General features: G+C 37.4%; 7 protein-coding genes and 1 non-coding gene across 8 annotated transcripts; 5 read left to right on the forward strand and 3 right to left on the reverse strand.

Annotated features, from left to right (window-relative positions):
• Nucleotides 1–897: 897 nt before the first annotated feature.
• On the forward strand, nt 898–13,744 carry LOC132550523 (fibrous sheath-interacting protein 1-like). The gene is made up of 12 exons (XM_060214606.1): nt 898–919; nt 1,298–1,520; nt 2,468–2,780; nt 2,930–3,042; nt 5,549–5,668; nt 6,695–6,846; nt 7,266–7,382; nt 7,785–7,958; nt 8,763–8,912; nt 10,918–11,096; nt 11,961–12,109; nt 12,371–13,744. Exons 1-12 carry the CDS (start codon nt 899–901, stop codon nt 12,877–12,879), a joined length of 2,220 nt encoding a protein of 739 aa, XP_060070589.1. The 5' UTR covers nt 898; the 3' UTR covers nt 12,880–13,744.
• Nucleotides 13,745–17,660: 3,916 nt separating this feature from the next.
• On the forward strand, nt 17,661–44,272 carry LOC132550514 (uncharacterized). Its single transcript, XM_060214585.1, has 5 exons — nt 17,661–17,685; nt 25,028–25,439; nt 38,516–39,181; nt 40,522–40,574; nt 42,323–44,272. Exons 2-5 carry the CDS (start codon nt 25,088–25,090, stop codon nt 42,950–42,952), a joined length of 1,701 nt encoding a protein of 566 aa, XP_060070568.1. The 5' UTR covers nt 17,661–17,685; nt 25,028–25,087; the 3' UTR covers nt 42,953–44,272.
• Nucleotides 44,273–49,412: 5,140 nt separating this feature from the next.
• Nucleotides 49,413–58,103, forward strand: LOC132550478 (uncharacterized). Its single transcript, XM_060214547.1, has 4 exons — nt 49,413–49,445; nt 51,719–51,759; nt 56,550–57,430; nt 58,003–58,103. Exons 1-4 carry the CDS (start codon nt 49,413–49,415, stop codon nt 58,101–58,103), a joined length of 1,056 nt encoding a protein of 351 aa, XP_060070530.1.
• An 8,457-nt stretch (nt 58,104–66,560) lies between these two features.
• On the reverse strand, nt 66,561–83,644 carry LOC132550479 (inversin-A-like). The gene is made up of 3 exons (XM_060214548.1): nt 83,366–83,644; nt 77,590–77,767; nt 66,561–67,615 (listed from the first exon to the last, which is right to left on the reverse strand). The coding sequence occupies exons 1-3, from the start codon at nt 83,642–83,644 to the stop codon at nt 66,561–66,563; spliced, it is 1,512 nt and encodes a 503-aa protein (XP_060070531.1).
• An 8,288-nt stretch (nt 83,645–91,932) lies between these two features.
• Nucleotides 91,933–92,003, reverse strand: Trnag-gcc (transfer RNA glycine (anticodon GCC)). Its single transcript has one exon. It is a non-coding gene; the product is annotated as a tRNA-Gly (tRNA).
• A 432-nt stretch (nt 92,004–92,435) lies between these two features.
• LOC132550500 (centromere/kinetochore protein zw10 homolog) lies at nt 92,436–103,793 on the forward strand. The gene is made up of 7 exons (XM_060214569.1): nt 92,436–92,585; nt 93,938–94,140; nt 94,687–95,810; nt 96,051–96,226; nt 96,756–96,956; nt 97,195–97,329; nt 102,817–103,793. The coding sequence occupies exons 1-7, from the start codon at nt 92,549–92,551 to the stop codon at nt 103,188–103,190; spliced, it is 2,250 nt and encodes a 749-aa protein (XP_060070552.1). The 5' UTR covers nt 92,436–92,548; the 3' UTR covers nt 103,191–103,793.
• Nucleotides 103,794–108,102: 4,309 nt separating this feature from the next.
• Nucleotides 108,103–127,987, reverse strand: LOC132550508 (actin-histidine N-methyltransferase-like). The gene is made up of 16 exons (XM_060214578.1): nt 127,966–127,987; nt 127,377–127,519; nt 127,005–127,097; nt 124,951–125,096; nt 124,394–124,466; nt 123,422–123,532; nt 123,098–123,178; nt 121,851–121,915; nt 120,121–120,179; nt 118,810–118,924; nt 117,970–118,044; nt 117,328–117,427; nt 114,100–114,166; nt 113,615–113,700; nt 113,061–113,221; nt 108,103–112,329 (listed from the first exon to the last, which is right to left on the reverse strand). The coding sequence occupies exons 2-16, from the start codon at nt 127,501–127,503 to the stop codon at nt 112,177–112,179; spliced, it is 1,512 nt and encodes a 503-aa protein (XP_060070561.1). The 5' UTR covers nt 127,504–127,519; nt 127,966–127,987; the 3' UTR covers nt 108,103–112,176.
• A 214-nt stretch (nt 127,988–128,201) lies between these two features.
• LOC132550468 (cyclin-K-like) lies at nt 128,202–141,637 on the forward strand. The gene is made up of 9 exons (XM_060214536.1): nt 128,202–128,264; nt 129,678–129,816; nt 130,165–130,246; nt 131,183–131,314; nt 132,744–132,849; nt 133,401–133,458; nt 134,135–134,310; nt 137,774–137,919; nt 138,772–141,637. The coding sequence occupies exons 2-9, from the start codon at nt 129,680–129,682 to the stop codon at nt 139,624–139,626; spliced, it is 1,692 nt and encodes a 563-aa protein (XP_060070519.1). The 5' UTR covers nt 128,202–128,264; nt 129,678–129,679; the 3' UTR covers nt 139,627–141,637.
• The last annotated feature ends 2,542 nt before the right edge of the window (nt 141,638–144,179 follow it).

Genomic DNA, 144,179 nt, shown 5'->3' on the forward strand with positions numbered 1-144,179 from the left:
TCATAGTATATAGTAAGTGCGATACTATACACATGATATAGTAATTTATTAGTATTATCGATACTGGTACTGTCCATATTACATATTTATATATAATTCATTGTACTCTGTCACATTCACAGTATTAAGTATACTACCACGAATTTGCTTGTTCAAATTTCACATTATCACACATATTTACCAAACCATAGATTGTCAGAAATGAAATATCATAACTGATAAAACACTCATACCTATTCTTTATGTGCAAATTTTCACAAAAATCATGTCAACTTTCTGGATAGCACTTTATGATCAAAGACAAGATGTACAGAAATTCAGATTTCATATTAAGACTAGGTATACAGTTCAATGTTCTTGCTTTGAAATTTACCTTTGGCAGTTTATGACAATAAAAGACTGTGTGTCAGAAATCTGGCAATAGCGAACACCCGATATTTCTCCTGTAGGTTGTAGTTATGTGATATGACCCACAACCTATCCTATTCCTATAGGTTGCAGTTATGTGATATGACCCACATCCTATCCTATTCCTATAGGTTGTAGTTATGTGACCCTATCCTATTACTGTAGGTTGTAGGTATGTGATATAACCCACATCCTATCCTATTCCTATAGGTTGTAGTTATGTGATATGACCCACATCCTATCCTATTCCTGTAGGTTGTAGTTCTGTAATGTGACCCACACTCTATTAATAGTTTTTTGTGTTGTACAAAAATCCTTTAACTGCATTTCTTTTAGTTTCCTTTATTTAGTGTCACACAGAACTTGTTCGGCATTTTAATAATGGAAGATTTAATTAAGCATAAGAATATACCTTCCAAGAGATATACAATCTGCTTTATTGTTATAATGTTGTGGTTTTTTTATTGAAGAATTTGATCTGGTATCAGAAATGGAGGACAGAAAAATGAAGGTTTGTATGCTAAATCAATTGAAACAAAATTAATTCTGAAATCTTATAGCTGGTTGGAATACCCAAGTTTTAGTCCAAGTCTCTTTTACTATATATTGGAAACATTTCCTTCAGTCCAACATGCATTTGTTTAGCCTTTTTCTAAAACGAGCAGAAATAAAAGGCGAGGTAAAGTTTCATGTTAAAGCTGGAGCGTGTGTTTTTACATATTTTAGGGGGAAATTAACACTGGATGAAAGCAAAATGTTGTATACGAGGGGAAAAACACCAAGATGTTTCCTCATATACATTAGATATAGTAGTAATTGTTTGACACCCAGTATTTGACATATGAAAGGTAATTTTAATTGATGGAAGAGTATTAATTTTTCAACATAGGAACTCGATCTGCATCTGGATCTTGAGTACCTTGAAGAAAGTAACACAGATGCTGATAAATATGAAAATGAGGAGTGGCCAAGTTACAGCAGTGGGTCAGAGGAAGAGCTGGGAAACCTGCAAGAGGAATGGGACCAAAATGTCAACCACCCAGTGCTCAAAAATGGAGGTGCTGCAGGGGACACCAACCCTCTCTATAATGGTGGTGGTCTGTTGCCTTATGGTATGTTGTTCAGTTGTAAGCAGGTTTTTTTAACTTTGTGTTTATAATCCATATAAATCTCCAGTTCTGTAAAAGCAAGATGTGAAATATCTTATATGATAATTTAATTGACATCTGGAGATGAAGTAACTATTTTTATAACTGTTAAACAATGTGCTAGTATTAGTATGGCAGCATAAAGGTATATTACATTGACTAAGAATGACAATACATTGTCAAGACATCAACGGAACATTGGTGACAGAGTTAGTAATAGTAGGTGACAGTAGAGATTTTTTAACATGCTTAAACATTTCTCTTGTTGTGCTGCCAGAGTGAGCAACAGGACCATTGTGGTAGAACAAAGGCAGTACTACAGTAAAGTTTCATTAGTGTTGATAGAGTACCAGTAGCACCCCATGATAGATCAATGGTTCTCTGGTGACCTCAGTGTGTACTGGAACCTATGTGGTACCATATTACTGTTGTTGTAATGACAATGTACTACTATTCTTAACAATTTAATATCTTATTACTACCATGCTACTCGGTGTAACATCAATAGTACATTGGTAATACTTAGACAACAGAAAATGTGGTATTTGATAGCATAATGGCCCTTACATTGGCAGTAAATTGAGAATGTGGGTTCTAAAATAATGATTCACAAATGCTGTCTCAATGGATCTCAGCCACTTCACTTGGCTTTGCTAATTTTGTGCTCAGGTTTAGTGCTGTAAGGTACATTGGAATATGTGACAAGGCATAACAACACTCATAATATGAGAGTTTAGATTTTCTTAAGTAAGATTTCTTAGTATAGCCATGAAAAAAAAAATCAAGCTAGAAAAATCTTCTCGCACATTAACTGTGGTGATTAGATTATATTGTACATCTGTTTGCTGAATTCTCTGTAATGTTGATGGATATTTTATTCTTAAATATTGTTCTCATTTGCATTTCTTTAGAGGATGGAATTGATGTTGACAGTGAAGAGGAGAGAGACATTATGAAGGAAATCAAAGATGAAATCACCAACCAAGTACGCAGTGAAATGAAATCTGAAATAGGTGTATATAGAAAAAAATTAGAAGCTTTAGAATTCAAAGAAAATATTGACCACAAAGACAGTTCTCGTGCTAAAGCTGAGGAAATTCTTGATGAAGTTGATCCAAAACTGAAGGATGCCATTTTAAAGATGAGAAAACTTGATCGTATCCTCGCGAAAAAGGTTAAAAGGGAGCGTGAAGTCAAAAAGGATAGAATCATGCTTCAGAGAAGGTAGGAATTAAACATTACTGTTGTCTTGATTTTACTTTATACTTTAAATTATCTTGAAACTAAATGTGTGTCTCATTCTGTTCATGTATAAACATACACTGTTGACATGTTAACATTTTGGTGTCATAATGTCACTCACATGATTTCAGAATCAAGGATGAACTTACAGATCTGAAATCAGAAGGATCTAATGAGAGAAAGGAAGAAAAGATGAACACATCTAAATACCTAGCCTTGACTCTTCCACCTAGTCACAATGAAGGTATGTGTGTAATACATATCTCTAGTACTAGTACAATCTCAAATATTAGACTTATTTTGACCAAATTTAGTCTGGTGCTTAATTGGTAAATAGTAACAGTCTGTGCATGTGAGGAAGTAATGATGACATCTGTATGGAGGGTTTCAAGATCTGTTCTTCTAAATTACTGTTTTCTTTCTTATTTGATTCTATTTTTCTAATCACATATAACCTATGTGACTGTCTTATATCATTATAATAATAGATAACAATTTTTGCTCTTGATTTTACTCTTTGGAATTCCCATTTCTGAATTGAACTTTATAATTCCAATTTAGCATTTTATAAACCTTTTATTTTTTGTTTAAGTATAATGATTTCTTAACTGCTCTTTATTATATTTCTAAATTTGAAATTTAGCTTTGTTATTTTTTAGTTTTAATTGCAATATCACTTTTATTTCCCAAAATGTAAAAACTAAGATTGAAAAATACAAAATAGAAAAAAATGGAAAGTTAGTATGATGGCCCATATATCACTGTTGTAAATTTCAACCTTGAATTGTTATGCCAGATGGTGTTCAAAAATATCACCAACTGAAGTCAAGGACAACTCCCTATACATTCACACACTCAGATATACAGAGACATATATTTAACATTTGTTATGTGTTGTATTCATCACTAATATATCTAATTCCTACACTAATACATTTTTTTTCTGCCATAGTTGGTCTAAATTATCTGCATTAAGAAACAACATTTGTCTAATCTTTAGATGTGAAGTCTGGCAACTGTTATTAGATCATTCACATTTTTTTATGATATGAACCTGATATGAACCTGATCATCAAGTCATGCCAAATTGTTTCCTGCCAATAATTATCCTTTCACTTTAAACAAGACATAAATCTTCATTTCTTTGACAGAGTAGCAATGTTGTCCTTGTATAGCAGTATCTAATGTACTGGACCAAGCATGCCAAGAAATTTATGTAATAGTTTTTTAATTCTAAATAAACAAATCACAACATTTACAGACCATTTCCTCTATACATAATACTTTTTGTGTCTAATTTGTTACGTCTGGTCCCTTGTCAAAACATTTACAAAAGACTTGTCCTAACTGGACCTTGAGTTTCCAAATGGTACTTTATATTAGTTTTACATAGTATGGAATGTATTATCTGACTGCAACATACTAGCACATGTTAGAATTCAAGTACAAACTGTATAGACAGGTTAATATTTACTTATCAACCGTTATTGTGAGTGACAAACAGGTAATGTACATGTAATGTTCAATACCCAAACTAAACCTATCATGGTGGTAAAATGTAATAATAAAGCAACCAATGAAAATGCAAAACCATTAGTTTTAATTGATCACAGTTCAATTTCAATTGGAGGCATTTCATCTTTTCCGATTATCAGTTGTCCCAACGGAAAAACAGAAAGATAGATATATAAGTGTATCTGAATCAATGCCTTTTGTTTTTAAACATAACCTTCACAAAAAGCAAAATTTTAATTATTTTGTGATTGATAATGATATTTCTTAAAATATACATATTACCGGAATATAATTATGATATACCTAGCTGTATCATAGAGGTCAGCTCCAAGCTCTCAAGGACTTGCATGATAAATCTACTGAAAATTTACATAGTCAGTCAAAATTTCAAAGAAATGTCTTTAATTTGAATGAAAAAATTATATTGAAGTTCTTTTCACCAATTCGAACTCACTTGCCAACAGCACCATTTAAGAAAAGCAGATGCATAAACCGTTTGCGTATGCTGCAACCATCCCCAATGATGTGAATTATTACTACAATTTCTGTGGAATACCACTTCATAAAATGATATATCCAAATTGTTAAAAGTTAAATTCTACTATTGGTACCAAAACACTTAAATTAAATAACTATTATATTATTGTAGTTAAAACGTAAAAGTTGTTGTGATTATTAGGGAGCGCTCTGTAAAATTTGAGGTTGTATGGTAGATCAGAATTCCAACTTGTAAGGATTATCATTCGATATTAGAAAATAAATGTAAATTATGAAAATAGATACAAAATACAATAGTATGATAAGAAACAAACATTTTACAATTAAAGTGTTAAAACAAATCATAATATCAATATAAGGAAGGAAGTATAGATATATAAAAGGGCAATGATTTTAATAATTAAACTATCAAAAGTAAGAAAAATGTTAAATTGTAATTTGTGCCTTTTTACCCAGAAGCCTCCTTTTTGTGATAGGAATTCAGCAACATATTTACAAGGGGTGTGGTCCCCATGACAGGCCTAATAAGGGCATTGTTGACAGACATTGACAGAGAGTTTTCAATAAGGTTTTACTATGAATGCTATTTGGAACCAGGCAATCAGAAATACAGCATATTTGTGAAAGGAAACACGTGTTAGTGAGAATGTTGTGCCACTATTGTTGAGATGAGTGATACAGACTTTCTGGACATAAAATCGTTGAGTTCCATGTCTTTCTTTTAATTACTTTTTCAGGGGTTGAAGTGCCAAACTCCTTGAATGAACCAGTATTTACTACACAGCTTAATGAACAAGACTATCCTGATGTTCACAGACAGAATGGGGAGGTCGGCAGTGGTCATAGACAGAGAAAGGGTAAACTTTGTTCAATGTAATTAAGGTTTGTAAAGTGGCTTCAAACTTTACACCAGATTAGATCCTGAATAATCTATAGGAAGTCAATGAAGATTTTAAATGGAAAAGTCAGAGCGTATGATTGCCATGTTACCCCATCACAGAAGTGAAGATATATTAATACACCTTTTTAGCATTTACAAATTCAAGTATTTGTTCTTTAATTTGTGAATTCACTTGTAAAAGTTGCTGTTACCCAGCATATTAGTAGGTCAGTTTGTTCCTTTACTACTGAATAATATAGATTTCAAGGAGGCTACCAGATTAGGATAAGGCCTATTAGTAGGTCAGTTTGTTCCTTTACTACTGAGTACTATAGAACCTCAAGGAGACTACCAGATTAGAATAAGGCCTATTAGTAGGTCAGTTTGTTCCTTTACTACTGAGTACTATAGAACCTCAAGGAGACTACCAGATTAGAATAAGGCCTATTAGTAGGTCAGTTTGTTCCTTTACTACTGAGTACTATAGAACCTCAAGGAGACTACCAGATTAGAATAAGGCCTATTAGTAGGTCAGTTTGTTCCTTTACTACAGAGTAATATAGAACCTCAAGGAGACTACCAGATTAGAATAAGGCCTATTAGTAGGTCAGTTTGTTCCTTTACTACTGAGTACTATAGAACCTCAAGGAGACTACCAGTTTAGAGTAAGTACATCAAACTGTTTTAATTCACTTCCTTTTTATCATCATGTCATGTATAGTGTTATAAATCAGTTCATACATTTATCATGCTTCTGGATTGCTAATATCTGTGACAGTGGTTATAGGAAAAGTCTTCCTGAAACAAGTTCTTACAGGGTATTTCTGGGGTAACAACTTTCATGATTATTTAGATACTCAGAATAAGTTTGATTCAGGAAGATCACAGTCTAGGTTCTATGTTATATAAATTGTATCTCATCAACACTAACCGTTTTTCTTACTAGATAGGTGTAGCATTCTGCTCTTGAACTCATAGTTATAGTGTTGTTGATTTTTCATAGGCTCAAGTCACAGGTCCAATACTGCTTCAGAACGAAGTGACTGTCACTCTCAACAAGACTCAGAACTTGGTAGTGAGACTTCTTCACTTGCAGGCAGCAAGTCTGGAAAGAGAAAGAAACGTAAAAAAGACTTTATCAAAAGAAATAGAGAGGTAAAGCATTGTTTTATCAAAACTAAAATCAAATTTTTCTGTTTTATAATATATTTCATTGAACATTTCAAATCCAATGGGTATCCTTTGGAAAGAACTTTCATAAATGTTCTCTAGGCCTGCGGTAGTTGCTGCAGTTTTTGTAGAGTTTCATTGAAAGAGATTATTGTTACAATGAAGATAAACAAAATTACTTATTACTTAAGAATCAAGATTAAGTTCTTGAAAATATATGAACATAGGTTCTGCTTCACAAGATTCATCTTCATTAAATCTATAACGACATTATTTGTAGTCTTTAGTGTATGTCACTGAACATTTTTTGATGTAAGTCAGCGGTCAGAGAACATTGTATCTGTGGTAAATTGGTTTTATTTTTGTAATTGTTTATTGCTATTTGTATGTATCCAATTTTCAAGCTTGCATCTGAAGCTGAAAACCCTGTACCGATGACAGATGAGGAAAAGACACGTGTCAACCAACTGTTGGAAGGCCTGGATGCTTTACCTGAAGTACTAGAAGAAGATGAATCAGTAGTGTGTATAAGTTAGAGTTATCTCCCTTCTTGTCTATAACCGGATGCATTCTCTCACCATAGCTTTGGTATACAGTAGAACAATTGGGGCAGTAGTGCTTTAGATCCCTAAAATAAGGTTTTGATGATTTTGTTTTGGTTTGAAACGACATTTTAAGTTGAGAGTGACCCAACCTGTGAAATTGCTTAAGATCAAGTGTCACAAGTCTCAAGATATTTTTTCACTTCTTCACAAAGCTTAATTTGTTCCCAGTTCTTATCATTTTTAAAATTTGGATTTGAATATATGAAAATCTTGTCTGGGGAAAATTAAGACTTTCATTGCTAGGTATTAGAGTCAGTGAACAGAGCTTACATAACTTTGATGATTTGATTCCAACAATCAAATGCTTTTCTTTTCCAGTCTGACTTCTCTGTTTCTAACCCATTTCAAATTGCTGTCAGACCTGGTGAAGGATTTCAACCAGAGCCTGATGATCAACGGTCTCTGTCCAACATTGACAGTAGACTTAGGACAATCCTGCCTCCAGAGGACTATGAATCGGTCACTAGTGCCTCTATATGTAGTACGCCACAGGTAAGGTAGCATGTTTTTTTGTTTTTTTTTATGATATTTTAGTTCATGAATAACTTGATGATGTGATGTTACCAATGATTTTTGATCTTGGTGTTGTTGAATCAAATTATATATTGATAATTGATGTTGCATTTCCAGGTAGTATATAGTGTCACATGCATATGTCATTTGTCATCCTATTTGAGTCTCCCACTGTGCACAGACATATAACACTTAAATACTGCTTTTTACTTTTATCATCTGAACATTTTAGGAAATGAACAAAGTTAATTCAGTTTTAAGATGCAAATTTTTTGGCCACCATCTGATCATTTGTTAACCTAATACTTTATTGGCTTGAAATGTCATTTTTTCATGTGAGGTAATTTGATGTTATGCATAAATGTTCATAAGAAGAAATTTCTAATGTTGTATTAAGTTTGACAGAAATTGGGGGGAAAAAAAGTTTTAATCAATTATATATAGTGGCTGTTGTTTTTTGTTTTTATCATTATATATTAGAATTTATCAGTTTCTTATTCATTTGTGGTTTGCACTTGTTAAAAAATATATAAATATTGTCATAATCATGCAATGTTTGTGATATTCAATTAGAAACTCACCTCTTTGTTATATGTATGGACTCTTTGTATGTTTTATAAGATAGTAGATGCTTGTTTATATTTGTACATTTGACAAGGACTACGTGTTTGTATGATCATTGTCACCAGTTGCCTCCTGTGTGGATATTGACACAGTAAACCTATATGTTGTTGTGGTCACAAGCTTAACTTGCATATGTCTTGCACTTTTTATTTTGTCCAGTACAAATTGTTTAAGCCGGTGGTTGATGTTAGGTCTGAACGATTCGGAGAGAAAGCTCTCCTGGATAACAAAGATCAAAGAGAGCTGCGTGCCCGTCTCCAGGCTGTGGAGGAGGAGCTAGGCAAACTCCATATGTCACATGAGCTGGAGGTAAACTGTGTGCAGTGCCTATCCTAGTATCCTTACAAGCATTTAATAACCTTAGTAATGGTCATATTATTATCCCTCACATTCACCAAAACGGGGGATATTAATTTGGGTTCATCCATCCGTCTGTCAGTCCGTCTATCTGTCACACTTTCGTTTCCGTGTTCTAACTTCCCCACATATCATCCAATTTGGTGAAACTTGGTCAGCAGATGCATCTTTGGGTCATTAAGACTGAGTTTGACTATCAGTACCATCTGTTAATGATTATGCATACTAATGAGGTATCCTTTGATTTCATTGATCGGTTCATTTCCGTGCTCTAACTTCCCTAAATATAATCTGATTTAGATGAAACTTGGTCAACAGATGCATATTAGGGCACATAAGTCTGAGTTCAGCAATCAGCATCATCTGTTAATATCTATGTATACCAATTAGGTATCGTTTCATTTCATTGGTTGGTCAGTTTTTGTGCTCTAACTTTCCTAAATATAATAACCTCTAAAATATTGACTTACAATATGTTTGGAAAGCGGGGGATATAAATTCCATGAGTTTGATTGTTTACGTTGAATTAATTAATGCGTGAATTTTTATGAAAGGGTATTGCAAGTACATTGTGATATTGGTTATATTAGTTTAATGATAAATAACATTTAGAAATCATTTTCTGTTTTTACTTTCATTTCTAAATGATATGATTTGATGTTTTATTGATGTTTGGGTATATGGTTTTACCATTTTGTACCTAAAACCATTTGATTGCACCTATCCTATCTATACCAATATTTAACAACTTCTTATCTACACAACTTGATTCATTACTATCCTGTTGATGTTTTTCTGATTTGTGATGAATATGTGAGTAGTTGAAACTTTAACGTGACCACTGGAGCAAGACAGACTTTTGACCCTTTAGTCTCTCAGCAGGTTTGAAAATATGTCATCACAGATATGATAACAACCGTCTCCATTACAAGTTGTAATGATGAACAATAAATTTGGAAAATCAGAACAATCTGATGAAGATTTCATTTCAAATGTTGATTGTAGCTGAAGGCATTCCCTTTAAAATGGACACAAATTACAAAAAAAGGGAGATATATTGGTTTATTCCTAAATTTCATCAGTAATCCTAAACATTTAAATTAGTAATGTGAAAATGGCAAAGCTCTGAACAATAGTTTGTGCCAATTAACAATAAAGATAATAATAACATGGTAAGGAATTCAGCCATGAAGGTCCTGAATGACATACTCACAATAATTTTCTTGTTCATTATTTCATTGTGAATGTTGTGTAAATATGACATACATTGGATCCTGTTGCTGTTTGTTTCATCAAAAGACTACCCCTGTGCTATATCTTTATTCTAACTTTATTGTTTGTAATTCTCTGCTTGCTTCAACAACAAACTTTTTTTTTAAATGTCATTCACATCTAAGCATGATGCACAGTGATGGAAAAGTTGTGACACACATTTTTACATAATGTGTTTTTTTATCGGAATTGCAATGTTTTCACTTGTTGTAACTTGTGTATACATTTTTCATTGAAGTATCATTAGTATAGCTGTTTGAGGCAAAGCACTGAAAGGACGGAAAAGAAAGCTATCAGCCTTATTGTGAATTTTTGTCAATTTAAGACACAAGTATCAGGGAGGGGAGAAGGGGCAAGCAGACCCACAATAATCATGATCTTTTTCCTCGTGTCTACAATATCAATGATTCACAGATATTTTTTATCCCATCACCCGTGCATTATTCACTAAAGGTTTGTCAGTACCCTACCTCCCCTCATTATCCTTGGATTATAATTGTTTAAATAACCTCCTTCCATACTTGGTATATCTCTCCTTTACTACTTAGTTATGCAGGTTTTTACAAAAGATGCCAAATATATATGCGACTTATGCCCATTTTCCCCATCATAAAGCTCTGGTACAGGTAATGAGAAAACATATTTTTTGAGACATCTATCTGATTGAGTTATTCCACTGTTACAGATCTCTGAGACCCCCAAGTTAGAAGAGGATCAGTTACAAGACTTATTAGACCAATGTGCTCGATCTTTGTCTAGAACAACTTATACTGGTACAAATTCTAGAACAACATTTAACGATGCAGATTCAGATGCAGGTGTCTCTGTGTCGGAGGCAGGGCTGTCAACTGAGACCACACCCAGGTAGGGTAGCAGTGGTTAAAGATAACCAGATTACCATATAAAAATGTTTAAGTGGATGACATCAACCCACTAACAGTGGTAAAATCAATTTATCATGAAAGAAAACTAGTAGCTCTGAATTATTAAAAAGACTTGATCATGCAATTTACCTGGTACATTTTAAGGTCATAGGTTATGTGTAGAGATATCAGTGTTACTTTAAGGAATAATCTTTCAAGGTCACATGGATCCTTTTTTTCTAAATGAAATCTTTCATTAACTCATAAATAACCACGGTGTCTGTCTGGTGCTGTTTAGCCATTATCAAGCTTGATTGGGATATTTGAGATTTTTTCAGTTGGCTGATCTTGACCCACTTTAAACATCACAAGTTTCAAATATATTGTACATTTTGAATAATCTTTTCTGAATCACCTAGGTTTTTCATATCTGGCTGATGGAATGAATTTGTGTAAATCATGATTGGTAGTTTGGTAGGTAGTACGATGTAGCTTCAATATCTTTCCAACAAAGAATATTTATATTGCAGTATAATTTGATTTCACTGTGATGTAAACTTTTAGGTAAAGATTGAGCCTCTTATTCTATGACACCCTGGTAGTACATTTTTTTCTGACTTTTCACTTGGGTCTGTCTCTCTTCCATGACTGAGTTTATGATAATGAATTTTGTTTGTTAGACTTGAACTCTTGTTCCATTTTCTTAGAAGTAGAAGTAAGGATATATGGCTCACAAACATTCCTTAATTTATGTAAAGATTGATTTCTAAAAATTAAACAAAAACTCAAAGGCAATTTATCGTTCAGTTTCAGTTTCAAAAAGGAATACTGCTTGACATATTTTTATTTGTTTGTTTATTTTTAGGACACCAAAGTCTGCCCGGGAGGTTTTAATGGAAAATCCACCACACTTACCTAAGGCCACCCTTCAGAAGTTGTTATCTGAAGCTTACTGTCCTGCAGCCAGCAGGCTATCTACACTTCGGGAAGAAGAGGAGGAAGCTGAAGCTGGAGGTCAGTACTGTAGATAATTCCCGCTGAAATTTGCAGACAGTCACCTCAATATTGCTGCGGTTTTTCAAGTCTCTTTATTTTGATGAGGAGGCTGATACCTCTATCTTGATCTTGATCTCAAATATAAACCTGTAGGTATCACACATAAGGTAAAGGACAATGTGAAGTTCTATTTGTAAAAAAGTGATTTACAGTAATGAAAACCATTTCACCTGTATTAGATAATCAAAGATATAATGAACTGTTTTCTTTTCTTGATAGCTGAGGACAATGAAATTGTACCTATCAGTGCTGAAACATGGCAGCTTATTGCTCAAGAAAGACTTGAAAATGAGGATGAGTCAGAGTATGTGGACCATTTAAATACAATTCGGTCAAGCTTACAATCCAGTTTATCTGTGTCAAAAAGTAGGACCAACAGTCGTAACATATACCATGAACATGATTCTTTATCCGGGGAGGTTCCCAGACATAGCAGAGGAGAAAGTCGTGAGTCACGGACACCCTTTTTACCTGAAATCAATCGTTCAGGAAGTTTGGTAGCCCAGGAAATGAACAATCACATCAATAATCGTCCTTCTAGTAACCTTAGTAACAGAAGCTCTGTATTAACAGTGCGTAACAGTTTTACTGATGTGAGTTCTGACTTCCAGGATGGTACAGAATTATTGTCTGTTAATGGTGATACACCTGTGCCAAACCCACCAGCTAGTGATCGCAGGTCTGGTAGAAGTAACAGGTTGAGGGTGAAATCCCCTCCCATTACCTAAGAGTCACACTAATGGTATGTTTTGTAGAACAGTTCTGTTGTCCTGCATTGGTCTTTTGTGATAGCATTGTGTTACCACTAGATACTGAGAAAGCTAACTAGTCATTGTTGTAATCATTTGGCTATAAAAACTACATACATCTTTGTTAGAAAAATGCAGGTGTCAAGACCATTATGTGTAACCTAAGAATATATTCTCATTATCTCCTATTCAACCAAACTTATACATCTATACTATCCTAACTTACTTTTTTAGCCCACCATTATCAGATGGTTTGCTATTCAAATCACTCTGCGTCTGTGGTCAGTTGTCCGTCCATCCATAAACAATTTTTGTTATTGCTATTTCTTGAGAAGTACTCGATGGATCTCTCTTATGTAGGTTCCCCTTGGTCTCTAGTTGTGCCCATGTAATTTTGGGACTGATGAGAAAATAATATGGCTGAAAGGCAGCCATTTTGGATTTTGACTTTGAAAGTTTGTTGTTGCTATTTCTTGAGAAGTGCTTGATGGATCTTTCTAAAATTTCAGATGTAGGTTCCTCTAGATTCCTAGTTGTGCCAATGTGATTTTGGGACTGATCAGAAAAACAAAATGGCCGACAGATGAACATCTTTGATTTTGACTTCGAAAGTTTGTGATCACTATTTCTTGAGAACTACTCTATAGATCTTTCTCAAATTTCTTGTATAGGTTCCTTTAGGTCCCTTGTTGTGCCTGTTTGAGTTTAGGACTGGTCATATACAGATATCTATATGGATATCTCAAATTTCATACGTATGTTCCTTTTCGTCTTTCCACGTGCTCGTTTGATTTTGGGATTGATCAGCAGAAACAAAATAGCTTCCGGGTGGACAGTTTGGATTTGGCAGGTAAAGATTATCAATAATTATTATATTATTATCATTCTGCAAAGGAATATTCAAATGTCTCATCATTAAGAACAAAAACGGAGAAGAGAAGAGAAAAGAAGGGAAAAGATCCAGCTTTCAAAGAGCATATAAAGATCAAACAATGGTGGGTGCCAAGATCCCTCTGGGATTTCTTGTATGAAACTGCATGCTAGTTAATAGAAATTTTGGTTTTGAATTCATTTACCAAGGTTGCCATGGCACAAGAATTTAAAGATATTGATAATGTGAAGAATTTCACATGAAATTAAAAGTTCACAAGCAACGATGGAAAAAGGAAGATTGATTACATGCAAGGGCCAGTGAATACAAAATTGTAAAAGGAAGTACCCACAATTCTTTCCAGCTGTACTAACTGTCCTGGATATTTATGCAGGGTTTTCAATAATTTTGTTAGTAGTAGGCTGTGTTGTGAAAGTAGGAGGCTGGCCTGCCGTGTACATGTAGTCGTGTACGGAACATTATTACGGAACTGGATTGGTGTAGGCGGCCAAATGATCAAGGTAGCCGGTCAAATTGGTCGGCGACCGGCTCTTATGGAAAACTCTGATTATGTAATCATATAGGAACAAGGGAGAGCAGGAAGGTAGGAGGGGTGCTCTCCCTTCATTTACATCACATTTGTAAACAATAATTTTAGACCTAATCACTGACATTTATGTTATCAGTGTCAGTTTGTACCTTATGTTCATATCCATATTATATTCACAACAGGAAAAGTTTGTTGACAGATCTGTCAAATGGTAAAACATTATCTGTGATGGGCTATTCCAGTAATAGCCCACACCAGGACTCTGTTTAGAGTTATCACCCATAGATTGTTTTTTGTTATTGATAATCTGCTTGAAAGTAATAGACAGAATACTGAACCGAGGATAAAAGTGATTTATTTTGGAGTACTGGTGTCAAGTAGATATTTGACTGGAATAGTCCTAAAGTATTTGTACAAGCCAGAATCACTTCCAATTATAACTCAGTGAAAACACTAACCTGCAGTACCTATAACTATGATCATTCCTTATCTAAGTATCTGTGATATAACTGTGATATGTAAATTGCACTGTGGAATACTGACTGTGTGTATGCACTACTTGACATTTTGCTTTATCTCACAAAGATTGAGTATTCAGTCCTGTTTAAATTATGTGTTTAAGTCCTCAATTTTTCAATTACTTGTGAATTACACTGAAGGCAAAGGTGTGGTTACAGAATACATAAGATGTACATGTGCCTTGAAACTAATTTTTTCACTGAATACTTCCCTTTCCTAGAAGTGTGACAATTAAATTCCATATTGACATTTTAGATGATAGTGATAGAAACAAGGATTTCAATCTTAAAGAGGTTCATAAATTTTCCATTTTAGCTTGCTTGGCTAAAATGCAATATATTCATCTGTAGAGGATTTTACACGAGTTTCCATTCATGCAAGGTTTATGAAATAAGTCTGAGGATTTTTCATTTTACTGCACATCATGAAAGGTGAAATGAAAAAGTTAGGGCGAGTTTATCAATCTCATTTAAAATAAGAACAAAATGTATGATTCTGTTTATTACATAACTTAAATTCTTTTGCCAATATTTGTGAAAACAGTGTTTTTCTACATGGATATATATAGCAATGTTCTAACTCTGTATCTTTTTATCAGGTGAGGTTACAAGGTGATGTGACTTGTATTTTTTTCTCGGGTGAGGTTACAAGGTGATGTGACTGACAGCTTATTACACAAAACATACTTTATACTGCTGCATTGGAATGCAATGTTGTTATCTGAAAGCAGTTCATTGGTTACTGGTGTAATAATAATTTTTAAAGATGTGTATGATGAGAGAACTTGCTTTTGATACTGTAACTGGTTAATCTGGAAAGTTGTTAGAGACTGTTCTAGATGATGGGTATGAGGTATGAGAGATCTTTGGGAGAGATAAGTTTTTTAAAGTGAGAAACATTTCTGATTTTGTGAGACTACAAACTTGCTTGTTTGATATAAGTTAAAATATTTGTATAGGAATACTTTCAAACTGATTGACACCAAGAACACCAGCATTCCCCCCCCCCCCCCCCCCCCCCCCCCCCCCCCCCCCCCCCCCCCCCCCCCCCCCCCCCCCCCCCCCCCCCCCCCCCCCCCCCCCCCAACACAAATATTTCTTGTTTTAATATATCTAGAAGTCAAATCATCAAAGTAAAATGTATTCAAAGATCAGTAATATTTGAATTATATGTTTTATGATTCCAATTGATGGTCATTGATATTTGTCTTTGTCATTGGGTTCTGTGGTATATATCACAGAAAATTTCTTTTAGTATAAACATTTACTAAAAACTTAGATTCAATTGAATGTTTAAAATATTATTTATATGAAATAAAGTCCATATATGAACAAAAAACCAATTTAGAGATAAATAGATTTTTAAAGTTTGTGAGAGAATGTGATTAGAATATGTGTACAAGGAATGTTGTCACCAAAAGGTCTTATTTATGTATGATTGCATCTTTGCTTTGATCATATGTTGAACACTGTATGAAATGTATTATTAAATTATTCTTAAATTTGAGAAAAAAAGTTTCTTTTGTTTTATTACAGATATCATAATGTGCAGATATTTTACAGACACTGCAGGTTGTCCATGTAAAACACATTTTGATAAATTATATGTAAATGTTGAAATCTTGATTGACATATAAGTCAGTGTCAAACAATGTTACATTGACTCATCAGTTGGTGCCAAACATTCTATTGAACACAACCTCAATATAGACTTGTATTTCAGTGTCCAGATTGAATTGTTAGCTTACCTGCTGAAAGGACAAGTGAGTTTAAGCTGTAATGATGCATCTGTCATCAATTTGAACAAATTTTCAATAGCCAAGAGGTCCAGGACACTGATACATATGTAGCATACTGGAATGGAGGACTTTCAAATCTGTTCAAAGAAATTACCTTGACACACATCAGGAGTCAAATGTGTGAAGATCTTTAAACAACTTCATGTCAATATCCAAGAGCCCCAGGGTACTGTTATCTAGTGTGGTGCATGCTGGTTAGAACGATTGTGTTCTCATGAATGATGTGTGCCCACAAAATCTTAAAACAACAACTCAATATCTACAACTCAACTGGCATTTGTCCCATAGTAAGCTATAATGGGCTAAAAAATTTGTTCAAATGAGGAATGACCTTGACCCACATTCAAGGTTCTGGTTAAAAGATCAGGTATATGAAAAATGTTGGTGACTGAAAATGTAATTATCTCTTCCAAATTTGAAGACAACTTCATGCAACACCATGGCCATTTTTATAACCATGTAAAGCCGAATATTCAAGTAAAATGTTATATATTATAGGTATATTAGATTGTCCGTCACATTTCATCAAATGCCGGTCTCAACGGAGACTAAGACTTTTCCTATAGTTTATGTCAAAGAATTGTTAGGATCACATACAGCAGCTTTGGTTTCACTGGTAAATAATGACAAGAATCCTAACTGGAAGAGAGCATACAAGGCATATCGATATTTGATATTGAAAAAAGAGCTAGTCTCGTCAATACAAATCCATAAACATGGGCCGCGATCTAATCAACTGTGGAAATGAAAAGTACTAAAACGATTTGAACAAAATGCCCTTATTAAGTTGTAAATTCTTTGGTACGTATATCACAGTACCGTCTTTTTATTCTGCTTTTCATGTGAAGCAGTTTTCCTAAAAGTAACAATTACTTGGAGTAACTGGAAACCGCAATAAATGATCGAGAACGTACCCTTAACAGTCAGAGTATGACTCGTCCAATCAAAATCCAGCTTATATTCGATTTCGGAAGCTCTACTATTCCTCAGATACCGCAAAGGTGAAGGACGACCGATCCGTCAAAAGTGCGTCTGCAGTAGAATCTGGTATGTTGTTTGGAAGACCAATTACAATGAATTACATACTCTCTTCCGTTCCGTTCTCTTCTGTTCTGATAATTTCTTCTTTATAGAACCTCCTCTAAGAATGAAGCTAGTATTTCCTATGCAGAAGGATTTTTAGATGTGATAAATCTGGAGTGTATCAAATCACCACCTGACCATACGTTTTATAGGCATATAAATCAATAAAGGCATGGGCACCGTGTATCGTTCTTAAGGTATAAGTATTTATCACTAATTTCATGATAAGACATTGTGACCTGACACCCCATTACGTATATTCCGAAGGGTTCTGTCTAACTGGGTCCTGTATTCCCTAATTTCGGTATATTTTTCAATAGGGAAAACTTTATATCGTACGTTCATCGATTTTACTAAAGCATTCGATTCTGTGTGTAGAGTCGGTCTGTGGAAAAAACTTCGTAAAAGGAAAATCACGGGGAAAAGTTATTTTTAAGCTATACGGTAATACCAAACCACGTGTTAAAAATGGATGTGAACAGTCGGATATGTTCGATTGTGAGATGAAAGTAAAAGGGGCTAAAGGTTAGCGTCATTTTTGTTTGCAATTTATTTAAATGATTTAGAAACGTTTCTTGGTAAGAAAAATGTAGCATTAGACGAATTTGAACATGCATAAGAACTCCCATTTTCCTTGTGTATTTTATTTATTTAAACTGTAGCTTTTTTAAAGCAAGGAGAAAGGTTGTTGAACAAGCACAGAAATCGGTTTTTGCAGTCTTATAAGAAATTAAGAAACACATCACTACCAGTTGATTTACAGTTGAAAATATTTGATTCAGTAATCATGCCAGTTCTCCTGTATTCATCAAAAATTTGGGGGGTTTGAAAATATAAATATTATAGAAAAAATCCATGCGCAAATTTTTAAAAATATACTTAACATAAGTAAAAACACAGCTGATTTCTTTGTTCATGGTGAACTGGGATTACTGCCATTAAGTTATCAAGTATTATCTATAAGTTAATGTATACGTTACAAAAAATGGAACCATATCATGTAAATAGCTCACAAATTCTGTTCCTAACTGGCCTGAATTATGTCAGGTACTATCAATCTACATGTTCCTTTTCTATAAATGAAATTAAGATATTAGTGAAAAAATAGACTAAAGGATCAATATATACAGATATGGTTCGATGATGACCATATCTCATCTAAAGGGCAGTCACATTTCATTTTTTTAAGACAAAATTTGCACAAGAAAAGTATTTTAATAAGTTAAATACTTAAGATAGGGAAATTATGTGCAAGTTTCGTTTTTCAAATATGCATTTACCTGTAGAAACAGGGAAATGGTTAGGTATTCCTTGACAAGAGAGAACCTGTACTTTATGTAATTCCGACATTGGAGATGAATTTCACTATTTAATTGCCAAAATGAATCGGTAAAACGTTTAAGAGAGAAATATATACCAAAATATTCTTTCACTTATCAAGTCAAATTAAAATGCAACGTTTGTTTGATATATTCAATGTAAAAACCTTCACAAAATTTTTTAGATTTATAGAAAAAGTTGATGAATTATTGAGTTAATTTCTTTACCCGGTTGTGCTCTCTTCTCTTTGTAATTATGTAAAAGTGATTATCATTATTTACAGAAAATGTTGTAATTTTGTACTTATTATCACATGCCATGTATCATATTAATTATATGTATGTGACCTCTTGTTACACATATAAGTGTGTCAGAGTGATTGAATAAAACCTTGAAACCTTTAAGCTAAAACAGCGGATATATATAGTCAGAACCCCCATTGGGACTAAGAAATAGGTTAACATGCCAGATTAAGGCTGATAGTACAGAGATATAAAAGAGACCTTCCTGAGACAAGGATGTATATTAAAGATCAGCATTGATTATGCCTCCCTGTCTGAAATCGTCATGGTTGTTGATAGAGTGTTGGACAATATGAAATCAAACTAAATCAAATAAATCCACTAACACATGTTGATAGACTGACAGAGAAGTTTTTGATATCTCGATTCTGACTAATATATATGTGTTGGGGAAATGCTATAATGCTTAATGGATTTTCTAGCACACATAATCAAAAGGACCAACATGTGATCAGTTGATATGATTATACTGATGTGATGGCACAGCCACTGCATCCCTTGTTAATCTATCTGTCTGTACACTTCAGTTATAACTTGTCGAGAAAAATCTTTAAAACACTACTAAATTTTACATAGAGCATTCTTGACTAAAGATGGCTCATTTATATATGCCTGTAAAAAGATTTGAAAAGTAGTTTGATTACATTGCATATGGAAGAGTAACTTCCCCTGATGATTTTCAAATGTTGTTATTGACTGGAGAGCTCTCACTGGTTTCGTTTGATTTCTTTTAAATCAGGATGATTAATCACTTTGACAAGAAGTTGCGATGATCAATGTTCTACACACTACTAATCACTGGAACTTCTACACACTACTAATCACTGGAACACACTACTAATCACTGGAACTTCTACACACTACTAATCACTGGAACACACTATTAATCACTGGAACACACTACTAATCACTGGAACACACTACTAATCACTGGAACACACTACTAATCACTGGAACACACTATTAATCACTGGAACACACTACTAATCACTGGAACACACTACTAATCACTGGAACACACTACTAATCACTGGAACTTCTACACACTACTAATCACTGGAACACACTATTAATCACTGGAACACACTACTAATCACTGGAACACACTACTAATCACTGGAACACACTACTAATCACTGGAACACACTATTAATCACTGGAACACACTACTAATCACTGGAACACACTACTAATCACTGGAACACACTACTAATCACTGGAACTTCTACACACTACTAATCACTGGAACACACTATTAATCACTGGAACACACTATTAATCGCAGGAACACACTACTAATCACTGGAACACACTACTAATCACTGGAACACACTACTAATCACTAAAACACACTACTAATCACTGGAACTTCTACACCCTACTAATTGCAAATTTCATATGCAGTTTCCCCTTGGTCCCTAGTTGTGCATTGTACCTTTTTTGGACTGATTCAAATTCAAGATGGCCGACAGGTGGCCATCTTGGATTTTGGAAGTAAAAGTTTGTTACCGCTTATTCTTGGAAAGTACTGGATGGATCTTTCTCAAATTTCATATGCAGTTTCCCCTTGGTCCCTAGTTGTGCATTATACCTTTTTTGGACTGATCCGAATTCTGACTAATATATATGTGTTGGGGAAATGCTATAATGCTTAATGGATTTTCTAGCACACATAATCAAAAGGACCAACATGTGATCAGTTGATATGATTATACTGATGTGATGGCACAGCCACTGCATCCCTTGTTAATCTATCTGTCTGTACACTTCAGTTATAACTTGTCGAGAAAAATCTTTAAAACACTACTAAATTTTACATAGAGCATTCTTGACTAAAGATGGCTCATTTATATATGCCTGTAAAAAGATTTGAAAAGTAGTTTGATTACATTGCATATGGAAGAGTAACTTCCCCTGATGATTTTCAAATGTTGTTATTGACTGGAGAGCTCTCACTGGTTTCGTTTGATTTCTTTTAAATCAGGATGATTAATCACTTTGACAAGAAGTTGCGATGATCAATGTTCTACACACTACTAATCACTGGAACTTCTACACACTACTAATCACTGGAACACACTACTAATCACTAAAACACACTACTAATCACTGGAACTTCTACACCCTACTAATTGCAAATTTCATATGCAGTTTCCCCTTGGTCCCTAGTTGTGCATTGTACCTTTTTTGGACTGATTCAAATTCAAGATGGCCGACAGGTGGCCATCTTGGATTTTGGAAGTAAAAGTTTGTTACCGCTTATTCTTGGAAAGTACTGGATGGATCTTTCTCAAATTTCATATGCAGTTTCCCCTTGGTCCCTAGTTGTGCATTATACCTTTTTTGGACTGATCCGAATTCAAGATGGCCAACAGGTGGCCATCTTGGATTTTGGAAGTAAAAGTTTGTTACCGCTATTTCTTGGAAAGTACTGGATGGATCTTTCTCAAAGTTCATATGCAGGTTCCCCTTGGTGCCTAGTTGTGCATTGTATCTTTTTTGGACTGATTTGAATTCAAGATGGCTGATAGGTGGCCATCTTGGATTTTGGAAGTAAAAGTTTGTTACCACTATTTCTTGGAAAGTACTAGATGGATCTTTCTTAAATTTCATATGCAGGTTCCCTTTGGTTCCTAGTTGTGCATTATACCTTTTTTGGACTGATCCAAAATCAAGATGGCTGACAGGCAGCCATCTTGGATTTTGAGAGTAAAATCTTGTTACTGAAATATCTGAGGAAGTACTGGATTGATCCTTCTGATATTTCATAGATATTGGTTTCCCTTGGTCCCTAGTTGTGCATTGTACCTTTTTGGACTGATTCGAATTCAAGATGGCCGACAGGTGGCCATCTCGGAATTTGGATGTAAAAGTTTGTTACTGCTCTTTCTTGGAAAGTACTGGATGGATCTTTCTCAAATTTCATATGCAGGTTCCCTTTGGTTCCTAGTTGTGCATTATACCTTTTTGGACTGATCCGAATTCAAGATGGCTGACAGGCAGCCATCTTGGATTTTGAGAGTAAAATCTTGTTACTGCTATATCTGAGGAAGTACTGGATGGATCCTTCTGATATTTCATAGATATTGGTTTCTCTTGGTCCCTAGTTGTGCATTGTACCTTTTTTGGACTGATTTGAAATCAAGGTGGCCCACAGGCAGCCATCTTGGATGTCGACAGTAACTGACTGCTATCTAATAATACTTTGGGATCTTTTTCAAATGATATTTGCTAATAGGTGCTTAATAAAGATATCTTGTGCCATCATTGAGTACATTTACAACACCTGTAACAAATAAAAAAAAACCAAATCTTCAAGAACTGAAAACAGACCTCAAATGGTGGGTGCCAAGATCCCTCTGGGATCTCTTGTTTTTTAATTTTTTAATTTTTTTGTTTCATTTATTCATTTACTTTTGTAATTTTTTATTTGCTATATTTTGTACAATACAATGTACAAAAGGCAACCGAGATTGTTCATCCACTTAAGCTTACCACACATCCCTACATACCCATTTTACAGTTAGTTACAATTCCACCTGTGAATATGTTGTTTTCATAATTCCTCATGTACAAATTACCTCCTCTGCCTATACTTACTTCCACATGTGATGTACAAAATGTATGCATCAGTTTATGTTCATGCAACCATACACAAACCTATCCACATACCAGAAAAAAGAATGAAACCAACTTACAGTGAATTGTGTTCACATACTGATAATTAATGTGTCTCAAAAGATACAACACATATATCCATCTTCTTATAGGCGAGGTATTTATGATAGCATTAGAAAAATATACATGTATCACACAGACTTTCCTGTATGTGTAAACAGAAATTATCAACTAAACCCCTGTAAAAAGCACCTGCACAGTTGATAACATTTCAACACTTTCATGCTCACGTAGATTGTCCATGAACATACATATATCCATATGTATAGTACTTGATATAATGAGACATTCTTGTATATATACTGTATATTTGACTTTGTTATGTGTCAGGTTGTAGGGGTGTAGGATAGGGATATTCCACCTGAGATGTCACAAAATGTACCTGTGGCAATGTCGATAGTTTTAACACATTTTGTATCCTCCAGAGTGAAATGACCCATCCTTCACCCTCACATATGAAAGAGTATTTTTCTCTCATTCTGAAATATTGGATAAAATTTAATTCATATGTCAACAACATACTACAAAGGAAACAATATTACTTAAAAATCATACTTTATATTATGCAATGAATTGACAAATTGACACAAAATTAATTATCCGTACCTAGATTTGGCTAACAAAGTTTACCCTAGAAACTTAAGAAATAAACTATTTGTTCAAGTATCAGGTGATGACGTCAATTGGGAAGGAACACATCACATTTCTATTTGCATGTGCCTGTATTGTATGGATAGTGTGTAATACAAGGACAGTGGACCTGAGTGTATTGCCCTAGAAAGACCAGCACTACACTGGTAGTAATGAGAGGATAAATTAATCAGTCTCATGAGTAAAGACAAACAAAAATAAAAAGAAAGTAATTGTTAGGAAATTGTTCATTCTACATAGACCTAGCCTACATACCGTGTAGATTGTATGAATTTTACATGAGAGAATATCTGTAAGATACAGGGGGAAAACAAAGAGAAATAGAAAAGGCAGATGAAAGATGTCAGAGACAATTGCATATACTGAAGTATGTTTTATTCTAAATATTTCAATATATCGGCTTTGTGAAGGACTAGCAGATTCTATACAAATAACAAAAAGCGAATAAAAAATTGAGACTCATTTGTGTTAAAGTAAACCCTGTAATTTAATTAACCTGTCCCATTTGTTCTAGTCATTTTCATCTTAACCATTAGATTGTGTTTCTGAATCACATTGTCTTTAACTATGCTGACAAGAGCTTTTATATTTCATGACTTATGTAAGCATCTCATTCTGTAAATATATATTGCTTTAAGATAATGATATTTTGTTGTCTACTCGATCGCTGAGATGCAGGCCGAAGAGAAAAGATTTTTCATTTGCTGAATATGGAATTAACATGACTTAATTCTCATAAAGTACTGGAGAAAAAGCTTTCTTAGTTTTGATACACTTTGGTCTCTTGTTGTGTTCGTTTGAGTTTGGGACTGATCAGAAAAAACAAAATAAACAACAAGATTTGGCAGTTTGAGATTATTTTCGCTATTTCTTAGAGGAATTTTCAAATTTCATATAAGTGAGGATCAGTACATGATGTTCAATGTTGTGAAATGTTGACTGGTTATATATATGTGTGTTGGTAGTACAGGTGATAATTACTCGGTCACAACCTGCCGTCATGGTACATCAAACTCTATTTCACATACAATTCTGATCAACTACAGGTAAGTATGTTGTGGTCATGGAAAAGATCATTTTCTATTTGGTAGAGGCTCAAATATTTATGAGGACTGATGTCAAGCCATGTAATATTGTAAGACTGAAATGAAGATAGAAAATCAATCGCCTTAGATTAAACTTAAAATTCTTAGCAGTTATACTGATCTCTAATCAACTTGCCTGACAAAACCAGGTCCTGATGTATGTGTGACAGATATCACTGGAACTACCCAACACCTAATGTACAGGTAACCATTATAGATACATTCATAACTTTTCCTTCTGATTTCATATGGTTTCCTTTCATTTTGTAGTGTGAGCTGAAGCTGATGGGTCTACAAGGAAAAATATCTTGATCTTTAATATGAGAATTGATGATGAATCTGAACATGCAGTCATTATTCTCAGAAGAGATGGAAATCAGAACAGATGAAGAAAGCAGTTTTGTATGCAGATCCTCCTCTGCACATGTCTTGCAACCTTTGGTGAAAACTCCAGATGATAGTTTGTTAACTCGATCTACAGATTCAGTCATGAAAAATGATGGTTCTCAAACAACAGCAAATGGAAGGCAACAAAAGTTAAGTAACAGCAAAGGACTTGTGTTTAAACAGTTTGAAAACCAAGGACAGAATTTGAATTCTGGATCTACACATTCAGGGAGAAATGGTTCTCAGCCAGGAACAAGTGAAGATCAACAAAAAATTAGCAAGGTGGTGAAATCTGGTGAGTTTTTAGGTAATCTGATTCAAAGATAAACAAACATTCTGAATTATTTGGTCTTTACTCCCCAGGGGCCTGAGGGTTGGGACAAAAAGTCTCAAATTGACTCAAATTTCTAAAAACTTTTTAACACCTAGATATGATAGAATCAATGCTCTTCATGGATGGGAGTGTTTTAAGTTGCTTAACCAAATTTGTTAATTTCATGACCCTAGGGTCTCAAACTTCCTGCTAGGGAGGGTTTAAGTTTACTATAGTGTAAATAAAGGAAAATTATTATCTCACCTGGTTGGAATGGCTAAGTGAGCTATAAGGATACTCGGGCATCTGGCGTTTTTCCAGCGTGTCAACTTTTCCTATAAATTGCTACTAGTTATGAAAGACTGAGTGCATTTTAACCAAATTAGGTCTGAAGTGTCCAAGGGGGCAGGCAACTAATTTTGAATGATTGATGGGTGAAGCCTCCCTGGGGCCAGACGAGGGGGAGCCCAAAAGGGCAAATTTTGCAATTTCTTTTAAATGTTACTCCATCTGCAGGAATGATTGGATTTTATTTGTGTTGGGTATCAGTATACCTGCAAAAATGCTTGTCTAGCTCATTAAAGAAAGAAATAGGGAACATTTCAAGAAAAACATATATGCTCATCACAGACAGATATATAAGTCTATATGTAAATTTATCATGCATGTACTGGTATTTCTCACCTGAAAATCTCAAATTTTTCCTTACGCAATGATTAGGGTTAGCGAAGGGGAATCTTGTTTGTATAAACAGTGATATAAGCCCCCTGGGGCAGGAGGGGAGGGGCTCAATAGGGGAAATAGGGCAAAGTCTTTAGAATCCTACTCCTTGTGAAGGAACAGGTCTCATTATAATCTGTTCTACTATAGTACCTGTGTAGTACAGGTAAATTATTTATCTGTATTTACCTGTTCACCAATAGGCAATATTGTGTAAGTTAAGTAATATTTAACAAGTGTACTTTCCTAATTTAAAAAAAAAATAATTGGAATTATGAGTAAAAATATAATCAAGATTTCCATTGTCATCTTATTAAAAAAAACATGATGTATATTGATTAAAAATTTTATTTTTATTAACTAGATATTTTACAAATTTACTTCTGTTTTATTATACATTAATAAAGGTTAATAATCTAGGCTGATGAGAGTGAAGATTATGCATCCCAGTAATAATTGAGCATGTGCACCATCACAAGCAAAAATTTGACAGCCCTTTTCCCCGAAAATGAAATCTATATTATACTGTTATAGTTGCTAGTGTCTTGAAATTGAAGGCATAAGAAGTATGGGTATGGATTTAAAAACAAAAATGTATATATTCACTGGTTTTGGTGCATATATACACATTTGTGGTAGGAAGGAGTAAGTTAAAACACTCACATTCATACTGGAATCTCACTTACATCACCAGCATGACAGATAACTAGAGAACAAAATGCTACTACCATATTCCTTGTCATTGAACACTATTTCATTGATTAAAATAAGTAAAACCAAAGTGTCTGTGATGAATAGGGAGAATTTCAAAATGTGCATCTTACAGTTTTTTATTGCCTTTCCATGCTGTTAACACTTCCTTCATTCCCTGATATCAATCCATCAGACTAAGGGTCCATGCCTTTGGCGCTTAAATTTCTTTAAATTTTGTTATGTGTTACGTTTCATTGAAGCCTGGGAGTGTAGGAGGACTTGTATGGACAGATGGATGATTTCAGTATTCTCTACTTTGCTTTGTTGCTTGGGGTATGATTAAGTGTTAGGTTGGCCATTTTTTATTCTGAATCCCTGTTTTTTGAGAACTTAAGAATAAATCATTCTTAAATTTCATTGATAAATTCTCCTTGGTTTCTGGTTGTGCGTTGTCCATTTGGTACTGATGGATGAAACAAAATGAAACCTTGGATGATAACAGTGATATATATTTTGCTTGATCCTTGTGTGTGAGTTGTCTGTTTTTTAACCGATTAAAGTCAAGGTCATTATTATTAATTTGAGAAAATTTTTAATCATGGTTTAATTAAGTCCAAATTTCATTATCTCATAAATAATCATAACAACATGGATGGTGGAGTTTGAGTTTCAGTGTTAAAGGGTCAAGGTCAAGTAATTCTGGAGGAGTTTTAGTCCCCTATTAGTGAAACTCCGTTGTGGGATGAAGAGGGGGGAGGGATGTTATAGTTTTTTTCTCTATCCTGTTGATCTATCCATCCATCCTTCCATTCCTCCATCTGCCCTGTATCTGACAAAGTTTGCCAACTCACAACGGATCGTGTTTCAGGGTTGTTGGGTCAAGGTCCTATTTACAGAAAATCTTTAACAACACTGTAGTTTGATCCATTGATGGATGTGTTCGTAAATACTTTGTACATCATGCCTTACCAATTATACAGTAAACACAAATTGTATCATAAAAAGTTTATTTTTAGCCTGTCCTCTGATATTTGATTTTAAAAGGCGTATGCCTTCAACTGCATCACTCTTTGTTCATTCATCATCTGTCTCCCCGATCAATTTTGTTGTCATAGAAGATGGTAATTGTAACTGCTTTAAAAAGATTTGATAATGAAGGTTCTTCTTTTGTGATTTACCTTTGAAACAAACAAGGTATTTTTTGATGAATTAGAATTTCATGATTTATATGTAGAATCACATCTTATACAAGTATGTCTCATTATTTCATGAATTAAATTTGCATAATCACATCAATGTTACGCGAAATAGCAAAAAAATATCGTCCCCCATGACAACAATCAGCTATACAGTCAGCAAAATAAGGAACAAGTGGCCATCTTTCATGTTTTATTGAAAAATTTAAAATAACTCTTCCACGTTGGGATTTGAGAAAAATCTTCAAAATCATCACAGTGAAAAACGTTCATGATACGTTCTGGCTGTCACAAGTTCAGAGTGAAAGACTGGTAGTATAGGGACATAAAATTGGTGGAACTGATAAAGATAGTAAACCTTCTGGTCTATTTCATATACTGTTTTTCTATCTGTATGACCTAAATTAGTACTTCCACATCTCTATCCTGTAATACCCGGGGGGTAAGTCTATCACAAAAAGCCCATGTATTTGTGGTAACGTGTTCACCACAAGGCTTTTATTGGGGGATAAATATGGTAAATGGAATACATTTGCAATAAAAATGGTACATTTATCACAGTTTAAAGAATTGGTTGGTTGGTTGTTTCCAGGCTTTGCGTGACTCTCTCCGTTACTAGATGTCATCTTACCAAGGAACATCAGGTTATAGAAGTGATCGCCTTGTTTTATGGGGATATGTATCTAGTCCTTACTCCTGGTACCTCTTTCAGAAATAGTGATTTTGTATTCTTTTGATGCTGGAACAAACTTGACCTCAGGATGCAGTACCAAAGCATGTAACTGTGTGGGAGACTGTTTAAAGGCTGACCAGACTGGGAAGGAAGATTCTTATATGTTCATTCATTGTCTTCCTAAACCTGTAGGATTTTTTTTACCATGGTGACAAGATTTTCACCAGATGTTTCAGGTGGTCAATTACAGTTTGACAAATCTTAACTGGTATCATTTACATTGCCTTAACACATAAGCCTCTGCTTGGACTTAATAGAATAGACTTACAGTGTCCTTTTTTGTTTGGAATTCATTATGCTATCAATTGACAGTAGTTCAATTTCTTTTTCTGGAAGGTCTTCAAAAACATTTTTATCAAGAATGTTATAAGATGCAATTAATCTAAAAAAATGTTAAAAATAGGAGTTGATTAGTCTTCAAATTGGTGTTTAGGCATCTGTAAGTCTGCTGAGATTTTATCTCCGTGCCTGATGCTAGTGGTAACCATGGAGATGTAATGCTGTTGTGTAGGATATGATTTATCGTGATACTAGAATCAGATCAATGTTTATGTAATTACAAGTCGGACTTTTCTTTCTACAAGTCAGCATTCCCAAACATTGTTACAGTAGCACTGGCATCAGGTAGGTGACTTCATGATCAGAAACATGTACAGCAGTATATGGGTTTGTAGGCTCCATGTGTTAGGTAATGATTATCAGAAACATGTACAGCAGTATATGGGTTTGTAGGCTCCATGTGTTAGGTAATGATTATCAGAAACATGTACAGCAGTATATGGGTTTGTAGGCTCCATGTGTTAGGTAATGATTATCAGAAACATGTACAGCAGTATATGGGTTTGTAGGCTCCATGTGTTAGGTAATGATTATCAGAAACATGTACAGCAGTATATGGGTTTGTAGGCTCCATGTGTTAGGTAATGATTATCAGAAACATGTACAGCAGTATATGGGTTTGTAGGCTCCATGTGTTAGGTAATGATTATCAGAAACATGTACAGCAGTATATGGGTTTGTAGGCTCCATGTGTTAGGTAATGATTATCAGAAACATGTACAGCAGTATATGGGTTTGTAGGCTCCATGCGTTAGGTAATGATTATCAGAAACATGTACAGCAGTATATGGGTTTGTAGGCTCCATGTGTTAGGTAATGATTATCAGAAACATGTACAGCAGTATATGGGTTTGTATTCTCCATGTGTTAGGTAATGATTATCAGAAACATGTACAGCAGTATATGGGTTTGTAGGCTCCATATATAAGGTAATGATTATCAGAAACATGTACAGCAGTATATGGGTTTGTAGGCTCCATATATAAGGTAATGATTATCAGAAACATGTACAGCAGTATATGGGTTTGTAGGCTCCATATATAAGGTAATGATTATCAGAAACATGTACAGCAGTATATGGGTTTGTAGGCTCCATGTGTTAGGTAATGATTATCAGAAACATGTACAGCAGTATATGGGTTTGTAGGCTCCATATATAAGGTAATGATTATCAGAAACATGTACAGCAGTATATGGGTTTGTAGGCTCCATGCATTAGGTAATGATTATCAGAAACATGTACAGCAGTATATGGGTTTGTAGGCTCCATGTGTTAGGTAATGATTATCAGAAACATGTACAGCAGTATATGGGTTTGTAGGCTCCATGTGTTAGGTAATGATTATCAGAAACATGTACAGCAGTATATGGGTTTATAGGCTCCATGTGTTAGGTAATGATTATCAGAAACATGTACAGCAGTATATGGGTTTGTAGGCTCCATGTGTTAGGTAATGATTATCAGAAACATGTACAGCAGTATATGGGTTTGTAGGCTCCATGCATTAGGTAATGATTATCAGAAACATGTACAGCAGTATATGGGTTTGTAGGCTCCATGTGTTAGGTAATGATTATCAGAAACATGTACAGCAGTATATGGGTTTGTAGGCTCCATGCATTAGGTAATGATTATCAGAAACATGTACAGCAGTATATGGGTTTATAGGCTCCATGTGTTAGGTAATGATTATCAGAAACATGTACAGCAGTATATGGGTTTGTAGGCTCCATGCATTAGGTAATGATTATCAGAAACATGTACAGCAGTATATGGGTTTGTAGGCTCCATGCATTAGGTAATGGCTTATGTTATTTGATTTTATATATATAACTCTACCCAGTCAGTCAGAATAGTACTAATAAATTTGTTTAATCTCGTTATTTTTAATCCTGTTTTCTGTGATTGGTATTCTAGATATGACTATATGTGACCATCATTTGAAACTATACTAACAGATATAGTTATTAGTTCAGATAACATTGTCTCACTATGAATGTCACAAGGGATATATTCATATATATATATATATATGTATGTCCTAACACTTATGTAAGCACACTGGCGGCTCCATGCCTTGGTGGATCAAACTTGCAGGACCATTGTACCTCAGAGGCTTTTTAATTTCAGGGTGGAGGATCAAAGTCATCATTATTATTTTCAGAAAGTCCTTGTCATTGCTTTTGCAGCTTCATTCCCTAATGGATTTTGATCAAACTTATACTTCTTTATTCCACTTAGATCAATGGTGAACCTCGAGCAATTTGTATCAGTTCTGATAAACCTGGGTCAACATTTATAAAGCATAAGGCTTAGATTGCTATTAAACAAAATGTGTACATGTCCATTTGTAAGATAGAGTGATTCACAGTTGCGGTGATGATGTACACTTTTGATGAAGTGTATGTGTACATTTGTGATGGTACATAAGTGTGATGTACAAGTGTATGTGTACATTTGTGATGGTACATAAGTGTGATGTACAAGTGTATGTGTACATTTGTGATGGTACATAAGTGTGATGTACAAGTGTATGTGTACATTTGTGATGGTACATAAGTGTGATGTACAAGTGTATGTGTACATTTGTGATGGTACATAAGTGTGATGTACAAGTGTATGTGTACATTTGTGATGGTACATAGGTGTGATGTACAAGTGTATGTGTACATTTGTGATTGTACATAGGTGTGATGTACAAGTGTATGTGTACATTTGTGATGGTACATAGGTGTGATGTACAAGTGTATGTGTACATTTGTGATGATACATAGGTGTGATGTACAAGTGTATGTGTACATTTGTGATGGTACATAGGTGTGATGTACAAGTGTATGTGTACATTTGTGATTGTACATAGGTGTGATGTACAAGTGTATGTGTACATTTGTGATGGTACATAGGTGTGATGTACAAGTGGATGTGTACATTTGTGATGGTACATAGGTGTGATGTATAAGTGTATGTGTACATTTGTAATGGTACATAGGTGTGATGTACAAGTGTATGTGTACATTTGTGATGGTACATAGGTGTGGTGTACAAGTGTATGTGTACATTTGTGATGGTACATAGGTGTGGTGTACAAGTGTATGTGTACATTTGTGATGGTAAATAGGTGTGATGTACAAGTGTATGTGTCAGACAGTTATGATGTATTATACAGGTGTAATGTACAGCTGTGTTGTGATATACAGCTGTGTTATCATATACAGCTATGTTGTGATATACAGAGGTGTGGTGTGATATATAGAGATGTGGTGTGATATACAGAGATGTGGTGTGATATATAGAGGTGTGGTGTGATATATAGTGGTGTGGTGTGATATATAGAAGTGTGGTGTGATATACAGAGGTGTGGTGTGATATACAGAGGAGTGGTGTGATATATAGAGGTGTGGTGTGATATATAGTGGTGTGGTGTGATATATAGAAGTGTGGTGTGATATACAGAGATGTGGTGTGATATATAGAGGTGTGGTGTGATATATAGATGTGTGGTGTGATATATAGTGGTGTGGTGTGATATATAGAGGTGTGGTGTGATATATAGTGGTGTGGTGTGATATATAGAGGTGTGGTGTGATATATAGATGTGTGGTGTGATATATAGTGGTGTGGTGTGATATATAGAGGTGTGGTGTGATATACAGAGGTGTGGTGTGATATGTAGTGGTGTGGTGTGATATATAGAGGTGTGGTGTGACATATAGTGGTGTGGTGTGATATATAGAGGTGTGGTGTGATATATAGTGGTGTGGTGTGATATATAGAAGTGTGGTGTGATATACAGAGATGTGGTGTGATATATAGAGGTGTGGTGTGATATATAGATGTGTGGTGTGATATATAGAGGTGTGGTGTGACATATAGTGGTGTGGTGTGATATATAGAGGTGTGGTGTGATATATAGTGGTGTGGTGTGATATATAGAGGTGTGGTGTGATATACAGAGGTGTGGTGTGATATGTAGTGGTGTGGTGTGATATATAGAGGTGTGGTGTGACATATAGTGGTGTGGTGTGATATATAGAGGTGTGGTGTGATATATAGAGGTGTGGTGTGATATGTAGTAGTGTGGTGTGATATATAGTGGTGTGGTGTGATATATAGAGGTGTGGTGTGATATATAGAGGTGTGGTGTGATATGTAGTAGTGTGGTGTGATATACAGGTGTGATGTATTATACTGGTTGTAGGGACCAGAACAGCTTACGTTATATGTTGTTTGATGTGTTGTCATGTGTCATTCATGCAGTGGCTGATGGCTGTCTTATTGCTCCACTTCCTAAATAGATGATGATATATTGACAGGACCTGCGATAGTGTGTAGAGCATTGCCTTAGTTTATTCTAAATAAAGTTAAGGCCAATGCCACACTTTTGATGGATTCTTAGAGGTGTTATCATTACCACTTCTCCTGAACATGCAGATAGTCATGTTGAGAGTGAATTTTTAGGTCATCTGACCCGAAGGATCAAGATGACCTTTAGTCATCATGCTTCGCCTGTCGTTGTGCCACATGCATTGTGCATTGTGTGACATGCATTGTGCATCGTTCGTCATGAGTAAACTTTTTCTTTAAAAGCCTACTCCTCTTTCATACCTGAATTGATTTCAATAAAATTTGGTCTGATGCATCATTGGTGAGGGGTTAATCATTTCTTAAATTCAGAATTTTTATTAGACTTCTAAGGACTCGTGGGTGGAAACAGCCCCAAATGGGAAAGGTAGTCAATATTTTGCTTCATAATGCTACTCTTTCTTATTGCTTAAATTGATTTCAACCAAATTTGGTCTGAAACATCATTGAGAGTTAAGAATCATTTCTTAAATTCTGAAAGTTGATTAACCCTTAGTTAATAGGAATGACCTATATCCTTGAAAAGTCACAGGGATCGAATTTGTTGAAATACTGAAGCAACTTCCTCTCAATAACCAAAAGGCCCAGGATGATGATATTAGTCCTTTAGCGTGCTTGGATGTAGGGCTACCAACTTTGTTAATATAAATAACATTGACCTACTTTCAAGGTAACAGGTTTCAAATGTGTTAAAATGTTTTGGTGACTTCTTCTCAATAACCAAAAGGCCCAGGACCAACTTTCAAGGTCACAGGTGCTTTACCTGAGCATGACACGGCTAAACTGAACACAGCATTGCTGTACCATTTTTGTATGTATATAATCTATAGTAAGCTTTGTTCCTTTCACTTTGTATAGCGTAACAATCTGTATTGTTATCATCACGTGATCAAGACAATGCGTTATTACGTCACGACTGAACCATAATTTTAACCTTAGCTATGCCAATACTTGTACCGTTGTTCTGATGACGGCTAGCCTAGCTAGTCGAAACATGTAAACCCAATAAAACTACCGATCACGGAATCCTTGGTGTTGATGCTCCAACCTGTATTAAGTTGTTATTACCTATTGTCTATGGAGCTCTACTAGAATCCTTCGGATCCGCCTAGGATTCTTCTACCGATACATCTACCAACTAGTACCACTCACAGGACGTTGATTCTACCGATACATCTACCAACTAGTACCACTCACAGGACGTTGATTCTACCGATACATCTACCAACTAGTACCACTCACAGGACGTTGGTTCTACCGATACATCTTACCAACCAGTACCACTCACAGGATGTTGGTTCTACCTATACATCTACCGACTAGTACCACTCACAGGACGTTGGTTCTACCGATACATCTACCAACTAGTACCACTCACAGGACGTTGGTTCTACCGATACATCTTACCAACCAGTACCACTCACAGGACGTTGGTTCTACCGATACATCTACCAACTAGTACCACTCACAGGACGATGATCCTACCTATACATCTACCGACTAGTTCCACTCACAGGACGTTGATCCTACCTATACATCTACCGACTAGTACCACTCACAGGACATTGGTTCTACCGATACATCTACCAACTACCGTAAAAACCCAAGTAATGTCCGCATCTGTGTAATGTCCGCACCCCTTTTTTGACACAAAAATATGGGGAAAAAACCCACCTTCCGTGTAATGTCTGCGGGCAAAAAATGCAAATTGAAGCTGCCGATTTCATTTCACGTAAGCTAATGTCATAATGGCCGAGAGCATGTCGCATTGTGTATAACGTACAGGTACCATTCAAGAATTCACTTAATTGTTTATAACAACAGTTATTCTCCATAATGGTACAGTAAGCTTACCGGTATGACAAGTCCTCATTTCGATAATTGGTGTTTTGATAAGGGTTAGCCCAGCAGTGTTATAATCAGCTTGGGTCGTCTCCTCACCTCAAGTGTGAGTGAGTGACAGCGTGGGATTAGCCAATTAACGATAACTATACAGTAACATGACCCGCCCACGTCCAAGCTAACATTGTACATAAATAATACGGGAAAACTGTACACAATCACAATCTTCTGTGGTGTCCGTAATTTATTTATCCGAGGGTACCCAACAGAAGATTATTTATTTGAATCATGGGGAAACGCTACACTTCTTACACTGCCAAAGAAAAGTTAGAGATCGTCGAGTATGCTGAGAAGTTTGGTAACAGAGCTGCTGCCCGAAAGTATGATACTGATGACAAGAACGTCAGAAACTGGAGAAGAAAGAAAGATACCCTCATCGTAATGCCGGCTGGCATGAAAGCTAATCGTGGTACACCTGCAAAGTTCCAAGAAATAGAAAAAAATCTTTACCAGTGGCTATGTGATAGAACAAAGTCAAACAAAATGCTTCCTATTACGAAGGACGACACAATACGAACCTGTAACGAGAAAATGGAAGGAATTAACCATGGAAACTATAATAAATAATCATAAATAATCATGTTTGGTTGAGGAAACATCATACGAAAAACCATAGAACGATAATATCAGGTATGCTTGGCTTTTAAGAACACAATTCAAGGAGATATGTTATGAATTGTCGGAAGGAAAAAAGTGTCATTTCCTCTATATCTCTGTAATGTCCGCACCCCCTTTTTTGGATTGATTTTGGGTGAAAAAAAGAGCGGACATTACATGGGTTTTTACGGTAGTACCACTCATGGGACGTTGGTTCTACCGATACATCTACCAACTAGTACCACTCACGGGACGTTGGTTCTACCGATACATCTACCGACCAGTACCATTCACAGGACATTGGTTCTACCGATACATCTACCTACTAGTACCACTCACAGGACGTTGGACTCCTCCACCTCTTTTTATTTTTCCCACTAGATTACAACTTGTTTTATTCATCAACATGGAAGAGATTTTAAAGAAGTTCTGTTCAACCCTATATTTAGATTGGCAGAAAGATTAAATCTATAGATTTAATAGACAATATCAGTGTCATTTACTTAGATAGGATGAAAGCATTCAATTAACATTTTTTCATCTTTCTTCTTTCGCTTCAAACTTTAGCATTAGGGGATAGGTCAAAATCTTTTCAGAGGGACAAGATTTTCTGACAAGATGGTTTGGAGAGTACATCAACAGCAATACCTCTGAACCCTTGTCGCCTGTAGGGCCCCTAAGGGGAGTGCTCTAGGCCATATCTCGCTAAATATCTACCAATTAACCTGTGATTACAATCTTCCTTCTAAAGTTGTTAATTGTAAAATAAGTATTTCAATTTAGATTTTGTGATCGGACGAACTAAAGCCTCACTGCATTTTCATTTCACTATTTCTAGAGGTGGAATTTCATTTTAATATTTCTAGAGGTGGAATTTCATTTCACTATTTCTAGAGCTGGAATTTCATTTCACTATTCCTAGAGCTGGAATTTCATTTCACTATTCCTAGAGCTGGAATTTCATTTCACAATTTCTAGAGCTGGAATTTCATTTCACTATTCCTAGAGCTGGAATTTCATTTCACTATTCCTAGAGCTGGAATTTCATTTCACTATTCCTAGAGCTGGAATTTCATTTCACTATTCCTAGAGCTGGAATTTCATTTCACAATTTCTAGAGCAGGAATTTCATTTCACTATTCCTAGAGCTGGAATTTCATTTCACAATTTCTAGAGCAGGAATTTCATTTCACTATTCCTAGAGCTGGAATTTCATTTCACTATTCCTAGAGCTGGAATTTCATTTCACTATTTCTAGAGCTGGAATTTCATTTCACTATTCCTAGAGCTGGAATTTCATTTCACAATTTCTAGAGCAGGAATTTCATTTCACTATTCCTAGAGCTGGAATTTCATTTTAATATTTCTAGAGCTGGAATTTCATTTCACTATTCCTAGAGCTGGAATTTCATTTCACTATTCCTAGAGCTGGAATTTCATTTCACAATTTCTAGAGCTGGAATTTCATTTCACTATTTCTAGAGCTGGAATTTCATTTCACTATTCCTAGAGCTGGAATTTCATTTCACTATTCCTAGAGCTGGAATTTCATTTCACTATTCCTAGAGCTGGAATTTCATTTCACTATTCCTAGAGCTGGAATTTCATTTCACTGTTTCTAGAGCTGGAATTTCATTTCACTATTCCTAGAGCTGGAATTTCATTTCACAATTTCTAGAGCAGGAATTTCATTTCACTATTCCTAGAGCTGGAATTTCATTTCACAATTTCTAGAGCAGGAATTTCATTTCACTATTCCTAGAGCTGGAATTTCATTTCACAATTTCTAGAGCAGGAATTTCATTTCACTATTCCTAGAGCTGGAATTTCATTTCACAATTTCTAGAGCAGGAATTTCATTTCACTATTCCTAGAGCTGGAATTTCATTTCACAATTTCTAGAGCTGGAATTTCATTTCACTATTTCTAGAGCTGGAATTTCATTTCACTATTCCTAGAGCTGGAATTTCATTTCACAATTTCTAGAGCAGGAATTTCATTTCACTATTCCTAGAGCTGGAATTTCATTTCACAATTTCTAGAGCTGGAATTTCATTTCACTATTCCTAGAGCTGGAATTTCATTTCACTATTCCTAGAGCTGGAATTTCATTTCACTATTTCTAGAGCTGGAATTTCATTTCACTATTCCTAGAGCTGGAATTTCATTTCACAATTTCTAGAGCAGGAATTTCATTTCACTATTTCTAGAGCTGGAATTTCATTTCACTATTCCTAGAGCTGGAATTTCATTTCACTATTTCTAGAGCTGGAATTTCGTTTCACAATTTCTAGAGCAGGAATTTCATTTCACTATTTCTAGAGCTGGAATTTCGTTTTACTATTTCTAGAGCAGGTTACCAATGTGGAATTGGCGAACAGATCATCATCAATTTCAAATTTACACACAAGTCTCAAACAGTATAAAAAAATTCAAAATTATTGTCATTTAACATTCGGAGCTCTCCTTAAATATCTACATTTTGTCTTGATTCTTTAAATTCTCTTTATTACAGAGCCACTATCCAGTGTCATAAACACTGCTAAGCAGTTGTGTAAATCAGGGAAGATCAACTCCAGCCAGCTGCAGCAACTACTCAAGTATGTGACCCAGTCACGTAGTATAACTGGAACCACTAGTGGCAGAACAGATCAGGCCAAATTGGCCAGCCTGATAAGTCAACTCACTCAGCAAACTAAAGGTAAACATGGCGATTCTCAGCAGTCAACCAGTCAACAGGTGGATTTGGAAGGTCAGCAGGTTAGAACGAGTGGACAGCAGGTAAATTTGGGTATCCAACAAGTGCAGTCCAGTAGTCAACAGGTTGTATTGGCTGGTCTCAACACACATGTACAACATATAGGTACTGAAAATGCTTTCAAACTCAGTGTGGCAAAAGACCTGTGTAAGACTACATCCACAGTAAAGTCTGTGTGCCATCCGGTGCTTTGTCAGACAACAGAGCATAAAAACGCCTCCACCAATACTGTTACCAGCACAAGTACTTCTATCAGCAGTCAGAATCAAGGGACAGTCGTCACAAAGATGCTGCAGGGGATTGACTTGCAGACGTTCACTCCAGTGGACCAAGCACTGTCATTGTTTGAGGTGTCACCAACTTTACAACTGGATATGCCACAGTTTCATCCTCAAACCCTCAACATTGTTTCTGAGTCCCTCTGTGAGTATCTGTAGTATACATTGCATAATGATCATAAATTATTCTTTTTCTTTGTGACCTGCATCTTGCTTAGGTGATTATAGAAAAAATGCTGCCCTGACACAGTATTAGCTAGACTATTCTGTAATTTAAAGTCTGAAATTGTGAGTGATGTTAATGTTTCTGTTATGACCAATAACACATAAACACAATGAATTTCAGTTTAGACAGGAAAACATACAGAATTTAAAAAAATAGTCACTTAGGATTTTAGTTCAAACAGGTAATGATAAAATCGGTGTTACAAAGTGGCATAGGATATGGTGTAGAAAGGTACACCTATGAAATCTAAGCATGTTTGTAATAGTCATGTTTGATATCAGTTCAGACCCGTAACTTTCATGATAAAATCTGTATAAAAAGGAAGTTGATGGATTTCTGGTAAACTCTATAATGATAAAATCTGTATAGAAAGGAAGTTGATGGATTTCTGGTAAACTCTATAATGATAAGATCTGTATAGAAAGGAAGTTGATGGATTTCTGGTAAACTCTATAATGATAAAATCTGTATAAAAAGGAAGTTGATGGATTTCTGGTAAACTCTATAATGATAAAATCTGTATAAAAAGGAAGTTGATGGATTTCTGGTAAACTCTATAATGATAAAATCTGTATAAAAAGGAAGTTGATGGATTTCTGGTAAACTCTATAATGATAAAATCTGTATAGAAAGGAAGTTGATGGATTTCTGGTAAACTCTATAATGATAAAATCTGTATAAAAAGGAAGTTGATGGATTTCTGGTAAACTCTATAATGATAAAATCTGTATAGAAAGGAAGTTGATGGATTTCTGGTAAACTCTATAATGATAAAATCTGTATAAAAAGGAAGTTGATGGATTTCTGGTAAACTCTATAATGATAAAATCTGTATAAAAAGGAAGTTGATGGATTTCTGGTAAACTCTATAATGATAAAATCTGTATTAGAATCAAAGTTGATGGGTTTTACCTCAAGAGTGATAAAGCTGTATTAGAAAGGGATAAAGTCATATTTATCATGACTTTAAATTGGTTATACTGTAATTTAAAACAGTCTACTCTCAGTTTAAGTAGAATGAAAAAATGTAGATTGACACATACATTTGTGTGTGGTATACAGTAGCTCTGTGATGTATTGACAATTCAGTTCTGTTGAAAGGAGTGCTATCTGTCTCAACTCACTGCCACAGGATCTATATTTATATTTCATTGTCAATTTGATGAACCATTTAGGAATTAAAAGGCACTTTATAAAGCATCATTTCCTTCTCAACAACCAAGTCATCAATTAAAGTCAATATGCTTTGTTATTTGCAGGCTCATCCACTCCCACAGTGTCAGTCAAGTCTGCAACAACACCACCCACACAGGTACGAGATTTTGTAGCTCTGGTTGTTGAGCTGATGACCAGAAGCAGTATGTGTTTTTCTCTGACACCCTCTATGTTATTGATTATTCCAACATATACTGTAGCTAGTGTGCTTGTAAACTAGTTTGTTAGGTGTGTAGAAGCACCTGCTCATGTACATACTTAAACTGAACTTACTGAAGTTTTTAGGACCATATTGTTTTAATTGGTTTCTTTAAGAACATTTTAATTAATTAATCAACTTTTTATTTCTACAAATGAGACATTTAGGGCAATCTGATTGAGAATAATAAAATCTTTCACCACTTTCACGTCTTTGGAGGTGAAATAGACGGAAAGATGATAAAGATGTCAATCAAGAGGCTTGCTGATTTCTCGCAACTTTGATCATCTTTCCTGCGGATTATCTCATCAACAAGGGGTGGAATGATAATTTTTCTCTTACACTGCTGGTTTTATTAGGTACTAGTATGTGTTTTTGTTGACCCAGTGCTTAGAATCGTTGAAGTGATTGAATTGTTGACATGACTTCAGTGAATTGTTTTTGTAATATAATTGGCTAGAGAGGGGAATCCACCTGTCATCAGTATTGTGAGACAAGGAAACATCACACCAGTAAAAAGTCAAAACATACCTGTCCAGAGTAACAGTGTTCTATAGTAATAGCCTGTCATAAGGAATGCATATGTTCTTTGATATTTTGGGATGAATCAGTTAAAAATGAAAGGAATAATGGATGTCCATTGTCCAGCATCCATTGTCTGTCAATCGTCTGTCATATGTTTTTAGCTCATGTCGTGTAAGGAACAATAAAATAGAGTGATAAGAAACAGCCTTCTGTATATCTCTTTGTAATGCTATAGCAAAGACATTTGCATTAACTAGCTTTGTTGAGTTTAAAAACCATTTTTCTCCAAAAGTGCATAACCTTTTCTTTTTCAAATTAAAAAGTTGTAGAAATCTTAGTAATTTTCAAATAGACATAACATTTTTGACAAATAATTTGTTAACTTTTGATATTTGTATAACAATGATGCATGTTTAAGTCATTCACAGCTGAATATTCAGCCCAAAATCTGAAAAAAATCATCTTTAAATAGATGGCAAAAAAAGCTAAATGATTTTCCAATTGACCCACATAAGTTTTGGGAAACATGCCTGTAATTATCATTATAAATGTTGTTATGAAAATGAGATTGATTTCTCACTGTCTGACAAAGTGGCTGTGGTCAGTCACAGAAAGGGTACAGGTACATAAGAAGTAGATAACTGTGATGGAGAAGGGGCCAATGACTTCATGACTCAGTGGACAGTTACAAAAGCTAAAGACAAAACAGTGTCCTTTTGACCTTATTTCTTATCCCTCTAAATTATTCTTCTCTGTGTCATAGCTAGGCATCCATCATCCATTTGTCCTCTGGCATCAACTTTTCACTTCAAACAGCTTCTCCTAAATAACTTATAGGCAAATCGGGCCTTTAGAATACTGGGATGAAGAGCTACCAAGTTTGACCTTGACCCATTTTGATGGTCACAAGGGTCAAATGTAGAAAAATCTTCAAAAGACTTCTCAGGTTTTCGGATACTGATGTTGATTGTTTTGCATGCTGTGATGAATGGCTGCTTAGTTTGTAACAGTGAATGACCAGGACTTACTTTTAACATCGCAGACATATAATATGCTGAAATGCATTAATTACTAATGATTTGAAATTATCGTTATTTATCAACAATTTTCTCCTGTTTTAGATTGACGTTGGACCTAACCCAGATAACAGTATAACAGAAAACAATGGTACCTCATGCTGGGAGTACACTGGTACCAATCTGGCTGACCTCCTGATCCCAGACACCAGTGGCCTAGAGGCTGCACCAGAAGATAATGCCTGTTCAAATGCATTTCTAGCCAGTGGAGATGGACACTTGCAGAGAATGTTAAAAACAGGACCAGTAGACGAAATACCAGGCACATCAGGGATCATGTTTAGTGATAACAATTTACAAGGCAAAACTCAAAGTGACATGGCAGTTTCAGAATTTTACTGTAGGCCAGAGAAAGTGCAGAAGCTGGGATCCTCCACAGCTGTCAGTACCAATATCCCTGGTTTCAAAGAATTTGCACTGCCTTCCACAAATTCAAAGTCATCAAATCTGAGACGTAAACGGTATAAAAAGACTGCAGATGCACTTCAGGGCTCTGGTTTAATGGACATTACACTGAAAACTGCAGAACTTATACAAAGGAATAGAAAATTACAGAAAGAAATTGAAGATTTAAAATGTGAAGCAGCTCAGTTTTATCAAAGTGTTCTCCAAAATCCTGAAAATAGAGAATTTGGAGAAAAGTTTAAAATGGCACAGCAACAATCCATGCATTAGTTCAGAAGAAACAAGGTCAGACCTGTCATTTTGTAAAATCTAAACATCATATCACTCCAATATAATAAATACAATGTTTACAAGTCATATGGCCTATTACTGTCGCAATTATATAACCTGGTTATACATCTCTTTGATGTAGACATTGACTACATAGCAATATGACTTTGCTCACTCATATATGAAGTGATAAATTGATATAATATTGTGTTTCCTGATAATTTTCAGGCGATTATAAGGTTGCCACTTTGTCAATCTGTCCGTCCTTCTTTCCATCTGTCCTTTCTTACTTGGAGCATAAATTTGCCTACAGTTAGAGCAAGGATCATGAAATATGGTGTATAGACTGGTCATACTAAACTAATATGCAGTGTACCAAATTCAGGGCCCTCTTCCCTGCAATTACAATGTGATTGTCCAGATTTTCTAGTCCAGAGTATGACTTGGCTTTCATTTAAACTAGGATGATGGAAATTGTCGGTTGTATACATTGGCCATTCTAAAAAGATGTACAATGTATCAATTTAGGGCCTGAAATTCCTTAATTATAGAGTTCTTTCCCTTTGATGAAACTTTGTGTCCATTAAATTTGTTTGCAGAGAGCTTTCATCACTTTTACTGTTAACTTGATATTTTAGCATGGTTCTGATTTAAGCAATTTTCTACGATTGTATTTCAACCACAAAATATAGTTCTAGTGAAAATTATGTATTCATGATGTCAACAGAATGTATTTATCGTATTAATAGATTTTAAGCTCCAACAAAGTATTGTTTGATGGAGCGTTTCTGGGAAGTAAGGAAAATGAAATGTACCAATTTAATTGAAAACTGAAAAAAGTAACTTTAAAAAATATGATTTTTACTAACCTGTAGAAAAAAAAATTCACTAGACAATGTGGAATCATATACCCTGTTCTGTTATACATCTTATTTCTGCACACCAATAGGGTGAAAAATCAAACAGTCCTGCAAGATGTTCCAATTGTCTTAAACATTGATAATTACGTCTAGTGAAAAATATTCACTTTTACAGCTGAATAGAAGTTCTGATAACACAACCAGTTATAAATTAGTGTGTGACATCAACATTTCAATGAATACACAAGTCATTTTCATCAGACAAAATACCAGTGTGGAGCATACTAGCACTGACATTGGTAGTGTACCAATTTTTTCAACTATACTATAATTTTATGTACACAAAGGTTGAAAATATTGTTACAAGATGGTAAACAGATTAAAGACCAAAAATTTCACAAGATGATAACTATGTACTGTAGTCGATTCAGCTATGCTACATAAATTTTAACTGAATGCATTGTGGTATTTTGTTGTCTGTCCTTTGTAAACTTTTATTGTCTGGAGATCTCCTTACAGTTTTCAATTTATTCTGTTCAAACTTAGTAGGATCAATCACCTTGATCTGATGTTATGTTTTCCAGAAAAGCAGTTTGATCAACCGTATTTGGAAGAGTTAATGCCCTTCGTTTCTTTCATACTATTAATCTTGTCGAGAGGTTTTCTCTATCAGTTTTTAACCAATTTATTTCAACTGATTTTCTTTAAAACATATAACTCAGACAGGAAATTGTTTTTTCATGAACTGCAAATTTATTCAACAACGTCTTCAAAAGCTACTGCCATTTTTAATCTTGTCTGAACATTTCTTCCCTCAACATTTAAACAATTTTTTGTAACTTGCTAGGCTTCATAACCATCAGAGAGGGTTGTGTTTTTATTAACAGCATTTTATTACAACAATATTTTAAAGAGTTACTGCCCTTTGTACTTGTCAGCATTTAATCTTGTCCAGAGATTTCTTTTCTCAGTTGCAACTTTGTATGCATATTAAAACATACAGCACTCATTCCCCATTATGTTTTTATTAGTTATTACAATTTCCATATTTGTATTCATTTTGATAAAACATTGCTTTGAAATAAATGTCTAATTATTTAGGATGGATCCCTTATTGCAATGACATATAAGATCCTCTGTTGAAAGAAGATGTGATTATGCTGTAGAACTAGTATTTCAGCTATATGTGACACTTAAATTGGTTGTCAACATTGATAAGAGAGGTTCCCATTTTGAATGTGATCAAGGTAATATCAGGTGACATCAGGAAATTGATATAGATATTATTAGAATGAGGAATTGAGATCATGCTACATATTAGCATTGTGTCATCTAATGGTCATTTTTTGTATCATGCTAAACAGACATATAGGTTACTTTTCCAGCGGAGGCGACAACATTGATGTTAAAATCTCCAAATTGTTCAATAGAATTACAAGTGCTATCATCACCAAACTTATTTGATAGTTATATAAGAGTATTTTAGTACATGTTATCAATCAATATTTCAACATATACTATTAAATGGATTATTTTTTGTTAAGAGTTCCTTGTAAAATTTCTGTGTTTAGCTTGACACTGAGCTTAATTTCTATTTATGCTATCCAAACATACTTTTCAGATTGTTCCCTTGCAGTTAACGGTTCATTGGCCTATGTTGATTAATTGTTTGGCTTGCAGTTTAGCATTATTTCTCTCAAAGTACTTGAGTTGTCATAACTAGACGTGGAATATGTTTGTACCTATATGTGACTGACATGCATTACAAATTCACCTGATTTACTCTTAACTGGACCATGCTTGAGTTTGCCATCTCTCAAAGTATATACATAATTAAGCTGTCTAAACCGAACCTGGAATATACTAGTATCTATGTATGATCATCAAAAGACATATTTCAGACTCTGAATTTCACCTACTGTGTACTCTTAATTGGACTTTGTTAATTCATTGTGCCATGTTAAAGTTTAGCATTCACTCTACATTTAATTTACCGTACTTTCTCTACATTGTACATGCTTAATTGTTTAGTCATGATGAAATGATAAAACAAGGACAAACAACTATTATCTTTACTTAACTTTCTTGTTCTTTGAAATAGACTTCAAGTCCAGAATGGTAAGAGATTTTGACTGTTTAGATAAAATGTTTTTTTTCTCAGGTGGGCTGATAGAGATATTTAAATGGTATTCCAATAATAGGAGAGAACTGATTTTGACCAAATTTGATACATAGCATTTCAAGGCCAAGATGTCCTTATGACTTTTTCACCACCTGTCCTTCAATCTGCCTGTCTGTATATAAATAAATAAAAATATCAAAAAGGGTTTATAACAGATTTTATAAAACAGTAATGTTGGTCAGAATCAAGCTATAAGTCAATTGACTACATAATCAAGGGTCAAGAGGTCAAGGTTACAGAGATCAAACTTTTGTTTCACTTCATCGGTAGGATATTTTGAAGACGTAGCAAAAAGTCAGGCTCACCACGTCAGTGGTCAAGGTCACAAAATTCAGTATTTTGTTGTGAAATTGTGTTGTTTCTAAGACTGAGGAATCAAAAGAATGTCTTATCACTGAAATTCTAAATGCGATATTGTATTAAACATATCTACCTCTGTCAGTAAAAATATGTTTTTTTGGCTTTACATGTACCATTTTGTTTGATTATTTCTTATGAATTTTTACTCATGGTGACCAGTTGCAATTCTGATTCATCTGTCCTGTGTGTCATGCACTTACTTTTCAGGTAATCTGCTCCAATGTGTCAGGACAACCAATGGCTATAGTATTTCATTAAAACTTGTCCATATGAATGACCTTGACCTACTCTCAAGGTCATAGAGGTCTAACATGTAAAAACCTTCAAACGACTTCTTCTAGATAACCAAAAGGTCCAAGCTATTGATAATTGGGTGAAGGGTTACCAAATTTATTAAGATGATTGACCTTGACCCACCTTCAAGGTTACTGAAAGTGTGAAAAGGCCAATTAACCAAAGACCCCTCATTAATTTGTATCGGTATATGCATTTGAAAGTTATGAGGACTATTATTGTAATATTATGTAAGGTAATTTGCACTTAGACTTATTAATACAACTAATTTTCTCTAAATTTGCCACCTTTTTTATATATATGCACTTAAAACTTGTAGGTACTACCATGAAGAATTTTTTTAATTCAAAGGTCACAGAATCAAACCTGTGTTTGAAGTTTGGATATCTTTGAAAGATACTGAAGTAAAAGAACCAGTTCTTACTGCGGTTCAGCAGAAGAGACAGCCCAAAGAATCAGTAAAGATAAGCAGTTGTGTCTGCAGATCAGGGGAAGAGACGGTCCAAAGAATCTGTGAAGATCAACAGCTGTGACTACAGTTCAGGGGAAGAGGCGGTCCAAAGAATCTGTAAAGATCAACAGCTGTGACTACAGTTCAGGGGAAGAGGCGGTCCAAAGAATCTGTAAAGATCAACAGCTGTGACTACAGTTGAGGGGAAGAGACGGTCCAAAGGATCTGTAAAGATCAACAGCTGTGACTACAGTTCAGGGGAAGAGGCGGTCCAAAGAATCTGTAAAGATCAACAGCTGTGACTACAGTTCAGGGGAAGAGACGGTCCAAAGAATCTGTAAAGATCAACAGCTGTGACTACAGTTCAGGGGAAGAGGCGGTCCAAAGAATCTGTAAAGATCAACAGCTGTGACTACAGTTCAGGGGAAGAGGCGGTCCAAAGAATCTGTAAAGATCAACAGCTGTGACTACAGTTCAGGGGAAGAGGCGGTCCAAAGGATCTGTAAAGATCAACAGCTGTGACTACAGTTCAGGGGAAGAGGCGGTCCAAAGAATCTGTAAAGATCAACAGCTGTGACTACAGTTCAGGGGAAGAGACGGTCCAAAGGATCTGTAAAGATCAACAGCTGTGACTACAGTTCAGGGGAAGAGACGGTCCAAAGAATCTGTAAAGATCAACAGCTGTGACTACAGTTCAGGGGAAGAGACGGTCCAAAGAATCTGTAAAGATCAACAGCTGTGACTACAGTTCAGAGGAAGAGGCGGTCCAAAAGATCTGTAAAGATCAACAGCTGTGACTACAGTTCAGAGGAAGAAATGTTCTGAAGAACCAGTAAAGACTCCAGCCAAGTCTACATCCAACAGGTCATCGCAAAGTGGTGTGACACGTCTAAAGGATCATCCCAAAGTAGTGTGACACGTCTAAAGGATCATCCCAAAGTGGTGGGACACGTCTAAAGGATCATCCCAAAGTGGTGGGACACGTCTAAAGGATCATCATAGAGTGGTGCGACACATCTAAAGGATCATCCTGGAGTGTTGTGACACTTCTAAAGGATCATCCCGAAGTAGTGTGACACGTCTAAAGGATCATCCTGGAGTGTTGTGACACTTCTAAAGGATCATCACGAAGTAGTGTGACACATCTAAAGGATCATCCTAGAGTGTTGTGACACATCTAAAGGATCATCCTGGAGTGTTGTGACACGTCTAAAGGATCATCCTAAAATGATGTTTCTTCAGCAGGTATTACACCGGCATTAAAATAACAACTAGTGTGCAAAATGTATGTGCATGTAAAAGGTATAAAACAAATGCTGAATTGCAATTAACTTAGCAGTATTTATTAAAAAAAATGCTGCTATTCAATGGACTACAAAAGTATGCTTTGCAAGAGAGATCATATCATGCTTGGTTTGTGTGTTTACAATTTAGATTTTCACATATTCAAGATGCTGAATGATCATGCGACTGTGAGGGCCCCTCTTGTTCTGCCCTTTATGGAAGCCCATCAAGCCTCCTTCTATGGACATTACTCCGCCCTGTAACATTATAGGTGATCGCTGAACACGAAAAGACTATTCTACTTATTGTTACGGTAAAAGGAAGATAGTAGTATGGAGTTATATCTCTGGGGACAAACGGTAAACATTTCGTTTGGTCTTCAGTCAAGGGTTAGGGTTACATTCACGATATCGCGATGAAGTTGTATAGAGAAATGTAGCAACATCTTATTTCTTCAACGAAGAACAACTATTTTCATGTTTTGTCTGAATTTCGGAATGTGCAATTTTTCATTTTGATTGTTATGAAAGAATGAGTAATTACAGTGTCGAATTAACGTTAAGTATCTAACGCTATGTATAACTGTGTACTGACATAAAGACAATGGACGATAGTTAATTAAGTAATTATACTGCGGTATTGTTCAGTAATTAATGACAGCCTATGACAGGTGATATAAAGACTTCAGGATTTAACGATATTGTCGATATCGGTAGGGAATCTCGTGTCTCCCACATATCTTATTCAACCTCAATACTGTAATGATAATGAGCTCAAATCGCTCGGATATGGTTTGTGGTCTGTTCCATAGGCTACTCATTTCTTGTTTGATTTGCATATTGATATTCTATATCAGACAATAGTAACCTGTACACGGCGATATTTAAAACTACACTGGGGCCTGTCTGATCAACGTATCTCATCGTTTACACAAACCTTGATATGTAAGAGTTTACACTGTGCTGTTTATTAAGTAAAATGATTTCTAAGTGATCGGATTAAGCAGCGTGATCATTCTGTTACTAAGCCATGGACAACTTCCACTTCAGTATGGCCTACAGTGTGAGTATCTGGATTAATGACAGCTCCTAATGATAAATACAAATCTACTGCATTTTATAACTGGACATTTTAATAAGGAATAGCAAATATATCCGCTTTACACATTAGCTTATGTATTTATGTAAAACAATTGAAATTCTCAATCTTTGTCACTTGAGTTTGTGAGATTTTATATATAAAAATCTGTCGTTCCGGGACATCGCTTCTGATATCTACTTAATTCAGGCAACGTAGAATATTTTGCTATGAATTTATTACCGACTTGCACCTCATAGTAACTTGCATCTTGATTTGATGTCGGTATAAATGATCTCTCCCCAGAAAGTTAAAAAAAAAGGAGAGAAAATAATGCAACATTTCAAGTTAAAGTTGAATACTTATCCAAATTACGATGTGAATTTAATCATTAATGCTATACTAGGTGACCGTACATTGGACTAGACCTGTTTAAGTAGTTGGTGACATTGTTTTAAAAAATCCTTTTTCAATAGATTGTCCCATTACTGTTTCTTGTTAGATGAGAGTCTTCTTATGGTGTCTGAGACCATTTCGTTATAACTCGTGATTACGTCACGATCCACTCATTCGGCTTTTATCATGGTTTTTATCATTTATACAGTATATAACCTTATTTGTTCTACATCTGGAGATCCGCAAATTTTCTTTACGAATCGTGAACTTGGCCTTGTATGCAATCGGCTCCGTCGATTCAATCGAGGAAAATTTGTCACATATTTAAGAAGGTCCTTATGCCTCTTACAAAGTGCAAGACATGATCTTGAACATATTACATATACCGACATATTTACCAAGATACGACCAAGTTTGAATATAAATGCATCTTAGGATGGTACAGTTGAAATGGCGTCCCGAACCTTTAATAGAAAAGCATGACCCATTTCCCTTTGATTCGCTTGCCAAGCTTGTCACAATTTCCCAGTTTCGTATGTCCCTATTTGGGTCAGAGGTTGGTGATAATTTGGGTCAGAGGTTGGTGATAATTTGGGTCAGAGGTTGGGGATAATTTGGGTCAGAGGTTGGTGATAATTTGGGTCAGAGGTTGGGGATAATTTGGGTCAGAGGTTGGGGATAATTTGGGTCAGAGGTTGGGGATATTGATTTATTTGTTCTACAAGGCTTTTAGTTACTTGGTGACAATTCGGAAATAACTGCTAGGTTGAAAGTTATCTGCAATATAGGATAACTACAATTAGTCCGTAGTGCAATGTAACAAATAAGTGATATGTTTGGCGATACGTGGGGACCTTTATTTTCTGTGACGTTTGATTTACAATGTATATGAGTGTATGCCTTTCCACTTTTGATAATTAGGACAGCTATCTGGTATATATAGAATGGATTCAGTAAAATAAACGCTATTATTTGACATTTTTATCGTTCAGTTTGTGTGGTATTGTTCTGATACTGTAAAAAGACCAACGTACGTCCGCCTGTGTATCGAACTATAACACTTGGTGTTAAGTTACACTTCCCGTCTTTGTACTGAGACCCGACCAAGCAGTTCTAACATGTACTACGAAAATTGTACAAGCTTCTATATAGCTTACAGACATTGATGTTATCGTTATATCAGCAGACGTATTCTTTCTTCGCGGTTGGTCTAGGGGTACCTATAATACCTAGATCAATGAACAGGAATAACAAATGTTGGGCATTGGCCGTTTATAATAAATATTTAATCCTACCAGTGACACACACCTGTATGCTAGATTACACTTAGTGTACAAACAGACAGCACTGTCAGTTTGTTATTTTTTCAAAAGACTTATAATGTTTAAAACATGCGTCAGTTTCAGACACCACATATCTGGACATGTTAACATATGCAGTTATCGATGTCACGAATAATTAGAGTTTTGTGTGTTATTTATAACTGAAGCAAACAAAACCGACTACGAGATTTACTGTGTTAATCCTAATGCCAATTAAATGAATTTCTATTGAGAACTACACCGCAGCCAAGATAATCTGTTGGATTTTCGGCTGTGACCTTTACATATATTCTATTTCAATGTGAATGCATTCTACTTGATCCGTGTACCTGTCTTTAGCTGTGCCACAGAGTAGTCTGTATAAAGCACGGGCGTAGTCTGTATACAGCACGGGAGTAGTCTGCTGTTGTCTGTATACAGCACGGAGGTAGTTCCTATACAGCACGGAGGTAGTCCCTATACAGCACGGAGGTAGTTCCTATACAACACGGGATTAGTCTGTATACGTACTATTTATATGTACATATTCATGTTTTGCAGTTTATCGGTCAGTCCCGACGGGAGGGGAGTGCAGCCAGTATGTAAGTATATATAAAACGTCACAGAACCGCCTTGTCATTATTTTTCCTGTGTTTCATGTGACATCTTAAGAGGCACGTGTAGAAGTATTATCACTGTTAAAGAACAAAACTATGGTGAATCGTTACAATGAAATACTACACAGTTCTCGTATTCTAGTTGTTTGTGGGGAAATCCTCACATGGGCTTGTTTCAATAAAATACAACACAGTTCTCCTGTTACTCTAATTGTTTGTGGGGAAATCCCCACATGGGCTTGTTTCAATTAAATATTACACAGTTCTTCTGAAACTAGTTGTTTGTGGCTAATCCTCACATGGGCTTGTTTCAATAAAACACTACTCAGTTCTCGTATTCTAGTTTTTGTGGGACATCCTGACTTCGAAACTTTGAATACAGACAAGTTAATTATAATATGTAGGTACATGTGTTTTAATCCCTGAGCTTTTCTTTGGTATGATATTAACGATATTATTACACGGTAATCAACTGTATGTAGATAATGTTAATACTAGTATTTGCAGGCACGGGCATCTTTATATCAAGTCTAGTAAAAACAATACAGATTTAACGCAAGTTTAACTAATTGTTACTCTCTAGGTTTAATGAATGTTGAATTGTTTTATGTCAGTAGAGAGAGGGCGTTTCTTAAGTTGTAATAACTTTTGTCTGATCTCCTTGTTATTTACACAATAAAACAGGTTTAAACTATAACCGTCACATACGATCGACGCACGTTTGCCATCATACTTCCTAAAAGTGTTAGATTTTTATACACATACTCGTAAATTTATGTCCATGATAACAAAAAATTACATATTATGTCATTTTTACCCTTTTTTCTTCCTATATTGTTTTTTTCTTGAGAATGCTCTAATGTTACACGAGGCAGTTACTACTGTCACTATATTTGGGATGTAAGTATAGACAAGGCACATGTCCAAGTCTGGCCATGGAATTGCCAGGATTACAGTAATCTACCTACACATACAGTAATTCCGCATCAGTTAGCACGACTTATGGACGAGGTCTGCCAACCAATATCCCTACATGACACCAAGAATACCATTGGCATTAAAGGAAATAAGTTCAATTCCTTCGATGAAAGCGACGCGTGAATAACTACTATCAAAGTCGTGAATAATTACCATCAATATCACCATCAATATCGGGAATAACTACCATCAATATCGGGAATAATCCCCATCAATATCGGGAATAATTACCATCAATATCGGGAATAATTCCCATCAATATCGGGAATAATCCCCATCAATATCGGGAATAACTACCATCAATATCGGGAATAATTACCATCAATATCGGGAATAATCCCCATCAATATCGGGAATAACTACCATCAATATCGGAAATAATCACCATCAATATCGGGAATAATCACCATCAATATCGTGAATAACTACCATCAATATCGGGAATAATCCCCATCAATATCGGGAATAATCCCCATCAATATCGGGAATAATCCCCATCAATATCGGGAATAATCCCCATCAATATCGGGAATAATCACCATCAATATCGTGATAAAACTACCATCAATATCGGGAATAATTACCATCAATATCGTGAATAATCCCCATCAATATCGGGAATAATCCCCATCAATATCGGGAATAACTACTATCAATATCGGGAATAATTACCATCAATATCGGGAATAACTACCATCAATATCGGGAATAATCCCCATCAATATCGGGAATAATTACCATCAATATCGGGAATAACTACTATCAATATCGGGAATAATCCCCATCAATATCGGGAATAATTACCATCAATATCGGGAATAATCCCCATCAATATCGGGAATAATCACCATCAATATCGTGAATAATTACCATCAATATCGGGAATAATCACCATCAATATCGGGAATAATTACCATCAATATCGTGAATAATTACCATCAATATCGGGAATAACTACTATCAATATCGGGAATAATTACCATCAATATCGTGAATAACTACCATCAATATCGGGAATAATCACCATCAATATCGGGAATAATTACCATCAATATCGGGAATAACTACTATCAATATCGGGAATAACTACCATCAATATCGGGAATAACTACCATCAATATCGGGAATAATCACCATCAATATCGTGAATAACTACCATCAATATCGGGAATAACTACCATCAATATCGGGAATAATCACCATCAATATCGGGAATAACTACCATCAATATCGGGAATAATCACCATCAATATCGTGAATAACATCCACTTATATCGTGAATAACTACTATCAATATCGGGAATAATCACCATCAATATCGTGAATAATCACCATCAATATCGGGAATAACTACCATCAATATCGGGAATAATTACCATCAATATCGGGAATAATTACCATCAATATCGGGAATAACTACCATCAATATCGGGAATAATTACCATCAATATCGGGAATAACTACCATCAATATCGGGAATAATCACCATCAATATCGGGAATAACTACCATCAATATCGGGAATAATCACCATCAATATCGGGAATAACTACCATCAATATCGGGAATAATCACCATCAATATCGGGAATAACTACCATCAATATCGGGAATAATCACCATCAATATCGGGAATAACTACCATCAATATCGTGAATAACTACCATCAATATCGTGAATAACTACCATCAATATCGGGAATAATCACCATCAATATCGGGAATAACTACCATCAATATCAGGAATAATCACCATCAATATCGTGAATAATCCCCATCAATATCGGGAATAACTACCATCAATATCGGGAATAACTACCATCAATATCGTGAATAACTACCATCAATATCGTGAATAACTACCATCAATATCGGGAATAACTACCATCAATATCGGGAATAATCACCATCAATATCGGGAATAACTACCATCAATATCGGGAATAATCACCATCAATATCGTGAATAATCCCCATCAATATCGTGAATAACTACCATCAATATCGTGAATAACTACCATCAATATCGGGAATAACTACCATCAATATCGGGAATAATCACCATCAATATCGGGAATAATCACCATCAATATCGGGAATAATCACCATCAATATCGTGAATAATCCCCATCAATATCGTGAATAACTACCATCAATATCGGGAATACTCACCATCAATATCGAGAATAACTACCATCAATATCGGGAATAATCACCATCAATATCGGGAATAACTACCATCAATATCGGGAATAATCACCATCAATATCGGGAATAACTACCATCAATATCGGGAATAATCCCCATCAATATCGTGAATAATCCCCATCAATATCGTGAATAACTACCATCAATATCGTGAATAACTACCATCAATATCGTGAATAATCACCGTCAATATCGTGAATAACTACCATCAATATCGTGAATAACTACCATCAATATCGTGAATAACTACCATCAATATCGGGAATAATCACCATCAATATCGGGAATAACTACCATCAATATCGGGAATAACTACCATCAATATCGTGAATAATCACCGTCAATATCGTGAATAACTACCATCAATATCGGGAATAATTACCATCAATATCGTGAATAACTACCATCAATATCGGGAATAACTACCATCAATATCGGGAATAATTACCATCAGTATCGTGAATAACTACCATCAATATCGTGAATAACTACCATCAATATCGGGAATAACTACCATCAATATCGGGAATAATCCCCATCAATATCGTGAATAATCACCATCAATATCGGGAATAATTACCATCAATATCGTGAATAATCCCCATCAATATCGGGAATAACTACCATCAATATCGTGAATAATCCCCATCAATATCGGGAATAATCCCCATCAATATCGGGAATAATCACCATCAATATCGTGAATAACTACCATCAATATCGTGAATAACTACCATCAATATCGGGAATAATTACCATCAATATCGGGAATAATCACCATCAATATCGTGAATAACTACCATCAATATCGTGAATAATCACCATCAATATCGGGAATAATTACCATCAATATCGGGAATAACTACCATCAATATCGGGAATAATTACCATCAATATCGGGAATAATCCCCATCAATATCGGGAATAATCCCCATCAATATCGTGAATAACTACCATCAATATCGGGAATAACTACCATCAATATCGGGAATAATTACCATCAATATCGGGAATAATCCCCATCAATATCGTGAATAATCACCATCAATATCGGGAATAATTACCATCAATATCGGGAATAATCCCCATCAATATCGTGAATAATCACCATCAATATCGGGAATAATTACCATCAATATCGGGAATAATTACCATCAATATCGGGAATAATCCCCATCAATATCGTGAATAATCACCATCAATATCGGGAATAATTACCATCAATATCGGGAATAATCACCATCAATATCGGGAATAATCACCATCAATATCGTGAATAACTACCATCAATATCGGGAATAATTACCATCAATATCGGGAATAACTACTATCAATATCGGGAATAACTACTATCAATATCGGGAATAATTACCATCAATATCGGGAATAACTACCATCAATATCGTGAATAACATCCACTTATATCGCGAACAACTACCTCTAGTTACTACTAGCTACTACTGGTAGAATATCGCCTGGAATTCCCGAAAATGAATCTCGGTAGTGACAGTGTTTAACAGTAAGTAAGAAATGTTTTATCTGGTATAATTGTTTATCTTGTTTTTTTTTTCTTCTTAATATTTTAACCCACAGAAACACTAGGGCCAGTCTTGAGCGTGCGCATACGATGAGTGTGGTGCGTGAACTGAAGCGGTCGTCTAAAGCACCACCATTACCGCGCGGAAAGGACTACCATGTGTTCTTCTGTTTTCATCTTGGACTTCCGGACAAAGACTGGGTCAAAGTTGTGTCAAGAGAACTGGAATATCTTGGCTATAAGTGCTGTGTTTTCGAAAGAGATTTTGAACCGGGGATTTCAATATCTGCCAACGTAAAGAATGCGCTGGAAAGGTCTATCAGGACAATTGTCGTATTGTCGTCATCTTACATTGATAATGAATGGCGTCAGATGGAACTCGAATCAATGGCACACGGAGCGGAAAAAATCAGTTTTGTCCCCATTCTGATAGAACCATGTGGTATTCCGCCATTTTTGAAATACTTTCAGTACATTAATGCGACAGGCGCCAAGGAGACATGGTGGTGCCACCTAGTAGATACTCTCAGAGGCTCGGCGCCAACACTACCACCACGAAAAAGATACCATGTCCTGTTTGCACATAATATGGCTGACACAGCATGGGTGTCAAAGATTGTAAAGACTTTGGAATCTCCAAGCGTGGGATTGATCTGTTGTTATCCAGGCAGAGACTTCAAACCGGGTTCACCGATCATTGAAAATGTTGATCATGCTATCAAACGATCCGTAAAAATCGTTTTGGTTTTGTCACAAAATTTTCTAGGCTTAGAATGGAAAAAGTATTACGATGGACGGATGAGAGGTAAACGCCCGATTCCAATTCTGTTAAACGATTGTGAACTCCCGCCATCTCTCGAAGATATCGTCTGTATTGACACCCAGTCTGATAAGGACCTCTGGTGGCCAGTCTTCCTCGGTGCTCTCAAGGAAGAAGGTATCTCTAAAGAGTGAATTCCCAATCAAGTTTGAAATTCTTTTTAAAAAGGCTAAGTAAATATTGTAAGTCTCTGCTCTCACGTTACTTACTTAGAGATATACTGTTATATACATTTACTCATAGCTAAGGTAATGCAAGGAGATCCATTAAGTTCACTCCAGTGAACAAATCAATCAGCATCAGTGAGGTCTCGTGTTTTCTCTTCCTTCAAGAGCGAAACAAACCAAGGGAGATACCTAACTCGATATCAGTGAGGTCTTGGTTGGCTCTTCCGTCAAGGATGAAACCAACTCTGGGAATCCCTATGGTCCTCTTGGTGACGATATTGTCATGTTTACGAGATTGAATATATATCTCCATGGTAACGGTATAACTGTGTACGGTGTTGATGGTAAATCCACATGGAAATGATAACTTGATCAAGGGATTACACTCAGACTACAAATGCAACTGTTTTACACGTTAAGTTTGTAGATCACCACAGTAACTAGCACAGTGTCACGACTAAGTAGGTCTCCGTTGTGACTTTGTGAACGTAATGTTAACTGATATATCGGATTTTTTTTCAGATCCTGTTAATGATGACGCTGTGTCCAGTAGCAGCAAGTCCGTTGTATCTAGACAAACAGGTAACGTGAGGGGGTTAGGGCATGTCGGGTCGTTAAAATAAACCATTACCACCACACAACGCAATGTTGAAACAAGTTTAAGCTAAATGAGAGCGTACTTGGCAGCGACTGAAGTGAATGACCTCCCTTTCCATAAACAGATACAGATACGTCTAAAAGATCTGGAAATTGGTATTTCATTAGTAGTTTTTAATCACAGTTTGTACTAAGAAAAAAAAATAATAAGAACGTTAGTTTTGAAAAAAAAACTACGCGTTTTGTGCCTAATGGCATGTGACAGGCCTCCCGTGTGTTATTCAGTGAGTCACCACGTAGAAGGAGAACCTTCCTAAAAATGACAATGGAAGTTAGCTGAAATGGAATGATACATAAATCTATAAATAGAACAGAATCTCTTCATTGTAATAGTTTTGTTAGAGTTATTTCCCTTAAAGTAAATCTTCAATGAACGCCGACCTGTCGTCCAACTATCTTAGATCGAATTTCTGTTTGATAGTATATTGAAAACAATGTGATGAGTATATGTTGTATACTTTGGCTTTGTAGATACCAGAGGATTAAGTACGTTGGTACAGAGTGTATACAGGCAATTAGTTGCAATAGCTCAGTAGGTTAGCAGGTGGGCAGTTTAACGCTCCGAACTCGTGGCGGTTGTCGTCTGACAGGAAGCTTAGGAACGAAACGATCTGTACTGCTCTGTCCTTGAAAAGACACTGTAACCTTTTTGCTCTAGACGCCATGCGACGGATCTCCCGTATGTTATTCAGCTACAAGGAGAACCGTCCTCAAAATGACTGTGGATGTCCACGAGTCGATAAACAAAAGCAAAGGCTACGTTAGGTTTTCCCTGATCCATATTAATTCTTACATACACGTATTCTCACGCTCATACAACTGTTCCATTTTGTTTTTTCGATTGGGCAATGAAATGCATTTACACTATTTCTCGTGACTCTTTATAAACAATCAAAATCTTTGTCATTGATTGCTGTTTCGTTGTTGGTATCCTTTTGTTTAAGTAATCCTAGTGTAATTGTTCTACCCCCAATCTCAGCTAAGCATCTATACCCTAGTTTCTCTGTCCTATCCTCAAATCCAAGCTACTCATCCACACTCCTTTCTGTGTCCTACTATCCCCCCACCCCCACCCCCCATTCCCTGACCCCTCCCCAATATTGAGATTGAGAAATATCCTATTTACCATCGCTTTGTATATTGCAGATATCAGATGAGGAAGACACGTCCCTTTCAGTTAGAGACCAAGAAGAATGCGGTCAAGGACGTGTTGTCACTGAACAAAAGTTACCCTATATATTACTATCTATCCGGTTTTATGTATCTGTTCGTGCAGTTTTCTAAATTTGTACATTTGTATATATACAAAGACTGATCAAATAAATGAGTATTCGATATGACATAATGTGAGAGACCATATTATCTGAACGGCCATGTTTTTAGCACTGAAATAAATACTCAGATAAAGAAGTTATGGTAATGTCGTTTATATTGGAGACTACACATAGTAATGAGCGGTTATGACCTGTGTTAAAAACAAAACAAAAAAACAAACAAATTAAAAAAACGTTTCCTGCGTTGCGCTTATGGTTATGTAAAAGAACTTCAAACAATCGCGAAAAACGATTTTTTTTAACGAGATCTACAAAGAAAAGAAATTCATTCACTCAAACCATCTTCGAAGTGTTATAATTAACTCCTTAGTAACGTACACTGTACCGTATAATCAATACTCATTGGATGTAATCACGTATGCCAGGTCAGAAACTGAACGTCCAGCTTCCATTTCTGCTGCTACACAGTTTCTAATGTTTAGCAAAGTGTGTGTTTCAAGAATTTTAATACGTGAGACATCTAAAGAATCTAAGGGCGTATCAAGACCACAATGCATTTCCCGCGTGATACCATTGCAAGTGTATAAGGATATAACGTTGTATGTCTGTTAACGATTTACATATACAATATAACTTTTAAGTACGTTGCTATGACTTCAGGCGGTGTCGACAGAAATAGATTGTTGGCTAGATAAGGAGACAATCATAAAGAAGCCATTTCTCTGAGTAGTATTTTTTATTGTACAATATTGATGCCAATCCATTAAGAATATCTGTTCGTTTTACATAAACAATATATAGGTATAACATGATAAACAATTGACAATAAACAATACGTTTTAGGACGAAGTGTAGTGTTTTTTCCTCAGTTTAGTGAGTGAGATATCAAACGATTTCTTAGGTCGCTTTCACGTAGGCGATTGAAACGGATGGGCCGGCTTAAAACAGGCACCGATTGGTTTGAGGGGGCCTTTCCTAGCTGAATATCATTAGTTTTCGTGATAAAACAATGTTGGCGAACGCACACGTATCATGAAATGTTCTAATAAGTACGGGCTCACGTGGAATACATTTTATCAGTGGTACGTTCATTTAAGTTTGACAGAAATTCCAAAACTATTCATTTCGAGCTTTATGTTGCGTGTGCGATCGTGGAATAATTCCTTGCCGTCTGAACCGTTTAACCGGGTTACGCGAAAGCAGCCGATGTTATATATTTTAAATTCTACAATCATGCATGTTGTAGTTTCACCTATGAAAAACTTTTCAAAATGTTAACATTAATTTATTTTGTCTAATATCATAGTCCTAACTATGTCTGGTATTAAAGACGATCGTCGACCACAGACCAATAAGGGATAGAACATCACAATAATTCGGACTTCTTAGATCATTGATGAAACGTCTAATTATATAGACAATGAATTAAAACTTTCATCGGCTAGATTACCTCCCCTGCCTGTTACCGACTGGCGAGAACAAGTTTTATCGATGTAGGCTATTCCGCGGAGATCGCATGTCAATCTCCTCTCCTTCGACCGAAACCCGCAGGATTGTTCTCTCGTTTCTTCAGCCTAAATATGGAGGAGAGAGCGTTTTTACAATACGAGAGCAAGGAAGCCGAAGCAGTGTAGTATTCTCGCCTCATTGACCTTAACACGAAGGAGGGGGTATACTACAGTGGAGGGGCGAAATCCTCGCCGTCGTGTTTAGGTCGAGGAAGAAATGGAGCGAAAACTGCAATTTGGTCTTATAGAGGGAACAGCGTAGTGATGGCATAGGATAATACTGTACTATTATACCCTTCACATATTGCTAATGATAGTAATTTAGAGGAAATTGTGAAAACTGGTAGCGTTACCAATGTCGTTACACGATACTAACACAACACACCATACAATACCATACATCCGTCACCTGTGTATAACGATCGCAGGTATAACTGAAGAGCCCCGGATCTCAATACATATTGACGTTAACACCAGCTAATAAAACAAACAAGCACAGAGTCGTTAAGTTGTATGACGATATTTTCATATTCACGCAAGCAAATGGCGTGTTTTCTACCCGATCGGACAGAAATGTCTACAATTCCGGTGAGGGTATGATAAACCGGAAGTTGTTAATTTGAGACGTGAGAGAAGTGACTGGTTGATATTGACAGTTTAAGATAAATTTGACATGATTGTAAGATAGTCTCTCATCATTTTTGTTTATACAAACAAATTTTAGATGCGTTGTGTTGGTACAGCGTAGATTGCCTGATTTTGTTTCCATAGTTGTCAGCATATAGATATATGCTTTGTTATTGTATTTTTAGTATGTTGGAGATACGGGATAGAAAAAAGTCTTTCGCCTAGTTTGAGGGTAGGACAGAGAAATATCTGCCCACACAGGAGATTCCCGATAGTCTTAACAGTCTATGTATTCTACTCAGTCCGTAGCGATTTTTCTGTCCTACCCTCAAACTAAGGGAAAGATCCTGTTATTCTACCAGCATTCTGTAGTTCTCCTACTACTAATGTGTATGATGTATCACATGTCGGATTAACAACACCCTCGCTTATACCTCACACGATGTAAGCTTGTCGGATTAACAACATCCTCGCCTATATCTCACAAGATGTACACTTGTCGGATTAACAACACCCTCGCCTATATCTCACAAGACGTACACTTGTCGGATTAACAACACCCTCGTCTATACCCCACAAGACGTACACTTGTCGGATTAACAACACTCTCTCCTTTACCTCACACGATGTACACTTGTCGGATTAACAACACTCTCTCCTATACCTGACAAGATGTACACTTGTCGGATTAACAACACCCTCGCCTATATATCACACGATGTACACTTGTCGGATTAACAACACTCTCGCCTTAACCTCACAAGATGTACACTTGTCGGATTAACAACACTCTCTCCTATACCTCACACGATGTACACTTGTCGGATTAACAACACCCTCGCCTATATCTCACACGATGTACACTTGTCGGATTAACAACACTCTCGCCTTAACCTCACAAGATGTACACTTGTCGGATTAACAACACCCTCGCCTATATCTCACAAGATGTACACTTGTCGGATTAACAACACCCTCCCCTATATCTCACAAGATGTACACTTGTCGGATTAACAATACCCTCGCCTTTACCATACAAGATGTACACTTGTCGGATTAACAACACCCTCGCCTATATCTCACAAGATGTACACTTGTCGGATTAATAACACCCTCGCCTTTACCTCACACGATGTACACTTGTCGGATTAACAACACCCTCGCCTATATCTCACAAGATGTACACATGTCGGATTAACAACACCCTCGCCTATATCTCACACGATGTACACTTGTCGGATTAATAACACCCTCGCCTTTACCTCTCACGATGTACACTTGTCGGATTAACAGCACTCTCTCCTATATCTCACAAGATGTACACTTGTCGGATTAACAAAACACTCGCCTATATCTCACACGATGTACACTTGTCGGATTAACAACACCCTCGCCTTTACCTCACACGATGTACACTTGTCGGATTAACAACACCCTCGCCTATATCTCACACGATGTACACTTGTCGGATTAACAACACCCTCGCCTATATCTCACACGATGTACACATGTCGGATTAACAACACCCTCGCCTATATCTCACACGATGTACACTTGTCGGATTAACAACACCCTCGCCTATATCTCACAAGATGTACACTTGTCGGATTAATAACACCCTCGCCTATATCTCACACGATGTACACTTGTCGGATTAACAACACCCTCGCCTATATCTCACAAGATGTACACATGTCGGATTAACAACACCCTCGCCTATATCTCACACGATGTACACTTGTCGGATTAACAACACCCTCGCCTATATCTCACAAGATGTACACTTGTCGGATTAATAACACCCTCGCCTATATCTCACACGATGTACACTTGTCGGATTAACAACACCCTCGCCTATATCTCACAAGATGTACACTTGTCGGATTAACAAAACACTCGCCTATATCTCACAAGATGTACACTTGTCGGATTAACAACACCCTCGCCTATATCTCACAAGATGTACACTTGTCGGATTAACAAAACACTCGCCTATATCTCACAAGATGTACACTTGTCGGATTAACAACACCCTCGCCTATATCTCACAAGATGTACACTTGTCGGATTAACAAAACACTCGCCTATATCTCACAAGATGTACACTTGTCGGATTAACAAAACACTCGCCTATATCTCACAAGATGTACACTTGTCGGATTAACAACACCCTCGCCTATATCTCACACGATGTACACTTGTCGGATTAATAACACACTCGCCTATATCTTATACGATAACAAATCTATCTGATTAACCACACTCTCGCCCTCTCGTAACAGCCACTTGTCGAAATACGATGTTCCTAACTATAGTTAACGATGTTACTGGCTAAAGCCAACCCAACAATCCCTTGTCGGATAAAAGAAGCTCATGGCAATTCGGTCATATTCAGGTGTACCGTCGACCGTGACAACGTAACAGTGACGGTCGTGTTCGGGTACACTATCGACCGTGACAACGTTACAATGACTGTCGTGTTCGGGTGCACTGTCGACCGGGACAACGTTACAGTGACGGTCGTGTTCGGGTGCACTGTCGACCGTGACAACATTACAGTGACGGTCGTGTTCGGGTACACTGTCGACCGGAACAACGTTTCAGTGTCGGTCGTGTTCGGGTGCACTGTCGACCGGGACAACGTTACAGTGACGGTCGTGTTCGGGTGCACTGTCGACAGTGAAAACGTTACAGTGACGGTCGTGTTCGGGTACACTGTCGACCGTGACAACGTTACAGTGACGGTCGTGTTTGGGTACACTGTCGACCGGGACTACGTTACAGTGACGGTCATATTCAGGTGTACCGTCGACCGTGACAACATTACAGTGATGGTCGTGTTCGGGTACACTGTCGACCGGGACAACGTTACAATGACGGTCGTGTTCGGGTACACTGTCGACCGGGACAACGTTACAGTGACTGTCGTGTTCGGGTACACTCTCGACCGGAATAACGTTTCAGTGACTGTCGTGTTCGGGTGCACTGTCGACCGGGACAACGTTACAGTGACTGTCGTGTTCGGGTACACTGTCGATCGGGACAACGTTACAGTGACTGTCGTGTTCGGATGCACTGTCAACCGAGAGAACCTCACAGTGACGGTCGTGTTCGGGTACACTGTCGACCGTGACAACGTTACAGTGACTGTCGTGTTCGGGTACACTGTCGACCGTGACAACGTTACAGTGACTGTCGTGTTCGGGTACACTGTCGACCGTGACAACGTTACAGTGACGGTCGTGTTCGGGTACACTGTCGACCGTGACAACGTTACAGTGACTGTCGTGTTCGGATGCACTGTCAACCGAGAGAACCTCACAGTGACGGTCGTGTTCGGGTACACTGTCGACCGTGACAACGTTACAGTGACTGTCGTGTTCGGGTACACTGTCGACCGTGACAACGTTTCAGTGACGGTCGTGTTCGGGTACACTGTCGACCGGGACAACGTTACAGTGACGGTCGTGTTCAGGTGTACCGTCGACCGGGACAACGTTACAGTGACTGTCGTGTTCGGGTACACTGTCGACCGTGACAACGTTACAGTGACTGTCGTGTTCGGGTACACTGTCGACCGGGACAACGTTACAGTGATTGTCGTGTTCGTGTACACAGTCGACCGGGACAACGTTTCAGTGACGGTCGTGTTCGGGTACACTGTCGACCGGGACAACGTTACAGTGACGGTCGTGTTCGGGTACACAGTCGACCGGGACAACGTTACAGTGACTGTCGTGTTCGGGTACACTGTCGACCGTGACAACGTTACAGTGACGGTCGTGTTCGGGTGCACTGTCGACCGTGACAACGTTACAGTGACGGTCGTGTTCGGGTACACTGTTGACCGTGACAACATTACAGTGACGGTCATATTCAGGTGTACCGTCGACCGAGAGATCGTTACTGTGATTGTTGTGTTTGGTTGATTACCGACCGGGACAACGTTACAGTGACTGTCGTGTTCGGGTACACTGTCGACCGGGACAATGGTACAGTGACGGTCGTGTTCGGGTGCACTGTCGACCGTGACAACGTTACAGTGACGGTCGTGTTCGGATGCACTGTCGACCGTGACAACGTTACAGTGACGGTCGTGTTCGGGTGCACTGTCGGCCGAGAGCACGTTACAGAGACGGTCGTGTTCGGGTGCACTGTCGACCGAGAGAACATTACAGTAACGTTTGTACAATTCAGAGTCGTCGCTTCAGCGGAGGGAGCGTTATGAGCTTGGGTGACATAACAACGTAGGGATGAATCCCGCTGGTTACAGTGGAAGGGAACTTGATCGGTGTACGTTGCGATGACAAAATTAAACGTCATCACATTCTTCCATTTATCCGTGATAGCCAGCGTAACACTGTTTTGCAGTAGGACTACGCACGACCTATACTGTTCGGATTGTCGGGACATATTCACGGCAGCAGAACGTTACCTTGTTGAAATGGAACGTTGACTGCGCCAAGAACAAAACTCTCCTGCTGCGGTGGACTAGTAACATCGATGGGAATGGTGGACAACACAGTATTGAACTTTCTTTTCTTAAATTTCTATTTTCCCAATTGACCACGTGTCATTATGAAGATAATGTGTTGTGATTTTGTACAAATTGTGCATCTGAGTTAAAAACATTAAACAGTTTAAATAGAGAAGATCCTTACTCCATACAACTTATTTTAATACCCATATGTGGGGACCGAGATACAGTTATATCGTCCATTGTGCGCCATTTGGGTTATATTACACCACGTGCATAATGTTGCAGAGAAAATCAGAGTGAAATCAGTAACTACCATGAATGAAAAATGTGCCCGATGCGTTTTTTTCACGCAGGATCGGCGACTTCAGAGCATGCGTTTATTAATCCTAAGTAAGTGTTTGGTGGGAAAAAACCCGCATAACTCAAGACTGACGGTTTGGTGTAGGTTGTCTCCGTAATCGCGAGAGTAAGGATAATATATTATACATATATATAAACCGTATTTGGAAGAGGTTTTCGAAAATATGGGTCCCACTAATCTTTACTAGTGTATACGGAATCAGCGTCGTCATCATCCATTTCATTAGGCACAAGATTGTTAATCTCGCAGATGAAATCCTTTCGTCGCAGACCGCCATGTTCGTAATCGTCGATTTCGGTGTTATTGGCATCAGTGTCGCTTGGATCAGAATCATCGACTGCCAGCTTATTGATCGGGGGCAGAACAATGACGTTTTTCAGTACGGTTGGGTCGATCGACGTCTTCAGACTTTTTCTTCTCAGCATAGTATTTGCAACAGGCATGTTTGGATCAATTATCACTGTGCTCTCTCCAGATAATTCATTCGCTTCTATCAGGTCGGCAATCTCCCGACTTAATCTTTCCTTCCGTTCTTTTTCGGCATCCTGTTGCTTCTTCATTCTTCTTAAGCTCTCTCGTCGCTCTTCTCTTACACTCGACCGTCTGTCTTCCCGCTGACTGCTTCGTCTCTCCTGTCGTGGACTTCCTCGACGTTCGTCGCGAAGACTACCTCGTCTGTCGTCACGTGGACTGTCTCGTCTATCTTCCCAGTAACTATTTCTTCGTTCCAACTTCTCCCTCCGATTACACCTTTCGTCTATAGCGCTAGATTGTCGATGTATGATTCTCTTGTCTTCTCTATAGCTAAAATTGCGATCTGAGTCGTGATGATAGGTGTCCTCGTTATCACTGGTATCATCGTCAGTGTGGTAACTTTTCTTCGATGAATCATTAGGAATGGACAGTCGAGTGATACTGATGTATTTTGACTTCGTTTTGTTGAGTTTTTTACCTGAAACTATATCTTCAAGTGTATATCCACCCAGTTTAAGCCATTCCTGAACAGAGTAGCCGTGTACTTTATCTCTGACTTGCAACGAAGCGTGACCTTGCTGAGCAAGAATTCTGGCACACGAAATGTTCCCGTGCTTGGCCGCAGTCAGGAGGGCTGTGAAACCGTTTTTGTTGGTATGATCAATCTCCAAACCTAGTCGCCGAAAGTTGCGCGTTAACAAATCGGTGGCAATATCATTCCCGACTATAGAACTGTAGATAAGGGGTGTGTTTCCTGTAACAATGAAATATTGAACAGTTTACCAATAGTAAGTTAGTCAATGATGAAAACGATAGATGTATACGTCCATATAAAGGTGAACAATCAGTCAAGGCCGTCAGTAAAACACATACACAGATCAGTCAGTCAAGGTCGTCAGTAAAACACATACACAGATCAGTCAGTCAAGGCCGTCAGTAAAACGCATCACAGGTAAATCAGTCAAGGCCGTCAGTAAAACACATACACAGATCAGTCAGTCAAGGCCGTCATTAAAACACATACACAGGTAAATCAGTCAAGGCGTCAGTAAAACGCATCACAGGTAAATCAGTCAAGGCCGCCAGTAAAACGCATCACAGGTCAGTCAGTCAAGGCCGTCAGTAAAACACATACACAGGTCAGTCAGTCAAGGCCGTCAGTAAAATGCATCACAGGGAAATCAGTCAAGGCCGTCAGTAAAACATTTCACAGATCAGTCAGTCAAGGCCGTCAGTAAAACACATACACAGGTAAATTAGTCAAGGCCGTCAGTAAAACACATACACAGGTCAGTCAGTCAAGGCGTCAGTAAAACACATACACAGATCAGTCAGTCAAGGCCGTCAGTAAAACGCATCACAGGTAAATCAGTCAAGGCCGTCAGTAAAACACATTACAGATCAGTCAAGGCCGTCAGTAAAACACATACACAGATCAGTCAGACAAGGTCATCAGTAAAACACATACACAGGTAAATCAGTCAAGGCCGTCAGTAAAACACATACACAGATCAGTCAGTCAAGGCCGTCAGTAAAACACATACACAGATCAGTCAGTCAAGGCCATCAGTAAAACGCATTACAGATCAGTCAAGGCCGTCAGTAAAACACATACACAGATCAATCAGTCAAGGCCGTCAGTAAAACGCATTACAGATCAGTCATGGCCGTCAGTAAAACACATACACAGATCAGTCAGTCAAGGCCGTCAGTAAAACACATACACAGATCACTCAGTCAAGGCCGTCAGTAAAACACATACACAGGTCAGTTAAGGTCGTCAGTAAAACACATACACAGATCAGTCAGTCAAGGCCATCAGTAAAACACATACACAGGTAAATTAGTCAAGGCCGTCAGTACAACACATACACAGGTCAGTCAGTCAAGGCCGTCAGTAACACACATACACAGATCAGTCAGTAAAGGCCATCAGTAATACACATACACAGATCAGTCAGTCAAGGACGTCAGTAAAACGCATCACAGGTAAATCAGTCAAGGCCGTCAGTAAAACACATACACAGATCAGTCAGTCAAGGCCGTCAGTAAAACACATACACAGGTCAGTCAGTCAAGGCCGTCAGTAAAACACATACACAGGTCAGTCAAGGCCGTCAGTAAAACACATACACAGGTAAATCAGTCAAGGCCGTCAGTAAAACGCATCACAGGTAAATCAGTCAAGGCCGTTAGTAAAACGCATCACAGGTAAATCATATAAGGCCGCCAGTAAAACACATACACAGATCAGTCAGTCAAGGGAGTCAGTAAAACACATACACAGGTAAATCAGACAAGACCGTCAGTAAAATGCATCACAGGGAAATCAGTCAAGGCCGTCAGTAAAACATTTCACAGATCAGTCAAGGCCGTCAGTAAAACACATACACAGGTCAGTCAGTCAAGGCCGTCAGTAAAACACATACACAGATCAGTCAGTCAAGGCCGTCAGTAAAACACATACACAGATCAGTCAGTCAAGGCCGTCAGTAAAACACATACACAGATCAGTCAAGGCCGTCAGTAAAACACATACACAGATCAGTCAGTCAAGGCCGTCAGTAAAACACATACACAGATCAGTCAGTCAAGGCCGTCAGTAAAATGCATCACAGGTAAATCAGTCAAGGCCGTCAGTAAAACATTTCACAGATCAGTCAAGGCCGTCAGTAAAACACATACACAGGTCAGTCAGTCAAGGCCGTCAGTAAAACACATACACAGATCAGTCAGTCAAGGCCGTCAGTAAAACACATACACAGATCAGTCAAGGCCGTCAGTAAAACACATACACAGATCAGTCAGTCACGGCCATCAGTAAAACACATACACAGGTAAATTAGTCAAGACCGTCAGTAAAACACATACACAGGTCAGTCAGTCAAGGCCGTCAGTAAAATGCATCACAGGGAAATCAGTCAAGGCCGTCAGTAAAACATTTCACAGATCAGTCAAGCCCGTCAGTAAAATGCATCACAGGTAAATCAGTCAAGGCCGTCAGTAAAATGCATCACAGGTAAATCAGTCAAGGCGTCAGTAAAACGCATACACAGGTCAATCAGTCAAGGCCGTCAGTAAAACGCATTACAGATCAGTCAAGGCCGTCAGTAAAACACATACACAGATCAGTCAGTCAAGGCCGTCAGTAAAACACATACACAGATCAGTCAGTCAAGGCCGTCAGTAAAACACATACACAGATCAGTCAGTCAAGGCCGTCAGTAAAACACATACACAGATCAGTCAGTCAAGGCCGTCAGTAAAACACATACACAGATCAGTCAGTCAAGGCCGTCAGTAAAACACATACACAGATCAGTCAGTCAAGGCCGTCAGTAAAATGCATCACAGGGAAATCAGTCAAGGCCGTCAGTAAAACATTTCACAGATCAGTCAAGGCCGTCAGTAAAACACATACACAGGTCAGTCAGTCAAGGCCGTCAGTAAAACACATACACAGATCAGTCAGTCAAGGCCGTCAGTAAAACACATACACAGATCAGTCAGTCAAGGCCGTCAGTAAAACACATACACAGATCAGTCAAGGCCGTCAGTAAAACACATACACAGATCAGTCAGTCACGGCCATCAGTAAAACACATACACAGGTAAATTAGTCAAGACCGTCAGTAAAACACATACACAGGTCAGTCAGTCAAGGCCGTCAGTAAAATGCATCACAGGGAAATCAGTCAAGGCCGTCAGTAAAACATTTCACAGATCAGTCAAGCCCGTCAGTAAAATGCATCACAGGTAAATCAGTCAAGGCCGTCAGTAAAATGCATCACAGGTAAATCAGTCAAGGCGTCAGTAAAACGCATACACAGGTCAATCAGTCAAGGCCGTCAGTAAAACGCATTACAGATCAGTCAAGGCCGTCAGTAAAACACATACACAGATCAGTCAGTCAAGGCGGTCAGTAAAACACATACACAGATCAGTCAGTCAAGGCCGTCAGTAAAACACATACACAGATCAGTCAGTCAAGGCCGTCAGTAAAACACATACACAGATCAGTCAGTCAAGGCCGTCAGTAAAACACATACACAGATCAGTCAGTCAAGGCCGTCAGTAAAACACATACACAGATCAGTCAAGGTCGTCAGTAAAACACACAGGTAAATCAGTCAAGGCCGTCAGTAAAACACATACACAGGTCAGTCAGTCAGGGCCGTCAGTAAAACACATACACAGATCAATCAGTCAAGGCCGGCAGTAAAACACATACACAGATCAGTCAGTCAAGGCCATCAGTAAAACACATACACAGGTAAATCAGTCAAGGCCGTCAGTAAAACACATACAGAGGTTATTCAGTCAGGGCTGTCAGTAAAACACATACACAGATCAATCAGTCAAGGCCGGCAGTAAAACACATACACAGATCAGTCAGTCAAGGCCGTCAGTAAAACACATACACAGATCAGTCAAGGCCGTCAGTAAAACACATACACAGATCAGTCAGTCACGGCCATCAGTAAAACACATACACAGGTAAATTAGTCAAGACCGTCAGTAAAACACATACACAGGTCACTCAGTCAAGGCCGTCAGTAAAATGCATCACAGGGAAATCAGTCAAGGCCGTCAGTAAAACATTTCACAGATCAGTCAAGCCCGTCATTAAAATGCATCACAGGTAAATCAGTCAAGGCCGTCAGTAAAATGCATCACAGGTAAATCAGTCAAGGCGTCAGTAAAACGCATACACAGGTCAATCAGTCAAGGCCGTCAGTAAAACGCATTACAGATCAGTCAAGGCCGTCAGTAAAACACATACACAGATCAGTCAGTCAAGGCCGTCAGTAAAACACATACACAGATCAGTCAGTCAAGGCCGTCAGTAAAACACATACACAGATCAGTCAGTCAAGGCCGTCAGTAAAACACATACACAGATCAGTCAGTCAAGGCCGTCAGTAAAACACATACACAGATCAGTCAGTCAAGGCCGTCAGTAAAACACATACACAGATCAGTCAGTCAAGGCCGTCAGTAAAACACATACACAGATCAGTCAGTCAAGGCCGTCAGTAAAATGCATCACAGGGAAATCAGTCAAGGCCGTCAGTAAAACATTTCACAGATCAGTCAAGGCCGTCAGTAAAACACATACACAGGTCAGTCAGTCAAGGCCGTCAGTAAAACACATACACAGATCAGTCAGTCAAGGCCGTCAGTAAAACACATACACAGATCAGTCAGTCAAGGCCGTCAGTAAAACACATACACAGATCAGTCAAGGCCGTCAGTAAAACACATACACAGATCAGTCAGTCACGGCCATCAGTAAAACACATACACAGGTAAATTAGTCAAGACCGTCAGTAAAACACATACACAGGTCAGTCAGTCAAGGCCGTCAGTAAAATGCATCACAGGGAAATCAGTCAAGGCCGTCAGTAAAACATTTCACAGATCAGTCAAGCCCGTCAGTAAAATGCATCACAGGTAAATCAGTCAAGGCCGTCAGTAAAATGCATCACAGGTAAATCAGTCAAGGCGTCAGTAAAACGCATACACAGGTCAATCAGTCAAGGCCGTCAGTAAAACGCATTACAGATCAGTCAAGGCCGTCAGTAAAACACATACACAGATCAGTCAGTCAAGGCCGTCAGTAAAACACATACACAGATCAGTCAGTCAAGGCCGTCAGTAAAACACATACACAGATCAGTCAGTCAAGGCCGTCAGTAAAACACATACACAGATCAGTCAAGGTCGTCAGTAAAACACACAGGTAAATCAGTCAAGGCCGTCAGTAAAACACATACACAGGTCAGTCAGTCAGGGCCGTCAGTAAAACACATACACAGATCAATCAGTCAAGGCCGGCAGTAAAACACATACACAGATCAGTCAGTCAAGGCCATCAGTAAAACACATACACAGGTAAATCAGTCAAGGCCGTCAGTAAAACACATACAGAGGTTATTCAGTCAGGGCTGTCAGTAAAACACATACACAGATCAATCAGTCAAGGCCGGCAGTAAAACACATACACAGATCAGTCAGTCAAGGTCATCAGTAAAACACATACACAGGTTAATCAGTCAAGGCCGTCAGTAAAACACATACACAGGTTAGTCAGTCAAGGCCGTCAGTACAACACATACACAGGTCAATCAGTCAAGGCCGTCAGTAAAACACATACACAGATCAGTCAGTCAAGGCCGTCAGTAAAACACATACACAGATCAGTCAGTCAAGGCCGTCAGTAAAACACATACACAGATCAGTCAGTCAAGGCCGTCAGTAAAACACATACACAGATAAATTAGTCAAGGCCGTCAGTACAACACATACACAGGTCAGTCAGTCAAGGCCGTTAGTAAAACACATACACAGATCAGTCAGTCAAGGTCGTCAGTAAAACACATACACAGATCAGTCAGTCAAGGCCGTCAGTAAAACGCATCACAGGTAAATCAGTCAAGGCCGTCAGTAAAACACATACACAGATCAGTCAGTCAAGGCCGTCAGTAAAACACATACACAGGTAAATCAGTCAAGGCCGTCGGTAAAACGCATCACAGGTAAATCAGTCAAGGCCGTCAGTAAAACATTTCACAGATCAGTCAAGGCCGTTAGTAGAATGCATCACAGGTAAATCAGTCAAGGCCGCCAGTAAAACGCATTACAGATCAGTCAAGGCCGTCAGTAAAACACATACACAGATCAGTCAGTCAAGGCCGTCAGTTTAAACACATACACAGATCAGTCAGTCAATGGCGTCAGTAAAACGCATCACAGGTAAATCAGTCAAGGCCGCCAGTAAAACGCATTACAGATCAGTCAAGGCCGTCAGTAAAACACATACACAGATCAGTCAGTCAAGGCCGTCAGTAAAACACATACACAGATCAGTCAGTCAAGGCCGTCAGTAAAACACATACACAGATCAGTCAGTCAAGGCCGTCAGTAAAACACATACACAGGTAAATCAGTCAAGGCCGTCAGTAAAACACATACACAGGTTAATCAGTCAAGGCCGTCAGTAAAACACATACACAGATCAGTCAGTCAAGGCCGTCAGTAAAACACATACACAGATCAGTCAGTCAAGGCCGTCAGTAAAACACATACACAGATCAGTCAGTCAAGGCCGTCAGTAAAACACATACACAGATCAGTCAGTCAAGGCCGTCAGTAAAACACATACACAGGTCAGTCAGTCAAGGCCATCAGGAAAACACATACACAGGTCAATCAGTCAAGCCGTCAGTAAAACACATACACAGATCAGTCAGTCAAGGCCGTCAGTAAAACACATACACAGGTCAGTCAGTCAAGGCCGTCAGTAAAACACATACACAGGTTAATCAGTCAAGGCCGTCAGTAAAACACATACACAGATCAGTCAGTCAAGGCCGTCAGTAAAACACATACACAGATCAGTCAAGGCCGTCAGTAAAACACATACACAGATCAGTCAGTCAAGGCCGTCAGTAAAACACATACACAGATCAGTCATTCAAGGCCGTCAGTAAAACACATACACAGATCAGTCAGTCAAGGCCGTCAGTAAAACACATACACAGATCAATCAGTCAAGGCCGTCAGTAAAACACATACACAGATCAGTCAGTCAAGGCCGTCAGTAAAATACATACACAGATCAGTCAGTCAAGGCCGTCAGTAATTGGTCAAACTATTATTGTCGGTAAAACATGTCCGTGTCTCACTTAATACAAAAATTAATATCATTGTCGGCTAAATATGTACGTGTCTCACTCAATACAAAAATCAATTGTATTGTCGGTAAAACATTCATACAAAAATCAATATCATTGTCGATAAAAAATGTACGTCTCTTACTAAATACAAAAAGTTAGTATTATAGTCGGTTAAACATATACGATTCTCACTCAAAAAGTCCTCAGCGACATAGTGGTATTGTTCACAGTCACACAGTACGTAAAAAGCAAGGTGCGATTTAATTGAATTGGCAACAACCGCCATCAATTTGATATTCAGCTGAGTGGTTATTTATAGTCATCACGTGGAGCCCATCCAATCATTAGTTCAGAAGAACACCTGCTACCTCTGTCTGGTCAACAGGATATCTGCCACTGTTATTGTTAGTCAGCTAATTACCTAATATAAAACAACACATGGCCCTATAGTCAAGTAAACAGACCGGTCTCTGTAGAAAGGAACAAGTGTAGACAGCACAGGGCCTTATAGCGAGATAAGTCAAAAGACGGCAACGGTCTCTGTAAAAGTATGGGCAAGATAGGGCTCTGTAGACAGGTATAGACGACGCTAAATCATATAGACGGGTATACACAACGAAGAATTCTATTGCAAGATACAAGTAGAGACAACAAAAGGCTCCTTATACAGATACTAGAATAGACAACGCAGGGCAAGTATATATAACAAGGTACTATAGACATGTGAAATGTAAGACATATCTGTAGACAGGTACAGATACAGACAACACTGGGCTCTGTAGACAAGTACAAATACAGACAACACTTGGCTGTGTAGAAAAGTACAAATACAGCCAACACTGGGTTCTGTATACAGGTACGAATACAGAAAACACTGGGTCTGTAGACAGGTACAAATATAGACACCGCTGGGCTCTGTAGACAGGTATAAAAACAGACAACACTTGGCTGTGTAGAAAAGTACAAATACAGCCAACACTGGGCTCTGTATACAGTTAAAAATATAGACAGCACTGGGCTCTGTAGACTGGTGCAAGTATTGGTAACAAAGAAACATATAGACACTCACAGGGTCCTATAGACAGGTGTATATATAAACAACTCATGGCTTTGTATACCGGTACAAATCTAGATGACGTTGAACCCTAAATATAAACAGTAAGTTTAGACAATGCAGGGCACCGAATTTGAGTAAAACAGAAGATTCCGTGGACTGGTGGAAGTTAAGGAACATATGATTTTGTAGACAATTACAATTATAGACAAGACAGGTACGAGTTAAGAACAAACATAGTCTATTAGACAGGTACAAGTACAGTTATAACAGGGGCTTATAGACAGGTACAAGTACAGTTATAACAGGGTCTTATAGACAGGTACAAGCACAGTTATAACAGGGTCTTATAGACAGGTACAAGCACAGTTATAACAGGGTCTTATAGACAGGTACAAGGACAGTTATAACAGGGTCTTATAGACAGGTACAAGTACAGTTATAACAGGGTCTTATAGACAGGTACAAATACAGTTATAACAGGGTCTTATAGACAGGTACAAATACAGTTATAACAGGATCTTATAGACAGGTACAAGTACATTGATAACAGGGTCTTATAGACAGGTACAAGCACAGTTATAACAGGGTCATATAGACAGGTACAAGTACAGTTATAACAGGGTCTTATAGACAGGTACAAGTACAGTTATAACAGGGTCTTATAGACAGGTACAAGTACATTGAAAACAGGGTTTTATAGACAGGTACAAGTACAGTTATAACAGGGTCATATAGACAGGTACAAGTTTAGACAACATAGAGCTCTGTAGACAGGTACGAGCTTAGACCAAACATAGCTTATTAGACAGGTACAAGTACAGTTATAACAAGGTCTTAAAGACAGGTACAAGTACATTGATAACAGGGTCTTATAGACAGGTACAAGTACATTGATAACAGGGTCTTATAGACAGGTACAAGTTTAGACAACATAGAGCTCTGTAGACAGGTACGAGCTTATACCAAACATAGCTTATTAGACAGGTACAAGTACAGTTATAACAAGGTCTTATACACAGGTACAAGTAAAGTTACAACAGTGTCTTATAGACAGGTTCAAGTACAGTTATCACTGGGTCTTATAGACAGGTACAAGTACAGTTATAACAGTGTCTTATAGACAGGTACAAGTACAGTTATAACAGTGTCTTATAGACAGGTACAACTACAGTTATAATAGGGTCTTATAGACAGGTACAAGTACAGTTATAACAGGGCCTTATTGACAGGTACAAGTACAGTTATATCGGATCTTATAGACAGGTACAAGTACATTGATAACAGGGTCTTATAGACAGGTACAAGTTTAGACAACATAGAGCTCTGTAGACAGGTACGAGCTTAGACCAAACATAGCTTATTAGACAGGTACAAGTACAGTTATAACAAGGTCTTATAGACAGGTACAAGTACAGTTATAACAGGGTCATATAGACAAGTACAAGTACAGTTATCACTGGGTCTTATATATAGGTACAACTACAGTTATAATAGGGTCTAATAGACAGGTACAAGTACAGTTATAACAGGGCCTTATAGACAGGTACAAGGACAGTTATAACAGGGTCTTATAGACAGGTACAAATACAGTTATAACATGGTCTATCAGACAGGTTCAAGTACAGTTATCACTGGGTCTTATAGACAGGTACAAGTACAGTTATAACAGTGTCTTATAGACAGGTACAACTACAGTTATAATAGGATCTAATAGACAGGTACAAGTACAGCTATATCGGATCTTATAGACAGGTACGAGTACATTGATAACAGGGTCATACAGGTACAAGTTTAAATAATACGGGGATCTGTAAACAAGTACAAATATAGATATAGCAGGGCCCTTATAGACAGGTACTTGAATGCTCTTTCCGCCGAATAATACAAGTCACATGTATAGATCTTCTTAAACAGCAAAATAAATAGTGTAAACAATGTTAGTGGTGTCACTTGTTGGCTATAAAATTTCTGGAAAAGAACTTGATACTTTACCTTTGTGGTCTTCCAGATCAGGATCAACGTCGTTAACTCTAATTAGCATATCGACAAGATCATTACATTTCGTCTCGCACGCATAGCTCATTGTGGTACGTCCGTGGTCATCTTGTACGTTAACATCGGCTCCCTTCTCCAGAAGCAGAAAGAACATGTCACCCCTGCGCATCTGTTCCTAAACAAGAGCAAGACACAGAATTTAAAAAAAAAACTTTCTTTTTAAGATGGCGCTTTGCTGAAAGAGTATTTCAATTTGGAGAAAGTCCGAGAAAGTTGTTGAGGCTAGTTTTGTGCATATCTATCAGAGTTCTCGTTAACTTCTTATATCGTTTTGATGTTTGAAAAGTGAAATATAGAAATATACACTTTATTTCCAAGAGAATGTTCTTACAGTTTGTACTTTTTCCAATTTATCGTTACAGCACACGTTCAAAACATCAAAACGACATAAGGCGTCAACATTAAACGTTTAATATATACAGAAATTTAACATTAGCATCGACCCCAACTTGGAATTTCAAAATATGATAACCATAAACAGATATGGGTATCAGAAGCTTAAATACGGAAAAGTTAGTCTCGGAATTGAATTGATTGATAAAATGGGAGCTCCTTGACTAACACCTTGGTGGGTGTTAAAGTAGTTGTTATGTAATTCCTTCTAGTGCATTATTATGAGGCAATTTCAATAAAATTATGTCATTGATGTGTGCACATTGCACCAACCAACATTTTGATACCACATATCACACTATTTCAGCAGAAACGTTTCTTTTATATTGAAAAATGCAGCCAAAAATCATATAAAAAGCCACAACTTTTGAGAAAAGTACTGTTTTGGACACTTCCGAAACCAGTCTATTTTCATACTTGCTTAAAAGTTGGCCACAGATGATATCTTTCAAAAGGAGGGTTCTTGGAAAAAATGAAAACCGGTAAATTTGTATTCTTATAAAAAAAAACCCAAGAAACACTGATTTTTTTTTCATTTTCGTCAAATAGTGACAGCTTAATAACCAAAAGTCTATAGGACTTGCTATTTGACAAGGTGGATGTTCATGTCAATTTGTATCAGTTTGGTTAACATTGCTGAACTGACCAATGTTTAAGGTTACACAAATGAAATTTGAAAAAAGTGACCATATTAGATAGATTATGTACAGTAACAATGACGGGTTTGGCCTTTGTCAGTTCTGATCCATAATTTGTGGCACTTTGAGAAGCTAATAAGAGATAGAACAGTTGCAGTTTGCAGCACATTACACCGCGCTTTAGTATAGCAGAACTGCTCAAGTGATTGCTTGTTTGAACTTGAGTGTTGCATGAACTGGGTTAGTTTGATCTTGATGCTGAACATGGCCCAAGAAATACAAAATAAACGCGCACATTCCAACGGTTCGCTTGCCCGCTGGACAGACACAGTAGTAATCTTTGACAGGGTCATTTTGATTATTTCTGTCAAACGCAATCCAAACATTGTATTTTGACTGAATGGATTTGGCCTCGGAGAAGATTTTCATCATGCTGATAGACCCAAATTTCAAAATCTTCGGCAGGAGTCAGATGCTCAGCAATATATCTGCTACTTTCAGCTGGTATGATCCGCAGGTTACTGTTTCTAAATATTCCATATCGAGTACTGGAAACTCTATTGAACAGGCATCAAGTTTCACCTAGTTGGCCTTGTCGCGCCTAGAAAGACCAGGTTCATCTGCAACCCTTCAGGCCAAGGTGTTGGGCAGAGCCAAACGGGATCGCATTCGGTCAGCAAGGCGGCGGTCCCTCAAGTCCCTCTCTGGTGTGGACACATAAATTGGTCCACGTACAGCATTCAAGGAAGCAGTAGCTACTTTAACCAGTTCCTCTATGACACCAAGGAAATAGTTTGAGCTGAGTTGTTCTATAAACAGTTTCCACTGTTTCAGTCGACCATGGTAGCTCTCCACAACCCATCTTGACTTGGTACACTGGCGGTCCTCTTTGGCAGTAAGTGTATCATGCTGTGTCTGACCTGACAGAAGATAGGAATCCATGTACACAGAAAACCCTGAACCTCGCAGCAGCTCCAGCACATCCCTAAACCCCCGGTCAACAATCATATTGTCATCTTCACTGAGCTACATGGTTAGGTTCTCAACGGTTCCAAGAATTTTTGTCAAGATATTTGCATCATTTTCATTGCCATAAAAAGGCCCAATAGTGTCTAGTACATAACCATCTGGAAAGACAATGCTCATGAAGTTAACATAGTTGCGCTTCTTTTGCCCACAGTATGAGGATCTTTGAAGGGGTGATCAGCACTTTTTTGGACATAAATATAGGTACCATCAAGGATTACAGTTACTTTGTCCCCGTAGAAATATCTTGTAAAGGCAATGCTGTGGCAATTAGCATCCTCGCGGGTAATGTCTTGGACCAAGGAAACGGGGCACAATGGTCTGGCTCAAGGCTTTTAAGACACTATGAAATGTGTAAGACCACACAAGACACCAAGTTGAGATCATGAAATATTGGTCTTCAGTTTAACCCAGAAAAGAAACAAAGCATTGAGTGTAGAGGAACATGATCCTCTATTGATGTGTGAGGCGCAAATGCTATGGATTTGCTGCATTTTTTCAAGTGTGTTACCAGTCCATGCTTTGAATTTTTCATTTCTGAGATGGTCTACATTTATGCATGTGTTGGTTGGAGTACCAGCAGAAAGGAATGGCTTAGTTCAAGGAGGTCATCGATAACATGATTAGCTCTTTCTTGATGAAGAGCTAACGGTTCCCTTGTTTGCAGATCTAGTGGCAAAGAAGGATTCAGAAAGTCACCAATTACATGGTCATTACAAACACGAGCATCGGGGAACACCATAGCAAATGGGAAATTATCAAATTTGTCCTGGCACGCTGGGGTATAGTGCATAGCCCAGTGCCCTCTTTTCCACATATGCCACATCTTTTATGTGAATTGCCACCACAATATAATTTCTCATCAGAGATTAGTGGTAGTTGGTTTGATGACATGAAATCAGTGTAAGCATCATCTGCATCATTCACCAGGTCATCTGGAGTGCTCATACCAGAAGGTTCATACAATTCAGACTGCAATGGCCTTTGCTTGGGGTACCGCTTGTAGCACTTTACACATAATATGCTTTCTTCTCTTATGCTAATGATCTCAGCAGTCAGCAGCTGGTACAGCCGGTTATACTGGGGTAAATATACATGTCTTACTTGAGCTCGGGCTCCTTGAGATAAATCTTTCAACCTGGTTTTGCAACCACGACCTATGCACATGTCTGACATGATTATTAGTAAATTTGAAGGGAGATTTGCAGTAATTTGAATTTAATACAGAACGTCTGACATAAGTGTAACTTTGTCTATGTAATTGTCTATAGATACTTGGCAAAAATGGTTTGAATACTTTATTGCCTTTATATGTTTCAGGAAATAAACATACTTGCACATTCAGATGTCAAGGTTATAACTTATGGCCTCATTTATTAATCATTAATATCTAACTAACTTATATCTATTATTGTTATGTTTAATGATATACGAAGAAAAGTGGAATGACGATAACACGTTATCAGTAATACTGATAACCATCTTCATGATTATGGCAAATTATGCAATAAGCATGTTTAAATTGCTAAAAATGCATTTTACCGGTTTTAAAATCACTTAAAATTTATTCAATAGACAGCATGTATACGTAGACGTATGAAATACAGACTGAAATTGCAACTATACAAAATGAACTTGACAAACATTGATATATTCTCCATTTTGTGAAAATTTTGCATTTTTTTTTAAATCAAAGTTATCAATATGCTTACATTTCTTTATGCCAATATAACATACGTGGTATCAAAATAACGGACATTTTATGTACTTTAGGCTGGTATATAAATATTTTCATTTAAAATTTTCATGTAGCAAGTATTTTTCATTATGTTAGGTTGCCTTTGTCACTCAACCTGGTGTTATACAAGGTTGTAGGTTATGTTCATGTATCTACATATGGCGAAAAAGTAAAAGAAATCAATGTGGGAGTCAAATGTTGACCCCACCTTTCATTGTAATAACACACACACACACACACACACACACACACACACACACACACACACACCACCACCACCACACAACACACACACACACACACACACACACACACACACACACACACACACACACACACACACACCACAACCACCACCACCACCACACACACACACACACACACACACCACACACACACACACACACACACACACACCACCATCACCACACACCACCACCATCGCCACCACACACACACACCACACACACACACACACACCACAACCACACACACACACACACACACACACACACACACACACACACACACACACACACCACCACCACCACCACCCCCACACACACCACACACACACACCACAACCACCTCCACATCACCACACCACACACACACACACACACACACACACACACACACACACCACCACCACCACCACACACATACACCACAACCACCACATCACCACACACACACACATACACATACATATATCACCACACACACACCACAACCACCACCACACTCACTCACACTTGTCTGATGTCCTCGCAGACAGGTCCACTTGTCTGATGTCCTCGCGAACATCTCCGCTTGTCTGATGTCCTCGCGAACATGTCCGATCGTCTGATGTCCTCGCAGACATGTCCGCTTGTCTGATGTCCTCGCAAACATGTCCAATTGTCTGATGTCCTCGCGAACATCTCCGCTTGTTTGATGTCCTCGCGAACATGTCCGATCGTCTGATGTCCTCGCAGACATGTCAGCTTGTCTGATGTCCTCGCAAACATGTCCAATTGTCTGATGTCCTCGCAAACATGTCAACTTGTCTGATCTCCTCACAAACATGTCCGATCGTCTGATGTCCTCGCAAACATGTCAACTTGTCTGATCTCCTCACAAACATGTCCGATCGTCTGATGTCCTCGAATACATGTCCTTTTATCTTAATATGCCCTAGCGAAGTTATAGAGTCGCATGACATCTTCGTTGTATCTAGCTACAAAATAAGCAAAGATATCCGGCTGTCTGACGTCCTCACAAACATGTCGTCTGATGTTTTGGGTGACATGTTTTTAGTCAGTTGTCCTTACAACCGTATCCGAATGTCAGATGTCCTCCGCAGAATTCATTTGCGTTTCAAATGTGCCGATTATCTTATTTCCTCCCTAACATATTCCATGTTCTGATACTCCTGCAAGCATTTCCCACTGTACAATATCATTTCAAAGTGTCCGATTATCTAATACCCTCGAAAACACATTCTGCTGTATGATGTTCTCACAAACACGCCAGATTATCTAATACCCTCGAAAACACATCCTACTGTAAGATGTTCTCACAAACACACCAAATTATCTAATACCCTCGAAAACACATTCTGCTGTAAGATGTTCTCACAAACACATCAGATTTTCTCATACCCTCGCAAACATATCATACTCTATGATATCCTTGCAACCACGCCCAATCGCATGCCATCCTCCCTATGATATCTGATTATCTGATAAACTCGCAATAATTTCCAAACCTCTGATCTCCTCGCAAGCATCCCGTTGTCTGATAGCCTTCGAAAATGATATAATTTTCATTTGTATTCTAAACGTGCGAGGTTACGTCCAGTGAGTGACACAATTTTATCATTACCGTGTTAGTGGATGTAACTTATCTACAACACTGAGTAAAATCAACGTGTTACCTTAATTTGACAACACACAGTGAGAGGAGTCTTGCCCTTGATGTCTGTGGAGTTGACCAAGTCGCTGGAGGATGCATCCAGTATAAATTTGGCCAGGCGGTGTTTTCCCCTCCTAATGGCATCAAAAAGAAGTTTGGCGTCCGTATGAATGTCCATACTGTCCGTATAGAGTTCTCGCAATATATGCAACCAGTTCTTTTGATATTTATATTGTCGTTCGTACGGATACTCCAAGCTCTCGGGCTTGCATTGGTATCGCGAAGACGAAAACGGATCCATCTTGGCTGCAAGCGCAAATAAATAGTCGAATATTATCTGGCAAGTTGTCACGATTATTTTCATTGTGTGCCAGGAGAGATTTTGCTATATATAAAACCTGTTTTTGTTGTACATTATACAGATAACGTTAACCAATCACACTAATCCGTTACACTTTCTCTGATGAGAGTTTGCCCGAAAAGACAATTTCCAAAGTGTTACGTCGTGGAAGAATCAATGATGATTATTGTCAATTACCAATTACTTGGATCAACTTTGATTAAAGTATGTATCCTTGTCACGGAGCAGGTTCATGGATAATAGTCCACAGATATTTTACTGTAATAAGTGAATACAGTATTGATAATAAAGTTATGGTATTTCGCTTGATTTTTTACTGCTTTAAAATAAGTTAGACACACAGCATTGTTTTCATGCGAATCCCAAGATATTGTCAAAGTCCGATCGTGACGTTCCAGAGAGAAGACCCGACTCTGTCGAATGTTGCTGGCTGAAGCAGATGGAAATTAATGATGAAATATGACTTTGAACAGTAGAAGATGAAAGAATGCCATAGGCACTCACTCTGCAGTAGATCGATACACAGGTTACCACTGCCTAATGTTAATAAGGAGACTGAACATAATACTTAATTGCAATTTTTAAGTATAATAGAATTGGACTGTGCCGCAAGACTGTAATGTACTGAAAGTAATCATATTTATCAACCGACAAACGTAGTTCTGCTCTGACTTTCTAATATATCTATTTATGTATAAAGTTACCACTTCGAAAGAGAGACGAAATCAGAAACCGATATATAGAGAATACATGGTCAGTGTCTTAAAATATCAGATGAATTTTTGGATTATATTTATCCTGCAACATTGACTGCAAAGCAGACAATCAAAACTTCCTCAGTATTTTATTTAACCTTTGTTTACCTAACGTTGACGTTTACGCTGAATTTTGCTCGATTGCGTAGGCCAAAATAATTGCTCCGCGCGGAAACATAGTTCCAATCTTCATCGGATTTAACAGCGATTTTATGAATATACGAAAATCAACTTGTTCATTACTCCATATAAAATCGCTTATTTCAACAGATTTTTATATTGTTAAAAGTAATTTTGAAGTTAATTCATAGATTTATTCCATCGAATTCACGCACGTGCCAAAATAAAGCTGTTTCTGTCACAGCAAAATATATGTGCGTATTCCGACAATGGCAGCGCCAGTTGTCGGATAAATATCACTCTCTACGTGAAGGAAGCAAACACTTTTATTAACAGACCCTTTTTTTTTAGCAATTTAGTGAATGTTTCTAACACACTATTCATTATATCCAGTTAATGACATACTGACATTGACTCAGCTTGGAATCGAGGTCTTCCCTGAACACAAACAGTTGTGATGACAGTGAGTTATAGTCTGGTGCAGAATTGTTGTAAAGATAACTTGTACAGGTAAATTGAGGTTTTTTCATGTAAAACCAATTTTCATGATGTAAGCAAAAGGGAGGATAGGGTGGGACTCCATAAAGTTATGGTAAGTATTACATCATGAAAATTTTTTACATGAAAAAACCTCAATTTTATTTCAGTAATAATTACCATAACTTAAGTATGCGAATTCGTCTTACCGTAGTGGTGACTAGAAGCCAGGCAGCCCCTTCAGCACAGACAAAGTAGTGGAGAGGGAGAACAGAGTGCCAAAGAGAAGGAAGGGACCTCTCCAAAGAGCAGGTGTACCCACATGCCGCCGTACGGAAAGACATGCCCCGGGGCTAACGAGGAGGCCCAGCCACTGACTATGCTACCACCAAAGGTCCCAACGAATACAGGCCCTCTGAGCGGGAAGCTAGGGATCGCAGATAAAAAAATCTGTGAAGGTATCCCTGCCCTGCCAAAATGCTGCAGACATGACCTCCTGAAAGGAGGACCCATTGAGAAGGGCCCAGTTCGCAGCGAGGGCCCTGACCTCATGAGCCCGCAATTTCACTCTCGCCCAAGCTTGATTATCAAAATGCTCGTAGGCATACTAAATCACCTGGCAAACCCACCTGGAAACCAATTGGGGGGGATATCTCATTGTCCCTGTTTGATGGGCAAAAACAGGCGGGATCGAGAGCCCCGCCCCCTAGTTTTATCAAGATAAAACCTAAGAGCCCGACAAGGACAAAGCAGCCTATCTCGCTCCTCCGAGCTAGTCAAAGCCGGGATCCCCGGAACCTGATTCTTCGCTAAAAAGGAAGGATCAGTTAGGAGTTACGGCAGCGTGGCCTCTGGACCAACGTAGACAAAAGGGGGACGACGACAAGGCGTTGACCTCACTCCTCCTACGTTCAGAGGCCAAAGCCAAAAGGAAGACTGCCTTGAAAGTTACAAACTTTAACGATGCAGACTCCAGAGGCTCATAAGGACCCCCAGTAAGGGAATCTAGCACCAGGGTCAGATTCCACTATGGGGCCAGCTGCCGAACTCTGGGTTTATCCAGAGCGAAGCCTCTGATTAGGGCAGAAAGAGAGGAGGATGAACCTATCTCATTCCTGCCATAACAGGCGGACACTGGCAATAGCTGTACGATAGTCAGCAGTAGTGTCAGGTGCCAGATTGCGGTCCCTAAACAGAGAGAGTAGGAAATCCGCAATCAGCTGCCCAGAGATCTGACACCTCTCGAGAAAAGCCTACCTTGGCAAGGCTTCCAGAGATAGCCCCCACGCATGAAGGTGGGGGATCTATGGTAAAGAGTGTGTCGTTCTGGACCGAGGCTGGAGTAGCAGATTCAGTCTGGTGGGGAGAGCCAAGGGTTGATCCACCAGAAATACAAGAGCTCCGGAAACCAAGGTTGCCTCGGCCACAGGGGGGCTATCAGAAGTAAGGAGCAGTGATGCTCCCGGACCTTCTGTAGCATCCTGCCCACCAGATTGAAGGGATTGAATGCATATACATAATCCCATCCCAGTCCAGAGAAAGGGCGTCCACAGCCCAAGCCTTTCGGTCTGGGACCGGGGAGACGAAGGTTGGCAGCTGGTTGTTCAGGGAAGTGGCAAACCGGTCTATAATAGATCTGTCCCACACCTAACAAATCCCCTTGAAAATCAAGGGGCCCAGCTGCCATACCATCAATTCCGTCTGGCGGCGCCTGGAGAGAGCGTCCGCCTACACATTCAGCCTGCCAGGAAGATGCTTGACCGCTATGGTCAACTGCTTGTCCTGGCAGAGTATGCGGATGGTGTCACACAGGTCGTGAGACCTGATGCCCCCTGCCTCTCCAGATACTCGACAATTGTAGAGTTGTCGGTAGCCACACAGATCACTTTGGACTGCAGGATCCCCCGAAAGGACTGCAGAGCCAAAAGAACAGCCCTCATCTCGAGTACATTGATGTGCTCCGAGAGCTGTTCACCAGACCACTCTCCAGAGCGGCATTGGCCCTCGAGATAAGCTCCCAATCCTGTCATGGATGACAGGGTCACAGAGGGGAAAGGATAGGTCAGAGGCACCCCGCGGAAAACGTACTCCTGAATGGTCCACCAGCGAGCGAATTCCCTGACCGACTGGGTAAGCGGAATCCAGGACTCCCACTCCTGGATGACGGAACCAAGTCAGACAGGAGGAACATCTGAAGAGGTCTGATGTGACGCCTCCCTAGGGGGACCACATCAGCCAGGGAGTAGAGATACTCCAGAAAACTAAGGAACCAACGTACCTGGACAAGCGACCAAGCGATGAAGGTCAGAGCCAGAGCCCTGGCCTGCTCAAACTTCACCGGTTCCTCAGGAAGACGAAGTCCTGAGATGGGGAAACCTCTGACTTCTCTTTGGAAGGAATGAAGCCGACTCTGAGTAAGATTTTCAGGACCAGACGAGTGTCCTTCACTAGCGCTTCCCTGACCAACTAAGCATAAGGGAGTCATCGAAATAGATGTGGACGTCTATTCCGCGTGAGCGAAGGAATCCCACGACCACCTGCAGCAAAGGAGCTGTCGTGAGCCCGAAGGGCATGGCACCCTTGGCCAACATGGTCCCTACTTCTTCCTGGAGCGCCGGAGCTCTTTTCCAAATCCCCCGGAGGTGGAAAGAAAATCGGCCGGGCAGCGAGGGGCAGATCCTGAAGAAGGGGAATACCTAGACCCTCCTTGCCACCGACAAAGCCCAAGCGTCCTCCGTGATTTCCTGCCATTGTGGAAGGAAAGCGGAGAGACGTCCGCCCTCAGGGAGTTCCGGATGGGGCAGATCGAGACCCTGCCAGACCAGCGAATCGTCTGCCCACCCAGAGTCTGAAGCTGCAGGAGAAGGACAATATCCTGGAACGGGAGGACCGACGTCCACCCGGCCATGCCATTAGTCTGTCGCAGCCAAGGAGCAGAAAGAGTCAAGAACCCTTCTTCTTGCCCCCAGGAGGTTTCTTACCGTTCCTACCCTTCCCCTTGTTGCCCTCGAAGTGAGGCTGCGACTTTAGGAGGCGCTGACCCCTGCGAGGCACTGGCCTTCTCAGCCTGAAACCTCTTCACCAGAAGTGCTGAGGCGACTGAGTCCTCCTTCATATCCTTCTGAACCCAAGGAAGTGCTCCCCCGAACAGGGTAGAGTCTAGAAGGGGCAGTCAACAAACGGGAATGGTAGGGTTACTCGACTGGGCAGGTTTTCAGAACTGAAAACCACCTAGCCAACACGACATTGACGAGCAGGGAGACCTGCAAGGCCGCCGATGCTCTCAACGCCGCGTTCAGGGCAGTGGTGAGTCTGTCCTGTATGTCGGCCTGTTCTGTCTTGGATAACCGACCCTCAGGCAAATAGGATACCCTGTATAGACAAATTGTCAGGAAGTCTTTGTATGACAGAACTTGGATGGAGAGGCGCAACCTCCTCTCCATCCTGTGGTGCTCTTTGGGATCGAGCACCGCCTGGTCCACTGATTTGCCGGGCCCGGCAGCCAGCTCTCTCAACTCAAGCTGTGCTGGTTGAGAGACCAGCTGCCTGCCGTGTGTGGCATAGTCGAAAGGCCAAAGCCTCCGACAAATCACCAACACCAAGCTGCAGACCGGCAAACCATGGAGCGCGGGTAGAGGAGGAGTCCTCCTCTAAAACCAAAGCCGGGGCTGTGGTCAGAGCCGAAGACACGAGAGTGCCTTCTGGCAGAGACCGATTTGAGTGAACGGAAGCCCGAGGAGCCACCAGAGAACCCAGAAGTGTGGTGGATTCGGGCACCGACGATGCAGAAGGCGGTGGGCAAACCTCCACCCCGAGAATCCGGGAGATGTCGGTCCGGAGGGCCCGCATCCCCGAAAGCACATGCTGAGCCTCGGCTACAGCAGTCCCAGGGCCATCTCCCCCTGGGAACCCTCCTGGCCGGAAGGGTCATCATCAGATGACTCGAATGGATCAATCTCCGAGCAACCAAGAGAAAAATTACATCGTCTTCCTCTGCCGAGCCCGCGCCCTCGACATCCATCTCCTCCTCAATAGGGACCGAAGTCCCCTTGGAAGGAACTGAGGCCGCCAGAGGAGCCATCTCCGGAGAGGGGGACTCCACTATACGGCATTTAGACGTAAAGCGTCAGGAGACCGACGGGTCCGCGCGGGAGGCGGAAGTCCTAAAGGTCCGGCGAACCTTTTAGGACCGGCCAACAAGGCCCCTGACGTAACAGAACGTTGGGGGGATTCCGCACAGCTATAACATCTCCTAGGGGGAGAGACCAACCCCCATGGTTTCCAAGAAGGAAGACCCATGGGGTAAAACCCAAACCCCTGAGGGAATGGGAATAGTCCCGTGGGCTGGGAGTGACCCCAGTACTGGCCAAGATGGCCCGCCTAAGCCTGGGGCTGGACATCCTGTCCAAAGGACCAGGATGAACCGCCACTCCCACCGGGTGGAAACCCAGACATGCTGGGTAACTGTTGGTACCCAGAACCATCCGCAGGTTGGCCTTGGCGGCCCAGGAATAAGTGCCCGCAGTCACCCCGAGCCCGGGGGAAACGGAGACCGGAAACCGGACGCCTTGCCTGAATCCTCAAACCCTTGGGGGAAACCCTGCACCGGGAAATCTGGACTGGAGCGGCAAGTCCCAGAGCCAGAAGCCTGTGAGGGTGGGAAAACAGGCACCACGCTGACGCTAGGATTAGTGAACTCAGTGTCACCAATCCCCGTAGCCACAGACAATGCTGACAAAAAGTCTGTGGCCCCTGACCCTATACCTGAAGGTACAGGTCCGGAATCAAAGCGGCCCCCACCAACGACGCCACCTGGCGCGCCGAGGTCCCTGAAGGAATCAGAGACCTGGACCGGAAGTCCCTGTACGACGGTAACACCGCCGGCTATCGAGAGCTACCGGTCAATTCGACCCTAGACCTCGCCGAGTCAGGGTCGGGCTGCCCCCCCTACTCCAGTACGTAGCTGGACAGGGGGAGCCACCCCCTGCTCAAGGGCGGAGCTCGGCGGAACGAGAGCACCCCCAGCTGGAACGCCCAAAACACCTACTGGTTCAGAACCTGAGGAGGAGGACTTAAAAAGCTAACTTCCCTTACCGTAAGAAGAGGACGAATCCCTCTTCCAGCGGGAAGTTCGCCAGACAGGCATGGGAGCCTATGCTGCAGACCCCATGTGCAAACAAAGTTCACACGGCGAGGTATGACTGCAAGGTCGGCAAACGGGAAAGGCATCATGGGGGTCCCGTTTTCCATAGAAATGGGAACACCCCTGTGCTGACCCCCGACGTAAACACGACACTATTATCCATCATCGAAACAATAAAAAATCGTAACAATGAAAACAAGGACAACAAAGTTTTCTAACAATCAAAAAACTACGAACGGGAGAATAAAGCCTACCGTACGCAGCAAGACTGCACTGCAAAAAAGAAAAACGGTCGTACAAAACGGCCGACAACGCAGCAAGAAAACAAATTCCATCTTCACGAAAATCCGAGCGACGAGACAAGTGTAAGGAGTAAGAAAAGCACTTAGCTCAGACACCTCCGCACTCGTCGGCAGCCTTAAAGGTAAGAGGAAAGGAGATCACTCTGCGTACCTGCCGTGATGGCTTATGGATCGTAGGGAGGGCGGGATTGTTTCGAATCTTTTGTTGTTGGGATACAAAGATGGGTGTAGGTACTGTATTTGCATACTAAAGTTATGGTAATTATTACTGAAATGAAATCAGATAATCAAGTAATGATAACTATTCAGAAAACTGTTAATAACTGTAGAATAAAGGATTCAAATATAAAACTGTTCCAATCCCAAGCTGTTTAATAGGAAATGTATAAAAGCCCAGTACATTTTGGAGAATTATCATATTTCAATCTGCACTTTGAAGCATCAATTTCTCATTGCTTGATTTGTTACTTGACTTTTGTCACATATGTTAATATTGTACTTTTTTCAGCGTAGAGTAAAGTGTGTTTGATTCGAGTGATATTATTATCTGCGTGGTTTGATACAAGTAAAGAATGGCTAAGGCTCAGATCAGCGTAAAGTCCATCACCATCAGAAGAGGAGGACAGAACCGTTCGCATAATGGATTCATCTATAGACAGATTCGAAGGAACGGCACCAGGGCATTCTGGAGATGTTCAGCATCCCTCTCAACAGTAGACAACATACCAGCTAACTTTGGAAGAAATCCACACAGCCACACCTCAGACCCAGCCAGTGTTGTAGCCAAACAGATCATGAACCAGATCACCAATAAATGCGTAGAATCTATCCAACCAATTGCGTCCATCTTTGAGGGTGAGCTCAACCAACTCCGAGACAACGATAATAATTAAATAATGAATAATGATATTAATATTTAATAATAACATTTCATAATACTTTTATATGCTAAAAATTGTGTTACAGTTATGTAAAACAATTAGAAACTTTATCTATTTCATTACTGATATGTAAGTATCCTATTTACAAAATAAGTTGACATTCGTAGTTGAAAAAGACTATAACTTTAGCTTCAAAGGATTCCCTATATAAACACCTTCCTTTCAAGTTGGTAGAATTGGTGTTCGGGGAATGGGCCTAGGAATCGGATGCGGGACCCCTGGCTTTATAGTCTTACGCTCAGCAAATCGAGGTAAAGAGAAGTTTTATCTAGCCGAGCATTGTGGCTAGTATTTTACCATGGTTACAATAATATGTTCAAGTCTCTACGTTATGGAAAGCAATCACATGAAGTAGCAGACATCAATAACAAATTCAGTGATTTAGTGAATGTTTTAATTTATTTCATTTTATATAGTTTATGATATGCTACCAATTTTGTAATATAAGTGGTTGTTTCTACAGATAATTGATTCCGAAAACAGTAAAAAGTGCATCGGCCGGGAATCGAACCCGGGCCCCCCGCGTGGCAGGCGAGAATTCTACCACTGAACCACCGATGCTTCATATCTAAAGATGGTAAAAAGATTGCATATAAAATGAATTACATCAACCATGATCTCTGTTACAGTGAACAATGAATGGTGTTCTAATTATAGTTATCATTCTCTCATATGCCACATCTGCCGAAAATATTTAAATTCCTTTTCAGAATATCAAACCAACGAAATACATGAAGTATTATTTCAGTACTTTCACTTTGGTACCGGAAATAGCCGATGTTTCTCGACAAAAACATTATTTACGTCAACAAAAATCTTACATATAAATTATTAACGAGTTTGTGTGCGTTTAAAAAGCTAACCGTCGTCGTTCGTGACTTGAACGAAAACAAATAAAGCTATATGAAAAGAGCTAATTGTAATAAGATAATCCATATTTCATTTCAAACTTGCGACTTCTTATTACCTCCCTTGAATTCCACGCGCCATATCCTGTGACGGCGGTTTTTAAAATGACAGAACACCTGAGGAGTGAATGTCATTGCAGTGTATAGTCAATTAGCCAAAACAAATAAGCACAGAAGCCTAGCAGGGAATTTTTCGAAATGGCGTCCTTTGTGACAGAAGTCTTGACATCGGCGGGTAATATTAATAGTGTCAATGGAATGATGGAGGCTAGGCCACAGGCATCATATTTTTAATTGAACTGCATGTGGCATTCATGGTTATATTAAGCCGTCTGATTAATAGGAAATTCAATGAAGTGCATTAGCACGTTACGATTAATTTGTTTTCTTTCAATTATAACATCATGCACAGATGTGCCATCTTAAAGCATATTTAAACTTATTTTCAACTGTAATGGTAGGTAACCTCAATTTCTAAACATTATATGCAATATTCCGATGGCAGTTCATAGATGGTAATACATAGCTGACATTTATGGGGAACACAGCACATGTAGCAATGCCACAGAAGTATGTATATATAATGTAGACCAATTGTATTTTCATTATGTGACAAAAGTAAAAGGAATTTGGTATTATTTCACACATACTGTTAAATGTCCGATTCCTGCTGAAAGGTCTGTTATTCGGGTAATGTTACACTGTCGCCAACCTCTAGTCAAATAAATACCTGATCATTATAAGCATTAAAAATCCATTATCAAGTGATATACAAGAATGCACCACGGTCATATATCAACGATTTTCAGTTGTAATTTTTAGGTCACCTGGCCCAACTTTTCATATAAACAACTTCTTCTGAAGGTTCCTTTTAAAAAGCCCAACAAAGTTTGCAAAAAGAAATGACCTTGCCCCATATTCAAGGCCACAGAGGTCAAATGTGTTAAAACATTTAAACGACTTCTTCCAAAATTCCGGAAGGCCTGGACTCATAATATTTGGCTTGAAGGTTCCTTTGATAAAGCCCAACAAAGTTTGCAAAAAGAAATGACCTTGACCCATAGTCAAGGTCACAACAGTCAAATGTGTTAAACCTTTGAACAACTTCTGATTAAGCTAAAGGCTTAGGATCATAATATTTGTCCAAAAGGTTCCCTTAATGGTGCCCACATAGTGTGTGAAAAAATAGCTAGACCCATAATGATAATTAAGGTCATTGGGGTTAGATTTGGTAAAATAGTTAATCAACTTCTTCTGGTTAACCAAAAACCCATCATATTTGGCCATTAAAGGCTTATATACAAATGACTTATTTTGGACTACTAAGGGACAGAACCCATATGGAGTAATTTGTCATATTGCTTTAAGCATCAACTGTGGAACAGATGCACAGATATTGTACAGTTGGTCATAAAGATCCAGGTTAGCGATACAGGCCCTCTGGGCCTCTTGTTGATATTATAGTTATATTAAAGAAAATAAGATTTGAAAGAAAGCAACATGTTCAATAGGAAAAAGTACTTTACTATTAATACATATACAAGTTTCATATTATATCAGATCAATGTATTTTTATTGTATTTATAGGCAAATTGGAGACCCAGGAGGTACAAGGGAAGCTAGATGCCCTGACGAAACAGATTGACTCTCTGAAGATGCAAGTATTTGAAGTGACAAACAATAAGTACATTGATTTCAATTCCACAATGAGCACATCAGAAGAGCTGGCAGAAAATGTGGAACGAATTTCAAAGGAAATGTCAGATGTTTCTGATAGGATAGAAAATGAGGTATTTTTGACCACATCCTTTTTTGTATGTAATCTATAATGTATTACAGGGTTTTCCATAAGAGCCGGTCGCCGGCCAATTTGACTGGCTACTTTGATTATTTGGCCGCCAACACCAATCCAGTTCCGTGATAATGTTCCGTATATGACTACATGTACACAGCAGGCCAGCCTCCTACTTTCACTACACAGCCTACTACTAACAAAATTATGGAAAACCCTGTATTATTTGTCTTTAAATACCTTTGATAGAACATTGCAACCCGAAGAAATGAAAGTTCTAAAGCCAAATTAATGGACAGTTGCAAGTCATTACCACCAGCATTTTACTGAGTAAAACTAGAAAAGAAATGCAGGAATGCCCATACGTTCAATTGCAATGATTTGTGTGGGAAACAAAATTCAATAAGCTATTAGAAAACTTACAATACTGTACTACTTTATATGAATCCTTAGCTCTGATACATACCACATTGCCACTATGTGTTGTACAGTTAAAACACTCTAAAGTAGCCTCACTGCTCTAGCTGCACCATTTATGTTTCAGATAAAGAGCCAATTGAATATGTCAACAGAAGTTGTGGAATCTCTGAAGCGTCAGCTGCTTGAAGTTAGTGACGTTATGCTAGTTTTGGAGAGATTGGTTCAAATACATGAGGGCCTTCAGTGTATATCTGGAGCCAACAAGACTTGTAACTTTTCCAAGGCAGCTGAAGCCATACTGAATATTCATGAGCTACTATCCAGTCTGGTGGAAGGTAACAAAGATGTCCATATACTCCTGGCTCTACAAACAGAATACTGGGTACAGAAAGAAAAGTTTCTGTATGATATAGGTGACAAATGGAAAGAGCTTGTATTTTGGACAATGCCAAATCAACAAAAATGTGAACTCAAGATTATGACAGGAACAGAAAATTTGGCCATTTTAAAAGACATTGTAGTGGTGATGGAGAAGTTAGACATTTTGGATTCAAAAATGAAAAGTTTTGGGGAGAGGTTAGTCCTTCACATTGCTGAACCTTGCATTACACATAGCAAAACAGTTGTGAAGGAAAGCATTACAGGTCAGTCCAAGACGTTGTTGGTGAAATATGGTGAAGAAACCCTAGATAAACCACCCTCACCTGTAGAAGTGTTTTCAAAAATAACACAAATATTTAAATGGTTAAATGACTGTTTCCTTCACATTGTGATTGATGAAGAAGGGAATGGTCAAGACCAGGTGTTGATGAAGAGATTGGGTGGCATGATTGCTCACCAGGTGTTGGATCTCATTGTAAAGCAATGTCTAACATATGCTATCCCAACCAGTAATAAACGAATGGAAGGCTTTCAGAATGACATAGCGGCTACAGATATCTTCAACCAGAAACTTTCTGAAATGAATTTTATACCACCAAATGAAACTACTTTAACAGATTTTGTACAAAATGTTAATGTTCTTTTTGCAAACAAGAAAAGTCAGGAGATTTTGGAGAAAGCCCGCAATTTGATGACATCTGAAATGCATAATTCTGTGCCAGTGTCTGATGAAAAACCCCTTGGGGAGTTACCTGCCCTTGAAACAGGTCATGATGCACCTTCAAGCAAGAAAAATAGGAAATTAGACTTGGCGGGAGAATGCAAACTCAGTGATAATACCTTCAAGTTACCAACCTGTCACGTCAGGTAAGTATCCAATGAAAAGAAGTGAACATGTATCCTTAGTTTATATACAGATATATTACCAAGATTCCGTAATGAATGTTAGATGTGAGAAGAAAAAACAAGATTTTGATATAATTTGTTGCTAAACATTGTAAATATTTTATTTAGTTCTTTATACATTGTGTATGAAACTTTCTCACAATCTTGTTTCAGTGTGTTTTGAAATCAGTATTGTAAGAAATTTGAGTTTATTTGTTTCAGTGTCTGTATTCAGCAGCTACTGACTCTTGCTTATGAAACTCTACATGAAGCTGGTGAGAGTTCACCACAGTGTGCAGTACAGCTGTTTTATGCTGTCAGGAATATGCTGGAGTTGTTTTATTGTGTTTTCCCCACTTACCACAAAGAAAGTCTGGTCAACTTCCCACAGTTAAGTGGTGAGTTAGCAAAGTATTGTGAAGTAAATTATGTCTTTAAGTCTTTGACTTCTAGGAAAAGAAATAAGCTAGTATACATTGCATATGAATCTGAATGAAAGTTTTAAATTGAGAATGTGTGTTTTTCACATGATTCTGTGGATAAGCTGCATGGATTGTATTACATGAACTTCTATTAAATATGCAAGGCTTCCATTTGAACCCAGCTGACAGCAGACAATGAAATTGTGGTTCACTCCAAATATGGAGTATCAAAATTATTATCATAAAGACTTTGATAGTCATGTCTTGAATTCAGGAATGAGATCCAGTTTTTAGGAGACGGAATGTTGTTTGAATGGTCAAACAGAAGTTGATTTGGAATAAAGATATGAATTTTAGCTATCTAAAACCTGCATTGCGTAATTAATATGAAGGACTACATTTACAGGGGTTTGTGAGGATCAGAGTGTTAAATGATTTTGTGAGATTCAGTCAGTAGTGTTTGTTGTGGGACATTAACCGTCATGGTTCATTTTCTTTAATGCAGCTCTTTTCCACAACAACTGTATGTTCATTGCCCACCACCTGATGACAATGGGCCATCAGTTCCGGAAAAAGTTGCCTCCATCGATCAATGCAACATTTGTTGACCTCGTACAGAAAATACGTAGACTTGGGATAGACACATTCCTACAGCAGATGTCGCGACAGAAAGGTGTGATGGCAGAGTGCCTTGGAGGAGCAAAAGGTACAAAGTTTATTGTAACCTCCATCATAAATATTTGGCTATTGATTAGAAAGCGGGAGTTGTAAATTAATGTTTACAAAACATTTTTTTTAGTGATATTGTAAATCTGATAAGTATTTTAGACTACATGCCACTGGTATCTTTTTCTCCATTTTATCAAATAGAATGAATAATGTTCCTGTTCACCTGAATGTTTGTTACATTTACATATTGCCTGTGTATGACTTTCTATTGACAGGATTTGCCAGTGTTGCAGAGGAGAACATGTACTTTGATGCAGAACGTGCTATAAAACAGACCATTCATCAGTTTCATCATCTCCAGAAGGTCTGGCAAGAGGTGCTGCCATCTAGTGTTTATAGGAAGGCAATAGGTAATTAACAAGGGTCAAAATTAACAAATTGAAATGCTAGCAAATTATGGCAACTGGCAATATTTCTATCAGCAATGTTAAGATTTTATGCCAGCAAAATTTACAACTCTATGTTCATAGCAAAGTGTTATGTTGTTTGTTATAATAAATAATATTAATGGCAAATGAATTGATCCTCATGAAAAGAAACAATACAAGGGATTAATTTCATGATGGCAAAACTGGAATGGTTATCTTATTATCACCTACACATACTTTATAGATTAATAACATGTAAATTTCAACAAAAAAAAATTGTTTACATTAAGAGCAAAGCACTTGTTTTGTAAGGGTATGTTGATATCCAAATTACCATATATTCAAACTACATTTGTGTCATCTTGAAAGAAATTTTAATAATAATTTCTTCACAAAAGTTCGCTGAAAATGATACATAATCTTTGACATGACCTTGCCTGATTTCTTCATGGATTAGTGGGGCAGATTAAGACAATATTCCATAAGACTCATTCATTTTGTGATACAAGCACCAAGTTCGGCACAAATGATGTTTAGGATGTACTTTTTTAAGAAAAGTATGTTATCCAGCTGAAAATACAAGATGGCCACCAGTTTTCAAGATGGCCGCCTCGTCAAATGCAATAAAATGGTTTTTGAAGTAAAACTTGAATGAACAGAAATGTGTCAATGACCCAAACATCAAAATGAAAGTATTCTGACTTGAAAAACTCAATGTTGTCAATTGAATTCCAATATGACCACCCATTTTCAAGATGGCAGCTATTACATGATTCAAAATTAGCGTTTTCATAAGATGTCTGATCACGAAGGGCAACATCCATGTTCATTCTTTAAAATGCTGCGGTCAGGCTCTATTGGTTTGTATTATTTTATAAGAGTGATGTCAAAGCACAACCAGGGCACACTGGTAACATCACTGCTGTGAGACTCAGCATGGGGTTCAGTGTCGGCTTGTAGTTTACTAGCTGTAAACTGTTGAAGTGGTGTACTCACTGTGGTTTGTTCTACACTTTGGTGGCCCAGATGCTATCTAATAAGCCCCTGTATATACCTCAACTGGAGGTTTAGTTAGTTGTAGTATTGTACTTAGATAGCCACACCTGAATTGAGAGGATGTGCCAGCGTGGGAGAGCCGAGCCAAGGATAAGGGGCTAGGTGTAGGGCACTGATGCTTGAACCTAGTTGTATCCCATATTTTAATGTGCTTTGATGTTTTGTATGGTTGGGTGGTAAAAGGATAAACTCTCGGCATTTAACTTTATAACACTAGATGTCCGCCAACAATCCATTGAGCTGCACAATTGAAACTGACTGGAGGAAGTGTTGCGGATATGAAAGAGGAGTTGAAGTATCCCCCTACCTGTTATGAGTGTAGTTCTGATGGCTATTCCATGATAGCCAAAAACATACCACAATTTCAGGCAATTAACCTGTTGCCCATCAGATTAGATACATTGAGGTGAAACAGTGCAAAGTATCACTAAAATTGTCGCCAAATTTTTAGCAACTGCAAACTCGAGCGTGCCAATTCAGAAATTCAGAATGATCCTGCTCAAGGACACTCAAAAATGTGAAGGACTAGCATTGAAGTGCAGTGGTGTTTCTTATGTGAAAAAATGGAACCAACATCAGAGCTGCGACAATCCATGACCATGCAGCTAAATGAGAGACTCAGTGAATGCGCTCGTAAACTTAATGATGGTAAGCTTCTAGTTTTAATGAGTGGTGGAGATGTGGTGTCCCTGGAACTTAAATACCGCTGCTCTTGTTTAACAGCCCTGTATAACAGAGAGAGGACACACATTGCATCAGAGAACAAAGAAAATCTCCAGTTGTCTCAAGAAAAGGAAGCCTTTCCTTTGGTGTTCTTTGAACTTCTGACCTATGTCAATGAGACAAAAAACAACAGTAATGAGCACGCTGTGTTCCGACTTGCAGAATTGGTTAGTCTTTACAGGGAGAGATTTGAGCAGTTTGGGAAAGACATACCTGACGTGAACTCGACCCGATTAAAAGGGAGGCTTTTGGCAGAGATACCAGGACTTGCAGCCTACAAGAAAGGGTGAGATATACTTCTGGCATTTGAAAAAGACATTGGTCCAGTCGCTCTTCGGGTTTCTAGCTGACAAGATGGTGATCCCATGTCCCAACAATAACATAGTTGTGACCAAAGGAGAACAGGCTCTTTCAAACAAACCCATCAGCCTTGAAGGCTCAAGTCCTTGCAACCACGAAGAAGCTGACTCCAGAATCTTTAAACATGCTCTTCATGCAGCCAATCAACAGATGATGCCATTTCACCGACAAGTGCATCCCTCGTTCAGCATGTGAAACGATCTGCCTTCCAAGCTGCCTGCATATGGGGCCAGACAACAGTTTGCAAAATGCACACTGAAAGTCCTGTCAACTGGGGCTGGTAACCCCAAATGAAAGATTGTTTCAGCAATCTGCCCCAGATCTGAATAAAGAACAGAAAAGGAATATATTTCAAGTTCATTCATTAATATTTGTCAAGATTGTGTCTTCATGAAAACATGTACTGATTTACGAAAAACTGAAAAATGTCCTTACTTTGTTGACAGCAACCCCTCAACATTTTATGCATGAGAACAATCTATGCAAAACGCTTTCTACCTGGAGTCACGAATCACATGCAATGTTGTAGGTAAATTAAGGATATTGCTATCTAGTTGTTACTGGGAGGTAGTAGGTAAGTCTAGGGTATTGCTATCTAGTGGTTACTGGGAGGTAGTAGGTAAGTCTAGGGTATTGCTATCTAGTTGTTACTGGGAGGTAGTAGGTAAGTCTAGGGTATTGCTATCTAGTTGTTACTGGGAGGTAGTAGGTAAGTCTAGGGTATTGCTATCTAGTTGTTACTGGGAGGTAGTAGGTAAGTCTAGGGAATTACAATCTAGTGGTTACTGGGAGGTAGTAGGTAAATCTAGGGTATTGTTATATAGTGGTTACTGGGAGGTAGTAGGTAAATCTAGGGTATTGCTATCTAGTTGTTACTGGGAGGTAGTAGGTAAATCTAGGGTACTGCCATCGAGTGGTTACTGGGAGGTAGTAGGTAAATCAAGGTGCTGCCATCTAGTTGTTACTGGAAGGTAGTAGATAAATCTAGGGTATTGCTATCTAGTGGTTACTGGGAGGTAGTAGGTACATCTAGGGTATTGCTATCTAGTGGTTACTGGGAGGTAGTAGGTAAATCTAAGGTATTGATATATAGTGGTTACTGGGAGGTAGTAGGTAAATCTAGGGTATTGCCATCTAGTGGTTACTGGGAGGTAGGAGATAACTCTAGAAGCTGCCCTCTAATGGTTACTGGGAGGTAGGAGATATATCTAGGTGCTGATATCAGTTATCTAATGGTTACTGGGAGGTAGGAGGTAACTCTAGAAGCTGCCATCTAATGGTTTCTGTGAGGTAGGAGATATATCTAGGTGCTGATATCAGTTATCTAATGGTTACTGGGAGGTAGGAGATAACTCTAGAAGCTGCCCTCTAATGGTTTCTGTGAGGTAGGAGATATATCTAGGTGCTGATATCAGTTATCTAATGGTTACTGGGAGGTAGGAGGTAACTCTAGAAGCTGCCATCTAATGGTTTCTTTGAGGTAGGAGATATATCTAGGTGGTGATATCAGTTATCTAATGGTTACTGGGAGGTAGGAGATAACTCTAGAAGCTGCCCTCTAATGGTTACTGGGAGGTAGGAGATAACTCTAGAAGCTGCCCTCTAATGGTTACTGGGAGGTAGGAGATAACTCTAGGTGGTGATATCAGTTATCTAATGGTTACTGGGAGGTAGGAGATAACTCTAGAAGCTGCCATCTAATGGTTTCTGTGAGGTAGGAGATATATCTAGGTGCTGATATCAGTTATCTAATGGTTACTGGGAGGTAGGAGGTAACTCTAGAAGCTGCCATCTAATGGTTTCTTTGAGGTAGGAGATATATCTAGGTGGTGATATCAGTTATCTAATGGTTACTGGGAGGTAGGAGATAACTCTAGAAGCTGCCCTCTAATGGTTACTGGGAGGTAGGAGATAACTCTAGGTGGTGATATCAGTTATCTAATGGTTACTGGGAGGTAGGAGATAACTCTAGAAGCTGCCATCTAATGGTTTCTGTGAGGTAGGAGATATATCTAGGTGCTGATATCAGTTATCTAATGGTTACTGGGAGGTAGGAGGTAACTCTAGAAGCTGCCATCTAATGGTTTCTGTGAGGTAGGAGATAACTCTAGGTGCTGATATCAGTTATCTAATGGTTACTGGGAGGTAGGAGGTAACTCTAGAAGCTGCCCTCTAATGGTTACTGGGAGGTAGGAGGTAACTCTAGAAGCTGCCATTTAATGGTTTCTGTGAGGTAGGAGATATATCTAGGTGCTGATATCAGTTATCTAATGGTTTCTGTGAGGTAGGAGGTAACTCTAGAAGCTGCCATCTAATGGTTTCTTTGAGGTAGGAGATCTAGGTGCTGATATCAGTTATCTAATGGTTACTGGGAGGTAGGAGGTAACTCTAGAAGCTGCCATCTAATGGTTTCTGTGAGGTAGGAGATATATCTAGGTGCTGATATCAATTATCTAATGGTTACTGGGAGGTAGGAGGTAACTCTAGGTGCTGATATCAGTTATCTAATGGTTACTGGGAGGTAGGAGATAACTCTAGAAGCTGCCATTTAATGGTTTCTGTGAGGTAGGAGATATATCTAGGTGCTGATATCAGTTATCTAATGGTTTCTGTGAGGTAGGAGGTAACTCTAGAAGCTGCCATCTAATGGTTTCTTTGAGGTAGGAGATCTAGGTGCTGATATCAGTTATCTAATGGTTACTGGGAGGTAGGAGGTAACTCTAGAAGCTGCCATCTAATGGTTTCTGTGAGGTAGGAGATATATCTAGGTGCTGATATCAATTATCTAATGGTTACTGGGAGGTAGGAGGTAACTCTAGGTGCTGATATCAATTATCTAATGGTTACTGGGAGGTAGGAGGTAACTCTAGGTGCTGATATCAGTTATCTAATGGTTACTGGGAGGTAGGAGGTAACTCTAGGTGCTGATATCAGTTATCTAATGGTTACTGGGAGGTAGGAGGTAACTCTAGGTGCTGATATCAGTTATCTAATGGTTACTGGGAGGTAGGAGATAACTCTAGGTGGTGATATCAGTTATCTAATGGTTACTGGGAGGTAGGAGATAACTCTAGGTGCTGATATCAGTTATCTAATGGTTACTGGGAGGTAGGAGGTAACTCTAGGTGCTGATATCAGTTATCTAGTGATTATTGACAAACTGGGATGTTCTTGGATATAGGGATTTGTTATTAGGATGGGGGGGATTTCCCATTCATGGCATGTTTTGAATCAATGGTTTACTAATATAGTATTATGTGTGATTATAATGAAAGTTGCATCCTTCCCAACGCCTGTTTGTTCTAATTGTTTCATGATTCCACTTAACAGGTACACTGCTGAACTCTGTGCTGGTGGACATCACAGCTTCCATCGTAGTACTGGAGGATATATCCTCAGATGATGCTCGTCAGCTTGCTACACTCCTTACCATCATAATGGATAAAGCTGGACCTTTACTGCAAACACCTTCGGATGACAAAGTCAACCTGACCTTTGAACTCCAGAAAAATGTCTTGAAGTGGCTTCGTTTTAAAGAACTAATAACAGTATTAAATGCCAGCTTATTGGAGATTTGTGATAGGTGGGCAGAGGGAAAAGGACCTCTGGCAATGGAATTTACCCCAAATGAGATGAAACAGCTTATAAGGGCCTTATTCCAGAACACAGAAAGAAGGGCTGCTGTTCTGGCAAAAATAAAGTGATTTTTTATTTATATGGACTCCATGTACTAGCTTCACTAAGATAATCTTTGTTTTGAATACACTCTTTATTTGGTGTCCTGTTTCAATGTAACCTATTGTAACTTATGCTGTAATTTGTCACAAGTAATAATAGGTTAACCTACATCTACATGAAAATTAGCTCAGGAAAGCCGGATTCAGCCTTGTTTCATTTAAACATGTGAATTTTTCAGTCAGGTTAATCATGAACGTAAGACTTTGCAATTAGTCAGCTCTAAAACATTAAATGTATGTCCTACCCTTCAGTTAGGTTACAAGTTAATTTAAATTTGTGACTGTTGAATCAGAATAAATTTGATTTAAATGTGGGAATTTTGATGCTTTCTGTGTGAAAACTCATTTTCTGGATCAATTACCTTTGGTCTTAAGAAATACTGGAATGTCAGTTAGATTTATAGTGAGCAAGGCAAAGCCGAGAAGCTCCTGTAAATCTGGATATTTTCTATATTTCTGTTAACATGTGTAGATGTTTTATTCAACATCATTGTTATGTGATAAAAACTGTCAAATGGAAAGATATATATAGTGATGATGCAATGTTAAATCATTAAAATTGTATTTTGATAGCAGCATTATTGTTATTTTGTTCCATCATAGGTGTACATCACAAAAGGTGAAACATTTGTATTCATAGTAAGCCATTTGTGTCTTATCAACAAGGACTACCAAGTTTGTTTAAATGAATTTCCTTGACCCACTTTCAAGTTTGCATGGGTCAAATGTATGAAAATCTAACAACTTCTTCCCATTAACTGAAAGGCCCAGGGTACTGATATTGGACCTGTGGCATGCTAGGATGAAGTACTACAGAGTTTGTTCAAATGAATGACTTTGACCCACTTTCAAGGTCAAAGGGGTCAATTATAAGAAAATCTTTTTAACAACTTCTAAATAACTCGAAGGTTCAGGGAATTGATATTGGACCTGTAGCATGCTTGGATACTGGGCTACCAAGTTTGTCAAATGAATGACCTTGACCATGGTGACATTTGCACACATTCAAGAGGTCAAAGTTTGTGCAGTCCAGAAACAAATACAACAGACTTTTACATTAAATCATTAGGGTGGTAAATGAAAATAATAATTGATCAACAGTAATGTAACACAATTGATGTCTAGTTTTAAATGGAAAGTTCACTTGAGAATATATTGGTATGTATACTAAAAGGATAAAGAACGAAATATTGTATACTTACAGATAAATTAAAGCTTAAAATTTCCAAAGTTCGTATTTTGCATCTGACAATTGGTTTAGAGGTACTAACAATTAAATTGAATAGACCCATAGGATTTTGAAATTGCTGTGGTCACGGCCCTTATTCTTCTGGTCATAGAGTTCAGGGCTATATGGCGACCAATCTAGTGGTTGAATGTTGTTGTTGGCCAGAAAGACTTGGCAAATCCTTGCTACGTGGGGCCTAGCATTATCCTGCTGGAGGGTTAGATTATGCTGCTGTAAGAAAGGGATAACATGGGGTCGGAGGATCTCATCTCTATACTTAGCTGCTGTTAAATTGCCACCAATAACAACCAATTGTGATTTTAACCCGTGTGAGATTCCTCCCCACACCATTACTGAACCGCCCCCAAACCTATCCCTCTCTACAACGCAAGCATCCGTAAAACGTTCACCACGATGTCGGTAGACACGTTGACGGCCATCAGATCGATAAAGACAGAATCGAGACTCATCCATGAAGAAAACTTGTCTCCACTGCCTCAGTGGAAACCTTATGGAGCAGGCCATATGATGCTGACGTCGAGCAGGGGTAAGGTGTGGACCTACGTAGGGGCGACGTGCTCTTACACCAACTTCTCGTAATTGTTTTTGAACTTATAGGACACCCATGATTTCCACGAACATTAAGTGCACTCTCAACGGCAGTAAGGTGCCGATTACGCACATAAGAGACGACGATATAGCGATCCTGACGTTGTGACGTTACGCGCAGACGTCCTGACCTAGGTCGATCGGCCAATCGCCATACAAGACGTTCTATGGTGGAAACATTAACACCAAAGTGCCTAGCAATGCGATTTTGCAGCTGTCCTTGCATCAGCATCTGAATGGCCTGACCCCTCTGAACTTCTGTGAGTTGTGCCATTCTTAAAACGAATCAAATTCTCAATTAATTTTAGGGAAGCAGTTGGTCTGTATGAAGACTTAACGAAGTGTGACTTGACCAACGCTGCATGAGACTAGAACAACACGGTGCACGAGATTCTTGTTTTTTCCCTCCTCCATTTACCAGAGCTGCGCACTGTACCATGACTAAATTTTCGATACATGACAAGGTGTAATATGACCTAATTACTCAATCCACAAAGTTTCACATTATTTGGAGAACGTGTTTTCAAAATATCGGAATAAATATTACCCTGCATTTCTTTATCCTTTCAGTATATTTTTTAGGTCACTTGAGACAAAGTCTCATGATGACCTATTCTAATACCATTCATTCGGCATCGTCATCCGTAAACAATTTAACACTTTTGACTTATCAAAAACCCCAGATCCAATTTCAATGAAATTTCGCAGAAACCTTCACTTGCATAAGATGAAACAAAATTGTGAATTATACAGTCCCCACCACTCAGGGGCCTGAGGGGCTGGGCCAAAAGGGGTCTAATTGACTCAGATTTCAAAAATCTTCTCAAGACCCAGATATGGTAGAATCAAATACTCTTTATGAATGGAAGCATCTTGAGGTGCTTTACCAAAATTGTGAATTTCATGGCCCCAGGGTTTCACAAATCCCTGTGGGAGGGGGTAAAGTTTACTATAATTTATATAGGAAAACTAGATTTTTTAGCATAATTTGTTTAATTTCCATTGGAAATATTTCAAACTTGGTTAGAATTATGAGTGAAGGATGACAGCTTGATGGTATCCCCATTTTGATCCTGACTGACCCCCAGGGGCAGAGCCAAAATGGGTCAAATTGACTTAAATTTAACAAGAGGCCTAAGGGGCCTTAACGGTCACCTGAGGAATATATGTCAATAATCTGGGGATTTTAAAATGTTGCAAAAATGTAACAACACTTGTGTAGGACCATGTGTAAAACATCTGTACCAATTTTGAACATGGCCCACCCAATGGTTCTCGAGAGGAAGTCCATAATGTCTTAGCCAAACAGAGGCCAGGGTGGCCATCTTTGATTTTGAATCGCCCCAAAAAGTTAAAACACTTGCCAGGACCTTGTGTAGAGCATTCGTATCAAGTTTCCCCTTTTCCCCCCTATTGGGGCCACACCCTTTTTCTTCACAAACTTGAAGCAGCTTTCCATGAGGATGCTTTGTGCCAAGTTTGGTCAAAATCCATCCACTGGTTCTTGAGAAGTAGTCATTTAATGAAGGTTTTTAGATATGGCCCCTTTTACACCCCTTATGGGCCCCAAAGGGGACATAATCACTTTTTTCAACATAATTCCATATGTCCTTCACTAAGGGATGCTTTCTACCAAATTTGGTTGAAATCGGTCAAAGTTTAATTTTTTACCCTTTTGAGCGCCCCCTAGTGGGGCCGTTTTTGACCCGATTTTTTTTTTCACTCGCAAACATTGTAGACCTTGCCATAAGGACCCTAAATATCAAATATGAATTTAATCTGACCGTTGGCTCATGAGAAGCAGATTTTTTAAAGATTTACCTAATTTTACCCCCTTTTTCACCCTCCTGCGGCCCCTATTGGGACCACACCCTTTTTCTTCGCAAACTTGAAGCGGCTTCCCATGGGGATGCTTTGTGCCAAGTTTGCTCAAAATGCATTCAGTGGTTCTTGAGAAGAAGTTGAATATGTGAAAAGTTAACGACGCACGACGACAGACAAATCATGATGGCAATAGGTCACCATGAGCCTTTGGCTCAGGCGACCTAAAAATCTTCTTCTCCAGACCCAGATATGGATATGAAGTTTAAATTCAGTTAAGCTATATTAATAGTGGATGATTTGCTTAAAAGTTAATTACCTGAAAGATTTTTGTAGTTGAAAATAAGCAATTATGCAATATCAGCTATAAGTCAAGAATTACAAGTACAAATATGCAGATACGGACATTTCATTTTCTAATACTTTTATTGTTTAAAATAAAGCAATATTTAAATGAAGGTGAACTTGAGGATTACATAAACAGTACTGTTTAATGCATAAATGTTTCACAAAAATGATCAGTCTGTGAAAGTTGTTAAAGAAATTATTAGGTGGGTGAAACTACAGGTACACTGATGAGATTTATTAACCCCTTAACTCCAAGGAATTTTTAACGACTCCAAGGAAAATCTGTCATTTTGCTTTTTTCACCCTTTTCCAGTCATCTTTTGGTAAACAACTCCTGTATATTTAGAAACATAAGAATACAAGCTTTTTAAATCTTCTGACAAAAATCATGTTATCTATTTATGATGTTACCATAGCAACCAGCATTTTGAATATTTGAAAACATATTAATTTCCGATCATTAGCAAATGTTTTCGATGATGGAAGTGAATATAAAAAATATTTCCAAACTCCATAGTATTGTGAACTACTGCAGTAGGAACCTAAGGATATGTTTAGGCCAGAAATTCACTCATTTATGGTTGTTGCCATGGTTACCAGCACATTTTTCAAATATAACATACTGTCAAAATTAGCAAATTCTATTTCTGTCTGTCCAAATTTCATTACACAAGAAAAGGTTTATATAACAAAATTAAGTAGTTTAGTCAACTACCAGAATATATTATAATTGGAATCTGAAATAGCTTTTTTATTAGAATTTCAGAGCAAATTAATTTCTTTTTGCATTTTAAAGTTACCATGGCAACAAAAATTTGAATTATTTGAAAAAAATCCCATTACTTTGTGTTTATAAACAATTTAACTCATGAAACATTAAATGAAAATTTATTTTATACACATTTTGTAAGTTCTGATCAATAGAGGAAGTGTTCTTAATGCAATTACAAGCATTATTGAATATCTGTCTTCGAATGTCGGGGTAAATAACTCAGTTTGAAAAAACATGTTAATTTTCAGAAGATTTGATTTAAGTTGTTTCTTCCAGTTTTTAATTATTTCTCTTGTAATGATTATAGCTGCACTTGTATTTTTCAAATAATGATATAGACAGTGATCATGCTGTTCGTCAGATAGACATAAACTGCATGAAGTAGAAATATAAAATTAATTTTTCAACATGTTTATTCTGTATGTGTTTTAGTTGTCATGATTGCAAGAAAGTTCAAACTTGGTTGGTTATTTGAATGTCTAGACATTTACATTTGTGAGGTTGCATTTTCTGTGTAAATACGAAAAAGGTATATAGGATCATAACAGACACTGGTAAAAACATTTTGACACATTACTCTAAATTAGACACAATATTCTAAATATGCTTATTGAAGTATCAAATGGAAACCTATATCTGCACCTGATGACCTACCAATGCTAGTTCCTAAGCAAGCAAATTACTGTACATGTCAGTAAATACAGCTTTTCTGTTTTATCACAACAAATATTTATTAATTCATAGAGATCCTGCAGCATCCGTCATCATCTGTCAACTATTGGTATATATTGTAACAATTCATGAATGACTGAGTGTCTTTTTTCCGGCGTTGTACATCAGCAGATATAAACAATTTACGACTTCTCAAAAAACAAAAGGCCCAGGGTCAAGGTATTGGGCTAGTAGCATGCCAGGATGAAGGGCTTTTAAGTGTGTTCAAATGAATGAGGACCTATTTTGAATGTCACAGGGGTCAAATGTGTTAACATCTTTAAATGACTTCTTCCAAATAAACAATTGGTGCAAGGTCACGATACTAGCCCAGAAGCATAATGTAACAGAGGTCATTCTATATTTCAATGCCTCTGCTAGGAATTTTAACCAAGAAACCCTGGCTTACTAGTCTGATGCTCAACCGATCGAGCTAAATAGAAGCTCTCTCTAGCTGAGCGGTATATTGCATCTAGTATTTATCAGGGTTATATGAAGGACTACATAATTGGGTCAAATGAATGACCTTGGTTACAGGAGTCAAATGTATTAGAAATCTTTAAACAATTTCCTCACAATAACCAAAAAGCCAAGGCCAGTATATTTGGCCAGTAGCATGCAAGGATGAAGGACTGTCATATTTGTTCAAAGTACCCAAATGGTCCAGGGTCATGATATTTGGCCAGTAGCATGCTGGGATAAAGGGCTATCTTCTATGTTCAGATGAATGACCTTGACATACTTTCAAGGTCACATGGGGTCAAATGTGTGGAAATGACTTCTTCACAATAACACAATGACCCTGTGTCATGATATTGTGCCAGTAGCATGCTGGGATGAAGGGCTACCAAGTTTGTTTGAATGAATGACCTTGACCTTCATTCACAGGGGTCAAATATGATAAACTACAACAACAGACAGTGTTATCAGTTTGGTCTAATTGAAAATTCAGCCTTCAAACTTAGAAACCATTAAAACTATGCATGTTCTTCAGGAATTGAAGCATGCTTGGGTGAAGAAAAATCAGTTTTGTACAAAAGATGGGCCTCGTCTCCCTGAGGCCAGAGGGGTGAGGACAAATAGGGAAAATCTATCAATTTCTTTAAAATCTATCATCACGCCTCTTGAGAAATTGCAGGATATTGTCCAAATTTAGTCCCAGGCATGCTCAGGTGAAGGGAAATTTGTTTTGTATAAATATTTAAAAAAAAATTGGTAGATTTTTTATTTTGTAAAATGCTTCAATGTACATCACTGTTTCCTGACCATAACTTGAAAACACTTATCGTAGAAACAACAATCAAATGCCTGTCACTTGCTATTAGGGTTTCCATTTCTGATATTTCTTCATTGTCATGGGAAACAAACCATGAAATTAAACCTCCCTTGGCAGTTCTCCCTTGGCAGGGGTTCTCAATGACTATATCCTTGTTTACAACATTTAAAATTTTGTCTTCTTATACAAGTGATTTTCTCAATCTAGCCAAATTTCCACCTTATAATATACAGATGCCTGGTATATATTTATTCATAGCGAGGACTGGCCCTGTACTCCATCCAGTCTTCCTTATGAAAACTTCAAATAATTAATGGTCCATAACATTACAATTGAAACCTTTATACTATACTATCTAGTCGATGTGCATATGATAAGATAGCTTCTAAGTTAGTTCAACTGCACAACCTTGATCAACTTTCACCATGACAAGGTTTACTGTTTTAAATTCTTAACAGGTAGATGAAACTTGTTCAGTCACCAATTAATGTTACACAACTTATGTCAATTAATGTCTCTTGTTTAAACATGATATGAGGATTTGTCAATCTCCACAAGGTGATATTGACTTTGGAAATATCACCTTTTCAAGACTGAAAATCCTCATATGATACCACATTTAAGATGTCCCTATTATGACTAAGATAAGTTTATTTTTAATCAAGGTTGTCAATTTGTAATAATAACCTGATGTCAGGGAAATTCCTTGTTCTATTTTAATTAAGTCTAGGTTATGTGATTTGTGATGAAAACCTGTCTTGCCGGAATTTGCCTCAGTTTAACACCACATTTTGTTGACACCTGTAGGCTAATTATAGAAGATGGATTTTCTTACACATAGATTGGATTGCGACTTTTGAAACATTAATTATAAAAGATCAACAATTACATGATATAAAACTGAAATCAGGTGGATAGGTGAATAGATACAATAATACATAGTGATGCAGGTTTATGTTATACACAACCAACATCGTACAAAATGTTATGAAATTTTGTTTACTGGTTTTTGCATCTTTGCAACAGCTTAAGTTTGAAGATTTTTACAATGAAAGTAACGACACATTAGATCCTATCTGGAAGATGTGAACATCTTGTGATCTTTTATCAGAAGCAGTTTGTTCTGATATAAATATTAAGTTATAACAACAAATCAAACCTGGTGCACATCATACATTAATGCCACTTTTGCATAAACTAGTTGAAACAATTCAAGTGGTCTGGAATTATTAAAAAATAAATGAATGCACATGTACTGAATGTTTGATATAAAGTTTAAGATTTCCCATTAATGAATTTCCTGTCAAGCATAAACTAAACAAATATGATGCCATCCATTTAACATGTACTTATCAGCATGGAAATATGTACAATTATTGTACATGTACCAATCCTGCTTTATGCTGAAATTATGAAAACTAATGTCATCCAGCAAGTTCGTTTTTGACAATTACAACTGAGCCCTTCAATCTGCCGACTATTCTATTGTATTGCCTTGGTACAGATCTGTATCTGGCAATTTTCTTGCATGTTTAACCCATCCAACTGTTTCAACCAGTTATGTAAAAGCGACCAAAGACAAACAATTTCAAATTCATTCATTCATAATTTAATTCATGCAGATTTAGCATGACGTGTTTTTCACTTCTTTCAATGATGTATTAATATTAAGAGTTTATATGTGTAAAATGCCAACATCATCAATTACTCCAGTCATATCAACGTGAATCTCCAATTATAATGATGCTTTCGACATGAACTCATACAGCAATTAAGTATAGAAATAAGGAAACTGGTAGCACTATGTTCAGATATCCTACACACACAAATGTATCACTGCCTGGTTAATCAAACCCAATTTATCACAATTATAGCTGTTCTAATCTTGTATTTTAAAAGCGATCTAGCTTGAGACCTTTACACAGGAAGTTATGTTTATCAATGTTTTATCAGTTAATGCACACTACAAATATATACTACATGTATACCTAATGAAGAAATATGCTTATCTGTTTCTTTATAGAGGAATAGAAATCAAATGTAGGTCTATTCACAGTGCTGTTGCAATACCTGAACAGTATAATTTAAAAACCCTGAAATTTCAAGATTCGAACAGAGATGATATCTGTTTCAGCAGCTGCAATTCCACAATGTCTTCCATGCTTTGTTTCTAGTGACGTAACAACAGTCAATCTTTGTTCTGTTTTGAAATCAATGTTTCTTTCATTGTTTTGGCATATGTTTGTGTTGATAACAAGATTCTTTTTTCACACCTACGTAGACAAATCAACAGTTTTTGGTTTTCATTGTAATCTGATGACTTTATAAGCTCCTCATCTTCCTGAAGGAAAAAAGAAACAGAAAAATGACAGCACTTTCCTTTAATAGTAATTTCTGATTTCTTTGTAATAATTGCTAGGAGAAATCTGGAGACAATGTTTGACAATCAATTTACTGGTAAAATGAGTTCCAATAATAATGACCTAGACATAAAGGCAAAGTTACTGAAAGTTTGACATACAAATGTCTGCAATACTTTTCATGTAAGTCAACAATTTTTTCATTTAAGCTAGCTAATGACTTTCTAAAATAGAAATTCTTAGACTTTTTCCATAAATCAGATATATCATACAAAACGTATTTTAGATTTTTTTATCACAAAATGGATTACTTAGGCAAATATTGCAGAAAATGAACCTTTTCATTTAAAATCTGAAGTAATTTTAAATCTGTATCTATGGCCTCCATTGTTACATCACAATGCAATCTGAGAGATTTTTTTAAAGCATCAAATTATTACATTCATTGAATAACAAGTGAATCATGTGTTAAGTGAATAAATCACAAAACTTCTTTAGGATTTATCCTTATTCATCATTCCATCCTATCTATACTCTATTAGAGAAAGATCAGGAAAACTCTTCACTTTTCTAACCAAGTGTTAAGCAGAATATTTTCAAAGGACTTCTGTCCAACATCAGTTCAATTTGTATATATGTTAAGCAGTTGTTTTGTTGGTGATCAGCTGAAAATTTGGAGTTGCTACGGAAAGCTAATATTCTATATAATTACCTCTGCAGTGGTGTCATAAGCTTTCTGTAACAAAGCTGTGCGGGTCTCTAGAAATGACCACACCTTCTCATCATTTTCAATTGATACGGGGGTAGAAACCTCACCAAGACTCTCCATCTTCTCTTCCGTCAGGGGAGACGACTGCAACTCCTTCAGATTCTCTTCAGAATCAAAACAGTAATTTTTTGTGAAATTAGATATTCTTTCGAGGATATGACACAGTAATTACAGTATTATTGACTTTTTAACTGTTGCCTGGTTAAGATGTAGACTCACCAAATACTAACATGTTAGTGATATAGCTTCTGGTATCAATGAATATTGTGGCTTGCTAATGGTTTCAAGCACGGATATTGTAACACTTGAGGCATAGTTTAAATTATCATCAGCTTTTGCAAAAACAAATATACAGCACAATACACATCGACTATCAATTTATCTTAACATCAACAAGTCAAATTTGATATGGAACATGTGTACCACTGATTCAAATTAGTGTTCAATTTATTTGTTCCTAGGATGATCTCCTTGGTGAGACGTATCTGTATATTTACCCTCAGACATGCAGAAGATTCTCAGGAAGGCAAGGATTTGTGGATCAAGTGGAAATCTCCCTCGATGTATGAAGAAGGAACGAGAGCTAAAATGTTAAACAAAAACATTTTGTATCTCCACAACTTTAAATAATGAAAACTAATGTCTACCATATTACAGGTTTTTTTTTTTTTTGCAAATCTTGCTGTGTGCAGCCAGTTGGGAATCTTTAATTCCAGCCAAACCTTAATTTTTGCCATGAATGATCTGTAACTTACAATGTAATTTTAAAGAAAAAGAAAAGCATTTATTATCAAGATTCAGACATTTAATGGGTACTTGCGTATACAAATCTGTCATAATATAAGTTACCTCAATGTATATTTTCTATGCTTGGAGGTATTCACTTTCCTTTCTGAGCATTGCCAACAAGTTCAAAAGCTTCAATATAGTCAATTGACATTACTTGATGAGACTAGTTTATTGAAAAGTCTTCCATACTTACACTTCCAGTCCCAACTTTGTCAGTAAATCAGATTTGCTGTCAAACAGAGGATCACCTTTACTGATGCCTAGCACAAAAACAGTCCAAAAGAAGATCCATTCAAAGGAATGTTTGCAGTGTCAAATGAAAATGCTGTTATAATTAACAGATAACCAGAATCTTTTGTTTTGCAAATTTGATGAAATCAAGCACATTATAATAAAGAAATGAATGTTTCCACATGAAAAAAAATCATGTTTCAAATCAATTCGCAACAAATTGATAGAAATGAAACTGACATATGCTTAAATTTCCTCTTTATTGCAGATACATGTATTTAAGTACAAAACCAAAGATCCAAGAGAGATTTTGGCACCCACCATTGTTTGATTTTTATTTTTTCTTTGAAAGTTGGATCTTATCCCTTCTTTTTTCTTTTTTTTACACATAATGATAAAAAATTTGAACATTCCTTTGCAGAAACAACAATAATAATCTTTGACTGCCAAAGCAAAATTGCCACCTGTTGGCTATTTTGTTTTTCTGATCACTCTCAAATAAAAACAGCTAGGGATCAAGGGGAACTTATATATGAAATTTGAGATCCATCCAGTACTTCTCAGAAATAGCGATAATAAACTTAATTGAAAAATCCAATATCGCCGCCTGTCAGCCATTTTATTTTTCTGATCATTCTCAAAATCAAATGGGCATAGCTAGGAACCAAGGGAAACCTGCATTTGAGAGAAATTCACCCAGGAATTCGCAAGAAATAGTGATAACAAATTGTGCGGACGGACGACAAACCTAAGGTGATGGTGGGCTAAAAATCTTGTATATATGAGATGGACTTCCTTTATATAAAAAAGACAATATTTCCATAGTCAGTCTAAACGAATAAAATTGCCTTGAATGGAGGGAGATGTTTCTCTGACACTCCATGTAGTAATTTTTGGAATTGCCTTGACATGGTACAAAGTATCTTACCTAGTTTATGGTACAAAGTATGTTACCTAGTTTATGGAACAAAGTATCTTACCTAGGTTATGGTACAAAGTATGTTACCTAGTTTATGGAACAAAGTATCTTACCTAGTTTATGGTACAAAGTATCTTACCTAGTTTATGGAATAAAGTATCTTACCTAGGTTATGGTACAAAGTATGTTACCTAGTTTATGGTACAAAGTATGTTACCTAGTTTATGGTACAAAGTATGTTACCTAGTTTATGGTACAAAGTATGTTACCTAGTTTATGGTACAAAGTATGTTACCTAGTTTATGGTACAAAGTATGTTACCTAGTTTATGGTACAAAGTATGTTACCTAGGTTATGGTACAAAGTATGTTACCTAGGTTATGGAACAAAGTATCTTACCTAGGTTATGGTACAAAGTATGTTACCTAGTTTATGGTACAAAGTATCTTACCTAGTTTATGGTACAAAGTATGTTACCTAGGTTATGGTACAAAGTATCTTACCTAGTTTATGGTACAAAGTATCTTACCTAGTTTATGGTACAAAGTATGTTACCTAGTTTATGGTACAAAGTATGTTACCTAGTTTATGGTACAAAGTATGTTACTTAGTTTATGGTACAAAGTATCTTACCTAGTTTATGGTACAAAGTATCTTACCTAGGTTATGGAACAAAGTATCTTACTTAGTTTATGGTACAAAGTATGTTACTTAGTTTATGGTACAAAGTATCTTACCTAGTTTATGGTACAAAGTATCTTACCTAGGTTATGGAACAAAGTATCTTACCTAGTTTATGGAACAAAGTATGTTACCTAGTTTATGGTACAAAGTATCTTACTTAGTTTATGGTACAAAGTATGTTACCTAGTTTATGGTACAAAGTATGTTACCTAGTTTATGGTACAAAGTATGTTACCTAGTTTATGGTACAAAGTATGTTACCTAGTTTATGGTACAAAGTATGTTACCTAGTTTATGGTACAAAGTATCTTACCTAGTTTATGGTACAAAGTATGTTACCTAGTTTATGGTACAAAGTATGTTACCTAGTTTATGGTACAAAGTATCTTACCTAGTTTATGGTACAAAGTATGTTACCTAGTTTATGGTACAAAGTATGTTACCTAGTTTATGGTACAAAGTATCTTACTTAGTTTATGGTACAAAGTATGTTACCTAGTTTATGGTACAAAGTATGTTACCTAGTTTATGGTACAAAGTATGTTACCTAGTTTATGGTACAAAGTATGTTACCTAGTTTATGGTACAAAGTATGTTACCTAGTTTATGGTACAAAGTATCTTACCTAGTTTATGGTACAAAGTATGTTACCTAGTTTATGGTACAAAGTATGTTACCTAGTTTATGGTACAAAGTATCTTACCTAGTTTATGGTACAAAGTATGTTACCTAGTTTATGGTACAAAGTATGTTACTTAGTTTATGGTACAAAGTATGTTACCTAGTTTATGGTACAAAGTATGTTACTTAGTTTATGGTACAAAGTATGTTACCTAGTTTATGGTACAAAGTATGTTACCTAGTTTATGGTACAAAGTATGTTACCTAGTTTATGGTACAAAGTATGTTACCTAGTTTATGGTACAAAGTATCTTACCTAGTTTATGGTACAAAGTATGTTACCTAGTTTATGGTACAAAGTATCTTACCTAGTTTATGGTACAAAGTATGTTACCTAGTTTATGGTACAAAGTATGTTACCTAGTTTATGGTACAAAGTATGTTACTTAGTTTATGGTACAAAGTATGTTACCTAGTTTATGGTACAAAGTATGTTACTTAGTTTATGGTACAAAGTATGTTACCTAGTTTATGGTACAAAGTATGTTACCTAGTTTATGGTACAAAGTATGTTACCTAGTTTATGGTACAAAGTATGTTACCTAGTTTATGGTACAAAGTATGTTACCTAGTTTATGGTACAAAGTATGTTACCTAGTTTATGGTACAAAGTATGTTACCTAGTTTATGGTACAAAGTATCTTACCTAGTTTATGGTACAAAGTATCTTACCTAGTTTATGGTACAAAGTATGTTACCTAGTTTATGGTACAAAGTATGTTACTTAGTTTATGGTACAAAGTATGTTACCTAGTTTATGGTACAAAGTATGTTACTTAGTTTATGGTACAAAGTATGTTACCTAGTTTATGGTACAAAGTATGTTACCTAGTTTATGGTACAAAGTATGTTACCTAGTTTATGGTACAAAGTATGTTACCTAGTTTATGGTACAAAGTATCTTACCTAGTTTAACGGCTATTCTGTCCCATTCATTGTCTGGGTAGACAAACCCACTATGTATAAGAAGCTCTGCATTAGATCTGGCACCGTAAAATATCATAATCTGAAAAAAAAACCCAGTTTAATTGTCACTGAAGCAACGTCTATTATTCCTTATGCACATTACCCTATTATTAAACCAAATATACAAGAAATGCTCTCATATTTAATATCAGATTGATTAAAATGTCAATTGGTTCACACCAGGCTCCACATTTCCACCAATCTGTCATGTCATAATCGTATCACACTACATTCCTGTCACAATTCTACCAAACACCACCCCTGTCATGTGATAATCACACTACGTTCCTGTCACTTTTTTGGGCTTATTTCTGATTAAATTTACTCCATTCAGTTACATGACCAATAGCAACTGATGCCCAACTTGACATGCTGTTCTGTTTATAGTATTATAATGTATACTCCGTAGTCGTTTAATTTTGTAGCACTAACATTTCTTCGTTGTGCCGCTTGGGCTACATCAGTGGTATACAATTTGCCACATATCTATGAATGGGTATACATATATACAGGCCAGATATTTACTGTAGAAATGTCTGCTCAGTATTTAACTGTGTGATAGGTTGTGTTAATGATTTTTACCTGTTCTCCTTTAGCAAAATCTCTGAGAGCAAAGCACTCACTGCAGTCATCCTCAACATTGTAATCTGTTGTTATCTGTAGACACCAAATTACATTTATTTCATTTATAAATCATCAAGACTTTCATTTATTTTATAAATATGAAGTGAACTGCTCAAGATTTTAAGATTGTACGATTGAGTAGTGATAGTTTCCTGAAGGAACATGCATGCCAAGCATGAAAGCCTTACCTCTTATAGTGCAATATTTATTGCCAATGTTAAAATTTTTCAAACTTAGGTCAAAGACCACTGGCAAGGTCTCATGGTTAAAAATTTTGATACCACCAGAAAGTTCTAGTCACAAGGAACACAACATAACAAGGACAACCTACTTCTATTACATTGATAACAAATGTCCCACAACATAACAAGGGCAACCTACTGTTCAATTACACTGATAACAAATGTCCCACAACATAACAAGGGCAACCTACTGTTCAATTACACTGATAACAAATGTCCCACAACATAACAAGGGCAACCTACTGTTCTATTACATTGATAACAAATGTCCCACAACATAACAAGGGCAACCTACTGTTCTATTACATTGATAACAAATGACCCACAACATAACAAGGGCAACCTACTGTTCAATTACACTGATAACAAATGTCCCACAACATAACAAGGGCAACCTACTGTTCTATTACATTGATAACAAATGACCCACAACATAACAAGGGCAACCTACTGTTCTATTACATTGATAACAAATGTCCCACAACATAACAAGGGCAACCTACTGTTCTATTACTGTGATTTTAAAATGTTCGACACTGGGATGTGGGTGACTTACCGTTCCATTACAGTGATTACACATATCCCACAATGGAATGAGGGCAAAGGTTAATCTTTCTCCATCTGGTGTGGGCACCTGGTTCTGTCTGGTCATTACTGTAGATACTGCCCATCTGTACAGAAAAGTACAACTTACTTCAAGTTAACCTTCAAATCCATAAAAACTTATTGGCAATTACATGTGCATATATTATTGTTTTTTTTTCTCCTGTTTTTCCTAATCACTTTTCAACCTCAAAACTGAGATAACAAAGCATACATGAAATAAGCTACACATATCCTCCCTTTATGTTGGAGCTCAAGGCCTTGATATAACGTTCATTAACAATATGATCAGATACAGATCTGCATGGTGGCAGATTATTGGAAAATAAATGAAGAAAGTTATTTCCCTTTACGTGTGGCATGAAGGACAGTTGTTTCTGCCACTGATTAAGACAAAGATGGAGGACTGACTATCTATTATCTGGATATGGTTGGGGACTACATTGAGTTTCCCCCCACCTGCCTAGGTATGTACTTGGACATGGGTAGGCTTTTCCTTCACAAGAAATAGAAAAGGCTTGGAATTGTGTGTTTAAAATGACAAACCAGAAAACATTATTTCTCTTACTAAAGAATGAAATGGAAATATTGTTATTGTATAAGGTAGGAATCACTATTGATATATAATACTTACCTGTAACCATCACAGGAATCACTATTGATATATAATACTTACCTGTAATTATCACAGGAATCACTATTGATATATAATACTTACCTGTTACCATCACAGGAATCACTATTGATATATAATACTTACCTGTAACCATCACAGGAATCACTATCGATATATAATACTTACCTGTAACCATCACAGGAATCACTATTGATATATAATACTTACCTGTAATTATCACAGGAATCACTATTGATATATAATACTTACCTGTTACCATCACAGGAATCACTATTGATATATAATACTTACCTGTAACCATCACAGGAATCACTATTGATATATAATACTTACCTGTAACCATCACAGGAATCACTATTGATATATAATACTTACCTGTAACCATCACAGGAATCACTATTGATATATCATACTTACCTGTAATCATCACAGGAATCACTATTGATATATCATACTTACCTGTAATCATCACAGGAATCACTATTGATATATCATACTTACCTGTAATCATCACAGGAATCACTATTGATATATCATACTTACCTGTAACCATCACAGGAATCACTATTGATATATAATACTTACCTGTAACCATCACAGGAATCACTATTGATATATAATACTTACCTGTAATCATCATAAGTAAAACAGTCCTTTATGGGCAGTTTGGAGGCAGCAGGATGATTCTGTTAACAGACAAAAATCCTTGAAACAGCAAATTATTGTTCACTTTTTCTTTTCATCACAATCTTACAAAAACATGTATAGTAGTTAATAATAGATAAACATGTCTGCATCACAACACTAAATCATCACTAACATGGGTACACCCTCAATATTCCAAGGGTTATGCTCAACATTGCTGTCTGCACCCCTGGAACATGTCATGGCAAAATTCAATCAAGAGTGGGTTCAAGAGAAAAAAAAGACCAATTACAGACCTATAGGCTCCTTTGAAGATTACAACGGTGTGACACCTAACTTAGTCAGTACAATAAACCATTATGTGACAATGATATTCATTTGATGTACATTAAAGGATTGAACAAGCAATTATACCACGACATGTTCCAAGGGCAAGAGGATGATATGGGTATAAGATAGGAATTCACAGATTACACAATGTAAAACAGACTACACTGACAATAGTGGGCAATGTTTCTGTGACAACCTTAACTCTTCTCCACCTCTTACACATATAAAATAATACTATGGGAAATGATTCTATATGGTACTTTTATTATAGAATATATTTCTTGTTCACCTGAAGCTACCTGTTAAACAGGTGTATTAATCAATAAGTTTACTCTATTGGTACTACAGATATAACTGTAAACTCTCAACTCATCTGTACCATCCTGTAAAAGTAGATTCATGTATTAAGTGTTGCACTATGGTCATCTCTTGACTCATCTTTACTATGCTGACTCGCTTGTAATAATCTGACTCACCTGTAGAAATATGACTTACCTGTAACATTCTGACTCAACTCTGATATTTTGACTCAACTGTAACACTCTTAATCCTTTTGACATTCTATGTCACCTGTAACATTCTAATGCACTTGGAACATTCTTACTCACCTGTAACACTCAATTTCACCTGTAACAATCTGACTCACCAGTAACACCCAGACTCTCATTTGACATTCTGAGTCACCTGTAACACACCAACTCACCTGCATCACTCTGATTCACCTGTAATGCTTTGACTCATCTGCATCACTCTGATTCACCAGTAATGCTTTGACTCACCTACAACACTCCAACTCCTTTTGGACATTCTGGGTCACCTGTAACACTCTAACTCACCTGTAACACTCTGACTCACCAGTAACACTCTGACTCAAACTCTGACTCATCTGTAACACTCTGACTCACCAGTAACTCTCTGACTCAAACTCTGACTCATCTGTAACACTCTGACTCAAACTCTAACTCACCTGTAACACTCTGACTCACCAGTAACACTCTGACTCAAACTCTGACTCATCTGTAACACTCTGACTCACCAGTAACACTCTGACTCAAACTCTAACTCACCTGTAACACTCTGACTCACCAGTAACACTCTGACTCACCAGTAACTCTCTGACTCACCAGTAACTCTCTGACTCAAACTCTGACTCATCTGTAACACTCTGACTCACCAGTAACACTCTGACTCAAACTCTGACTCACCTGTAACACTCTGACTCACCAGTAACACTCTGACTCAAACTCTGACTCATCTGTAACACTCTGACTCACCAGTAACTCTCTGACTCACCTGTAACACTCTGACTCACCTGTAACACTCTGACTTACACTCTGACTCACCTGTGACACTCTGACTGAACCAGTAACACTCTGACTCACCTGTAACACTCTGTAGAAGTAAGCATACTGACGTGCAATATTCCGGTATTGGTTTACACAATCCTCTGAAAAGAATAAAACAAGAGACACTGACAGACATTGTACTGAAGTTCTTTATTTTGTTGCAAATAATGGCGATATTAAACAATAATAACAGTAAAGCAATGACATTTTTAACCAACCTGGAAACATGCTTTAAACCAGTTTAAACATAGTGCAAATCTTATAACAGCCAGTAGAAGATTTGAGTGTGACTACACAGTAATCTTCATCAGAAAAATTATCAGTGTGGAGCATATTAGCACTGACATACGTAGTGTACGAGATGGTAAGGAATCAAAAAACATTTACCATCTGGTCATACTATTTACGACCTTAGTGTATCTAGGATTACAGCTAAAAATATCGGTCAATTCCTTACCTTCCTATACTTACCTAATCCTCTATATTGGTCAATTCCTTACCTTCCTATACTTACCTAATCCTCTGTATTGGTCAATTCCTTACCTTCCTATACTTACCTAATCCTCTATATTGGTCAATTCCTTACCTTCCTATACTTACCTAATCCTCTATATTGGTCAATTCCTTACCTTCCTATACTTACCTAATCCTCTGTATTGGTCAATTCCTTACCTTCCTATACTTACCTAATCCTCTATATTGGTCAATTCCTTACCTTCCTATACTTACCTAATCCTCTATATTGGTCAATTCCTTACCTTCCTATACTTACCTAATCCTCTGTATTGGTCAATTCCTTACCTTCCTATACTTACCTAATCCTCTATATTGGTCAATTCCTTACCTTCCTATACTTACCTAATCCTCTATATTGGTCAATTCCTTACCTTCCTATACTTACCTAATCCTCTGTATTGGTCAATTCCTTACCTTCCTATACTTACCTAATCCTCTATATTGGTCAATTCCTTACCTTCCTATACTTACCTAATCCTCTATATTGGTCAATTCCTTACCTTCCTATACTTACCTAATCCTCTGTATTGGTCAATTCCTTACCTTCCTATACTTACCTAATCCTCTATATTGGTCAATTCCTTACCTTCCTATACTTACCTAATCCTCTGATACTATCTATACGATATAATATAATAACAACGAGTGCTTCAAATTTAATAATACAGTTAATATTATATTAGTTTTGATGCAGAAAAACTCTGGTAATCAACCAAACTAAAATGTCCTAGTTCTGTGTTTTACACACTGAACATCCTTGTACTTACTGTAGGCTGGGGATCCCTTCAGCAGAGCCAGCTCCTCTGGTGAGAAGTACAAAGGTGTGGTATATCGGCTAGGAAGCATATGTCAAACAGTGTTAAGGAAAACACAACAATAATCTGACTATTGAAATATACATGTTATACAATACTGAAACTATGTTTTTGCATGCCATGAATGTAAGTTCAATTTGCACACAACAATTTTCAAACAATATGAATATTTTTAGAAAACAAAAATACCCTAATTTTTGTTTTTTTCTGTGAAAGGTACAATTGATGACTCGGAAGCACAAAACAGCTAAGATACAGGTTTCAATAATAGGATATCAAGGTATGGCCTCCAGAAGGACTCTGTACTCCTTCTCTCACACAGAAGGTGAAGTGCCAATACAATACTTGGCATCGCCTGTAGGATCTTGTCTTCAGCAATCAAGGCATCTGTCAACAGGAAGTAAATCTCACTGTCAAATGTACAACGAAATGAAGCCTTAAGACACACTGCCAAAATGTTTCAGCTCCATATCATAGTTTTCCTTTTGAAAATTACATAATGGAAATCATTTTAGCAAGAAAGCATAATCCACATCTATATCAAAACATGATTTAAAAAGAGTGTATAGAAGAAATCAGCAATTAGTGACTTTGATTTGAATGACCAGAGGGCAAAATTTGGTGAAGTAAAAGCATTCTGTGATAATGGACAGTTTTTATGGTAAAAAAAATTAATGCTGGGATAAAGAAGCCAGAAATAGACAGTGCTTTTTAATATGGACAAATCAAAATATCATTATTTACTTTCAAAAACAAACAATACATTGTCAGCATGAAGCACTGCAGTTACAAAGGCTTCATCCTTAATACCCAAGGGGTTAGGATCACTTTTGCTCTCTGCACCCCTGGGAACATTTCATGGCAAAATTGAAGGCACATGCAAAGTAATTTGATTGGTCAAGAGCAGGTTTCAAGAGAAAAAAATGACCAATCACACACCGATATGCTACTTTGAAGATCACAAAGAGCAACTACCAACTTATAAGTCAGTACAACATACAGTTAGGCAACCTGATAGTGTAAGCCCTGGAGTATCAAGCCTACACTCATCTTATAGTCACCATTAAGTATAAAATGTAGACGCATTGATTAGTCAGTTTACAATTCAGTCAACATTAAATAACAATTTTACTTATTTGTTACTAATACTTCACAAGAAGTACATCATAATTAAATTATGTACTTTTCAGTTTCTATAAAAGGCCAAGAACTTAAGTATCCAAATTCCTGAAGCAAACCAGTTCTTACCTAATCCTGATGCTCTAGCTGTGTCAGTTGTTAGCATTAGCTTCCGAGGAACAATCACAAAAGGGTCCATTTCCTACCAAACCAGAAAAAAAGACATATAAGCTATATATATATCCATACCTGTCCATTTCATCATTTGCAGCAACAATATTATGATGTCAGGGCATTGTTATATGAAAGCCTTTGAGTCAGTCAGAAATTGTCTATTGATATGTCTAACTCAGTTTATGTAACAATTGTCCTTGGTATGAAAGAATGTATCATTCCATCTTTGAGGTCACAAAAACATGATAAATTCAAGCTTCAGGATCCTCTGTCTTAAGATTTATCACATTCTGTGACCCCCTCCATGGACTTTTCCCATCATGGTAGCCACTTTATGAAAAAAAGGCTCTTACAAGAATACATTTCTTATCACAAGATTCAGTCATTTAACTGGTGGCAGTGCCATCTTGATGAGGAGAAGGTTTTGCCTATTCAGCATGTTCTAACATAGCTTTGGAAGTTAGAGTTTGGAACACTCTAGAGTTCCCCGTCATTACAATCTTTATACATACTTTGAGATCTTTGGTTGCCTTGATCCCATATCCTACATGTTGGAAGTTTTCTATTTCTATGGCTAATGTATCAACTTTGTTGTTATTCAACCATTCTATAAATGCAGAAATGCATGTTCCTCTCTCTGGTTGTGTGTATGTTACATCTAAAAAGAATAAAATTTAATCAGTTTAAAGATGGAAGATAAAAGCATCATGAAATTGAACATCCACTCAATATACAGACCATGTAATTTAACATTAAATGCTTGTTTTTTAAAAGAAAACATGATAATGCAAAGCGTGACATTATCCCCCACACCCCGCTATTTAAAAGAAAGACACAATCACATATATACATTAATATTACAAAAAGTTTAATTTCCATTTGTTGTTTTTAATTGTTCCATACAAAGTATTGAAATGGAGACCTTCTACAAGAGTACTAGCTTGATGCCTGTTTTTAGTACTGGGTAATTATCTTGAACGGTTTAAGAGAACTGGTCTGAAAAACCTGAACTTTGTGATTTGTCCTATCTGTTTCAATGGTAACAGAAAAAAAATTAAACTTGGGCACTAACCTATTTTGTCGAGATGAGATGAATGGTTTTGAAGTTGTAGCCCAGAAAGGAAAGTTAACACTAATTTTATGTTTTTGGACTATGTTTCCATGGTAACATAGAACATAGAAGAAATATCATCTGACTACAAAAAATTTCAGCCGGGAGAAGGCTTATTTTTTCTAGTATAAATGAAATCTCACTAAGAAGTTGTTTTCCATGATGCAATTGGTAGTTTTGGCGAGGAGTAGGAAACTAACAAGTGTTACCTATTTTTGACAGTAAAGTTGGAGCTCAATCCAACCAGTGAAACTTGAAAAGAAGTTTGAAATAGGTGATGCACAGGAAAACCATGATTGTGCAATCATGTTACAAAATGGCCTCCCTGGCTGCCGTATTGAAGTTTTGACACGATTGAAAAATTAACAACACTTTGTTGGTTACCTTTCCTCAACATTCCCACCAGTTTTCAGCTCCATGGCACCAGTGGAACTGGAGAAGAAGTTCAACATGTTTTTCAAGATGGCAGCCATCTTGGATTTTAGACAAACCCGAAAAATAACAACACTTGGTCAGGACCATCTCAGGACCATTTCATGCAAGTTGGAGCTCAATCCCACTGGTGCAACTTGAGAAGAAGTTTGAAATGTCCAAAGTTTACGCACTGCGCTCAGCGCAAGGCAGTTAATGGAAAAAGCACTACCGTAATATATACTGAAAGTTTTGTGGAGTTGAGTGGAATGGTTTCAAAGTTGCAGCCAGGAAAGAAAACTTAACACTAATTTTTGTTTTTTGGCCCTTGGACAGACGGAGCCCAACTTAATATCTCCTGCAAACATGTTTCACATGGGGATAAAAAAGGAATGAAAATCAACAAGTGTTGATATAGATCTTTTCTTGAATTTGAATCCAGACACTCTTAGGACCCAAGAGACAATCACTTTTACCCCCTCCTCATATACAATACATAGTTACTAGAAAATAGTTCAAGGTTGGGGACCCTATCCATTTTATGACCCAATAATTTTATCCATCAGGCAGGATTGGATCCTGAGATCAATGTTTGTGTATTAACCTTGGTAGTGCCACCAATTGCAAACTTATGCAGTTTTGTGACACTGAATATCCACTACTTATCTTTTATATCAGAAATATCTAAATCAAGAGATCCTGATGAAGTCTAAAATTCATAGGCAAAACTAATCAACAACATAGATAAGTATCAACTTCAATGTTAACGCTTGAACCTGTTGTGATTGATGATTCTGTTTATAGATAGAGATGTTGTTTACAATATTTATGATTAAACTAACTCAAGTTTTAACTTTTTGAATACTCATGTCATCTATCTGATGATGTTTTACATCCTTTTGGTGATAATCTGATCAATGGTTCAGAATAAAGAAATGTCTTAAGAAATAGCTGGAGGACAACAGATAGATAGTACAGTGCAGTTTAAATCAACCTTTTTCCTTTGGACTAGTATTATAAATTAAACCATTGTAAATGATTCACCTGTCTGAATGCTACGAATTTTCTCCACCATGCTGAAAATCTCTGGAAAATCTTCTATCTCTTTTGGACCAGGAGGAATAGGTTTTGAACAAACTGCAATATCAAGACAAATAAAACCATGCAGGTAACGATCATTCAAGGTAAATGTAATCCCTAAGGATTAATCCCGAAAGGGATTAAGGTACATGTACCTCCTTTAAATGATGATCTTGACAGACTTAAAAATAAAAGAAATTTTGTTTGCTGCAAATACTTTATATATATATGTACCATTAAACTTATACCAAGAACTTGCAGTCTTATTACTTTACAAAGCAATAATGGTTTTCTCGATATTTCATATCTTTACTTGAATTCCATATAATTACTTACACTCCAGGAGATTTGTTGCTGATTCCATCAATTCTTTTTTAGAAGCCTTTGATAATTCTTTATGTTCAGGAGTGTTGGCTCGTTTTCCAGCAACAACATCTTTTTGCTTTTTACTTTTCTTGCCCATTATGGTTCTCGTTTACCTGACACGAGAAAGACAAATAAATAACAAAACTTACAGACGCGTGAGTACTATGTGTACCAACATATAATTTACAACTTTGAAGTTTTAGGACGCAAGTTTTTCGTAAGGATATTTCAATCCTTCGAGTCGATTAACTTTTCAAACTACAAAAGTATCCTATGTAGAACAAGGTAATCTTTGAATATTAAGACGATACCTATATCATATCTATGTAGGTCTAGCAGTTATAACCCTTTATATGAAACGCCATATATGGTAATCTGTAATGATCGCGATACATCCCAATCATTCATTGATCGTCCATGCAAAAAAATACCATCCTATCTATATTTAAAGAAAGCTAATAAAGCGATTTGTGAGTGAAGTAGTATTAAACTGTCTCACAGGGCAACATATGAGTTAATGACATCAAAAAATGAATGATACTCTGCTTCATCAACTCACGTTCTTCTCCGAACAAGTGCGGCGGTGTGGACTACGTCATCATATTTCGGTGTGTCGTAACGTTTTAGTTTCAATAATTAATTTCAAAATGATATTATGTCACATGTTGAAAAAAATCCACAATTTGACAGTTGTAAAACTAGCGAGACATACACATACATATGCTAATTTATTTATTTTGCGACACTTCCGACTTATGACTACTTTACGTTATATAGATCACCGACCAGAGTTGTGTTGTGTGACGCATGCTGGTGAAGGCATTTCGAAAACAAACATTTCCAACTGCTTTGAAAGAGGTTTGTACTAATTTAGTCTTTCATTTATTTCACTATTACTAGAATCATTTAAAACACGCAACTTATGCTAATGACGGCGACACATATTATGTTTATCACAAATATTTGTCTGTGTCGAGTCGTGAACTTTTCAACAAAAAGTCAGCGTCGATATCAAATAGATGTGTTTACCACACTGCAGAGGGCTATAACAAGAAGAAACTAATGAATTATAACACAGTATGCCATCGTTTTCTATGTGTGTGTACTAAATGATCTTTCTTAGCAAGCTTTTTATAGTATTGTAAGTGGAAATTTAAAAGGATAACACAAGCACATAAAACATGATGGCCTACTGTTATTACGGAGTTATGCCATAACATTTCATACTAGTCTCACCTGACCAGTGCTCGAACACAAAAACATAATCATTTTCATCTTCATTAGAATCACATGCATTTTTTGAATAATCGACAGTTACTTAAACAACACTGATGCAATGGCAAATATCAATAGAAGTTGAAACCTATGCCCGAACACCACATTGAAATATGAAATATTTACTATGTTGTTGTGATGTCATTCTATATAATGATATTCTAATATTTCCTACATAAAAAAAGATAAAAGCTATTTTCTGAATGTATGAGGTATAAATACACAGGCAAAGGAAGTTTTTTTTATTTATTATTATTTATTTATCAGTGTCCGAAATCACGAATCAGCAGTTTCTATGTCAAATCCACATTAAATGCAATACTTTTCTTTTAAATAAGATACTGAACAATGATTATTTCACAGTAGGCAAAAGCATGAAGAATGCAGACTTTTAAGGAACCAACATTTATTTTGACAGTTGTGGCATTCAGCAGAATGTGTTGCACAATCTAATGTTGGATTCAAGTTTACCAAAAAGGTAGCAGAGTTTTTCTAATGAGAGGTAGAAAATGTCAATACACCCCATAATAATCATGGCATCATGTGTAGACAAATCATTCATTTTGTGAATGAGAACCAAAAATATAACAAATGTGGTCATGTTAGTCTATTTTTTTAATAACAACTCTTCTGTAACCAACTCAGTGACTTTTGGGACTTAGATATTTGAGCCTCAGACATGTTTTTCTTGTACAACTCACTCAAACTTTGGGAATCCAGTGACTACATGTATTTCTTAGTATTGTGATTTATCATAAATATTGAAATCAATGTTCTAGACTCGCCGAAATTAAAAAAAAAAATTACTGCAACTCCTACCACTGTTTTAAGAATCATCCAAAATTGCTCGATTGACATAATCATTTGTGTTCAAGTACTTGGTTTCATTTCAACAGAGCACTGGTGTGTAAAGTTTACAGCTAGTGTGTGGAAATCAAGGCTGCTGTTCTATGATTGAAAATTGTTCAACATTAATTTTTTATGTTCAACTTGCAGACATGCCCTGTTGGTATTTTGAAAAGAAAGAATTAAGAAATACACCTTCTTTCCAAGATGGCATTGATGCTGCCACAGAAGCCAGGTATCGCCGAGAAGGAGCAAGATTTATTATTGATGCTGGCACCAAGATGGGACTGTATCCTTTTAGAAATTATCTTTGGATTGTAGTCATCTTAAAATCTCATGAGCACATATTTAGTATACAGCTTATTTGTTTTACTTCACAGTTTTTTTCATCATGCAAAAATGACATTGACATGTTTAATAGTACACTGTACAATTAAAAATTAAGTGCTAACTAGGCAACACACAAAACAACATTGCACAATATATATTCCTTGATGTGACAATGCAACTGAGACAAGATTTTTAGGTCCTTTAAACTAGTATACCAGATTGTTGGTTACCTCATTTGGATACACAGAGATAGTATTGGTATGACTAAATGCTTATAAGTATATTAATATCCTTGATGATTCTGAAGGCGATATGATACATGTGGGACAGGTGTTGTGTATTTCCACAGATTCTACATGTTTCATTCTTTCAAGGAATTCCACAGATACGTAAGTATGGCATGTACACCTATTCTGAAGTTGTAATGAAAAGTGATCATGTTTGTTCATGTAAATAGTCATGGCTGATATTCTGTTATTCTGTTGAACTTCTGAGAAGTAAAAAAAAATCCAGTATCAAACTTTTAGTTCACCATCATCAGATAGTGGGTTATTCAAATCGTCCTGTGTCTGTGGTTCGTCCATCGTCCATCTGTAAACAAGTTTTGTTATTGCTGTTTCTTGAGAAGCACTGGATGGATCTTTTTCGATTCCCCTTGGTCACTAGTTGTGCCTGTTTGATTTTGGGACTGATCACAAAAATAAAATGGTCGAAATGTGGCCATTTAGGATTTTTTCAATGAAGTTTGTTATCACTATGTCTTTGAAAGTCCTGCATGGATCTCTCGTGAATTTGATATGAAGGTTCCCATTGCTCTCTAGATGTGCCTTTGCAATTTTGGAACTGATCACAAGAACAAAATGGCCAACAGACGGCCATCTTGGATTTTGACTTTGAAAGTTTGTTATTGCTATTCCTTGAGAAGAGCTTTATAGATCTTTCTCAAATTTCATGTATATATTCCCTTTGGTCCCTAGTTGTGCCCATTTAATTTTGGGTCTGATCGGAAAACAAAATGGCCAACAGATGGCCATCTTGGATTTTGATTTTAAAAGTTTGTTATTGCTATTTCTTGAGAAGTACTGGATGTTTCTCTGTCAAATTTCATACGTAGATTCCCCTTTGTCCCAAGTTGTGGCCATTTAATTTTGGGTCTGGTCAGAAAAACAAAATTGTAGAAAGGTGCAGGTACAGGAAATATTGACACACGATCAGATGAATGTAGACTTGATGTTTTATGAATTAATATTTTAACAGGTAAATAACATGTAGTGACAATCTCATAATTTCTGTTGAAGAAATGTTTGATTGTGTAACCTTTGTAGATAACAGCAGCATGCTGCCTTTTCTTGGCTGGGAAGGTGGAAGAGACTCCAAAGAAAGGAAAGGACATCATCAAAATTTGTCAGTCCATGTTATCACCTCAAGTGTTCAGTGTATTTGGAGATGATCCAAGGGTAAGCTATGTTTTGGAGTGAGATGTTATTTTACTGAATTGTTCAGTGATCAAGATTTTTAATTGTTCAGTGATCACGGTTGTTAATTGTTCAGTGATCAAGATTGTTAATTGTTAAGTAATCAAGATTGTTAATTGTTAAGTGATCAAGATTGTTAATTGTTCAGTGATCAAGATTTTTAATTGTTCAGTGATCAAGATTTTTAATTGTTCAGTGATCAAGGTTGTTAATTGTTCAGTGATCAAGATTGTTAATTGTTCAGTGATCAAGGTTGTTAATTGTTCAGTGATCAAGATTTTTAATTGTTCAGTGATCACGGTTGTTAATTGTTAAGTGATCACGGTTGTTAATTGTTAAGTGATCACGGTTGTTAATTGTTCAGTGATCAAGATTGTTAATTGTTCAGTGATCAAGATTGTTAATTGTTCAGTGATCAAGATTTTTAATTGTTCAGTGATCAAGATTTTTAATTGTTCAGTGATCAAGGTTGTTAATTGTTCAGTGATCAAGATTTTTAATTGTTCAGTGATCAAGATTTTTAATTGTTCAGTGATCAAGGTTGTTAATTGTTCAGTGATCAAGATTTTTAATTGTTCAGTGATCACGGTTGTTAATTGTTAAGTGATCACGGTTGTTAATTGTTCAGTGATCAAGATTGTTAATTGTTAAGTGATCAAGGTTGTTAATTGTTCAGTGATCAAGATTTTTAATTGTTCAGTGATCAAGATTTTTAATTGTTCAGTGATCAAGGTTGTTAATTGTTCAGTGATCAAGATTGTTAATTGTTCAGTGATCAAGGTTGTTAATTGTTCAGTGATCAAGATTTTTAATTGTTCAGTGATCACGGTTGTTAATTGTTAAGTGATCACGGTTGTTAATTGTTAAGTGATCACGGTTGTTAATTGTTCAGTGATCAAGATTTTTAATTGTTAAGTGATCAAGGTTGTTAATTGTTCAGTGATCAAGGTTGTTAATTGTTCAGTGATCAAGATTTTTAATTGTTAAGTGATCAAGGTTGTTAATTGTTCAGTGATCAAGGTTGTTAATTGTTCAGTGATCAAGATTGTTAATTGTTCAGTGATCAAGGTTGTTAATTGTTCAGTGATCAAGATTTTTAATTGTTAAGTGATCAAGGTTGTTAATTGTTCAGTGATCAAGGTTGTTAATTGTTACTTGTTTAGTAGTCAAGTTTATCTGATTTTTAAATATAATTTAGTTTATGTCTCACTTGTGATAATTTTTTTTTTTTTTTTTTGGCGTGTATTTAGGACAAAATCTTAAGATTTTGAAAAAAATGACCCAAAAATGATACAAATTTTGTACAGGTCTTTAAAGGAATTTCTGAATCAAGTTTCTTGTATAATCAGTAGCATTGAAAATGATATTGACAATTACATTGTTGTTATATTATTTTTTGTTTGATTTATAGGAAGAAGTGATGACCATGGAAAGAATTCTGTTACAAACCATCAAATTTGACTTACAAGTCGAACATCCTTACGGGTACTTGCTCAAGTTTGCCAAATTCATAAAAGGTACACTTATTTGTTATACATTGAAACACAATTACCAGATCCTATCAAGTACCTAATTCAGTTGTAAGGATTCTTTAATTCTGGAGTTCAGGTTGAGTCTGTTATTTAAATGTCATTATCGTTATTTAGTATACTCGATTCATTTATATGGCTAGAACAAAACAGATATTTTTGAGTATATATATACTGGGATAGATATGATCAATGAAGTAATAGCAACAGTATGGACAAGCGTTATTACTTCATTGATCATATCAATGTCTGATTGTGCTTGTGATATTTGGTAGTATATAAATATACCGGTATGTATTTGTGCTGGTGTCATATATACTGTGTTGATTGGTGAACCTGTGTCTCCAGTCTGTGCACCTGAACTCCAGAACTCGCCTTCATCCTCACAAAATACCATACAGAACCAGTAAACTATTCCAAATTATCTGTGTGAGGTCAGAACACTTGACAGGTAACCAAAAATGAGACAATACGCAGGAATAGCAGGCACTCAGAATCATTGAACATTGTATGTAAGTTTGATTGTTGTATGTTTACAGGTGACAAAGAAAAGATACAGAAACTAGTACAAATGGCTTGGACATTTATCAATGACAGGTTAGTTGTTATTAGGAAAAACAGTGTCCCTCAGATCTACACATATAATTATCACATGAAAGTCATGTTAAATAGATTTCTGGTAGATACAAGATGTTGTTAGTAATCCTTGTGCAGAATTCAATATATCTTGATTATGTTGTCTATCTTCACATATCATCAGCATGTTTGGTAAAATTAGCTTATTTTATTGACCTCAAATACCAGTTAAAGCTTAACCCAACAAATTGGAAAAATGTGTACTACACATAAAATTACACATGTGTAAATCAGTCATGAAGAAATGCCTGTCGAAGAAAGTTAGCAAGATTTGAACATAAACTTTCTTCAGTTTACAAAAATGTGGAAGAAGTTATTTGAACAAATGTTAATCACTCTTGTTGGCCCGGATGTAAGCACACAGGAGGTCTTATTGTGGAAGGAAACTCATGTGGTCAGACAGGTGACCCATTACCACCTGACCACTCCTTTAGCAACAGTTGTTAATTTACCTACATCAGACTTATGAAGAAAGTTCTTTGTTACCTTTAAAATCAGGATTATATATGTAGTAACATTTATACCAAAACCTGTATATAATTATGTATACTACTCCATTCGTTCAGAAAAATGTCAAGAAAAACATATCTATGGAAAAAAAATGTTCATTTGTTATCAATATCAATGTTTTCTTCAGTCTGTGTACAACTCAGTGCCTGCAGTGGGAGCCAGAGGTGATCAGTGTGTCACTCATGTATCTGGGTACACGCCTCACCAAGTTTGATATACAAGACTGGCATGGCAAGGTGCCTGGATCCAAGACCAAGTGGTGGGAGTTTCTTGTAGAAGATATCACTGTAGAATTGATGGAAGGTCAGTGGTTAATATAGGTATACTAGAGGTTGATATAGGTATACTAGAGGTTGATAAAGATATACTAGAGGTTGATATAGGTATACTAGAGGTTGATATAGGTATACTAGAGGTTGATAAAGATATACTAGAGGTTGATATAGGTATACTAGAGGTTGATAAAGATATACTAGAGGTTGATATGCGTATACTAGAGGTTGATAAAGATATACTAGAGGTTGATAAAGATATACTAGAGGTTAATATAGGTATACTAGAGGTAAATATGGGTATACTAGAGGTTAATATAGGTATACTAGAGGTTGATATAGGTATACTAGAGGTTGATATAGGTATACTAGAGGTAAATATGGGTATACTAGATGTTGATATGGGTATACTAGAGGTTGATATAGGTATACTAGAGGTAAATATGGGTATACTAGATGTTGATATGGGTATACTAGAGGTTGATATAGGTATACTAGAGGTTGATATAGGTATACTAGAGGTAAATATGGGTATACTAGATGTTGATATGGGTATACTAGAGGTTGATATAGGTATACTTGAGGTTGATATAGGTATACTAGAGGTTGATATAGGTATACTAGAGGTTGATATAGGTATACTAGAGGTTGATAAAGATATACTAGAGGTTGATAAAGATATACTAGAGGTAAATATAGGTATACTAGATGTAAATATGGGTATACTAGATGTTGATATGGGTATACTAGAGGTTGATATAGGTATACTAGAGGTTGATATAGGTATACTAGAGGTTAATATGAATACACTACAGGTTAATATGGGTATACTAGAGTTTAATATAACTATACTAGAGGTTAATATGGGTATACTAGAGGTTAATATAGGTATACTAGAGGTTAATATGGGTATACTAGAGGTTGATATGATACACTACAGGTTAATATGGGTATACTAGAGTTTAATATAACTATACTAGAGGTTAATATGGGTATACTAGAGGTTGATATGCGTATACTAGAGGTTAATATAGGTATACTAGAGGTTGATATGAATACACTACAGGTTAATATGGGTATACTAGAGTTTAATATAACTATACTAGAGGTTAATATGGGTATACTAGAGGTTAATATAGGTATACTAGAGGTTAATATGGGTATACTAGAGGTTGATATGTGTATACTAGAGGTTAATATAGGTACACTAGAGGTTGAAATGGGTATAATGTTTCACACTGGTTAACACTATAGGATTTCATAACACACAGTTTAGTGTTGGGGAATTTACATGTGATAGTGAACATAACCCACAGTTTAGTGTAGGGAAGTTTACCTGTGATAGTGAACATAACACATGGTTTGGTGTAGGGGAGTTTACATGTGTAGTGAATATAGCACACGCTTTAGTGTAGGGAAGTTTACATGTGTAGTGAACATAACACATGCTTTAGTGTAGGGGAGTTTACATGTGTAGTGAACATAACACATGGTTTAGTGTAGAGGAGTTTACATGTGTAGTGAACATAACACACAGTTTAGTGTAGGGGAGTTTACATGTGTAGTGAATATAGCTCACGCTTTAGTGTAGGGAAGTTTACATGTGTAGTGAACATAGCACATGCTTTAGTGTAGGGGAGTTTACATGTGTAGTGAACATAGCACATGCTTTAGTGTAGGGGAGTTTACATGTGTAGTGAACATAACACATGGTTTAGTGTAGGGGAGTTTACATGTGTAGTGAACATAACACATGCTTTAGTGTAGGGAAGTTTACATGTGTAGTGAACATAACACATGCTTTAGTGTAGGGGAGTTTACATGTGTAGTGAATATAGCACACGCTTTAGTGTAGGGGAGTTTACATGTGATAGTGAACATAACACATGGTTTAGTGTAGGGAAGTTTACCTGTGATAGTGAACATAGCACACGCTTTAGTGTAGGGGAGTTTACATGTGATAGTGAACATAACACACAGTTTAGTGTAGGGGAGTTTACATGTGTAGTGAACATAACACACGGTTTAGTGTAGGGAAGTTTACATGTGTAGTGAATATAGCTCACGCTTTAGTGTAGGGAAGTTTACATGTGTAGTGAACATAGCACATGCTTTAGTGTAGGGGAGTTTACATGTGTAGTGAACATAGCACATGCTTTAGTGTAGGGGAGTTTACATGTGTAGTGAATATAGCACACGCTTTAGTGTAGGGAAGTTTACATGTGTAGTGAACATAGCACATGCTTTAGTGTAGGGGAGTTTACATGTGTAGTGAACATAACACATGGTTTAGTGTAGGGGAGTTTACATGTGATAGTGAACATAACACACAGTTTAGTGTAGGGGAGTTTACATGTGTAGTGAACATAACACACGGTTTAGTGTAGGGAAGTTTACATGTGTAGTGAACATAACACACAGTTTAGTGTAGGGAAGTTTACATGTGTAGTGAATATAGCTCACGCTTTAGTGTAGGGGAGTTTACATGTGTAGTGAACATAACACACAGTTTAGTGTAGGGGAGTTTACATGTGTAGTGAACATAACACACGGTTTAGTGTAGGGAAGTTTACATGTGTAGTGAATATAGCTCATGCTTTAGTGTAGGGAAGTTTACATGTGTAGTGAACATAGCACATGCTTTAGTGTAGGGGAGTTTACATGTGTAGTGAACATAGCACATGCTTTAGTGTAGGGGAGTTTACATGTGTAATGAATATAGCACACGCTTTAGTGTAGGGGAGTTTACATGTGATAGTGAACATAACACATGGTTTAGTGTAGGGAAGTTTACCTGTGATAGTGAACATAGCACACGCTTTAGTGTAGGGGAGTTTACATGTGATAGTGAACATAACACACAGTTTAGTGTAGGGGAGTTTACATGTGTAGTGAACATAACACACGGTTTAGTGTAGGGAAGTTTACATGTGTAGTGAACATAGCACATGCTTTAGTGTAGGGGAGTTTACATGTGTAATGAATATAGCACACGCTTTAGTGTAGGGGAGTTTACATGTGATAGTGAACATAACACATGGTTTAGTGTAGGGAAGTTTACCTGTGATAGTGAACATAGCACACGCTTTAGTGTAGGGGAGTTTACATGTGATAGTGAACATAACACACAGTTTAGTGTAGGGGAGTTTACATGTGTAGTGAACATAACACACGGTTTAGTGTAGGGAAGTTTACATGTGTAGTGAATATAGCTCACGCTTTAGTGTAGGGAAGTTTACATGTGTAGTGAACATAGCACATGCTTTAGTGTAGGGGAGTTTACATGTGTAGTGAACATAACACATGGTTTAGTGTAGGGGAGTTTACCTGTGATAGTGAACATAACACACTGTTTAGTGTAGGGAAGTTTAAAATGGGTTCAAGTGGCACAGAATCATTCCATGATAAACGGACATGAATCTGTACTGGATGTCTGAAAATTTTCAGGGTGTGTAATATTCTCAGTCAATTTATTGGATATTTTTATTTTTCAGATATATGTCACAAGGTCCTTGACCTGTATTCTAACAACCCCCAGGGAGCTGGTACGGACTCCCCTCCAGTTACTCCTAGTAAAAAAATGACTGCCAGGGACACCCCTCCGCCACCCCCACCTCAGATGGGAAAACGCAGTCTGCCAGTAAGATAACTCATACTGTATTTTCTTTACAGCTTACAAATTTAGGCTCTGAAAGGAGACTAATCTTTAACTTAATTTTATGCCAAATTAAATAAAATACTTTTGAAGATTTAGGATTCAGGATGATAAATATTACAGCTTATTGTCAGACATAGCTATTATTATCAAAATTCTCTTTGGTTGATTCAAGTTTGTTGAAATTTGTGATATGGCATGTATTTTGTGTTGAAAGACAAAAATTTGTATGCCATTTTTAAATTCTTTAAACAATAACAATGCCAGAATGTTTTTAAATATACTGTCACTAATACGGTTCAGTATTTATGTAAGATGTATCTGAAACCTTGTTAAGCAGTCATTATTTTTTGTTAGAAAAAGGAGAAATTTTTACACTTGATCAGTATTATATAATATTATTTGGTTTTGTAATTTGTCCTGATATTCCTCTTTTGAATTGTGACCAAATGGGCTATTCTAAATTCTTCCATTTTTTCATTGTGTGTCTCAATGGGTAGTATATTCTACAAATTCTAGATTAACCATGTAACTGAAGTATTAAGTGTTTTGGATGTTGTGTTTTTTTCAAGGGATATTTTATTCCATTTGTGAGGAATTAATGAAACCAATAATCTAGAGAGAAAAAGGAGAAAAAAAGCCAAAACACCAAAAACATATTTTAAAAGTGAAAACAATGAATTTTTGGTCTGTTTGAGAATTTATGCAAAAGAATTAAATCATGGAATTAATAACATTTATCTGTGATTTAAATTTATAAATGTGACATGTGCATTTTGTTTTGAATTTTTTTATGATGAAACCTGAAATAATTTTGTCAATGTATGGTGTTAACAGACAACACCAGGTGAAGGACCGCATGATGCCAAGGTACCAAAGTCACAACCAGAAAGACAAAAAAGTAAGGAGTCAAGCTCAAGAAGAAATTCTAGCAAGAAAAGCAGTTCAGTATCTGATGTTCCATCCTCATCTTCTGTGCCTCGCACTGCTCCAGCATCAAATTACAGTTCAGCTCCCCCTGCACCAAGCAAGCCAGACTACACACAATATGGAGCTTACATGGCATCTACATCCTCACAGTACCCATCCTCGTTTCTGTCTCAGGAGGGTAGTAAATCTATAGAGACACTAGTCAGTGGTTCAGGTCTTACATCCACATCATCTTACTTACAGACTCAGGCTCCCACGCCTGCTGCCTCAGCTCCTGCACCGGTTCCTCAGTATCCACCCCCTGGACAGTATCCTCCTGCTCCCTACCAACCAAATACATATGCTCCACCCACAGCGTATCAACAGCCTCCACCAGTCCAGCCACAGTACCAAGGTCCAGGTGGATATCCTGCAGCTCCTGCAGTTCCTGGGGGTCCACCTCCACAACAGGCCTTCCCAACAAACCAACCCCCACCACAAGTGGGTCAGTACCCCCCTGGTTTCCCCCCACCACAACAATTTAATGCACCACCCTTCCAGGGGCCAAATAGTTTTCCTCCACCACCACCACCTCGGCCTGGATTTCCTCCACAGCAGCCTGGTGTCAGTGCTCCACCACCTTTTCAACCTATGCCTCCAAACACAGGAGCAATGAACACTATGGGACAGCCACAAGGACCACCTGTTCCCCCTCAGAGTAATGTTGTGCCACTACAACCTAGTTCAGGACTACCGGTGGTGAGAATCACAGGTCGAAGATGATCCATATTGTGTTCTGTTTGAGTATGGAATAAAAGAAGCTGACATTTAGAGATATACAATTGGAAATAGTGGGAAGAAAATCCTGGTAACAAATGCAACATAGGAAAAGGTTCAATTGTTCAATCTTATGAAAACTTTTCAGTAGAGGTCTTGGTCTTGTTATGCAACAATGTAATGAAGGAATATATGAGGTGCCCTAATTTGGATGACAGTATAACTAGTGATATGAAATTTTGTATCAAACTATTTTCAACTACAATTTTGGTGCATGTGTATGAATACAGATCAAAAGTGACAGTACATACAAAAGATGTGAGGAAGAAAGGTCAAAGGTGACAGTACATACAAAATATGTGAGGAAGAAAGGTCAAAGGTGACAGTACATACAAAATATGTGAGGAAGAAAGGTCAAAGGTGACAGTACATACAAAATATGTGAGGAAGAAAGGTCAAAAGTGACAGTACATACAAAATATGTGAGGAAGAAAGGTCAAAAGTGACAGTACATACAAAATATGTGAGGAAGAAAGATCAATAGTGACAGTACATACAAAATATGTGAGGAAGAAAGGTCAAAAGTGACAGTTCAATATATGTACTAGTGCAACCATTTTAATTCTTTTTTCTGGATAAGGAGTATATCATGGTTGTAATATTGTCAGACTCGCATAAAAAAAGCTTGAAAACATCGACATTATGAAACAATATTATGTTGTAATGATATTGTTTAACTTTTGTAGTCTGTAATTTTGTTTTTGTAAAAGTCATGCAGGGATGCTAAATCAAGGTGTTGCTTTGCACTCTGGGAAGAATGTTGTTGTGTGTTGCTGTAAGTTCTGTTACAGGTATGATACTGTAACATACACTTCTGCAATACATGATCTTTTATACAATAAATATTATTGTATCAGCTGTTGTGTTTGTCTTTCACTTCCAAAAAGAGGATGATGGATTCCAACTCCAGTCCATATCCTCTCTATCAGTAACGCGTTGTGCATGCATGCACTATTTCATAATTACATTAATTAAACTGACACATCTCTTGATGAATGCTGTCTGCCAAAGTATACAGACTTATTCCATCATAATTTTAGCATCTATAGGACATGAATCCTGTAAAATTTCAGCTACTTGTAGTGGTATACCTTTTGGTTGGTTGGATACCACTGATCAAACATTAGTCATTGTGACATATATCTTCATCTCTAGTGTCATTTCTGGTGACAGGGTAACTACTTCCATGTGAGAAGCTTAGACTGACAAATGTACACATATATATTAATACTCTGTTTTTTAATGTAAGTGAGAAGGTATGGATTATCAAACAAATTTTCCTGAAGGATCATGTATGGCTGTTGGATAAATGCAACAGTAGATGTAAAATTATTTACTGTATGAAGATCATGTATTACAGTAATGTTATAGTACAGGTATAATTGTTTCATTGTGGCCTGACAAGGTAGAGCAGGAAAGTGAATTATAACAATGACAGTACAGATGTTTTAAGTGGTGAGACTGATTTTGTTGTTGTTCATTCCAATGACTACCTGTTGTGATTGATTGTTATACTCAGACAGATATGATGTAGATGTACATAGTTTTATCCTGGTATGTTTGAACATCGTGGAAACAAACATTGGGAGACTTTGTAAACGGTGTGAGCATGTAAACACATGGAGACAGAATGTGGGAATGTAAACACATGGAAATAGAATGTGGGAATGTAAACACATGGAGACAGAATGTGGTAATGTAAACACGTGGAGACAGAATGTGGGAATGTAAAGACGTGGAGACAGAATGTGGGAATGTAAACATGTGGAGACAGAATGTGGGAATATAAATACATGGAGACAGAATGTGGGAATGTAAACACATTGGGATGGTGTGTAGAATTTAAACACATGTAGGAATGTGAATTTGATATGTGACAGGAATTGATTGATATGGAACTTTTTTATTCCATGCTTATCAGATATGGCAAGATGTCAATAAAATACATGTTTTCTTACTGTGTGTGGTTTATTCAAATTATTTCCTTATCAAAATGCCAAAGGTGATTAATTTTGGAAAACAGCATTTTGAATCAAATTTAAGGGCTCTAAAAATGGGTAAATAAAATGCAAACCAGATTTCTAGCTCTTGACACAATCGAGGCAAAATAACCTGAATTCAACAATGATTGAAGAGTCATTTTCGTATTTGATATGATTGAGAGCAAAACACAGAAAAGAAGAAAAATATTCAACTTTCATTCAAAGACCAAATATCAGCAAAGTGACTTTATAGCATAGTTTTGATTAATTAGTAAAAAAAATGGTCAGTACCGTTGGCAAACACATGGCTCATGGGACTTGTCAAAAGAGATACTCACCCAAGTATGCTAGAAGAACTATTGTAGGGATCTAGTTATCGAAGCTAATTTCAAGCATGCAACGGCCCAAATCTATCAAAGCATTAGCAGCAAGGAAACGGCCATCTTGTACCATTATGAAAGTTTAGTAATTTGAAAGATGCAGCTCTTATTTAATCAGTTTCGTGTGGATTTGGTAAAATGAAATGGAATGTGAAAACGATCTTTCACAGTGTTTTTATATCCTTGGCAAAGTGCATTTGCAGGAAAAATGAAATGAGCTTCGGCCGACCAACAGAGATTTTTGGGGAAACGCCCAACTTGATATTAATTCAACAGCAGCTTGTTATGTATTCTGGCTGGGTAGGTTTAGTAGCTTGGCATGTATAGCAGTTTGTTATGTACAGCAGGTATGTATAGCAGTTTGTTATGTATAGCAGGTATGTATAGCAGTTTGTTATGTATAGCACTTTATGTATAGCAGAAATGTATAGCAGTTTGTTATGTATAGCAGTTTGTTATGTATAGCAGTTTATGTATAGCAGAAAAGTATAGTAATACAAAATTTGGTAAAGACAATGACGATTGAATTCTGAGATATCAAATTTATGAAACTGAAGAGAAAGCAATGTTTGTTTGTCTGACACGCTTTAAATGTTTAATGTTATTTAACGATTGCCCTAAAATGACGGGAAATTGTTACATACAAGTGGCATACAAGTATTAAGTATTATCATATCAAAAAAAATCTTTCGGAACCCGTGATCTGGAAACGAAACTGCTGACGGACAGAAGAACGGACACCGTGGTTATCATTGCACGTCCGTATGGCCATGCAGAGCCTAATAAGGCTACAAGATAGTAACATTTTTGTAAAATGTACATTACAGAGGCATTCGTTCTAATATCAAGCTTATTTGGGCTCATTTGTTATGAATACAGAACATGTTGACAGAAGATATGATTTGTTGACTCATTGCTGCAAATGAAGAGAGTGTAACTTTGTATTTGACTGGTGCAATATGGGACTTAAGATAAAGTAGTTTGCACTTCAAGCAAGGTCACACTGTACTTGTTTTCATTATTGTCATGAATGATGTGATTGTTGCTGCATCAATTTCAAACAGTTATTGGATTAAAGGTTTACCTTCTCTGCACATGTATGTGAATGTTCAATGTGAAGGCAAACAGCATGCTGCATTTCATTAGAATCGCCTGTAAGTGAGATCCGATTGTATATTACCTTACTTTGTTTTGCTGTGATTTCCTCATTCCTGATGCACCAAAATTCAAGAAAGTAGCCAGTGGGATTATGTTATTTAAGAATTACTTATATAAATATCAAGATATACTTTTATTGTGCACCTGATTTTCTTGTGTCATTTTGCAGATTCGCCCTGCATATTTTTATGTATGAAAATACGAATGAAAATATCTCTTAGTTTCATGTTTTTACTAAGACTCCCACAATCACACTGCTGGTGACTGACATTGGAGTGAACACCTGTCCAGGGACCAGGTCCATAGAATTTGAATAAAATGCTATTTATTATTTCTTAATTGTTCTATTTCAATAGGGTCTTTTAACTCTTTTTTTCTGGGGGGGGGGGGGGGGGGGGGGGTTTATCATATGTCAGTTTATTGTTAAAATTATCGTATGCAAAATAAATGAGGAGTATGTTGTTGTTTTTTTTAAATAATTATACACATTTTAAATATTTCTGTTATATTTTCTTTAATTTTGATTCCCGCTAACTCCACTTTGAGATGACTACAGCATAGAACCTTTTCTCAGCTTTAAAATGAAGTCTGTTCCACGACGTTTTCGGGCGGACATGCACCACACATCTGTTCCATGATGTTTTCGGGCGGACATGCACCACACATCCGCTCCATGACGTTTTCGGGCAGACATGCACCACACATCTGTTCCACGACGTTTTCGGGCGGACATGCACCACACATCTGTTCCATGACATTTTCGGGCGGACATGCACCACACATCTGTTCCACGACGTTTTCGGGCGGACATGCACCACACATCCGCTCCATGACGTTTTCGGACGGACATGCACCACACATCTGTTCCACGACGTTTTCGGGCGGACATGCACCACACATCTGTTCCACGACGTTTTCGGGCGTACATGCACAACACCTCTGTTCCACGACGTTTTCGGGCGGACATGCACAACACATC

This window comes from Ylistrum balloti, unplaced genomic scaffold (assembly GCF_031769215.1).
Source record: "Ylistrum balloti isolate Yb309-2 unplaced genomic scaffold, AGI_CSIRO_Ybal_v1 Utg370126, whole genome shotgun sequence".
Taxonomy (NCBI): domain Eukaryota; kingdom Metazoa; phylum Mollusca; class Bivalvia; order Pectinida; family Pectinidae; genus Ylistrum; species Ylistrum balloti.

Excerpts from the sequence above, each read along its gene's own strand:
- LOC132550523 (XM_060214606.1), top strand. The coding sequence starts at position 899 with ATGGAGGACAGAAAAATGAAG. Across the intron at positions 8,913-10,917 it reads ATATGTCACATGAGCTGGAG|ATCTCTGAGACCCCCAAGTT; the intron begins GTAAACTGTGTG and ends CCACTGTTACAG. Across the intron at positions 12,110-12,370 it reads GGAGGAAGCTGAAGCTGGAG|CTGAGGACAATGAAATTGTA; the intron begins GTCAGTACTGTA and ends TTTTCTTGATAG.
- LOC132550514 (XM_060214585.1), top strand. The coding sequence starts at position 25,088 with ATGATGAATCTGAACATGCAGTCATTATTCTCAGAAGAGATGGAAATC. Across the intron at positions 25,440-38,515 it reads TAGCAAGGTGGTGAAATCTG|AGCCACTATCCAGTGTCATA; the intron begins GTGAGTTTTTAG and ends TCTTTATTACAG. Across the intron at positions 40,575-42,322 it reads CAACAACACCACCCACACAG|ATTGACGTTGGACCTAACCC; the intron begins GTACGAGATTTT and ends CTCCTGTTTTAG.
- LOC132550478 (XM_060214547.1), top strand. The coding sequence starts at position 49,413 with ATGGACAACTTCCACTTCAGTATGGCCTACAGT. Across the intron at positions 49,446-51,718 it reads ACTTCAGTATGGCCTACAGT|TTTATCGGTCAGTCCCGACG; the intron begins GTGAGTATCTGG and ends CATGTTTTGCAG. Across the intron at positions 51,760-56,549 it reads GAGGGGAGTGCAGCCAGTAT|AAACACTAGGGCCAGTCTTG; the intron begins GTAAGTATATAT and ends TTTAACCCACAG.
- LOC132550479 (XM_060214548.1), bottom strand. The coding sequence starts at position 83,644 with ATGGATCCGTTTTCGTCTTCGCGATACCAATGCAAGCCCGAGAGCTTG. Across the intron at positions 77,768-83,365 it reads CTGTGTGTTGTCAAATTAAG|GAACAGATGCGCAGGGGTGA; the intron begins GTAACACGTTGA and ends GCTCTTGTTTAG. Across the intron at positions 67,616-77,589 it reads TGATCTGGAAGACCACAAAG|GAAACACACCCCTTATCTAC; the intron begins GTAAAGTATCAA and ends TCATTGTTACAG.
- LOC132550500 (XM_060214569.1), top strand. The coding sequence starts at position 92,549 with ATGGCGTCCTTTGTGACAGAAGTCTTGACATCGGCGG. Across the intron at positions 96,227-96,755 it reads CAACTTCCCACAGTTAAGTG|CTCTTTTCCACAACAACTGT; the intron begins GTGAGTTAGCAA and ends TCTTTAATGCAG. Across the intron at positions 96,957-97,194 it reads GTGCCTTGGAGGAGCAAAAG|GATTTGCCAGTGTTGCAGAG; the intron begins GTACAAAGTTTA and ends TTCTATTGACAG.
- LOC132550508 (XM_060214578.1), bottom strand. The coding sequence starts at position 127,503 with ATGGGCAAGAAAAGTAAAAAGCAAAAAGATGTTGTTGCTGGAAAACGA. Across the intron at positions 120,180-121,850 it reads ACTTCTACAGAGTGTTACAG|AATCATCCTGCTGCCTCCAA; the intron begins GTGAGTCAGAGT and ends GTCTGTTAACAG. Across the intron at positions 113,222-113,614 it reads AATCTTCTGCATGTCTGAGG|AGAATCTGAAGGAGTTGCAG; the intron begins GTAAATATACAG and ends TTGATTCTGAAG.
- LOC132550468 (XM_060214536.1), top strand. The coding sequence starts at position 129,680 with ATGCCCTGTTGGTATTTTGAAAAGAAAGAATTAAGAAATACACCTTCT. Across the intron at positions 131,315-132,743 it reads TATTTGGAGATGATCCAAGG|GAAGAAGTGATGACCATGGA; the intron begins GTAAGCTATGTT and ends TTTGATTTATAG. Across the intron at positions 134,311-137,773 it reads CACTGTAGAATTGATGGAAG|ATATATGTCACAAGGTCCTT; the intron begins GTCAGTGGTTAA and ends TTTATTTTTCAG.